This window comes from Nelumbo nucifera, chromosome 1 (genome assembly GCF_055504915.1).
Source record: "Nelumbo nucifera cultivar China Antique chromosome 1, China Antique-T2T, whole genome shotgun sequence".
NCBI lineage: Eukaryota > Viridiplantae > Streptophyta > Magnoliopsida > Proteales > Nelumbonaceae > Nelumbo > Nelumbo nucifera.
This window is the reverse complement of record NC_142649.1, coordinates 20554102-20698280: the sequence shown is the minus strand read 5'-3', so window position 1 is coordinate 20698280 and position 144179 is coordinate 20554102. Positions and strand designations below refer to the sequence as shown.

At 37.1% G+C, this 144179-nt stretch overlaps 3 protein-coding genes and 1 long non-coding RNA gene across 8 annotated transcripts in view; 2 read left to right on the top strand and 2 right to left on the bottom strand.

Moving 5' to 3' along the window:
* PI (K-box region and MADS-box transcription factor family protein) overlaps window positions 1-3140 on the top strand; it is a 4077-nt gene extending 937 nt beyond the window's left edge. Inside the window, exons 4-7 of the mRNA XM_010270775.3 lie at window positions 3-102; window positions 231-260; window positions 458-502; window positions 2789-3140. Coding sequence (XP_010269077.1) covers window positions 3-102; window positions 231-260; window positions 458-502; window positions 2789-2932 — 319 coding nt within the window. The 3' untranslated portion in view covers window positions 2933-3140. The remainder of the gene's footprint in view (window positions 1-2; window positions 103-230; window positions 261-457; window positions 503-2788) is intronic.
* A 32542-nt stretch (window positions 3141-35682) lies between these two features.
* On the top strand, window positions 35683-96239 carry LOC104605844 (histone-lysine N-methyltransferase ASHH2). 3 transcript variants are annotated; one of them, XM_088895607.1, is made up of 20 exons: window positions 35683-35754; window positions 35861-35915; window positions 36016-36096; window positions 36276-39356; window positions 39472-39691; window positions 42870-43018; window positions 43203-43282; window positions 46281-46412; window positions 46538-46654; window positions 47159-47251; window positions 51648-51725; window positions 61418-61474; window positions 69485-70295; window positions 70405-70460; window positions 70652-70731; window positions 70865-70947; window positions 71067-71146; window positions 72666-72745; window positions 78924-78969; window positions 87223-88563. In XM_088895607.1, the coding sequence occupies exons 4-20, from the start codon at window positions 36440-36442 to the stop codon at window positions 88426-88428; spliced, it is 6285 nt and encodes a 2094-aa protein (XP_088751733.1). In that variant the 5' UTR covers window positions 35683-35754; window positions 35861-35915; window positions 36016-36096; window positions 36276-36439; the 3' UTR covers window positions 88429-88563. The 3 variants fall into 3 exon arrangements, 2 of the variants coding, with proteins under 2 accessions (XP_088751733.1, XP_019054731.2); XR_016080777.1 differs by adding exons at window positions 88590-88715; window positions 95655-96239 and having other exon boundaries at window positions 35721-35915; window positions 36016-39356; window positions 87223-88498; XM_019199186.2 differs by having other exon boundaries at window positions 35721-35915.
* A 2522-nt stretch (window positions 96240-98761) lies between these two features.
* Window positions 98762-102018, bottom strand: LOC104605843 (uncharacterized). Its single transcript, XR_016080778.1, has 2 exons — window positions 99328-102018; window positions 98762-99237 (listed from the first exon to the last, which is right to left on the bottom strand). It is a non-coding gene; the product is annotated as an uncharacterized LOC104605843 (long non-coding RNA).
* A 15856-nt stretch (window positions 102019-117874) lies between these two features.
* LOC104605846 (glutathione S-transferase TCHQD) lies at window positions 117875-121390 on the bottom strand. Of its 3 annotated transcripts, none has more exons than XM_010270780.3 (4): window positions 121188-121390; window positions 120529-121034; window positions 118922-119205; window positions 117875-118849 (listed from the first exon to the last, which is right to left on the bottom strand). In XM_010270780.3, exons 3-4 carry the CDS (start codon window positions 119128-119130, stop codon window positions 118255-118257), a joined length of 804 nt encoding a protein of 267 aa, XP_010269082.1. In that variant the 5' UTR covers window positions 119131-119205; window positions 120529-121034; window positions 121188-121390; the 3' UTR covers window positions 117875-118254. The 3 variants fall into 3 exon arrangements, with proteins under 3 accessions (XP_010269082.1, XP_010269083.1, XP_010269081.1); XM_010270781.3 differs by having other exon boundaries at window positions 120550-121034; XM_010270779.3 differs by lacking the exon at window positions 120529-121034 and having other exon boundaries at window positions 121188-121389.
* Window positions 121391-144179: the final 22789 nt, after the last annotated feature.

The window sequence follows — 144179 nt, the reverse complement described above, 5'->3', positions numbered from 1 at the left end:
AGGCACTTGAAGGGTGAGGATATCAATTCACTGACCCCGAAGGAGCTTATCCCCATTGAAGAAGCTCTCGAGAATGGTCTGGTCAATGTCCGCGCCAAACAGGCAATAAGTCTCTTCCTTTGTTATTCTTTCAACGTCCTCTTTCTTTTAACAATCGATCAGCTCTGGTTATGCTCGACCATCCGGAGACAAGATCTCATCTTCCATCTCCATTTCCTTTTCTGTGACAGATGGAGTACTTGAAGATGCTGGAGAAGAATGTGAGTGATCAAGATCAGACAAAATCCATAGCCGTACTCTACTGATTGATTGCATGCAATTCTCTTTATCTTACACTCGTCCTTTGCATGTTGTGACTCCATTTCTGTTTATGGTGTTTAGACTTGATGATGAGTTTTCTGTATAGATGTGAAAGATTGGCCATTTCCCTAACTTCTTTTTGGTCAAATCGCTGCAGGGAAGAACGCTGGAGGAAGATAACAATCGCCTCAATTTTATCTTGGTAGGCATATCATCATCATACATAGAAAACTCATAGTCTCTGCATAAAGTCCATTCCTCCCATCAATCTGTCAATCGATCAGAGCAAAAAATGACTACGTAGAGACTCAGCTATGTCTACATCTTGTAGCATAAAGCCATAAAGGCATAAACCATTTAATGACCCCACCATGACGGGCCAACTATACGTATACGTATGTGGCAAGTCTGAGAAGTAAGCTGGGTCTGTTTAATTTATAGGTTAAGCCTTTGAACTGGGTTTATTATTTGAGTTGAAAACTAATTAAATTAGACCCATATATTCTAAGGCCCCGTTTGGTTTCCAGAATTGGAATGGGTTATTCCGATTCCAACTGTTTGGTTGGGTGGAATTGGAATTCATTCTCATTCTTGTTGGAATGGCATTCTCCCATCTGAGAGAATGGACATTCCCTACCTCTCTCTTGGGAATGAAATTTTATTTCTGTTGATTTCAATTATCATTTTCATTTTTATTTGAACCAAACAAACTATGGAAATAGACCATTCCAATTCCGACTGTGAACCAAACGAACCCTAAATCTATTTTGATCAATACCTACAATCTAATTTGGATGAACAAACAAAACTTTTGTAATCTACATGACACCAAGATAAACATGTATGTATTAAAAGGAGGCATGGATGCATTTGCATTAGTTTAAAAAAATGAAAAAAAAATCAATATATAAGATGATTAGAGGTTTTATTTCTGTGAAGAGAACTCAAATATAAGGGAGAGCAATATGAGGAGGAAAGGTGGCGGAGAAAAAGTATGGAAGTAGTTTAGAAACTGGAAGAAAGCTAGTTTGGAGAGAGAGGGAATATGGTGATTAGAGTGTGGTAGAAAAAAGAGGTAAAAGGTAAAAAGAAAAAACAAAATAAGAAAAGAGGATACATATACCTAAATTCATGTGCATATAAAATTTAACAAAATATTTTAAGAAAATTTATGAAAATCATAAACAGCAATAATATTCCCCATACTATGATTAATGTCAATGAACCGGTCCAGTCCAAAATCAATTTGGACAGATTGGATGGACCAAAAAAACAGTGGATTGGACTAATCCGGTCCAAAATATTTATTAGATTGGACTGGACCTGGTCCGTCCATAATAAATTTATATTGGATATGGTTGGATTAAGCCAATATCCTGTCCATTGATATAAGATAAGAATATAGGTGTCAATGGACCGGATTTGGGTTGAAACCAATCTAAATTAAAATGAATTTGAAAAAATTGGACAATCCAAAGATTGAATTGGACCAGTCCAAAATGTTCCAAATTATTCATTGGATTGGATTGGACCTGGTCCATTTGTAATGGACTCACATTGGACTGGATCGAATCGGACCAAATCCAGTCCAATCGACACCCTTAACTATGATATATAACATAGACTTCAGATTACAAAATCATTTGTAGCAATGGAAATTTATTCATTGACATACATCACTATAATGGAAATACCATTACATTGACCTCTCTAAAAGACAATCATCTTGTGGTTAAGGGAAATATCATCCTAATCAGTTAAAATAGAGGGTATGACCTACAGAAATTAAAATATATGCTGCTGGAAATATATTTTTTGGGATGAAATTTATACCATGAATAGTAATAATAAGGTGCTATGATACCCCAAATATATATCTTGTATATATAGTGTTGTATCAATCATTCAATTTTTAGTGTAAATTCCATTTCTGATACCATGTCCATGCCATTCCTTGGGGTATCCAAGTAACAAGATAAGGCAGAAAAAGGAAGTCTGTGATCCTTCTATACTGAAACTAGTTGGCCATGTGAAAGATTGTTATTGTTTAGGAAGCTTTTATACTGAAACTATTTATTCTCTTCTTGTTACTAGTCTTCCAACAAGGTCAAGACTCTTCTAAGCCAATCAGCTGGTTTTTTATCTTGGTGTCATTACTTCTGATCACTACTTTTGATCATCTTGGCCATTGAGTATCCATACCTATACTATAAAATATAGATACTTATCTTGGTTTCCATGCAGCTCATAAAACTTAAATCAATGTATCATATGATTCATATCATGTAAGGTTAATATTTATATTTTTACATACCCTTTTATCTTTACTTGCACACATGTATAGCATGTATTCTTGCACTTGTTTTTTTTTTTTAAATTAAACAAGCAAGCGGCGCCATCTAAGTTGCAAAAATTGATGATTGTGATCTAAGTGGTTATTGAAATTGGATGCCCTTTTTTTAATTGAATCTTTTCATTATTTCTGCAGCATCACCAACAAATGGGAATTGACAATGGTGTGAGGGAGATGGAAAATGGGTATCATCAGAAAGGAAGGAACTATTCTTCATCATCAATGCCTCTGGCCTTCCGTGTGCAGCCAATCCAGCCCAATTTACAGGAAAGCAAATAGCCTAACAATATTGCATGGAATCCAACTCCTGTAGCTTATTATCTAAACTCCATTTATCTACTGTTACAAAACAGCACTTACAAGAGGAGAAATGTGTAATAATATGTGCACATGCTTGGCCTTTGGCCTCTTACTATCTTATCACAATTCACCATGAACTTAACATGCTAGCCAATCTTAATATTAATGGTGTTTATCTTCTTATCTACTCTGACTGCCTGAGAACACTGAACTAGTCTTCTAGCTAGTCTCCAACTCTCCCTTACTGTAGGTGTAAAATGCTATACCATTACTTCATTGTTATTATTAGTTTGGTAATTTATGGTTTGCAGTGAGCAGAGAATTTGGCAATAAGAAAGGAAACTGATCATATCACAGGTGCTTAGTAAACCGTTTATGTTATTAGTTGATTGTGTGATTCTTTGAATCCTCATTTCCTAGATCTGGTACATTCACTTGTATCAGTAGATAGCCCCCCTCTTATGATTAACAGTTTTTATTATCTTATAAGTAATATATGTATAAGAAATTAATGCCTATAACTAATAAAATCTTGTGAAACCAAATTCATTTCACTGTTTGTAACTAATATTTCTTAATATATATATATATATATATCGGTTCTATGTAAGACAACTAAATTACTAATGCACATATAAAATAGTTTTTTTTTCTTTGATAGCTACATATAAATAAGTTCCTTGAGATAGATCATTTTAGACCTTTACATAGAATGCCATGTTCAAAAAAAAAAATTATCCTATATACTTAGCATCCCATTCAAAATGACACAAGAAGAAAAACATTTTTTTTTTACTTCTAAGACTAGTTTAGCACTATCTTTAATTGCATCCCTATGCATTGTTCCTCAATTAGCTAGGTTATTTTTTTGTTGCTATTGATTTATATTATTTTGGGTTATTCGATTCGTTCCAAAACTTTGTAATTCTTACATAGCACCTGTAAGTGCTTTTTCATCTAAATAGGCTTCTAGAAATGCCACATTTTTTAAAATGTTATTTGAAAAGGTGTTATTTTAGTGTTTGGATGGGTGTTTTTTGCACCAGCTTTTTCTTCAATATAGCTAACACAAAATCTAATCAACAGGTTTGTTTTTAACATTTTTCTATAGGGCTTTTAAGATGAAAAAATCCCATTTGGTAAACATTTCTTTATTGGCTCTTGGCTACACCAACATGAAAAGCCGCAAAAGCCCATTATAGAAGCACTCCCAAACGTGGTCTTATTATCTATATATATAATAGAAAAAAGAAAAAGGGGAGGTGAGGGGTCCTCTCACCACAAAGCTCACATCTTCTTCCCCTACTTCCTTTCTCACACATGTGCATATTTATTTTTAAATGAAATCATTAAAAATATAACAAAGCATTCCTCTCTCTCTCTCTCTCTCTCTCTCTCTCCTTAATAGTCCATGTTTGTAAAATCTCCTCTCCCCCATTAAATCCCTCTTTTCCTCTTAAGTCTCTTTTGGCTCTATCTAATAAAGTAGGTGTTCATTAGATGGGTTGAGTTAAGGGCCAACCTAAATATGAACCCTATCTTTGACCCAAATTATTGTTAAAACCCAAATTTGCCCACCAATGCATGGGGGTGAACCAATTTTCTTCTTATAGAAAAGTCTAAAGAAAGCATTTCTCATTTCCATGGGTTATTAGGCTTCTCTTACTTTATTAATTTAATGTATATTTGTTTCATGGATTCCTCTGATTCAACAATATAAAGCACTTAACATGAGGCTTTAGTTATTTCCATTTGTTCAATATTGAAATTGTTTTTTAACTTAATTATTGATTTTAAGCACATTTTTTGGCTATATAAAAAGTAATAAATTTGAAGCTCAATAACTGAAAAGGAAAAGAAAATTAATTTTTCTACTATTTTATATGTAAAGAACTACAAATATATAAAAACTTCGGCGAATCACTATTTCCCCCTTAAAAACACATTTTTAAAAAGCGGTCCTCATTGACGGGCCACTACTAGTCTTTGAATAAGCCAAAACCTAGTATCTTTCGTTGCGCTTCCCTTTTTTGTTATATTTGGTTGTATTTTCCACCTTTAAATGGATTTTAGAATTTTTTTATCAATAAATGAATATTAGTATTCTAAAAGGAAAAAGGGATTGATATTATTTTAATTGCGAATGGTGATGCATTAGAAAACAAACCTAACTCTTCAAAATTTACTCTAGTGTATATTGCTCGCAAATGAAACTTATTAATGACATGATATGCTTACTTAAAAGCTACAAACTAGAATTTTCATAGTATTTTCTTGTAACTGATCTTCTCTAATAACCTAAAAACTAATAGAATCATTGAGCGAGAAAAAAATAACAAAATCTGTTTCTACCATTAGTTATCCTAAAATATAACGCCCGGTTGGATCATGGGAACAGGGGTCTGGAATCGGAATCAGAATGGAAATGGGTTATTCCAATTCCAACAGTTCAGTTGGGTAGAATCGGAATCCCATTCCCATTCCTGGTGGAATGGCATTCCTCTATTTGAGGGAATAGTCATTCCCTCCCTCTCCCTTGGGAATGAAATTTCATTCCTGCTGAATCCATAAATCCATAAATCCTTTGGGAACAAGTTCTTGAAACTATTGTGGATCTAGGTCATTTGACGAGGGACCTAATTGTTTATTGTTTCTTTGTCCACATCGCGCTTATTATCCTCCATATTTCACATATGCCCTTTAGCCACCATAATACCTGTATTATCAACCAAATGGTGGATTTTCAAAATATAAAAAGAAAGATAAAACCATTAAGTGCCCGTTTGGGAAGGCTGAAGTGCAGTGGCTTATAGTAGCATATAAACAATGTTTGATGAAAAATCTAGAGAGATCTAATCGGCTTTCCAAATTCTAAAGCGCTTGAAAGCAGCTGAACCAGTTTAACCAAATCTTCAGCTCAACCCTCCCAAACGGGCCAAGTGCTATCTATTTATATATTGAGAGAAAATTGATAATACAAATTTATGAGGGCAATTAATTAGTACATTCATAAATAAGGTGGAATTTAATGTACTACTCATTTAAATACATTACAAATTAAGGCCCCTTTTGGTTCGCGGGAATAGGGGTTTTGAATTGGAATTGGAATGGATTACACCAACCCCAACTGTTTGGTTGGGCGGAATCAGAATCCCGTTCCCATTCTTTCTAGAATGGCATTCCCTGTCATTCCCTTGGAGATGAAATCTCATTCCTGCTGATTTCAATTGCCCATTCTCATTCCTATCTGAACCAAACAAACTATGAGAATAGACTATTCTGATTCTAATTTCAAAGGATTTAGATTCCAATTTCGACTATAAACCAAACGAACCCTAAATTCAATGGACAAAATTGCCTTCTAAGAATTTAGTACACAACTTATTGAGCCACCTCATATTGAGTCTACTTCACATGGTTAAAATTCCTCTCTTTCTCTGATATGAGACTCTCATTAAAGCCTGCCCATTCGTACTTATTCCTCCTTGGTACCCAAACTAACAACCCATAAATATGCTGTGTTGTATCTGAACCAGTTTCTCAGAAGCCCTCCTTATTCCTTAATGCTTTAATACTTTAGACAACTTGTTATTCTGGACGTTGATTTAATTCTATATGCATGCATCCAATAAAAAGGACAAAACCTAGTGAATTGAACTGAAGTCAAGGGCCAACAATATCCTGGCCCACAGCACCAAGTGTGGAATCCCACCAATACAAAAAGAAACACAATTTTCTGACATCGATCGATCAAATCTTCAACATCAAAATGTTTAGTAGATGGAGTCGTCCAAGAAGGTATTTGGCACTGGTGTTACATCAACTACATGAGTCCTGTTCCACCATTTTATTCTGTTTAATGCCAAATAAAGTAAGAGCAACCATCAAACATAAGAAACATCTCTTAATGCTCCCATGTGCGAAACTTGATACAAAATATGGTGATTCTATTTCAAGTTAAATTTGCTTGATCAAATATTGTTATGAATTAATGTTAGGTTTACTTCGGAAGGAGTACAAATACAAATATGTACAGTGCAAATACATACAAAATAATATAAAATGTAAGGTTTTGCATTCTACATATTTGTATTTGTATTCCTTCCAAATAGAATCTTAGGTTCAGTTTAGAAAGACTATAAATACATACAAAATAGTACAAAATACAGGGTTTTACTCTACGTATTTGTATCTGTACTTTTGCCAAACTGAGCTCAGTTTGAGAGTACAAATATAAATATGTATAGTGCAATCAAATTGATGATGCAATGCTTAAAGGGAATCAAAATGAAAATGCAACACATCAGTACCAAAACACCATCCATATGACAGTCATGTTTTTTTAGCCTATAGTTATAGACAAATCTATATCTATACTACTTTAAAAAGCAAAAATAACCTTAGGAATATTTCTCGATTTTTTTGAGGACAAAATTTACCCATCCATATTTAAATTTATTGATAAAAATGAGGGCAAAATATTAATCAATTACTGATATAAAATGAGTTGAGAAGAGATAATTATAAGATATTCAATGCATTCAATTTCCTCTCATTAAATCTAACAATTAAGGTATTAATTTGCATTCACCTTCATTGAATCATATATTTAAGGCATTCTATTTCTTCTCATCATTAAATTCTATTAATTAAATTTAAGCACAATAAATTAATAATTCCAATAACATAAAAACATACTTTTGAAATCTACTTGAAAAAATAGTGTTTTCATCTAGGTGGTGGTAAGAAATTAAGCCATTTTATGCCAAATGGGTCAATCCATGTTGCCACAATTAAATAATAAAATTCAAAATAGATAAAATACAAAAAATATAAAAATTAAAAAAAAATATGAACATTTTTAACATCATATATTTGACATATTAAACAATAATAAGTATGATGAATATGAAATGCTTTTATTAATGATGGAAATGGAATGTAAATTTTAAAACCAATTAGAAATAGAACTATTTTTCCATTCTCTCTCATTAAATCTCATACTAAGGTATATCCTCTCATTAAACCCACAAAATTAATTTTAATAGTATAAAAATAAATATTTTAAAAAATAATTTGAAAACATAACATTTTTCTTCCCTCCCAGTGGTGGGTAAGAAATTTAACCATTTGGGGTTAAATGGGTTAATAAATAATGTCATAATTAAATAATGAAAATTAAAATAAATAAAATATATAATACAAAAAAAAAATTTTACATATCTCTAATATTGTATATTCATTATACTAAATAGAAATACATATTAAATGTAATAAGTAATTATATTAATGATGAAAATGGAAAGTCAAATTTAAAATCAACCTAGAAATGAAATAAAATCATAGTCAAATAATAAAATTTTTAAAATTAAAAAATTTAAAGAATAACAAAAATAAAAAAATTGGGCACATGCCTAATGTTATATATTCATAAAAATAAATATTGGGTACATCTCTAATATTATACATTCATTATATTGAACAAAAATAAGCATTATACATAAGAAATAATTTTATCAATGATGGAAATATAACACAAAATTTAGTGTCAACCTAGAAATCAAACTATTTTCCTTTTTGGGCTGTGGGTTAGTGGTTTGGGTCAAATGGATTTATTGATGATATGATAGTTAAATGATAAATCTTTAAAAAATAAAAAAGTACAAGTAATCAAAAGAATATATAAAAAAAATATATATTAATTTTATCAACCAAAAATTAAGTGTGATAAGTAAAATTATTTATATAATGTAGATGATATATAATTTAAAACTAATTTGAAAGCAAAGCTATTTTATTATCTAGATGGTGGGTCAATGGTCTAACTTTCAAAAAATTTCATAATGTCATAATTGAACAATAAATACTTAAAAAAGATAGAACACAAACAATGAAAAAGTATAGAATTTTGTTGCATTTGAGAACATTTATAATGTTATATATTCATCATAGTAAATAAAAATAATTATTAAATAAAAATTATTTTTATTAAAGACAAAAATGGAATACAAAAATTAATAATAATAATAATAATAATTGTTATTGTAATTTAAAATTTTCACATGCAATGCACATGCATATTTACTATAAGTATTTGAGTTTATTTTTAATCATATTGTTACTTTTGTTAATTTTCAATTTTTATCTTAACTATGATATATCTAAAATTCAAGTAATTAATATAAAAAAATTCTCACATGTAACGCACATGCTTAATTACTAGTAATGAATAAAAAAGGGCAGCCCAGTGCACAAGGTTCCCGCCAATGCAAGGTTTGGGGAGGGATAGATGTATACAGCAAAAGGGCCATTTCCGAGTGCCAACAAATAATGAATCAGTTCCTCAAAAACGCAAAGCTAATAACAATGCTTGACCTTCAACTTACATAGATGGATTGGAACTGGATCATCCAAACCCAAAGAGGAAAAGGGGAAAAAGACTCTTAACATCCATCAATGCACCCCTTATATTGGCTGGGTTTTAGTTAAGCAAAAAAATTCTAAAAACAACTTTGATCTATTAAGCAGTGAAAAAAATTGTAATTTTTGTGTTTTGGTGGATCCCTTAGGAATATTTCCCCAATAAAAACACGCAAGTATAGAGATCTTCTCATTGTATGGATGAAAAGGCTGTAAAATGGTGTGAAGAAGGTTTTGTGAGGATAAAATCCAAATTTCAATTCAGGGCTGAGTTAAAGATTCAACTAATCTGCTTTGAATGAAGCTTGATGGATGGCGCCCCTCCAAGATGTTGGGAAGGGCCACCCCTCGGGGTTACGGACCACAAAATAATCCCGCTTCTAGGCGGGAATCTTGTTTGGTAGCTCGTACAAGAGCTTATAGCCGCGGCGGGGAGAGAGGTAGTAAAAACGCCTTTTCGAAAAAGCTCCGGGAGCGGCATTTTTGATACAGAGAATAGAAGCAAAAAATGTCAAGGTTCAAGAGGAGACAGTACTTATAACACAAAGAAATGGTCTCAACCATGTTCCGGATAGCGTTGGGATGAAGCTGATCGATGGTAACATTAAAGTGGTTTAGCACCTCCACTATTGGGAAGACGCAGGCCAGCCTCGAGCTGTTCCGGGAAAATAACTATATCATTGGGACCATGCTCCCAAGGGAAGTTACTAGTGGGGAGACTGTAGACGTGGTCCCCAGGAAGGTGACAATAGCGAATTAGAGACCTAAGTCTCTTTGCCGTCATAGAGGAAGGACCGAAGGTGTCAGGCTCCCTCCCCCGAGAAGTAGAGGCCACATCACCGGAGGTCTCCCGAGCCTCCGGAACCTGCTCCCAAGCTCCCCCCGAGCTCGAGGGAGCATCGTCGTCCTGATTACCGTCCCGATAATAAGTATGGTACGAATACCCAGACATGATTGATAATGATTGAGACTCACCGAAAAAGACGAAACGAAGTGAACGGAAGAGCTCAGGTAGACTAGATGGATGTGCGACCTCATAATCCGAAGACAACAAGATAGCATGAAAGGAAATGAGGCCTAGGGGGCCCTCCTATTTATAGTCACTGTGCCTCCGAATCAACGGCCCAGATTGAGGCAGATCTGACGGTTCGCAGTCAAGCTGACTGCACGCCTTCTGAAACCGAAATGTGACTGGCTGCACGTCCCCCATGATTGAGGTAATGGCGGCTGCACGACATCCGGAGTTAAGAGCTACTTCAGCGCGTTTTCGGTGTTCGAAAAGTCAGAAATCCCCTGATTCCCATGCACGTATTTATTCTGAGTAGTCAATCAAGTTTGAATTTTGGTCAAATCAACCCGTCACACTTCATGAACTCCTCACGCTAAGGCAACACTCTTAGCCCGAGGAGTGGGGGGCAATTGATGGAGGATGATTTGACCCGACCTACTGAGACGATGATACGTGGACCCAACTCAGCACGAGCAACAGCTCAGCATCATGGCCTGACCACAACTAAGTAACGAGCCTGTAGAGCAGCTCACTACGTCATAGCTTGCTATAGGGGGAGCTCGCTACAACGCGAGCTCCAGGTCCCCCGAGCTACTGAGAAGGGAATACTCCAAGACTATTTCAGCTCATGAGCTAGGGAAACCAGCTCGCTCCAGCACCTGGGCAGAAGAACTGCCCAAAAGACCAACCTTGATGAGGGTCATCTCGAAATACCCCTAAGAGCTTGCTACAAAGTAGTTCACGGCAAGGATACCTCGCTACGAAGTAGCTTGCTATTGAGTGATATGACGCTCTCAGGAAGCTTCCATCCGACAAGACCGTACCGGTCAGATTGCGCTACATCTGTCGACTAGCGGCGCAGTCCTTGTCCTTTCGACAGTCTGCACCCACGTCTCTCGACAGATGAAGGCATTCCTGCCCCTTTGGGACGTGTCGCTCAGCCAAGCGGATAGTACACTATGACGATCACCTGCGCAGACCTAGCAGGTAACGGCTGCGACAGGAGCCCAGTGGAGATTACGCCCGATTTGACAAGAAAGCCCCTATAAAAGCCTTTTAGGCAAAGGGGAGAGACACATTCACTCACTCTAGAATTTTCATCTAAACTTGAATTATCTTACTTGCTCACGAGCACAGTGATCTAGCGTGACCTACACTCTTTTCTTCCTTTCCAGCGTTCTTACTTAAGCTTCGGAGTATTCCCGTCGGGCAAATCCCCAAGAATCCTTCTTCTTCGTCTTCTCAGGTGTCGTCTGTTGCCAACAAGGAGCCAGTCAACAGCCAGCTAGGAGTGCCCGGATCGTGCCGCATCAGGAATATTTCCCCAATAAAAACACGCAAGTATAGAGATCTTCTCATTGTATGACTGAAGGCTATAAAATGGTGTGAAGAAGGTTTTGTGAGGATAAAATCCAAATTTCCATTCAGGGCTGAGTTAAAGATTCAAATCTGCTTTGAATGAAGTTTGATGGATAAATTATTCAAAGAGGCTAAAGTGGACAGCTAGACTTTCAAATGATTGAATACAATAGCCAATTTGGGCTCTCCAGATTTTCACCAATACTAACTTATGAGCTGTTTATGAGAGCCTGTGGTGCTCCACTTGAAAAGCTGTGGTGATTCCATTTTCAAACTTGGACCAACTCCAATAGATTATTATAATCCAATAGGTCAACCCTAATATAAAATGAAGGAAATTATAAGAAAAAGATAAGTGACAAGAAAACTTGTATTTATTTTCAAAGGCATTTGGTTAGTAAGAAAAAACAAAGTTAGGCTATGTTTGGTTTGAAGGAAAAAGTAGGGAAAGGAAGGGAAAGGAAGGGAAAGGTGGGGAAACCTTTATAAATCATGTATAGGTTTCCCCACCTTTCCCTTTCTTTTCTTATCTTTTCCTTCAAACCAAACACAGCCTTAAGAAAAAGCAACATTAGTGACCCCATCCACCCAAAGTTATGGGTGTTCACCAAAAATCAAAAACTGAAAAATCGAATCAAACCAATAAAACCAAACCAAAAATATATATTATAAATATCAAAAAACCAAAAAAAAATGAAGAATTAAACCGATTGAAAATCAAACCAATCAACCAGTTAATCAATTGGTTTTGATTTATTGATTTCGATTTATGGTTTTCCAAGAATCGATTGTACCGGTTCAGTTTAGAAAATCGGCCTAACCAAACCATAAAAACCCTACCCAAAGTTCAAATTGTCGATACACTGGTGCATATCGGTCATTTTGATACTATAACTATGCAGCATTTAAAGTTCTATCTATATTGATGGAAAATTGGTAATACAAATTTACGAGGGCAATTAATTTGTATACTCATAAATGAATCCATATTTGCTTCTCATAGAGTGCTTCTCAAACCAGTCTTACAGCCTTTTCAGCCATACATTGGGAACATCATACAAATAAGATGTCTCCGATGCATGGCTGCAACACGCTGTGAGATTGGTATGAGGCACACTCTGTGAGGAGCAAATTCGATTTCCTCTAAATAATGTGGAATGTAATGTACTACTCATTTAGAATCGAAGTCAAAGGGCCAATGACATCCTGGCTGGCCCATGGCACCAAGTGTGGAGCCCCATCGGTACAAAAAAGAAACAATTTTCTGACATAAATCTTCAACACCAAAAATTTAGTATATGGAACTGTCAAAAAGATATTTGGCACAGATGTTTCAAGTTAAGGAAATTCAGTTTAAATGCCGAAATCATCATCATCACCATCATCAAATCCTTATCTTAATTATATGGCATCTATTATACTACATGACAAGGTTCTAAATATCGATACGTCGTAGGAGCATATTGGGCACTATCGGACCTTTTTTTTTACATTTTTTATTTTTCAAAACCGGTTCAGGGGGCAGTTTAAGGCTCCTCCACCCCTTGAACCGGTCAGAACCCCGATACATACCCTCTGTAGGGGTGTATCGGAATGCTCCCGATACGATACATATCAGCCGATACGTATATGACAAATAAAATAAGACTAACCACCAAATATAGAAACAATAATTCTTCTAATACTCCAATGCGAGAAACTTGATACAAAATGTGGTGTTTATATTTCAAATTAAATTTGGTTGATCAAATGTTGTTTTGAATGTTAGGCTGTGTTTGGTTGCAATGTAAATAATTAAATTTGCACTGATGCAACACTATGGAAGCGCAAATTATTTGAGTGTAAATTCTAACCTAATTTTGTTTCAAATTTTAGCTTATTTTGTTTGATTGCAGTACAAATGAAATAAATTAAGACATGAAACAGAATAAAGTAGAACACAAAACAAAATTAAACTAGAATTTGCTTTTTTTTCATTTGCACTTCCATGCATTTGTGCTAGTGCAAATAAAATTGCACTGCAACCAAACACAGCCTTAGGTTCAATTTGGAAAGAGTACAAAACATACTGCATGTGTAATTAAATTGCTGATGCAACACTTAAGCCCCGTTTGTTTGCAAGTAAATATGTATGGGAAAGTTGGTCAATGAGTAAGTTTTTCCCATTGACCAATTTTCCTACGTTCTTTTTTGCATTAAGCAATGGGCCCTACAGTAAAATTACATATCCTTACTTTCCTGGGTAAAACTTATCCATCTCTTAGGTGGATAAATAACTTAACATAAATTTTTACAAAACATGATGAGACAATTATACTCATTTTAGTAGTTACTTTTTGGAGGTAAAAATATCATTTTATTATTTACCTGGGAATCCTAAAAATCAAAAGAACATGGATAAATGCAATTACCTATACTGTTACAAACGAACAAGGCCTTAAGCCATATGATAATCATTTTTTTTAGCCTATTGGTGTTGACAAATAATGAATCAGCTCTTGGACCATCCAAACTCGAAAGGGGGGGGGGGGGGACTCTTAACATCTATGATCTATCAATGCACCCTTAGTTTGGGTGGGTTTTGGTTACGTAAAAAAGTTAATTTGTGTTTTGATGGATCCTTTGTGAAGTTGTTCAGTAATTTAAATGCTGAACCTCTTAGAAATGTTTATAATAAATAATTATTTATTAAATTATAAATTTGTTAATAACTTTAAAGTTTTCATGTTTCAAATATATTCTAATAAGTTTATTTGCTTATATCATTATTTTACAACGACTCAATACCTATTACTTTTTTGAGTAATGAATTTTTAATATTTTATAATTATTTAATGTAAGTTAATTAATTATAAATTTATTAATAATTTTAGCAATTTCATTATTTTAAAGAAATTTAAAACATAAGGGCTTATTAATGATATCCAAAACTCTGAGGCCCAATCCGGTATCCAATTCCATTATCTCGAATTCGAATAGCCATATACAGTTTTAGATCGGATTCGGATGGGGTAAGTGGAATGCACTTGAAAATCGGATTAGATTTGGATGTACCCACTCCGATCCGATAAAAAAAACAATTCCAATATATTTTTATATATTAATATATAATATATTAAAGCTTTTAGTGTATTTAGTACATAATTGAGTTTCTGAACAATACAGCTTTGTATTGAGCCTAGAGTGAGTTCGTCGGAGTAAGATGTAATCCGAAATATCCAATCGGAAATACATTATCCATACATCCGATCAGATTATTCAGATGCCATTAATTCCTTTTCAGGTCAAACTTAGATTTAGGTGAATCAAATCCAATTACAGACCTATGATTAATAGCCCATTTAGGTTCTCTGGATTTCCACCATACCTGATTTAGGCTGTTTATATGAAGCCCAATTTGAAAAGCCAAAAGCCGCTTCTTTTCAGCCCTCCCAAACGGGTGGCATATCATCAATCATAAGTAATAATTAGGGATAGCAATTTCTACCATGTTTGGTGAGTATTTGTCTCTATCATTTTCGGTGGAACGGGTTTTTTTTTTTGTTTGAAGGATAGGTTTTGGGATTCTACAACCCGCATGGGCATGGGTAGAGTATAGTATTAGGCTAAACCCGATCCTCCTCGACCCACATATTGTTGAAAAGTATATAAACTTTATGTATTAGGTGTTGAATTTAATAATATTTTGAATTTTATGTAAAGGATAATTGATAGTTTGTGTGCTTTTTATATGTTTTAATCAAATAATTAGAATTTTTGTTGTTTATTTGTGTTATTTTACTTATTTATTATTTATATATGACAATAAATAATAGAAAATTAGATGTGAGTTCTAAACCTAACCCTCTCTTACCCTTGAAAGCGAAAAGGGAATGATTGAAGATAATTTTGCATTTTCATATACAAAAGGGTTTGGATTTTCAAAAATAGTTAAAATCTAACCTACTACAGATTTTGGATAAATACAAATTGAAAGATATAAGAAAACTGAATAGAATTTAAAATTTACAAAACCCTCCCTGAACTCATCCTCCTACCATCCTTAATATTATCTAATATTCCATATGAATAATAGGAATTCATGGATGCACGCCACGGAGGGCATTTGTCTGGTAAGGTTATCGCTCACATTTCTTGAAATTGTGTAAAGTGGTATGAACACATTCAAGAGTGTGGCCACCATCGTTATGATAGTGTTTCCATAATTTATGCTAATGATGGTAATGGACTTGTCTGTATTTGATTCCGTTTTCAACTTGGACCAACTCCAATGGAATATTATAATCCAACTGGTCAATCCTAACATGAACTGTTAAGCTCTGTTTGGCTGTCAAGGGAATATAACAAAGCAACGAATTTATATAAAATGAGAAAAAGACAAAAAAGTGACAATAAAAACTGTATTTTCTGAAAAGTATTCGGTTACTAAGAGAAAATAAAGTATGATACACCTGATACTCAAGGTTCTAAATATAGGCATGGATCGGCCTGTATCAGTATGTTTTTTTTTTAATTTATTTTTTTTTAACTAGTTGAGAGGGATCGGTTTAAGGCTCGGTTACCCTTTGAACCAGTGATTGATCCAATACAACCCTAGAGGGGTGTATTGGTAAGACATCGGCACGATACGTATTGATACTTTGAACCTTGACAGTACTCATTAACATGCTTATTACATAGGTGTTTTAATTTTTTTTAACCTAAAGGCACATTCATTCAACTTACATCTCAAAATGGACTATCGACCTTACATATGAAGGAGGTGATACCCAAGTTTTGGAAACATGATACTGATTAGCATAGGTAGCAAGTTTGTGAGTTAACCAATTACAACTTCGAGATGCAAAGAACACTAGAGCTTGAGAAAACAAGAAAGCAAAGATCTGCACTCCATAATTATATGGTGCAATCTAAGGATCTATGTGGGAATTGAACAGATTCACAATAGTTTTGGCATCACTCTCAATATGAAAAAGATTGTAAACCCAAACTCCGAGCCATCAATAAACCCAAACACCATCTGTATTAATCTTAACAAATCCATCAAGAGGTTTATCCCATTGTAGTGAAGAGACTGATGTAAGCGGAACCTGATTTTGTTTATGAGAATTTTGTCTACTTATATGAATTAGTACTTCTGAACAATGGGCTTGAACCGATGAGATTATAGAGGGTATGGAAATATGAGCATTGTTAAAGACCACCTTGTCACGATGCTTCCATATATACCACATAGTAACCACTAGGGGTGTCAATTGGACTGAATTTGGTCCAATCTGGTCCAGTCCAATGTGATTCCATTACAAATGGACCTGATCCAATCCCGTCCAATGAATATTTGGGACCATTTTGGATCAGTCCAGAGACTGTTCAATCTGTTCCAATTCCTGTTAATTTAGATTGGTTTTAACTCAAACCTGGTCCATTGACAATTATGTTCTTATTTTCTATCAATGGATCAGATATTGGCTCAATCCAATATAAATTCGTTATTGACAGACCAGGTCCAATCCAATATGTCATATTGGTCCGTTCAGTCCGTCCAAATTCAATATGTCTTATTAGTCTGTCCAATCCGTCCAAATGAATTTTGATTTGGATGGAGACCAACCCAAAACCGGTCTATTGACTCCCCTAATTGCCCAACCGGTAGGCATTCAAAGAATAAAATGTTGAATAGTCTCCACTTCCTCATTGCAAAGTCTACATGTAGGATCAACATTTGCAGACCTCTGAGCCATTTCTTTCCCCATTGGCAGTGAGTTCATACAACAACGCCATAGGAAGAACTTTATTCGTGGTATAAGATATGGGATTCGCCAGAAATGTTTCCATGTAAGTCCAGAACACAACCATTCTGCATTGGAAGATTCAGAGCAATTTCTTGTGAGGCATTTATATCCTGAGTTACAAGTATAGCGTCCATGAGGTGTCAAAAACCATATAAACCTGTCATCTTGAGGTATAGCCTCATAGGAGAGAGGAATATAGAGAATTTCGTTGCAGGAATTATGAGGGAAATAACTAGCAATCATTGCAAAATTCCAACCTGAAGTGTTCACATCTATAAGTACAGCAACTCTCTCACAAGCTGTCGGCCATGATTCTTTCAAAAAAATTGTAGGCCATGATGATGGTTTTTGTAGTAAACCTAGAGGCGTAAATCGGGCTGTGCCTCCCGTCGTCGGCACTAATTTGGACCGGTTTGATACAATGGACCATGGGCCATGCCAGGCCTGGTACTATTATATGGGTCATGTCGGGCTTGTGGTTTTAGGTCCATGGGCCGAGTTGGCATGACACGATTGAGAGGGTCGTGCCGGTCATGACACGGTCCATCTATATTATTTATATATATATATATAATATTATATAAATTATAATTATAATTATATAATAGTATATATTTTATAATATATTAATAAAATAAACAATTATTTTCAATTTTATTATATTAATTTATTTAATTGTTGTATATATAAGTAATTGTATACATAAAAAATTATATAAAATTAAAATTTTAAAATTTTTTCAATTTTTTTAAATAAGTAGCTTTGGCCTGGCCCAAAGCTTGGCCCATAGACCAACCCAACCCATAGCACGGCATGGGCCTGCACGGGCTTGGGCCATAGACCGTGTTGGGCCAACCCCCCAAGTTATCCTATGAATAGGTGGCACAACCCAGGACGGCCTGTGGGCCGACATGGCACGATCCACACTTTGCACAAACCACCCACAGGCCATGTCGTGCCGGCCTGTTTTACACCTCTAATTAAACCCGATTGCAACCATGGGTCATCAAAGATATTGACCCGCTAACCAGAATAAATGAGCCAATAGCTTCATGATGAGAGACTTATATCAAATGTGGGTCACGAAAACCCAATCCTCCTCTGTCCATAGGTCACAAAAAAGATTTCAATGCTTTCAAATATATTGGTCGTTTGTCAGTCTTAATACCCCACCAAAAGTCACAACATATGGCATTTAGTGCTTTACTAACAGAAACCGGAAGAGAATATGTGGACATTTGATAAAGAGGCAGTGCAGAAAGTATAGACTTTATAAGAGTTGTACTACTAGCACGCGAGAGCAAGGAAATATTTTAGGCTATGTTTGGTTTGAAGGAAAAGGTAGGGAAAGGAAGGAAAACATAGTGAAACCTATACAAGATTTATAAAGGTTTCTCTACAATTTCCTTCTTTTCCCTACTTTTTCCTTCAAACCAAACACAGCCTTAGTTCTCCACCCAGGTGGGAGTAAAACTTTTACTAAGGGATCCGTTTAATAGGATTTTCATGGAACTGACAGATAAGCATTGCTTGATCAACCCTATCATAACGTTTAGAGAGATCAATTTTGAGCAAAAAGTAACTTGTATCGCCCTACAATAATGCAGTGTTTTCAAAATACTATTTCTTTTAATTTTTTACTTTGAAATTTTCATAGGGATAGGTTGTAAGCAGTGTTTTCAAAATATTATTTCTTTTAATTGATACTATAAAATAATATTTATTTTAATTTTTTACTTTGAAATTTTCATAGGAATCGGTTGTAGGCATTGTTTTCAAAATTGGACCGGACCAAACGATCGGACTGGAAAAACTGGGAACTCTAGGCATCTGTTTCACCCAAAACTGTCCTTTGGCCAAAAATCGTTGATTTTATCAACAAATCACTGACCCGGGAGATCAAACCTAGACAATGGTTTTTGGCCATTTTTATAAGAGCAATTAACGTTTAAAAGCCTAAGTTTTTAGAAAACCCAAAAGGCATTTAAATAAGCCTTCAATACGAGATATATTGTGTCTAAATTTTAAACTTTACAAGTTTACATTCACCCATTTTGCACTAAGAAAAGAATAACTAACATTCAAAAGAAAACTTTCAGAATCAAGTAAACCCTATTGCTGGTTCCATGTACCTTCTTGGCTCATTCGAGCACCTATTTTAGACCTCTCTATTTTTTTCTAGTTATCTCTCACTTTATGGATATCCAAACTCTGCATTTTAAGGGCAGTGAGAGTTGGATTACAGGGTTGAGCTGGCCAATACTATTTAGTCTGGGGATCGATGCAATTAATTGTGTTTCACTTTCAACGTTATCTGAGGAGTTCAAATCTACGACCCACAGCATCCCACAACACATCCCCGCCATGTATTGAGAACATCTCCCGATGATGACATCGAGATGTGCTGTGGGATCGATGCAATTAATTGTGTTTCACTTTCAACGTTATCTGAGGAGTTCAAATCTACGACCCACAGCATCCCACAACACATCCCCGCCATGTATTGAGAACATCTCCCGATGATGACATCGAGATGTGCTGTGGGACATTGTGGGGCGCCCCCTTGTGAGGCGCAGATGTGAACTCTTATCTAAGGGAATGGGATCTGCTCCTCACACTTGGGCACCTCACATGTACATCCACCGTGCATTGGGAACATCTCCCGTGAAAAATAACTTACAAGTACGGGAGATGTTCTTAATGCATGGTAGAATGTACACGTGAGGTGCGTGTGAGGCGCCCTATGTGAGGAGCAGATCCGGTCTCTTATCTACGTGGGAAGTGGGACCTAACAGTTCTGACCTACCAGTACTATCTGAAAAAACCTGCATGATGATCAGGTTCTGTCTTAACAGGTGTACTTAATACCTAACCCCAAGTAAAATCTAAATCCTAAGTAAATCACCAAGTGTATGTTGACACGTTCAGCTCTGAACTCTATGGAGAGCATCAGTCATTCCCATAAGTGTTGCTGTCAATGGGTTAGCTCAAGCCCGAAATAGGATTGAATCGTTACAGTCGGATCAGACTTAGAGGTATCAATCGGGTCGTATCGTCCGCAGTTTGAGCACAGTCGGTCCCAATTTTGAGCCTCATGGTTCAGCCCAATGGTCACAGTCCGTGTCGTGGCCTGGCACAATTGTATGGGTTGTGTCGAGCTTGGGTTTCATGTCCACAGGCCATATTACTTGTGGCCCACGGACTAGTATGGCCCAGCCCACGACACAACCCAACACGGCCTATATATATTATAATATATATATAATATATTATATATTATATAAATTATAATTATATAATAATATATAGTATATGATATATTAATAAAATAAACAATTTTATTGTACTATTTTATTTAATTATTGTATATATAAATAATTATATACACCAAAGTTCATATAAAATAAAAAATTTAATATTATTTTTCAATTTTTTAAATAAATAACTTTGGCCCGATCCACGGCTTGATAGGGCCTAAGGCTCGACCCACAGACCAACCCGACCCATGGCATGGCATAGGACCATGTGGGCTTAAGCCATGGGTCGTACTAGGTCGACCCCCCAAAATATCCTAGGGAAGGAAGGCATGACCAGTTTTACACCTCTAACCAAACCCAATAAGCAAATGTTCATAACCAATTTCGAACTAGTAATGGGGACTATCAGGTCTAGCCCCATAAGACTCGACGATATTTGACAGTCATACTTCTAGCCTATAATTTGACAACGGATCTAATTATTTGTTAAATTGACGCATTTGGACATCATTATATGATGTATGGTGTTGAACTCGATCTTTAAAATTCTTTTTGATAAACCTCTCAAGTATGTTAGCCAAAGCTTGGGCAATTGATGCATCAGCCATTAGAATTTATAAGGTCTACGGTTTAGGCATCTTTCCTGTCAAGTTTTGCATGTGATCTCATGGTGGAACAGGGTCCTTGGTTATTTAACAATGACTTCATCCAAATGTGAAGGTGAACAAGAGCCTGGAGTATACTCTCAATAGAGTAGACATTTGGGTTCGTTTGTCTGGCCTACCAATGGAGTATCTCTTTGTTTTTGTTGTTCGGAAAATAGCTTTGAACTAGGAAATCCAACTTGATGTTGATAGTATTGCAAAATAGAGTAAATTTTCTCGATTCCTCATTTCCATGGGTGTCTTAGACCAATTGCAAGCTGAGGTTCCTTACACATTACTCAATGGTCGAACCATTCCCATTCAGATACATTATGAGTGTCTCCCCCATTGTTGTGTTGTGTGAAGCTTGGCCACGACGAATTAGTGTGCAAAATTCAACACCGGGTATGGGTGGCTTTGGAAGAATGCCAAAATCCAAAGGTTTGTAAACATTTATAGGCTCTCTCTAAACCCCATTTTTTCATGGATATTCTACCACCATCCCTGGCCAAGGCGAGGTCTATTGCAATGCCTACTTCGCTAGAATCCACTGTTCCATTCAATGTGGACAAAGCCCAAAGTATGACATCTTCTCCACTAGCGCTAGAAACGGTTACAAAAATGGTTGCACATGAGCCAACTATTAGCAACGCTATAACTTTGATAGGCAAAATTGCACCCGAATTTCATGGGGTTAGTTCCTCCACAACTAGCAAGTCATCTTCTCTTCTCTCTCCCCATATATCCCTTAATTCAGTTCCTTGTCATAATTCTAACTCTAACCACCATTTCACAAATGTAGTATATTGTCTAGAGATTTCATGGATGTTGATCATGATGACATGGCATCATTATACATGCTTCAAGTGCACCATTAAATTTAGTGTCAAATGTTTTTCTTTGGAACCCTTTAAAGGATGATAGGTTTCCTTCCAAAATTTTTGGAGGTGCACCCACAAAATCAAGCAAGTGGACCTCTCTTGGTGCCTATAAAAGCAAGGGACTCACAAATCTGAGAAGGCTCTATATCCTGTCGAGCCAGGGAAGAATATATTTATACATGTATTGAATATACAAGTTCAAATAGAGTTCTAATGAATATAGAACACTAATAGTGCTTATCAGAATATACAGATAGCTATTATGAGAGAATTATCACTAAAACCTATATACGTGGAGATATCTTCAACACGCCCCCTCAAGCTCAAGGGGATAACATTGAGCTTGGTATAGAGTGGACCAATATGTGTGGGAGGAAGGGCCTTGGTGAATATATCTGCTAGCTGATCAACCGTAGAAACATGGCGAACATCAATTAATCGTTGACGGACACGTTCTCTAGTGAAGTGAAAATCCACTTACATGTGTTTGGTATGATTGTGGAAGACAGAGTTGAAGGCTAGGTAAGTGGCCCCAATATTGTCATAGAGTAAGAGAGGGGGACAATGAAGATGAATGCCCAGATTAGCTAAGGATTGAAGCCATGAAGTTTCAGTAGTGGTGTCAGCAACAACCCAGAACTTCGACTCTGTACTAGATCGAGCAATGGTGTTGTGTTTACGTGCACTCTAGGAGACCAAATTCGAACCAATGAACAGAGAAAACCTACCTATGGGTCGGCGATCATTAGGGCAACTAGCCTAGTTAGCATCCATATACGCTATATGGGTAGTAACCACAGAGGGAGAAAACAACAAACCATGTTCCAAGGTCCCTTTTAAATAACTGAGAATGCGCTTGGTAGCCACTAAATGAACATTAGTGGAACCATGCATGTATTGGCAAACACGGTTGACCGCATAGGTTACATCTGAACGAGTAGCTGTGATGTATTGAAGGGCTTCAACAAGGCTCAGACAAGTAGATGGATCAATAAGGGGAGTACCAGAGGACTTGGTGGGGGCAACACTAGAGGCCATGGGAGAGGATAGAGGTTTGATACCATTGAGGTTGAAGTGCTTGAGGAGGTCGAGAATGTATTTGCACTGGGTGAGAACAAGACCTGAGCCATGGGAAGAACCTCTATACCAAGGAAGTATTGAACAACACTAAGGTCCTCTAAGGAAAATTCCCGACTAAGAGAGAGAATAAGAGCCTAGATTTCGGTAGTACTATTGTCGGTGACCAATATATCATCTACATAGACTAGCACAAAGAGATGAACATTTCCCCGATGAAGCATAAAGAGAGAGGCATCACAAGATGAGGTTTGATACGATAGGTAGGAGGCCAGGCGATAGAACCATTAACGAGGCACCTGTTTAAGGCCATATAAAGCCATGTTCTTGCAGACATAATTAGGGGACTTGGGATCAACAAATCCTTGAGGCTATGCCATGAAGACATCACGATCAACGAATCTATTCAAGAATGCATTATTGACATCCAACTAAAGAACAAGCCACTAATGAGACACGGCTAAAGCAAGAACACACCGGATGGTAGAGTGTTTGAACATGGGGCTGAAAGTGGCATCATAGTCAACACCCTCGACTTGTGAGAATCCATTGGCTACCAAACGAGCTTTATTGTGATCAGCTGAACCATCTAGCTTGTGTTTGACCTGTAAACCCATTTGGAGCCGATAACATGCATGTGAGGTTTTAGAGGAACAAAAGTCCATGTGCCATTATTCAACAAGGTATCAAATTTAGTGGACATGGTAGCACACCACTCAAGAGACTTGGAAGCAAAGGAGTAATATGTCAGTTCTGGTGGGTTGAGGGTAGCAAGTAATGCAGAGAGTACTGGATAGCAAGTGGCTAGCTGAGCTATAAGACGAGAAACACGAGCCATGGAGTACCTAACCATGCTATGAGTACGCACAAGAACTACAAGTGTTGGTGCAAATGTTAATAGTGGAGGTGGTTCAGGTGACACTAAAAAAGGCGGTGCAACTGGATATGTGGACTACAACAAGTGTTGAATAGAACAGTTGCACAAAGCAAGTTAAGAGGATGTATTAATGTCAGATAGAGGACTAGGAAATGACGCCCCCTTGAGAAGTATCATGGGACTAAACATGTTGCAAAAGGGAAGGCCCATCATGCGGTTATGTAGAAGGTTTGGTAGTGGGTTAAAAAGCTTGCGGTGGTCCGATGAAAATGGGCCCAGATGAACCGAGGCTGGTGGAGAAGTGGCCTGAGCAAAGGGAAAGAGAGACTCGTCGAATGTTACATCCCAACTGATATATATGCAACCTGTATTGGGTAACAAGCATCTGAAACCTCTATAATTAGCATTATAACACAAAAAAATGCATTGTGAGGATCACATCTGAAGCTTGTGATCATTGTAAGGATGTAAAAACAGGTAATAGGCACATCTGAAAGTTTGAAGGAGAGAGTAAACAGGGGAGTAAGCCATTAAACAGGACCTCGTATGGACATTTGTTCTTGAAGACGGGATTCGATAGGCTGTTGATAAGGAAGACTGATGTGCAAATAGCCTCATCCTAGTAGTTAGTTGGCATAGCAGCACTAGACACGAGTGAAAGGAAGGTCTCAGCGAGGTGACAATGATGACGCTCTGCAGATCCATTTTGGGGATGAGCATGCGGGCAGGAAATGCAATGTGTAATTCCAGATTGGTGGAGGTAACGGGAGAGGGAACGATACTCACCTCCCCAGTTAGATTGAAAAGATTTTAAGGTAGTATTAAAGTGGCGTTCAACATGAGTTTTGGAAGTAAGAAAAGTTGTATCAGCATCAGATTTTCGTTTTAATAAATAGAGCCATGTAAACTTAGAAAAATCATCAACAAAAATGATATAATAATAAAATCCATTGTGAGAAACTACATGGGATGGTCCCCAAACATAAAAAAAAAAGCAAGGTTAAGTGGAGCACAAGACATTGAGGGAGAAGGGGTAGGGAAGCCAATGACTCTTGGCACACTGACATGCCTTACATAATGGTGGACCAAAAGTATCTATTGTAGGAAGACCAAAATGAGAAATAACTTGATGAATGATATGGAGGGATGGGTGTCCAAGTCTGCTATAACATTGATCTACAAAGATAGATGCGCCTACCAGACTAGTTGGTCCACACAATTTATTTTCAAACTGTATGACCACTTGAAGCTTATAAAGTTCAAGTCTAAGAGGTCCTTGTAAAAGGGTTTTCCTTGACGTATGATCCTTCACAATAAAACCAGAGGAGTCAAAATCAAAACATGTATCCTTATCTTTATAGAATTGAGGAATTGACAACAGGTTCTTAGCAATCTCAAGTACATGAAATATATTGTTTAGACGAAAAATATGACCATTGTGAGAGAACAAAGAAGAACCAACATGTTGAATGCATAGACCTGAGTCATTCCCAATTTGCACTTGATCAGGGCCATTGTACTCACACTGAAGTTATAAGTTGTTAAGGCTAGAGCATATGAGTGGTAGCTCCGGTATCTAGGTACTAGTTGCGATCAAAGACTGTGGAAGCTCCAGCATGATATGTAATGAACTGAGAGTTGGAGTAGGATTGGTCACCATGAAATGATGCATCGAACTACTTATTGTATTGCAAGGTTGTGTGATTATACAAATTGCAAAGTTGATAGCGCATGCCATTGTTAGGGTTGTTACTAGACCTAGGACCATTAACATGGCCTCTCCCACGACCACAATTTCCACCCCTACCATATTTTTTATTGTCGATACACTGTTGAGTGGGTTATTGAGAATGAGACCTATCGCTTCAAGAGTTGGAGTTGGCTAGATCGGCTGAGGGAGCAACAAAGTGTATAGATATCAATGGATGCTGGTGTTATGTCCAAATTTCGTGACTGACAAACAGGCTATGAAGATCTTCCACACCTTGAGAGTGGATGTATCTATTATGGTGGTTAGATCCAGAACAAATGTCTTATAATTAGCACCAAGACCAGAGAGGATGTATAGGATAAGGTCCTCATCAGTGACAAGGGCATCAATTGCTACAAGGGTATCTACCAAAGCCCTGGCTTTCTTAATGTATTGAGGAACATGGGAGGATCCCTTTTTGAGATGTAACTGAAGCCTAAGTTGTAGAACTTGAGCTCAAGAAGTGGAGGCAAAGGACCGCAACAATGCAACCCAAACATTTGATGAGGTTGTAAATCCAACAACCTGAGCCAGAACTCCTCCTGTCATAGAGGAATATAGAAAACTGAGGATCCATTGATCAACTTTAACCAATGAGTCAAAATCTGGATTAGGTATTTGTTTGGTTGGATCTTATGGTGAAGGGACTTGTAGTGGTGAACACTTTAGAGTATCTTCAACAATATTGAAAAGGCCATAGGTTTTGAATACAAAAACACAATGGGACTTCCACATCATAAAGTTGTCTCTATTAAGTTTCATTGGAGTGATACTTGATAGTGTTGGAATGTTTGAAGTTGAAGCAATAGTGGTTGCGATGGAAGTAGTGGAGGATGCCATGGGGAAGGTTGGTGGCTTTGATACCATATAAAAACAGGGGACTCACAAATTTGAGAAGGCTTTATATCCTCTCGAGACAGGGAAGATTGTATTAATACATGTACTGAATATACAGGTTAGTATACAACACCGGTAGTGCTTATTAGAATATATAGATAGCTATTATGCTAGAGTTATCACAAAAACATATCTACATGGAGCTATCTATAACACACGTGGAGATATCGTCAAGAATAACCATTTTAAACTTTCTATTGCTCTTGATGATAATAATGTTTCTTTTATGATGCATGATGTCCAAAGCCCTCCTTATTGTGACACACCATCTACTTTGGTAATGCAATCTCCACGAAAAAGAGATGTTTGACATTGTGTCTACTCTCTCATTCATTATGCTCAATTCAAACAAGATCGATCTAATCCTTCAACGATGAAACTAGTTCCAAAGAGCCCTCATCTACCTGATATGCATCACCTTCCTAAAGTTCCTCCGGCTATGTCCCCTATTCCTAAGATCCACGAGGTGCATGTGAAGAAAATCTCTAATCTCAAACATCAGGATCGTTTGTAACTGACTATGCACTATTTTGCTTAACATTATAAAACCGTAGTGGTGGGCTCCTAAACACCAACACTGGATCCACGAGTTGTCTATCTTGGAATTGTTAGAGAACGGGGAGTCACTTGACAGTTCATCGTTTTTACTAAATTCTTAAAATATGAGCATATATCATTTTTTTTTATTTGTGAAACAAAGTGTTCTAAAGCTAAATCAAAGAAGCTATTGCGCTTTTATTACCTATATAATGTAAACATTGTCCCTTCCCAAGGGGCCCTCTGTATATTATGGTTTGGATGGGTTAAATCATCCTACTTATGTGGTATGGGATTTATTCAATTGCTATTATACCTTTATACAATTAGACGATTGGCTTTTTTATATGGTGCATTCTATGACTCATACCTTAATGAACCCCATATACTTCATTGGGGATATCGATGTTATACTAAATCTGGAGAAAAGCGACAACAGAAGAGTTAAATCTCAATGGTATAGGAAATTTTCACACTTGTTGCATGAATGTGGACTCATTGGTTTGGGTGGTTTGTGCCCCTTATTCACCTAGTTAAGCCAAAAGAATGTTAGTGATCTTGTGAAACAAAGATTGGATAAAGTAATATCTACCCATAATTGGATTCAACTATCCCCTCAAGTAGTTGTGCACCACCTACTTGCGGTGGAAAGTGATCACTCTCATGTTATCTTACATCTTGTCAGTAATACAAAACACCATAGTTTGAGGATCAACCCTTTTATTAATGAATTCACCTCTCAATAGTCTGTTGCATTAGGCTCTTTTGTTTAGTAACATGAAGCAATGAAAAGGTCCAGGACAACATGGGTGTCAATAAATATGACAATATCCAAAAGCATATAAGTAGGGGTGCAAGTCGGTCGGGTTTTAATTCAACCCAGGCCCAACCCTAAAAATTGAGTGTAAAGCCCAAGCATGGCTTGAGCTCGAGGTGAAGCCCGAGCTATTCAGCCCAAGCCTAGCCTACACTAAAATTTGGTGCACTCGGGTTGGGCTAGAGCTGAGGACGGGTTCAGGTTGGTCAATTAGCCCACACTAAAAATTGATAATGTGTGTATATGTATGCATATATGTATAGTTGGGATAAGGTCGGCTGGGCTTGAGTCGGGTTCAGGCTTCCTAAGGGCCTAAGGGCTTGGCTTGAGCCCAACATAATTTTAAAACCCAAACTTTTGGACCTAGACCCAACCCAAGGACAAAAAATTTAAGCCCAACCCATGTAAAATTGTGGGTTGGACTGGTTAAGGCTTGGGTTGGGCCCGCCCAAGTTGCACCCCTACACATAAGTAGACGGGAACAATGACTTTCTACCCTGCAACATATGGACATTGCTCACAATATGGGATATGAAGAACATTTTATGAAAATGAAGATTGAAAAGTAGTTGCCTCAAGATGAGGAATATTGGAGGCAAGTGTCTCATGTTAAGTGGTTAACAGAAGGGGACCGAAATAATAGGCTTTTCCATCTAGTTGCTTCTAACAATAGAGGGCATACTTCAATATCATGGCTTAAAAATAATGATGACATGTGGATTTCTTCTCACTAGGAAATAAAAGTTATTCTTACTAATTATTATAAGAATCTCTTTTATTCTTCCTCCCCTAATACCTTTGCATTCCAAGGACTGACCCCAACAATTACTATGGAAAGCAATGAGTGGCTATGCCTCATTCATGATGTAAATGAAGTTAAAAAATGTTTTATTTAACATTGGTGCCTACAAGGCACTTGGGTCTAATGGTACACAAGCCTTTGTATATTAGTGATGTTGGCAATTTGGCATTTTATAGGTGATGAACTAGTCAAGTTAATTTAGGATTGCTTAAGAGATTACAAAAATTTTGTTGAATTAAACAATGCATTTCTTTGCTTGATTCCTAAAATTGATCATGTTGAAGAAGCAAAGGATTTTCGTCCAATTGGATTTTGCAATTTCACTTATAAAATCATTGCCAAAATTATTACTCTTCAATTGTGAATTTTATTACTAAATGTAATCTCCCCGTTCTAGTTTGCCTTTACCTCTAGGTGATAGATCATAGATAACACAATTGTAATTCATGAAGTTGTTCACACAATGAAAAGACAGATGGACAAGGTGAGTTATTTCATGTTCAAACCTGATCTCTCCAAGGTGTATAATATAGTTGAATGGTTTTCTTAATGGAAATGCTCCGTTCTTTGGGCTCTTGTAAGCAATTTTGTGAATCAATATATGATTGCATATCTACATCATAATTGGATGTATTAATAAATGGAGATATGAGGCCTTATTTATTTCCTTCTCATGGATTGGAACAAGGCTATCTTCATTCACTCAACATTTTTATACTTTGCTTAGAAGTACTTTCATCATTGCTCTCTAACCAACTTGATGCATGTCATCTACTTGGATTTCATTTTGGAAGGGAAGGTCTTTGTATGAATCATCTATGCTTTGATCCTCTTATTTGGCAAGTGTTCTTGGACTGAAATTTTGTGTACGAAGGAGCAATTGGATGTTTTTTGTCAATGGTCCAAACAACTAATCAATTTTCAAAAACCTCCCATCAATTTTAGTAACAAAGCTCATCATCAACTTCGACTATGATTAGCTTCATTCCTTGGTGTAAGACAAATGGGAAATGTTGAAAAATATTTAAGTGGATAATTATTATTCTCCAACTTTAGAGTTAGAGACTGGAATACCATTATTAACAAGTTCCAATCTAATAATGGAAATCTAGAGTTCTCTTTGGAGTAAAGAGCACTATTTCAATCAAATATACAATGGAAGTAGATCCTCTATATCACATGCAAATCTTGGAGGCCCTCTTAAAACCCAAATCTATATGAGGATTTGGTTTATGTAATATGTACAGCTGCAACTAAACCTTAATTACCAAACTCTGGTGGTGATTATTAAAGGAGAATGATGCTCTATGGGTGAAACTTTTGTTAGCTAAGTATTTCCCTTTCCAAAAGTTCTGGAAGTACAAAGCTACTAGCTCAGCATCATTGATATGGAAGGGTATGATGACACGCAAACATCACCTACTTGAGGGAAGTCATTGGTTAGTTGGAACTAAGTGACATTTAGATGCCCATGTTGAACCCTAGAGATATCTCTACAACTGTTGGCAATCACCTATCAACTAATCTCTTACTACAAGTTGGTGAATTAATAGATCCAACTTCTAACTCTTGGAACTAGAACTTATTGGTTTACCAATTTCCTCTTTATGTTGTTATTAAAATACTTTTTATTTGGTTGATACTAGTGGAATCAGGTTTGGACAACTACATAATCTAGGTCCACACTCCAACGGGCAACATCACAAGTTCTTCCATACTCAATATACTTGACTCTAACACGACATCCTCATCAAATGACTCTATAATTATAGGAGATTTTAGTTGGAAGCAATTTTGGAGTCTGAAATTGATACCACTAAATATTCTATTATTTGTATGAAAATGTCTTACCAATTTAATCCTAAATTCCTAACAAGAGGTATATTCTATTAGATGCATAAAATTCCCAAAATTGCCCATTGTGCTTACGTGAGATAGAAGTTGTATCACTGTTGTTTTTCCATTGCCTAGTGGCTCAACTAGTCAAGTTTGGCCCTAGCCTCAATTTGAAAACTGATGATATTGATGCCTCCATTCGTACATGGGTTCTCTCTAGTGGAAGATAGATCATGAGAATCCAAACACTCAATTTAAGAATTGATGATATTGATTCATTCATTCATACATGGACTTCTCTCTAGTGTAAGATCGATCATGAGCATCCGAACACTCAAAATTACCCACTATGCATGAAATGAGATTATCTTTTGCAATAGTCAATTCAACCATCATTTCGTAATATTTCAAGCATATGCCTTTCTACATATTTAATTTTAGAATGGATGATGTTGATGCCTCCATTCATACATGGGCTTCTCTCTGGTGGAAGATAGATCATGAGCATCCAAACACTCAAAATTTCCCACAATGGATGAAATGATATTACCTTTCACAGTAGTCAATTCAACCCTTGTTTGGTAATATTCAAGCACCGACCCTTCTTCATACTATTCTCCTGGGGCAAGACACCATTGAGACTGTCCATGTACCCATTGAAGATGCAATTCCATCAAGTCATTATAATTGGATTCCACTACTAATCGGTATGCTTAAATTGAATGTAGTTGGTTTTGTCGATTTGACTAATATAGGGGTGGGTTTCATCTTTCATAGCCATGTGGTTGATTGTATCTATGCTTGAACATTACCCTTTAATAGTCATTCTCCTCTAGTAGAGCTTTGCACTGTTAGAATGATTGAAAATTGCAAATAATCTTGGAGTTTCTAGTCTTATGTTTAAAGTGACACTCTCTCTTTAGTTAGACGTTTATTGGTAGACACTATTGAACCATCATGGTCTATCAACATTCTATTTACTTAGTATAAGCATCTATGGTGTTTCTTTACAAATACCTCTAGAACTCATATTTTACATTTAGCCAACAGAGCGACTCATCATCTTGCTAAATTATCTCTCTCTCACTTGCACTCTCTAGTTCTAGAGTTTATAGTTGGTCCATGTACATTTTTTTGTTGATATCATTGTACAAGAGACTGTTATTGAGGTTTGATGAATGGATGAGTGCTAAGGAGCCTTCTAAAAAAATTGGAATCTTATTAATAAACTTAGTGACTCGGTGCATTGGTTTAAACACATTTGGAAATTAGGGCTACCTTCTAAAGTCTCTATTTTTATGAAGAAATTTATGCATGGTGTTGTTTCTATTGATGACATGATAAGGAGAAGAATTCATACAACTTTTAAATGTTGTTGTGGTGGGCCTTGTAGCCAACACCATGTATTCGGGTTGAAACATTCACTCATTTGTTTGGTAATGGTGTTATGGCCAACACGGTATGGAATCACTATAGTAATTTGCTCAATATCCCTATCATTCAAACCCAAGATATTATTAACAAAGTTAAATCTTGGTGGAACATTATAATGGAGTCTCCCTTGGACAAGTGGCATCTCATTTATCAAGAAAGAGCATATCAAAAGTGGTTTTTTGCACTCTCAAGCAAAAGCTTCTTTAACACGTGTTTATTCACTTGATGATAGTTGCCTCCACTCTAAAAAAAGTTAGTGATAGTTACATCCACTAAAAAGAAAAAGAGACAAGGGTAAATTACAAGGACCCCTGTACTATGGGGTCAGTGACAAAGACCCCCTATACTTTAATTTGCAACAAAAACCCCCCTGAACTTTTATGTTGTGACAAATACCGCTTAATCGTTAAGTCATATGACGGAAAATGTTAAGTTACCAAAATACCCAACTAAACTTTCTCTATTTTATTTTTCTTGCCATTTTCTCTTAAAACATAACTGATCCAAAAATATCTTGATAGTCGTCAAAAAAAGAAAAAATCTGAAGCTAGAACCTATCCTATTGGGGTCAGTTCAAGTTTTTTGAATTGGGACCTGCTTGTCAATATTGGTCCTAGGGTCGATTTTGGCCTTGGTAGTTCTAGGGTCTACCCATGGAATTTGTTCTTTCTTTATCCGCTTCCATCCACCCCCTCACCCGAAAAAAAAATGGAACATGTTCTTTAAAAACATGATTTTAAATAATGATGACAACAACAACAACAATATTAATAATAAAGGGAAAATTCCGGATTAGTCTCTTGTACTTTAGGGGTAGTCTCACTTTAGCACTTAAACTTTTGAAAACTCCCAATTTAGTAACTGTCATTAGTAGTCCGTTAGTTATCTAACACATGGGATGCCACATGCGATTTGAAGCATTTAAAAATTCCAAAATTACCCTTTAGAAGAAGACATTGTTCATTGTCTTCTTCCTTGAGATCAAACTAGAGCAATTGTGAATAGAATTCCAAATCTCCGATCGGTACTATTTATGCTATATGAGGCTATTAGATTTGAAGGTGAATATAGAAACCAAATTAGAAATTCTAGGTGTAGATGACTATCTAGGGCTTTAGAAGATGTGTAGTAAAGTTGTTTGCCCTTTCACTATGCAGATGGTGAAGTTGTTACTAATTGATAAATCTCAAGGGAAGATTGAGGTGGATTTTAGTTCAGCGAACTTTTTATTATTCATTCTTTCCTCTTCTTACAACTTTTGAATTAGTAAGAAAATAGTAAAATGCATAACTTAGCTATTTGTCCATTCACAACACATAATAGAGTTGTTCAATATTGTTAGTTGATAAAGAAATTTAGATAATACATTAAGGGCATTTTTGTCCTTTTAAATGCCACTTAACGTCTATTGGCGATTTTGGACTAAATTGGCAGTTTTCCCCAATAATAATAACAACAACAACAACAACAACAACAACAACAATAATAATAATAATAATAATAATAATAATAATAATAATAATAATAATAATAATAATAATAATAATAATAATAATAATAATAATAATAATAATAATAATAATAATAATAATAATAATAATAATAATAATGAGAAAAATTATCAAACCACTTAAGTGACTTGTAAAGCGAGACCCTGGTCATTGTAGCCTTAAGTGTTTAGGTTCAAATCTTTACATCCTTAAAGTATTTTGGGATTTTATTTCAAGGTAAATTCAATTCCAAAGCTACTTCTTCAAGTTGGTTTGAGTAATCCTTTAGACCCTATAATTGACTTGAATAAGGGTATGCCTATTCCTAGAATTTGAAACCATACCCCACTTAAGTGATTTGTAAAGTGAAAGCCTGGTCATTGTAACCTTAAGTGTTTTGGTTCATTTTTTTACATCTTCAAAGTATTTTGGGATTTTATTTCAAGGTAAGTTCAATTCCAAAGCCAATTCTTCAAAGTATTTTGGTTGTAGTAGAGTAATCCCTTAGACCCTATAATTGGCTTGAATAAGGGTATGTCTATTCATAGAATTTGAAACCATACCCTACTTGGTAATAGTTGGGTAAGGTCAGTTCAAGGCCAGTTCCATTCATTCTAGTTAGAAACTACCTATTTGCTAACTCTTAGGTTCAAGTTTCATTAAATACACCATTAAAATTTAAATTCATTTTATTAATGACATATAACAGTTTTAATAATTTATAGTTAATTTATTCATACCTAATTAAATCATTATAATTATTTTTTATGTAAATATATATTGATTGCAACCCAAATTCGTTTTGAATCTAGAATCCCCCCACAAGATTGTATTTGAATTAGAGTAAAACAAATCAAGGTGGTGTTTGGCGTGTCTTTTGGCATGTCTTTGGGTTTTTTTGGAAAGCTCAAAAGACCAAAAAATTGTAGTTTTGGCATTTTTCTATTTGGTAGCATCATAGAGACGAAAAGACCCATCGTCAAGCACATGAAAAGAGCAATAAAGTCGAAAATCGAAAAGTGAAGCTTTTAGTTTTTCCATGCTGAAAATAACATTCCCAACTGTTTTTTAACGGCTAAATAGACTATGATGCAAACCAAACAATCTTAAATTATAAATACAATACCCTAAAAGCTTAATGCATCTTCGTATCTATAAGATCTGGGTGCTGTTTGGCAAGTCTTTTTTGAAAAATCTTCTAGAAGATTTGACAACCAAAAGACATAATGGGATTTTACATAACGATCTTGGTAGCCTCTGACTTGTTTGATTGGAGACATTTTTCCGTGAAAAGATGAGATGAAACAAATAGGAAAATCTCCATTTGGAGCTTCCTGCATCTTTTCAGGATTGCGTCTTTCGGCGTCTAGATTTTTTCCCAACAAAACTGGAAAAGATAAAAAACCGGCAACCCATATGAAAAGATGTGCCAAACAGGGCCTTAAGGTGCCATTTGGCAAGTCTTTTTTAAAAGATTTTTTGGAAGATCTAACAACCAAAGACATAATGGGCTTTTACATAAAGATCTTAGAAGGCTATAGCCTGTTTGGTTAGAGGACCAAACAGGGCCTCGTTAAAAAAACTTAACAAAAGGCCCCTAAATTTGGTCCGATTCCATCCATTTGCACCCCAAAAAAATGCAACGTGTTACGTGCCCAACTGCCCATATTATAAAAGTAAACCCTCGGAAATTTCTTGTATTTTGCAACAAAAGGATGTACACATGTAACCATCGGACAATACAACTCATTTTTCTGCAGCTCTCCCAAGTCCCAACCCGAGGCATCCCTCACACGTGTAGCATCTACAGAGAAAAGGTAATGACTTTGAGGTTTGTTCGTTTGTTGCAAGTTGAAATAAGGTCCTGTTGTTGGTCCGAAAACCTTCACACGCTTTTCGTCCCTCAAACCGCCAAATGCAAGGTAGAGAGGTTTTTGTTGTCTACACAAACACATAGCGTCTCTCTCTCTCTCTGCTACATAAAAAAATTGAATGGGTTAAGTGATTTCATTTCAATAATTAATATAGGAATTAAAATCAATCGTCTCTCCGGCTCGTTTCCTCTATCGGCGTTTGTTATTAGGTACTCCACTTTATTTTTTTTGCTAAAATCTTGTTTTTTGTTTATTTTTTATCTGCATTCTTCTGTAATGGTTTCTTATATTAGGGCTTTGATTTTGCAGAGTGAGAGGTGGTTGGGGGGGGGGGGTGATTTTAGGGTTCTTGTTTGTTTCTTTGGATTCATTCCGAAAGCTGATATACTGGTATGCCTCTCTATTTTCCCTTTTTTCTTTCAAGGAGATATTAGCAAGTGCAGTTAGATGGGCGAATGACGTTATTCATTTTGGGGTGTCCAGAAGACGCATTGTCGTTTTGGATAATATTCGTTGTTGGGTGCCCATAATTATTTTTTTTTCTAATATTCTTTTCTGTATTTGTATAGCTGGGAATGGACTAGATTTTCTAGATTCGATGAAAGGAAGATGGGTTCTTATGAACTTCAGGTTCTGGTTGATGAGTCTTTCTGCGGATTGCCTTCGGATTCTGGTTGCTTGTTGCCGGTAGGAATGCTGGGAGAGGAATTTGAAAGGCTGTGGTGGCGGTAGTATGGTGTTAGTTGACGAGTTTAGAGATTGTGAGGGGCGTTACAGTGCCATATTAGAACAACGTTCTGGCCTGGAAGCCGCTCGCCAGTTATTTACTTGCACCGGGGATAGGACAGGTCAATCTGTTATTGAAGGGTCATCGTTCTCAGAAATGGTTTGCGTCTCATCTAACTGTAATGGGGACATCGTGGACCCGGCGGACGGAGTTCATGCTTCTCGGAATTACAGTGTTGATTCAGTGAATTCTAGCATTGACCAAGAAGCATCTGTTGTTGGAAAAGGTGGGCCAGAGAATGGGCGTGGGAACATGGTTTTCTTGGTATCAGAGGAGGCACCTCAGAATGAATGTGGTGTTAACGGGCTTTGCTCTAATCAGAGAGGCAAGGACTATAAGTCATCCTGTTTGACGACTGAAGAATGTTTTGGAAGGGAAGAATCTAAATGTGACAGTGCCCCAGGGAACTTATCAGAAAATGAAGAAATTTCATTGGCTTCATCATCCCTGACTGATTCACTGAACCAAAAAACCCAAAATGATAAGAGGGCTACTGTGGATGTCAATGACTCTGTAGAGGAAGTGGTTACTGATGCTGATGTTCAGAAGGTTGTAGAGGATAATTGTGATGTTTTAACCAGAGTATCAGGCAACCTGATCACTGAAGCATCACTAATAGAAGCAAGTACTCGCAATTTCAAGCAAAGGTCACTTGACATAGCCTCTAACTGTTCTATGAATGATTCAGCATCTTTGCAATCATCTCAGCCAGTATTAGATAATATTTCTTCTCAAGCGTTGGCAGTGTCAGATCTTCAGGAAGGGGATGTTGTTGATGGTGTTCTGACATGTAGTAGTATGGTTGATTATATTGGGTATGCAGACAATGGAGGGAAGGATAGTGTTAGGCCCAGTTCTGCTGTGTCAGTTCTACAGGAAGGGGATGGTCTTAGCAGTGCTCTAACATGTGGTAGTATGCTCTGCAATCATCTTAATAATTATAGTTTCAAGGAAGGGTCATCTAATTTAGTTTCTGATTGTCCTATTGAAGATTCGGCTTCTCTACATTCATGTCAACCTGATATGGAAATTATTTCTTCTCAAGGCCTGGCAATGCCAGATCTTCAGGAAAGTGGTGCTCTTGGTAGTGCTCTAACATGTAGTAGTACTAGCAGTATCGTTGATTATACTAGGCATGTAGATGATGAAGGGAAAGATAATGCTGGGCCAGATTCCATTATTCCAGATCTTCAGGAAAGGGGTTCTCTAGCATGTAGTAATATAGTTGATTATGCTGTGCATGCAGACAATGAAAGGGAAGATAATGCTGGGTCTGGTTCTGTTTCTGCATCTAACTGTCCTGACACTATAGGCCCAATTCTTCGGAGGAGTACCCGTCTAAGTAAATTGAATAAGATGTCTGAGACAAGAAAGGCTACAAAGCAATGCAGCAGTACTGCCAATGGCATATTGCACTTAAGTGGAACGATTGGAATCTTTAAGAAGACATCAAGAGGGAAAAGAAGCTGTCCCTGTAAGCGAGCACGTTCTTCTGTTTGGGGTGCTTTGGGAAACATTATGGAAGTGTTTGAGCAGAATGATGCAATTCAGAATCATGAGTTGGATTTAACTCAACTTCCAAGTCATGGTTCACAAAAAACAAGAGGTGGTCAAAGGAGTAAAAAGCAGAAGACCCGGAAGGGTGGAAATTCACGTAGATCCAAAAGAAAATTCTCTGCGTCAACTGGTGGTGCTTGTTTAAAAGTTACAATGGGGGAAGAAGTGGGTCAAAGAAATCTTAAGGCTGTGCTACCTGAGGCGGTAGATCCTTCAGCATCAGTACAAGTTTCTGAATGTGATTCGGACCAAGGAATCAATCTCGATGTCTCAAAAGCAGCTAATATGGGTGATGTGGAACAGAAGCTGAGACAGTACCAATGCCCCAGTGAAAACCTGGGAAAGCCAATTAGTGCTGTTGACATTTCTGAATTGGATGTTCACCTTACAGATAAGGACTTGGAGAGCACTGTGACACAAGACATGTCTATTGGGAACATTGGTGGTGCTTGCCATGTGCTTTCCTCCCAAATAACATGTGAAACAGTAGGGGAAGCAACTGAGAATAGGTACTTGGATGTGGAAACATCTCCTGATTCAGAAGTGATCAATCTGATTCATGATGTTCATGTTGGTTCAGGAGTTCAAGAAGACCTACATGCTATTGTTTCAACTTCTTCCCAAGATGCTGCCATTCCAACAGAGGTTATAGTTTCCAATAGGCTTGTCATATACACAAAAAAAGGCAAGAAAAATGTTGAGGTTAAGGGAAGTTCATATTCCTTGTCAGGATCCTGTAAAGAGGAAGGGGGACTACTTGGCCCAGAAAAAAAGAACAAGAACAAAAAGCCGGTAAAAAATAAATCCAGGCAGAGAGTGGGGCATAATCTTGATCATAGTGAGCCCATTGAAAATGCTTCCAGCAACAGTTCAGGTCTTGAGGGATGTTCCACGGAACCATTGCTTTTGGTGGGAGGGGTTGAACCAGGAGTTAGCCAAGAATCTTTGAAAGGGGAACTTTGCCCATCTTCTGGGCAAGATGTTGGGGTTACACCATCAGAATCATTGACTTCTGAGGGTTCATTTTCTGCTGCTAAAATTAAAGGGCGTAAGCTTCCCAAAATGTTTAAACACAATGTTGGAGCAAACAAATGCAGGCCACGTATCCCCACTTCAGCAAGGCGTAGGAAAGAAAATAATCATGAACGGAAAGGTGGGCGCAAAGGTAGTAAGTGCAAGATTAAGGAGAAGGGGCCTTTAGACCACAAAAAAGAAAATCACCTACAGTGTGGTAGTGGTACTGACATGGATTTTTCTTCTGGGGTGAAAAGGGATTCAGCATCTAGTGAACCAGATGACTTAAGCAGTTAGTTCTTTTCTGGCACAGCTATTTGATGTCTAAAATGCTTTGTGTGTTTCTAGTGTGCACCTTCTCCTGTTTATTTTGAGCATGGAGAAACTAAGATTGTCTCATTTTGCAGAAATTAATGTAGGAAATGACATGAATGATGAACTGGGGAGAACCAAAATTGACAACCACATTGCAACAGAGGATGTATCTAGCTCTTCCATGGTGTCCATTAAGTCAGAGGAGCAGTTTATGCCCCCACGTAATGCATGGGTGCGGTGTGATGATTGCTATAAGTGGCGTTGTATATCAGCTGCACTAGCAGATTCAATAGAGGAGACAAATTGCAGATGGTAAATATTAAATTCCCACAGATTTTCCTATCATGAGCAACAATCAGTTATTAGATGATGTTAACTTATTGTATGCAAATATGTGAGAAAGAACAAAATTGCTATCTTTTTCAATACACAAGGTTTACCAAATGCCTGCAAAGCCAAGCTGGAGTACAAATTTGTTTCACATCAATGTTTGCACTCATACCAAACACAGCCCAAGTAAATGCTACTCACCAACTCCTACCGAAGGGCGATCAATCAAATTCTGTTCAGTATTCACAAAAGAGTCAAACTGCAGGATGTCTATATTTACTTTAGAGCTGTCTTTTCAAAGGTGAGCAAATTAAGTACCCCCACCCCAAATAATAAAAAAAACATAGAAAGAGAAAGTAAAAAAAACCAATAAACTCACTGTAGCTGCTGTATATTCGGCATCTCAGCCCAAAACAATTTCCTTAAATTGCCTTTAGGTCCATAAACTCCTGTTAAAGCTTCTTTGATTAGATCATTTAGGTTGATTCCTTTTCTTGCATCTCTCTTTTTCTACGACTTTTGTTATTCTTTTGAGTCAAGTTGTTTCCCGTTCAAAGCTTTGTTGAGTGGACGTGTCTCATCTAAGGTGAAGGTTTTCTGCTAGGAGGAGGCAAATCGGGCAATTAACATGTATGAGAAACTCCAAAGGAAATGAAAACTTTGGTGCCTTTCTCCCTATATGTGTATTCTTTGCCTGAGAAGTAGAGAAAATACTAACCATCTATTGAGTTCTCATTATGCTGTGCAGGTGTGGAACCATTTCTCTATTTTCAGTAGTGAACAATCCCTGGAAATGTTTTGAAGCTGTTCATGACAACCCCTCAATTAGTGATTTAAAAGACATGCCTAGGCGCACAGGTGAGACACATTTTGGGGTATGTGCCTCGCCCAGGTCCTAGGCACACCCCTTTCAAAAGGTGCACGCCTGGTGCGCCTGATGCACCTTTTTAAAATTTTGTGCTTTTTGCTTTTTTTTTTTTTTTTAGTCTAACGGCTGGGTCTACTCCGCTCCAGTTCGCTTGCTTCGCTCGCTCACCAAAGCTCCGAGAACCCCCTATTTGCTAATGTTGTTCATTCATTCATTGCAATAAAATATCTTCTTAAAAGGCAATGAAAGTTATAAAATCATTATTTTTTATGTGAGAAATAAGAATTTCAGACCCTAACATAGACTTGTTCGGGCTTGCCTCGAGGGGCGTGGTACAAAGGCAACTCATAGAATCAAGAATGCAATATGTTTACATCACAATAGCTACTTGAAGCAATGCAATTAAGGAGAAAAAGAGATTGTGGGTTTTACATGCTTGAAAATTCTTTATATGTTTGCTTTAAGGTTTGGAGTTGGTTACTACAAAAGGTTGGATTGAGATCATGAGATGGAGGTAGAGGGTGACTGCCAAACTAGAATCTTTTGGATAAAAGTTGGCATTGGAATTCCTTGGGGAGTTAGGCCTTTGTAAGGTTGGCATTTCAGCTAGGTAGCAATTTGAATAGTGCCTTTAGTGAGGCAGGAACGTCAGCTAGGTAGCAGTTTGAATGGCTCATTCAAATGGGTGCCTAGGTGTGCCAATGGTTTCATTGATGCCTTAGCCAAGTCAGGTGCTGTCAGAGAATGGTTGGAATGGGGGTGAACCAGGGCCAGGATTATATTGTAATCCAAATGTTGCATTTCTGAGCCAAATGGGCTTGTTCTTTATTGGCCTGTTGCTCCTTTTGAGAGTAGTTTGTTACTGAAATATTCTCGATTATATATAAAAAAGTGGGTTCCTCATTCTGGAGGTATTTAGCTGACACCTTGCTAGAGATAGTGTAGGAAGAATGGAACTTGAATGGTGGGTTCCGGGGCCTGGGTATAGCATCTAAGTTTTAGGTTACTTTTATAGAATGGTATATTAGCAGTGTGCTGTTTTTCTATTCTGTCTAGTATTAAATCGTTGCTGATCAAGGTAAGAGAGCTCCTCTTAAAGCCCATACATTTGTGCCACAATATTTTTACACAAGCTCTCCTTTAGGGGCGTGATGTTTTTTTTTTTGTTATTAGTAATAAAAATTTTAGATATGGATTAAAAAAATCTAAGACTTGTTGGCTAGGTAATTGAACAAGCATTTTCACAATAGCAGAATGAGGGTATTTAACAATGTTTTGGTGCAAATTAGTTGGGCATTCTGGTTGTTTGCCCTGAATCTCACTTTTTTTAGCTCATTTATGGAAATAAAAGGAATCGACATAATCTCTTGACGTTTCTTCCACTTCTTCAACGTTTTAATCTCAATTAGAGAGTTATCATGCTTGAGTATTTGCTGCATTCAACTGATTTCTTACTACCAAGTCACTTGGTACCATTAAGTTTTTCTTATTTTTACTTACTTGTATGTGATAACCTTATGTGCAAGCAAATTAGCAGTGTGCTGTTAATTTACTTTTATAGAATGGTATATTAGCAGTGTGCTGTTTTTCTATTCTGTCTAGTATTAAATCGTTGCTGATCAAGGTAAGAGAGCTCCTCTTAAAGCCCTTACATTTGTGCCACAATATTTTTACACAAGCTCTCCTTTAGGGGCGTGATGTTTTTTTTTTTTGTTATTAGTAATAAAAATTTTAGATATGGATTAAAAAAATCTAAGACTTGTTGGCTAGGTAATTGAACAAGCATTTTCACAATAGCAGAATGAGGGTATTTAACAATGTTTTGGTGCAAATTAGTTGGGCATTCTGGTTGTTTGCCCTGAATCTCACTTTTTTTAGCTCATTTATGGAAATAAAAGGAATCGACATAATCTCTTGATGTTTCTTCCACTTCTTCAACGTTTTAATCTCAATTAGAGAGTTATCATGCTTGAGTATTTGCTGCATTCAACTGATTTCTTACTACCAAGTCACTTGGTACCATTAAGTTTTTCTTATTTTTACTTACTTGTATGTGATAACCTTATGTGCAAGCAAATTATCTTCCTTGTGGGGTTGTCTTATGTCCTGTGCATGAATATTTGATACTTATTTTGGTTTTGTGCAAGTATACAAGGTTATGCCTTCCTCCTTTCTCTTGGTAGTTTTTCACCTGTTGCAGTTACCCAATATAAGAAGACAGATTGATACGATGCTTTCAGTTATCCACTGTTATTTGATATTCTCTTAATCATAATTAATTTAACCATGTAGGACTTGCAAAGATAATGCAGATAAGGCATTTGCAGACTGCTCAATTCCTCAAGAAAAGTCAAATGCAGAGATTAATGCAGAGTTAGAAATATCAGATGCTTCCGGTGAAGAAGATGCTTATGATGTAAATTCATGCAGGCAGTTAACAGGTATGTGATTTGTGCTAATGTTTGTTTAGGATATTGAGATCAGAGGTACACTGGGTTTCTTCATAATTTATTGACTTATGCTTCCATTTGCCTTTTTTTTGATAGGTAACAGTAAATTTTATTCAATAAAGTATGCTTCTATTTACCTTCTAGTTTACCATTCTTCTTTTTGGTACTGTTGCAGCTCCTCAACAGGCATCTTGGACACTTATCAAGTCAAATTTGTTTCTTCACCGCAGCCGTAAATCCCAGACCATTGATGAGGTCTAAATCAATTATATATATTCCTGTGGCTTGGAAATAGTGTGGATCTTATTAGTTTTTTGTCAAATGTAGGAACTACTCTGTTAATAAATGGTGATGAGCTCTCTTATATCCATTTTGATTGTAAATGCTGTGCTGATTTGTAGTTGGTTATTATCCACTTCATCCAGTGTGCAAGATAATCCATTATCCAATTCTAATAATTGTTTTTGCAAATCAGTTATCTGCTACTGACACAATGACATTCCAAAAATTCTTCTTTTCAAGTCATATACAGTCTCTACCTACATTTGGCCATCTCCCTCACCGATGCATCATCCTTGGTGTATATCCTTGGGAACTTTGTTCCCATAACCTATTCTATCCTGAGTTCTAAATTTTCTAGAAACTTAAATCCAAGTGAACTTGATCTAATTAAAATGGTTTGCATAGATTTAGTAGAAATCGACCTTTGGTTGTCCATGTGAGAAGATGTTGAGATAGGAGGCATGGGCATTCAGAAATGGGAGAGGAACATGGATGGCTAAGGGGCATGGGTTGGGGAGAGTGACCTGAAAAATTCTTAGATTCTTCATCAAAGGAAACCTTTGTGCCGTCTCATAAGTCATAACCTTTCCTCTTCCCTTTGTTTACAGACGTTCCTGATTAAGTAATGAAGACTTTCTTCTCCTTTTGTTCAGATATTTAGGTCTGTGATACAACAGACCAGATGCTACATATCATGTTAAATTTGAGATGTGATAGAAGAGTCCTATCTCGACATTGAGAGTGACTCACCTATTGTCATCTGATGGATGTTTAGCAGAAAAGTTGGCCCATGAATCCTCACCACCATATTGTAGAATCTAGATTGTTGACTTCCAGAATGAACATCTTGGTCAGATGACTCCACAATTGGCTGATTTTCTAGATAATGAGATGGCCAGACATGGAGTAGGGAGGAGTGACTTGCCTGGGGAAAGGCTTTCACTTTAGAGTGACCTCTCTTTGTTGTTTCTATCTTATTATCTTATTATCTCTTTTTTTTTTGATTGGTAACATGAAATTTTATTGATTGTGGTAAACAATCTTATTATCTTTAAGTGATCATTGTTAGGCTAGCAGAATGCTGCTACCTAATCCCAAATTTTCTTTTGGTGCCACAAGATTACCCCTAGAAGATCTGTTCCCTATTAACCCCGTGCTTTGCTTGTGAATAACCCACACTGTTAGCAGACCGTTGTACCCATAGAATAGAGATAACCATATCCCTTGTTAGGGACATAATCTCTGAATATGGGTCGATTGTGCCATATTCCTTTACTGCCATTTTTTATCCAGCCTACTGCTACCTTAACAGTCCCCTTCAGTCACCATGTTGCTCAAGCTCAACCTCTTACCTAGCCTGTGGATTTCATTGGAAGAGCCTGTAATTGTGGTGGTTGTGATTTGTGAAGCCAAAAATCTTGAAAAGGAATGGTAGTAGGAACCCGAAGTAGAGATAGTTCAGATTCTAGAGTCAGGTTTAGAGGGATCAAGAGGAACTCCTTCCAACAGATTAATAAGGTCAATCACTTAGAGATTCTTCAAAGTCCCTTATGCCCTTCTTTTATCCAAATCTAAAGAGAGTTCCAAACCTGAGGCCAAGTGGGAAATGTATTTGCTCTTATTGATAAAAAATGGGTTTGTTCTTGAATGAAGATATGACAAAGATAGAAGGGTAAAGCTTCTTAAAATTTAATCTTATTGCCATCAAATTCAAGAATATCATAATTGATGTCTTGAAAGAACAAAGGCGGAAGCACTGAGATGGCTTTCCAAGTAGAGGCATGAGTTACTCTATTACCACCCTGGTATCCCAGCCAATGATTTTGTGTCACAGATTGTCCTGATGTAGTGGGAATATCCAAAGCCATTTACGAAGTGGAGTTTGTGCCACAGATTTAATGCACCATTATATTGTTATTTATTGAAAAAAATGTGCTAGTTTGATACTCTAAATACCTGAACATACTTCCACCTAGGTGTTATTATGATAATCAAAATACCTGAACATGCTTATTTCCCTGTGTTGACATGATAATATACTGATATTTGATACAAAATTACAAATTGGTACTTTTTCCAGTGATGTTATTTTCAAGTGTTATCCTCCTATGTCCTAGTAATTTACATATTTATTTTCATAAAAGCATGTATTATTTTAACAAATTTCATATAGGAAACATAATAAATATTATTCCAGTTCATGTACCTATTTTGTCATCTTTTAATAAAGGTTTTTTTCCCACTACTATAAAAACATACTTATTTTGGTAGAAAAAAAAACATCTTATGCCAATAGGTGAAGCCAGTGAAGTAGCTTATTCATTGACTAGGGTAAGTGTAGGAACAAGTGAGATGTGGTGGGCATCGGTCCTTGCTGAGTAGCTGTCTTAAGCATATAGGGAGGGTGAATGATTATCCCCTTTCTTGTTTTCTTTATCAGATTTGATGTTGCTTTTATCTCTTGCGGTATTTTTTTTGGGGAAAGGTAAGGTATTGTATTAAAAACAGACAATATATCATAAAGTCATACATCTATTGCTGTAATCTTTCTCTATTTTTCCGATTTGATTAATAATATTTTTGGATCACTTGCCTATTAAAAACAGGCTATATATTATAACTTTTTCTCAGATGTTATATTAAGTCATTTTTTTGATCAATAACCATCATTTTATTATTTAAGTGAGAAAATATTACATATATACATACATGCTTGAGGGATAAAATCTCTTATATCTCCCCTTTTCCTTTTATTTCCTTGTTACAATTGTGCCCAAAATATTTGATCTCTCCCCAGTCCTTGTTTTTCTAATGCATCAGGCATGCTATTGGCTGACATATACACCCATTGAAGCCTTACCTCCATCTTCCTAGTCAGCCACTTAAATTTTTTGATTTCATTTTGATAAGATATATATATTAAATCATTTCCCCCATTTTCTGATATATGAGTTTTGTAATTTTCAACCAGATAATGGTTTGCCACTGCAAGCCACCTCTTGATGGCAGTTTGGGTTGCGGAGATGAATGCTTGAACCGGATGCTTAACATTGAATGTGTTCAAGGCACCTGTCCATGTGGGGATCAATGTTCAAATCAACAGGTACTTTTAGCTGTTATCACTTTAACTTTTATTTTTGTTGTTGTTTTTATTGTTATTATTGTTATGGTGCTGGGTCTTGTTTTCCATCTGAATGGTATAGCTTGGATTTAAATATTCATTTGCAGTTCCAGAGGGAGAAATATGCAAAATTTAAATGGTTTCGTTGTGGAAAGAAAGGATATGGGCTTCAGTTGTTGGAAGATGTTTCCCAGGGTCAATTTCTTATTGAATACGTTGGTGAGGTAATTCTGCAGTTTTTAATGAGATTCATCTTGAAGGTTTATATAATACTGAAAGTCTGAAACCCGAAAAACTAAAGGAAAAAAAGGCTACAAAAGATCCTTGAAGTGAGAACTCTTGCACATTTGATTGACACAATATTTATGTTCCATGCATTAACACTGCCCACTGAAGTAACAAGTAAGCAGATTCCAGATAAAAAAAAGCATGCAAAATTTTGATATCCTGTCCAAGGTATGCCTGAAATTCCACTTAATATTGCTTGTATTGGCCTGGTTGTACCTGTGAGGCTTACTAGCTTTAAGCAGACCTCACAATTTTTGAATTTTATCTCAGCATATCAGTTTTTTGGTCATGGTGTGCTTATGTTTGAAAGTAAATTGATGTTTTTTTAGAATCTTTAAATTGATTAAAATGTCATATCCATGCTTTTCTTTTTATCAGTTTAGCCACTCACTACTAGGGTAAGTTCTATCCTAAAATTTTCTTCTTTGTACTCCAATCAGGTGCTTGATTTGCATGCTTATGAAGCACGGCAGAGAGAGTATGCTTCTAGGGGTCAAAGGCATTTTTACTTCATGACATTGAATGGCAGTGAGGTTTGGTATTCTCTACTTTAGTTCTAATTTTAGAATTTTCTCATTTTATTATTGTTGCCCTTTAAAAGGAAATTTGAATGTTTGTGATTTAGGGTAAATGTGGGTAAGTGTGAATAATTTATTTTGATATTGGAATATTTATTTTATTTTATTATGTTTTGTGGGGGGGGGGGGTACAGTCTTCACTTATAATGTTAATATAGTCCCACCCATATTGACAACACTCTCCATGAAGCTGGTGCATGGATGTATAGTTGCCCAGCTTATTGAGGCTTGGGAGTGGTACTTTTTTTCTGTTTTTGGAAAAAAAGGAAGCACAGGCTTTATTTATTTATATGTTGGAGAAACAGTCAGTCTGCTATATATATAGCTAATATTTACATTATATATTACAAGACCAGTAATTAATTGAGCTTTCCTTGCAACTTTTGTAGAGCATTAACTAGCTGACCATTTTTTTACAAATGGTAAACATATCTCTTTGGAGGCAACAATCTCTCTCATAAAATATGCATGCACTTTATGTATTATGTTCTGTCATGCTGTACCAGATTGTGAGCGATAATTATTGCAACCTTATTGTTGTAATATTGGTTCATAGAGCCTTGTACTTGACATCCCAATACATGGAATGGAGATTTTGAGGCTTAATCTAGTGAAGTTTACAAACTCCAAGTGCCATTGCCTTGTATTCACTTTTCTACTTTAATGGGATACCACCAATTGCTTTTTTATCATAACACCAAGATGCTTGGTATGATGAGAGGCCCCTGAGAAAGCTCTTTTCAAATCTGCATGTAGTGGCTGATATCAAGGAGATATGCGTTTGACAGTGTTATGAGTTAGTAAATGACAAAGTAATTTGGTTCCCAAAATTCCACAGAATTTGAATGATTAGGAATCATATGAAATGTTGGAATCACTATCAAAAGTCCAAAATTGCTACCCAAGGGTGCAGGATGTTGATGGAAGATGCTGGAAATGAGAGAAGTCTGGAGGGTTCATTGTTAAATTAGGGTGAAAGGGTTGTCCAATGCCGTTAGTAATCATGGTCTGCAATTTCAATATCAATGGACATTTTGCCATGCAGAGAAGGGGAGGTTTCTGAGATATTTCGCTAATTCTGCTAAGATATTTGGAAAATTTCTAAAAACATGGGATTTGTTAATACAAACTTAATCGAAATTTTATAAGAAGCATAATCACACATTTAAAGCTCAAAATAATTTTAACGATCAGCTGTACATATCAAATAAGAAAAGATTAATAGACTTAAATAGGTATCTCCATGGTTTAAAATGTCGCGACATTTCGCTAATGTCGCCCGACATATGTCGGTGTTGAGACATACCGACATGAACTCTCACTTGAATTAAAAAAACAAAATATCGGTCGATATTTCGACTATTTCGGTAAATATCGCCTATGTCGTTTACAAAACCAAAAAAAAAACAATATTTTGAAACATTTCATCCAAATGTCGACAAATCAGCATATATTCAAAGTGAAGACAATCAAATTTCATCATAAACAAAAAGAGAAAAAGAAAGAGATTAAATGGGAAAAAAGAAGTTTTCAGTTTACTTACCTGAAGCTGGAAGAACTACAACTTCAGGCTTGAATAGGCACAAGAGTGGCTTCTACCCTCGGTCTTGTGCTGAAATACCTTATTGGAACAAGATGCAAGACACTGGACATCTAAAACTCCAAAAGAAATTGCTCTCATCTCACTCTCAAGTCTCATCTTGATTTAGGTATGCAATACTATCCCTATTGCCCTCTCACAGTGAATAACCATGAAAAATAAGGGGAAAAAAGGAAAAAAAAATAGAAGATGAGGAGTTGAGGAGAATGCTTGTCTTCATCTTCCTCTTCTATTTCTTCGTCTTCATCTGCGGATTCCTAAAATCCTCGCACAGTCGCACTGCATCTTTGCGTCTTTGTAGAGTCTTCGAAATTTCAGGTTGAGGGTTCGAATGACTAATGAACCCTTAAGCCTAAATGTTTAAGTTTATGTTATAAAAGACATGCTGCAGTACATGATGGTCTATTTAAGTCTATAGACCATCACAAAAGCAAGCCTTTAAATGGAATCTTTAAAACATAATTACAAGTATGTTATAGTGCAATAGGGTCTATTGTAATACTATAGACCTCCTAATAGAAAACTTATAAAAAGAATCTTTAATATATTCTTATAGTCTTATTACAAGTATATGAAGGTCTATAGTAATATTGTAGACCCTCATTATAAAAGCCAACAAAATGATTAAATAATAAGAAAATTAATATTTAAGATAAAATATAAAATATTCATAAAAACAAATGATTAAACTAACTACTTATTAAAATAAAATAAAATGCATGAATAAAATGTTTTTATAATAATAAAATATTAAATGGTTTGTCTAATTTATATGATTTAATAAATAGTTTATATAGTGATATTGTATACCCTCATTATAAAAGTAAAAAAATGAAATAATAATAAGAAAGTTTATATTTGAGATAAAATATTCATAAAAACAAAAAAATAGTGAGATATTTTATATAATAATAAAAGTATTACTTAAACTAATTACTTATTAGAATAAAGTAAAATAATTTTCTTAATAATAAAAATATTAAATGGTTTATATTATTTATATGATTTAATTTTAATTATTTATTAGAACAAAAAGATATGCATCATGGAAGATAGTAGTATAGAAAGGTGCATTAATGTTTATTTTGTTATTTTACAGAATATCATAGCATATTTCCACATATTTCATAATATTTCCACAATGTCTATAATTTTTACAATATTTCCATCCGACATTTCCAACATTACCGACATATGTCCTATATTTGGGTAAGCGACATTCCCATCGACATCAACATTTTTAAACTTGGGTATCTCTTTTTCTATCTCCTTTTTAGGTGTTTAGCCATCTTTTCGTTGTGTAGGTCACTTATTTGCCATTTTGAATTTTATCTTTTCTGATACTATATGTTTTACTTGGATTGAAAATTATCTTCTATAGTTGTGTCTCTTTTTTCTTTTTCTTTTGAACTATAGTGACCTAGTAAATGAATCGTATCAGAATAGTAGCCAACCATCCAATCATCAAATTTCCACTTGTTCATTAAAAGAAAGTTATTATATATATATATTTTAAATTCTTTTGAAAAGGTACGGTATTGCATTGATGAATAACTTAAAACAGGGAAAAACACCTTTGTGCATACTGTACAATGGGACTGTACAGAAGGTTCTTTTAAGAATATAAAATTAAAGAAAAATATGCATTAGAAAAAAAAAACCATCAACTGGTAGAAAGCCCTTCTACTATGTTTGGTGACTTCTGGGTACCATAATATCATCTTCAAAGCAGTCAATCATTGTTGCTTTTCTTGTTCTTAATGGAAGCCTATCCAACTACCAAGTTGGAATGTATATTTGGTCTATAGAAAGAAGAGAAGTCTGAGAATAAGAGCTTGAGAAGTTACGAAATCTTGAATAGGATGATTGGCTGCCTGTTACCATCCTTTATTCAACATGAATAGAATAGTAAATAACCATGAAGTCCATGTTAATATGTATTTGTATATGTATGTGTGTGTGTCCATATAATGTTAATATTTTTCCAACTACATCAACAACAGATAGCACAATAAAATTCAGTGGGAAAAGAAAAAAGGAGCATAGAAGCATACCAGTCCAGAAGCCAGGCAGATTCAAATAGAGAGAAAAGAGTGGCAGGGCAACAACAGCTGACTTTACCATATCCACACCTTAAACAAGCCTCAACCTGGAAACAACCCAACCACAGCTGACTTGAAAATCAACCCATACTTCCCATCCAGCTAGGGAGAACCTCCACTCCTGTGAAACCCAAAAAAGGCCCAAAACTGGACCCACTAGAGGCAACATGAACAAGAAAAAGTAATTGGCTTTCTCATTGAATAAAATTACTTTACCTTTTTCCAAAAAAAAAAAAAAAACATGAACAAGAAAAAGTAACCCTATTTTTATAGACTGTTCTATATCTTATTTCCTTATTTTGATATGAGGATTGCATTTAGGTTAGAGGAAGAAGGGAAAAATACCCCCAAATAAAAAATTGTATATTAAGAAGGTAGAATTAACTGTTCTCATTGCTGATGTTGTTATTTTTATCTTCATGATCAAATATGTATCCTAAACATTCTTGTGGCCTTTATATTCTATTGTTATACATACATATCTGCCTTCCAAGTAAAACAAAAAACTTAAGCTTAAACAAGGGTGGGTTATATATATATTGATATTTAATATAATATACATTACCTTTTAAAAACAAATTTTACTATTGATTTTTTTTGACTATTTTATTCCATGATATTCACCATTCATCATTTCCGTTGCTTTCAGGTGATTGATGCATGTGCTAAAGGAAATTTGGGGCGTTTCATCAACCACAGCTGTGATCCTAACTGCCGTACGGAAAAGGTTATTTTTATTCTCTATTTGCATATTTCAATAATAAATAAAATGCATTATATTAGGAAATGGGTATGTGAATAAGAGTAAGTCGTAAGTACATAACCCTGGGACTTCATATGGTGATGGAATCAACTGCAGCATGAAACCCAACAAATAGGCCCTTGTCAGCACCATATAAAGCTCACTTTCTAAAGTTATTAACTGATCTGTTTATTCCTATGTACTTACATATCCTTATGTTTATGTTTTTTTTTTTTCTTTATTCATTTTTAACTTAGAAACCTATTTTCATTTTGATGTTGATGACATAAACTTATCTTTCCTTTTTGCTCCTCTCTCTTTCTATCTGTAGTAAGTAACAAAATAATTTATTAAACATAAAGAGAGGAGAGTATTTCCACATTGATGAACTATGTAGCATGTAACTTTCCTTGAGAGGATCTGTTGTGAAATGATTTATTTGGAAAGAGAGGGGTCAAACTTGGATTCAGAGTTAGGCAAGGTAGGGATGGAAAATGTAAATCCAATTTAAAATTGTCTTTGGTTAGATTAGTTTGAGGTCTTAGGCAACTGGCCCTATCCAATGCTGCTGTTTTGTGTAATTCTACATTTTTGTATGTTGCTGTTTGGATTTTTATGCATGTGCATATATTTTTGTATATCTCTGCTTAGATATTTGGAGTTTCATGCACACATGTTTATGTATGTGGGATGGGGAGAAAAGAGTATGATGAAAAGGTGTTGCTTTGTAAAATATTACTTAATATGATATACATGTATCATTTGTGCGTAAAATATGTGTATTTGTGTTTTTCTAGTTATGCTTATTTGTGCATTTTGGTTGCCAAAGTTCAAATTCAAAACCAACCTGACCAACGCAATTTCATGATTGGGTTGGTCTAGGGTTGAGAACATTGGGTTGGTTTAGAGTTATTATTGACTTTTGAGGGTTTAATCTTGGACTGGATGGGATGGTTAAACCATTTGATCCATGAAACTTTTCATGGAGTATCTTATAATTTGCTTTTAGATTTTGAGACTGATTGTAATGGGGATGAGAACCATGAGTTGGAACAGAAAGGGAAGTGGTCTTGAGACTCCTCAGTAACTCAGTTTGTGTCCAATTATTTGCCATCCTCAGGTAGTCCAGGGAATCTTGTCATTTCAGATTCTGGTGCTAATAACTGTGCAGGTGCTTGTGCAGCTTCTCTGGCATCCATCCATGATATTGATAAGCCCAATCTGAGTTTAAATGATAGTAAAGGAGATTGTGTGTGTGTGTGTGGGGGGGGGGGGATGAAGGAGGGAGCATTGCAGCATTGGAGAATAAAAGGAGCAAAGTGGGGAGGTTGAGGTAGTTGGAAGCAAGGTTCAAAATTTCGATACGATATGCCCCGTATCAGGCGTTTTGTATCGTATCGGTGGCTTAACAATGTGCCCCTACAGGGGTCGTATTGGGGTCTGACCTGGTTCATGGGGTAGACCAGCCTTAAACCGATCCCTCTAAACCAGTTTTAAAGAAAAAAAAGGGGAGAGCGAGCTTCGAGCATATCGGCCTGTATCAATATTTTAAACCTTGGTTGGAATTCTAGAGGGGTAGGAGAGGAAAAGGACGAGGATTTTGGGGGGGGGAAGTGAGCTGTTGGATGCACAAGATAAAGGGGAAAATCTTATTAAAAAGGGTCAGAGAAAGACAGTTGGGGGAGAATCTAAAGAAGGAAAAAAAAAAGAAAATGTGTGCTTTGGAGATGGGAGCATTTCTGATGGGGGGTTGAGGGAAGACTTAGGTAATGGTAAGAGAGATACCTCAGGTGAAGATTTAGTGGAGGGCTTAGCTGTTACAATGGGCTTGAAAGTGGAACCCCCTAATGAATTGAAATTCTATGCTAGAAAAGGGAAAGAGGTAGGAGAGAGAGAGAGGAGGAGGAAAATGTATGAGGTTGAGAAGCTTATTAATGATGTAGAAGGGGATAAGGAATTTAGTGCTAGGGGAGGTAGGAGAAAAGGATGCTTGTAAAGAAGAGGGGAGGTTGGGGTTAAATTCCAAGATTATTGGTTTGGAACATGAGGGTCTTAGTTAGTGCAACAAGATACAAGAAAGAGAGCAATCAAGTAAATACTTAGAAAGGAAAAGCTTGATATTCTTTTGATTCAGGAATCCAAAATTCAGGATCTTGATAGGGGATGGGTAAGAAGTTTCTGGAGTGTGAGAGAGAGAGAGATGTTAATTGGAGCTTTGCTCCATCTTGCGGTGTTTCAGGAGGTATAATAACAGTGTGGAAGGAGTATATAGTATAGTGCAGATAAGAATTGGTAGGGAGTTTTACAGTGTTTATGAAACTGAAAAATGTTCAGGATGTTTGAATGGGTTTTAACTATAATGTATATGGGCCAAACTCCTATATGGCAAGGAATTTGATGTGGGAAGAGTTAGAAAATATAAGGGGACTTTGGGAAGGACTGTGGTGTCTAGGAGGTGACTTTAATGTGATCAAATTTGCAGAAGAGACATGGTACAAGGCAAAGGGTGACTACTAGTGTGAGACAATTCAATGCTTTTCTTGATTCCTTTGATTTGAGAGATATTTATTGGGACAGACCAGGTTTATCTGGTGAAATCTTCAAGAAAACCCTATTTGTTCCACGTTGGGTAGATTTTTTGTGTCCCTTGATTGGGAGAAGGAATGGTGGCTCACACACCCTAATTTCAAACAAAAGGTGAAGGAATGGTGGGGTAACCAACAACAATATCCTAAGTGGGAAGGTCAGAAATTCCTGAAGAAACTACAAAATTTGAATGCAAAAATCAAAGAGTGGAATAAATTGTAGTTTGGGAGACTGGATGAGAAAAAGGCTAATCTGATTTCAACAAAAATCTAGAGAGAAGTGGACCAAGGAGGGGGATGGTAATTCATAATACTAGGTTTTTTTTATGCTATTGCTAATGGTAGAAGAAGGAAGAGCGTAATTTCATCTCTAATGGTTGAAGGTGTTGAAACTACAAATGAACGGGAGATAACAAAGCCCTTTGTGGAGAATTTCAATTAATTTATAGAAGGCCACAAATGGTAGATGGTCAGTTGAAAGACTTGAATGGGATACCTAGAAGATTTTCAAGTTGAGTTTTTGGAAAGAAGGTTTGAGGAGGAAGAGATTAAGGAGGCAATGTTTTCCATGGATAGATCTAAGGCTCTGGGGCATGATGGTTTTACAATGGCATTCTACCAAGATTGTTGAGATATCATTAGGGAGGATTTGGTTAAAGTCTTTTCATAGGAGGGGAATTCATTTAGGGAATGAATTCTACACTTCTTGCCTCAATGCCAAAAATAAATGATGCTACTCACTTGAAAGTCTTCATGCCAATTAGTTTGGTTACTAGCATTTATGAATAAATTGCAAAGGTGTAAGGTGTTGTCCTTGAGGATTTAAAAAGGTGCTCCAATGAATTCTTCATTTGTTGCCTTGATGCCAAAAATAAATGATGCTAGTCACTTAAAGTCTTCATGCCAATTAGTTTGGTGCCCCCTCAATTATCTCCAGTTTAAAGGTGTCTTCATTTAAGATAGATAGATTGCGTAGGTCCTAATTGCGATGAATGTGTTGAGGCCCAAAAAAGATAAAAATGGGAGTGGTAATTAAGTTAGATCTGGAGAAAGCTTATGGTCTTGTGGATTGGGAGTTTTTCCTTAACATTTTGAGAAGTTGTGGTTTTGGAGATTTGTGGTGTAAATGGATCAAGGGCCGTTTACAAATGAGTCATTTCTCTCTATCATTGTCAATGGGTCTGTGGCAAACTTTTTGGGGTTGTTAGAGGTCTTAGGCAGAGCAAATATCTATATCTATCTCCCTTTCTTTTTTACTTTGGTTGTTGATGCTCTAAGTAGGTTGATTCTCTAGAGCTAATTGTTTGCAATTGTTCAACAATTGGTCTATGGGGAGAGATAAAGTGGTGGTTACTCACCTACAATTTGCGAACAGTATTTTGATTTTCTGCGATGGGGAGAGCAGAGGCAGGTTTGAGAATTTGAAATTGGTGGTGAGCCTCTTTGAAAAAATTCCCAACTTAAAAGTCAATTGGTATAAAATCTTGGTGGTGGGAATCAATTTAGAAGAAGAGGAGTTGAGGTCTTTGGAGGGTGGGCCTTGGCACAACGGTTGGGTTGCTCCATGCGACCTGGGTGGTCAAGGTTCAAGTCTTGGAAACAGCTTCTCTGTATGTGCAGGGGTAAGGCTGCATACATCTCTCCCTCCCCAGATCCCACATTGGTGGGACCCCATGCACTAGGCTGCCCTTTTAGGAGTTGAGGTCTTTGGCAAAGACTTTGGGGGTGTGAAAGTGGTGAGTGGACCTTGAGATATTTAGGATTACCTCTAAGCAATGTTTTAAAATGTGGAGGCGTGATGCGAGGTGTTCCACTACCAAGAGGCCTGAGGTGTAGTTTAGAACATAAGAGGCGTAAGCCTCCCAAACACAAGGAGGCGTAAACCTCCTTAAGAGGAGGGGGGTCAAGAGGAAGAAGGAAGAGGAATGGGAGGAGGAAGAAGAGGAAGGGGGATCTCATTTTTCTTTATTTTTAATAAAAATTTTTTATATTAAGAAGAATAAAGATGCACAACACTAGTTGAAAGGGGGGGGGGTCTTGTCGAAGTGGAGGTGAGCAAGTCAGAGCGGAGCAAAACCCTCCTAACACAAAAAAAAAAAAACAAATTTGGCTGCATTGAAAATGGGGGTGGGGGGTGAAGCACCTAGCCGAAGGGGCCGGGGGCAGACCACTTTTTTTCCCCTTGTCTTTTCTTCCCTTCCCTTTCCTTTTCTCTTTTTTTTTTTTCGCTTCTCTTTCTTTCTTTTTCTTTCCCTTCCCTTCCCTTCCCTTTCTTTTCTTTTCTTTTCTTTTCCTTTCCTTTTTTCTTTTTTTTTTTAGTCTTTTTATATGAGGTGTGCATGAGGCGTATGCCTCTAGCACGCCTCATGAAAAAAGCGCATGAGGCGTATGCCCCAGAGGTGTCGGTGCCTCTGGCATACACCTCAGGGTGTTTTGGGAGCGCCTCGCCTGGCGTATGCCTCCCACGCCTTTTAAAACACTGCCTCTAAGTGGATACCCTAGATCGATTAGTTTTTGGACTCCAATGGCGGAAATAATTGAGAAGAGACTAGATAGGTGGAAAAGGAACTATATTTCACTTGGTGGGAGACTGGGAGGATAACTTTGATTAAATCCACTCGAGCTAACCTCCTTTTTTTTTGAGAAGCAGATGGGGGATATTCTTTGGTAGCCAGAGGAGGGGAAAAGAGATCATTTGGTGAGATGGGATAAGGTGAACCTGGCTTCATCATGGAAAGTTCTAAGTGGTATCCTTCCTTAATTTCTTGATCATGTAAGGTATTTTGGCCTCTAGTAATAGGATTAGGTTCTGGGAAGATATTTGGATTGGGGAGTCTCCTCTGAAAGATGTGTTTCCTTCTTTATTTATTCTCTCCATGGTAAAAGTAAACTTTTATTAAAAGCAAACTATACAAAGGCTTTGCAGCACAAGTGAATACAAAGAGTCCCAAAAAAATGTACAATTATAGAAATCCTAGATGTCAAGCTACCTTGTACAAAGTATACTGCATTGTAACAGAAAACAATCATACAGCAATCACAGGTCCAAAAACCAAGCATCTTGTGGAACAAACACCCACCATGCCCACAACTCCCTCAAAAATCACAGCCAAATGGAATGGATGGGCACATATATCGCTGCCTTTTACCAAACCACCTGTTACACTATTGTAAGATCCATTTACCTACGTGGACATGTGCCCTACCACTTTGGAGAGATCTCCTGGAGTATTCAAATTAGTGCTGCAAGCTTCACTATCCTCAAAACCATTCCCCCTCTTCAAATCAATATTCCTCCTACCCATAACAGCATTTTTTTTTTATCAATAACAGATTCATTAAATTCATTGAAATATCAAACTATTTACAGCAAGGAAGACAAAAACTCTTATCTTCCGAATACAACTTAAACCCTCCAAAGAAAGAAAAAGAGAAAAAGAAACAATTAAGTTACAGCATCCACCGGCTGTTTTGTCCTCCTTTCCTCTGCTTCTAAATGCCTGGAAATATCATTGGCATGCACTTACTTTCCCAAAAAGAGCATTCCAAGTGGTTTGACAGTTTGAACCTCATTGGCTACTAGCCTACCACTTGATCTGAAGGAGATTTATGACGTACCTGATGAACCCTGTCAAGTTGGATTTCTTCATCCGCATGCCCATTATCCTTGTGCTATGAGTTTATTACCTTCTCCCCTTCTGCATTAGAAGGGCCATTGTTGACCTCCAAGTCCCATCTGACATCATACATGTTCTATAGCTCCGTCAAGATAGCAATGGCAATCTAGAACCTCCCAAAGCCTCACTATCAACCATTAAAAGACGAGTTGGCTCAGTGTTTTAAAAGCGCAAGGCGTAGGGGTCAATTTGCGCTCGTGGCGCATGGTGAGGTGCGTGTCTTTTTAAAGCAAGGTGCAATAATAAAAAAATGCATAAAAAGTCAGAAAAATAAAAAAATGCCAAAAAATTCAAAAAAAATGCAAAAAAATAAAAAAAGTATTAAGCATAATATTAATAAAAAGTATACACTTAAATTTTAAAATAAATGTTTTAAAAACCTATTATCTAAAATTAAAATACATAAACATAACATGCAAAGCATATTCAAATGAGAATTTAAAAATAAAATCAAACATATAAAACATTTTCAAGCATGTAAAGTAAAACCCACAATCTCTTTTTTTCTCAATTGCATTACTTAAAGTAGCTAACGTGATGTAAAACATATTACATTCCTGATTCTACGAGCCGCCTTTGTGCCATGCCTCTCAAGGCAAGCCCAAACAAGTCCATGTTAGGGTCTTAAATTCTTAGTTCTCACACAAAAAGTAATGATATTATTAATTTTAATTGCTTTTTAAGAAGATGTTTTATTAGGATGAATGAATGAACAACATTACCAAATAAAGGATTCTTGAATTCAAGATCCTAACATGGACTTGTTTGGGCTTGCCTCGAGGGGCATGGCATGGGGGTTCGGGGGGCGGAGCCCCCGGCCCAACCGCTAGGTTCAAAGAAAGCATCAAATTTTCAAAAGGTGCAGCTGCTAGGTTAAAAAAAAAAGCAGAAAAGCGTCAAATTTTCAAAAGGTGCACGCCTGGGCTGAGGCGCAAGGTGCATCAGGCGCATGTCTAGGCGCACCAGGCATGAGCCTTTTGAAAGGGCTGCGCCTAGGACCTGGACGAGGTGCCTACCCTAAAATGCGCCTCACCTGTGTGCCAAGGCACGCCTTTTAATTCACTAAGTTGGCTTACCTTTCTTAGGGTTTCTCGCTTCCATGAGGTCTAACTGAAGTAGAATCTACCCACCTCCACCTTGTTTCTAATGTGGTTAAATCATCAGCACCCTCAAATGGAGACCGACGAATGGAAGAATTTGCCACCCCCTGCACTAAAGTTGGAAGAGAAAAGGAAAATCAATGTAATTTTATTCTTTATAAATCTTCTCCCTACTTGTGATTGGAACTAGCTTTGGAGTTCGAATTATTGCTTCTTAAGGGGATTTAATGTTTGAACCTGCTATAATCAAACCTGGGATCAACAGGAGAAGCTTCGAGCCCACTAAAATTTTGATGCATGTCTAGGGCTGTCAATGGAGGTGGACATCATATACCTAACCAATTATATTGTTATCTGCAACAGGTCTTTGTTCCAATGGCTTGGAATCTGATTTTTGAGTAGGGAGGATCATTTTAAGCCTTGCCCAACCTGGCCTGCAAATTTCTGGTCTTGCGCTTGGGTTTTATACAGCCCTGGGCCCAACACTTCAGGTCCAGACTTGGCTCGGCTGACAATATATTTATATATTATATACTTTATATATGTTTTATTTTATATTTATGATATATAAATATTACAGAATGTTACTTGTAATATATTATATATTATTTTATTTTTGTATAAATTAGAACATATATTTTGTACATATATATTACGTCATATAATATAAATTATTATGTATATTAAATATAGAGTATTAACTGACGGAGGCTCAATATGGACCTGGAGTGGTTAGTGAATGCCATTTACATGATAGACATACCCCTTGGGAGGTGTTTCATTGTAGATTTTGCTTGTAATAACTGTAACATGAGATGCCTGATCTCATGAATTTTTAGTTCATATATGATATTCTTATGATGTGTGCGAAGCTGTTATAGCAAATACCACCCTGAAGCTGTTCCTTTTAATCTAGAATCCAGAGCTGTCAAGGGATGGAGAAGCTGTTAGAACTCTGGTACTGTTGCTTCATTTCTATCATGTTATCAATGGCGTTTTGCCTGGAACCTTCAAGATTCAGAAAAGCTTTAAATTGTAGAGAGTGGGTTTGCCCAAGGGTTGTTGCAGGAACTATGACACTTAACAAGGAGAATGATGCAATTTGCATAACAAAATAAGGACCTTCATCATTGCTTCTCAGCTAACCTGTTATAACTCTTGAAACTCTTCAATAATTATATAGTTGTGTTTAGCCTTTTTCAAGCCTGTTAGAATAGCTTTAAGTTGTTATGCCTCGATTGATTCCTCAACACCAATAGGGGAATAGATAACCAAAATGTCTCCTGCATGGTTTCTAATCACTCTTCCTACTCCTGAGTCCTGATGGTCCAGGGTTCCTATGCTGTAACCATCAAAGTTCAGCTTGATATGAGGGGGCTGTTGTTGGCACAAACTAGCAAGTACTTTTCTCCTGGTTGGGGCAGATGCAGCCACTTCCTTCCTATTTTTAATGATGCCATCTGTTGTATATGGTGCAAAGAGCTCCATGATGTTCACCCAGTGTGATACTTTGATAATATATTATCAGTTTACTGTTTATCCAATTATGTGATCTTTAGTTTGTTTTTGTTGTCCAAATAAAACCTGATTTGGGGATAGCTTGTCCTCGTATGCTTTCACATTTTTTAAATCTTTGTTTTTGTTATAATTGTAAGATGCAGATTGAGTATCATCTGACTGTGCTGATTTTCCTGTAGTTTTTCTTTTATCTTTTTAGCAAAATTTAATGGTGGTGTGTGCCGATCTCATGTATGAAAAATTTTTATGCAATTAACACTTTCTTTTTCGTTTTTTTGTTTTTTGTTTTTTTTTCCGAAAAGGTAAAGTATCTGTGAAGAAAATGAAGTTGATAGATAATGGATGTATGGATTTAGCGTAGATCTTGTTACATAGTATGATGTACTTGGTAAATATTTGTTTTCCTCATTATCTTTTTGATTGTTAACTGTATAACTTTTATTGAATTATAAAAGAATGATGTATGTACAACAAGCCAAGCATAGGCTGTTTCCAGAACACCTAAGCCATTTTTGTTTATATATTAGAAAAGAGTCCAAAAAGTTTCTGTTCTGTGCACCCTTTGTACCAATCCATCTTCATGATTTCAGGTGTCAGTTGAATCCTAATATTTCTTTTTAATTTAAGATGATTATTTTGGTTTATTGCACTAATATGTTTTCTTATATAATATCTATGAATTAATGACTGAAATATTTAATATTAATGTACTTCCTGTTATTATCTTTTATTTACTTATGAAATGTTGGCTATACTTCATCAGTTGTTTTTAGCTTTGATAATTTTTGTATATACAGTGGATGGTGAATGGAGAAGTTTGTATTGGGCTATTTGCTCTAAGGCATATTAAGAAGGTAATACTTCAGTATCATGTTGGAACTATACCTCTGATTGCAATTCATTGTTTTCAATTTGGTATCTTCTGGCCAACATTTTTGTGCTTCATCTACTTACATTTCCCTCTGATGTTTAAACCTGAATAGTTGAAAAATGTTTTGCATAGTTGTTAAGACACTAAGTTGAAGCTGGGTGAAAGATGAGCATCTTACCACCTAGGCATTGACTGGGTAATGTTTTATTATATAAATAGTCTAATTGATTTTAGCTTGTTTCCCTATTCTTTTTGAATCATCTTGTTTCTCTAGTTGGTATAGCAGCCAGACAACATTAAAAATGAACTAACATGAAAGAACCAAACATTTACAGTAGAATTGAAATGACATTTCATGGCCTATAAAAAAATAGGGGATGAATCTCTCTCCTGTTAATGAGGGAAATCACCTCTATCTTTTTATGGGAAATTGGGAACTAGGAGTGTTCACAGTTCGGTTCGGTTCGGTTCTAGGCTATTTGGCCAACTGAACCGACCTGGTCAGGCTGGGGAGTTGGTCAGCTGAAACTGACCAACCAATGATGAAAACCAGCCAACTTGGGTTGTATCGGTTTGGGTCAGTTTTCGGTTTGGTTGGTTGGTTCAAAAAATTTAAATTAAAAAAAATTAAATTTAGAAGTTAAATTTAAATTTAAAGAATTCTAATGGTGTTATTAAAAAGTAAGTTGAAAAAAATTAAAAATTACAATGTAAAATATTTTAAACTAGGAAATATGGGAATTTTCTCACTTTCCCTTATGGTTGGGTCAGTTCGGTTTTGGTCAGTTTACAAATGATCAAACCAAAACCGACCTGACCTCTCGGGTTAGCATAAAAACTAAACCGAAACTGACTGTAATAGTTAGAAAACTGACCAACTTGGGTCGGATTGCGTCGGGTTGGTCGGTTTCATCGGTTTGATGAACAACCCTTTTGGGAACCAGGTGAATTAAAGAAAGATTATTTGATAAAAAGGGAGATTGTTAGGGGGAGTAAAGATCAAGGATGGTTGGGAGTGGGAAACTTGGGAAATAAGAATATTTCCCCTCATGATGTGGAGATCTTGTTCCGGTCATCTTTCCTCAACTTGCCAAGAAAGAGTGAAAGAATTATGTGGAGATGCATTAGGGCAGCACTGATATGGTCAATTTGGGAGGAACGAAATGATAGAATTTTCAACGAGAAGGCATGCGGCAAGGAAGCTCTCATGGAGAGCATCCCAAGTCAGTCATCATTGGATTAAAATGATGAAAATATTCAGACATTGGTGGTGTGTTCAGAGACTCAAGCAAATTTTCGGGACCATTAGGTGTAGGTGATTCAATAAAGGCTGAACTATTAGCACTTCTATAGGGGTTAAAACATGCCAAGCAAGCAGATTTTAAAAACTTGGAGGTTGAAGGCACTCAACACTGGTGATATCATGGACTGACACCAGGGGTAATGCTCCTTGGATCTATAGACATTCCTTATGGGAGATTGAAAGCCTAGCAAGGGAACTCAATGCTTTTTTCACATAGATCAGGAGGACTGCAAAGGGATTACACTGAGAGGTATAAAGGCGTTTGGGTGAAGCGACCATAGAAAACTGCCTAGGCGTCACCTTCACAACTATGAGACCAAATATTCCACAGATTCTGGGTTTGGATATGGGGGGTCAGTGGAGAATCTTTTTGGAGTTGTGACTACTGTGAAGCTAGATGGGACCAATTATTTAGCTTGCTCTCAATCTATTAAGGTACACATGTGTAGTAGAGGAAAATGGGGTTACATTACAGGGAGCAAGAAGAAACCGAAGGAGGATGATCCTACCTATGAAAGGTGGATGCAAAAAAACTACACAATAGTGGGTTGGTTAGTGAATTCTATGCAATCACACATTAGTCAGCATTACCTGTGGATGGAAATTGCAAAAGAAGTGTGGGATAGTATCACAGAGACCTATTCCCAAAAGCTTAATGTTACTTGGGCCTACAAATTGAAGCATGATGCGAATAATCTTAGACAAGGGGAGAAGCCCTTAGCAGTCTACTTCTCTATGCTGAAATCTCTTCGGCAAGAGATTGATCTGATGGAGACTATTGTTTGGGGTTGCACAAAGGATGCAAAAACATATAGGAGGTTGGTGGAGAGAAATACTCGGAGTATGATATTGTGAGGCAAAATGTTTTAGCAAAGGATGAGGTGACTTTGTCTCAGGCATATGCTATGGTGAGCAGTGAGGAGAGTAGAAGATATGTTTAGTCTGTTGAGCCGCAGGTTGGTCACTATGCTAATGCGGGGATGAAGCCAAAGGTTAGCATTGGGAAGAAAGATGTTATTTGTGAATATTGCAAGAAGCCTAAACACACTAAAGACACATGTTGGAAGCTGCATTCAGAGCTTGTTCCTACTAGATTCAAGGAAGAAAATGATGGGAAAAGGGTTGAAACTAGAAAAGATGGAAATGCAAACGCAGCCACCTCTTCACAAGGTGAACAAGGACAGGGTGGAGAGAAGTCAATGGGAGAATAGCTTGCAGCCGCCAGGGCTGAATATGAGAAGTATGGCCGAATCATCAGTCACTTGGAGTTCACTGCTATAACTCCTTTAGAGATTATTCCTTCCACTACATATGCTCACTCAGGTATTCGTGCCACTACACATCATGCTTTTGTCTCAGGTACTCATAAAACCCCCTGGATAATTGATTATGGTGCTTCTGACCATATGACCAGTGTTTCACACTTATTCACCTCCTACTATCTTTCTGGATGGGATAAGATATCCCTTGCTGATGGCTCCCTAGCCCCTATCACAGGAAAGGGAGACATTAAGACCTCTAATGCCCTGACCTTGTCATCTGTTCTTCATGTACTTAAACTTAATACCAATTTGCTAAGGAATATTTTGAGAAGGACCTTACCTCTTATCTTGAGAAGTTTGGGGTTATTCATCAGAGTTCTTGTGCTCGCACTCTAGTGACTCCACAACAAAATGGAGTAGCGGAGAGGAAAGACAGACACATTGTGGAAGTTGCAAGGAGCATTCTTTTTGCTACCCATGTTCCTTTGAAGTTTTTGGGTGATGCGGTTTTAACAGTTACATACTTTATTAACTACATGTCTTCTCGAGTCTTGGGTTAAAATCTCCCTTTGGAGTCATCTTTTCTAATGTTGAGATTTTCTCTATTCCTCTGAGGGTCTTTGGTTGCACTTGTTATGTCTACATTCCCCGTTCCAAAAGACACAAGTTTGACCCCAAGACTCAAAAGTGTATCTTCCTTGGTTATGCCTCCACACAGAAAGGGTACTGTTGTTTTGATCCCATTAGTGGCACCCGGTTTGTTTCTATGGATTATACCTTTATAGAGTCGGTTCCTTTTTATAGCCATCCTTCTGAGGGGGAGAGATCTCTCAAGTTGTTTTCTTCATCTCTTCCTTTGTCAACTCCAATTGAGTCTTCTGTCGGAGCCCTCCACAGTTACCCCCATTCCCATGGAGGGATCTCCTTTGAGGTCTTCCACTCCTTCTCCTCCTCCTCCTCCTCCTCCTGCTAGTCCAACGGTTGTTTCCACTCATCCTATTCTCTAGAGGTGGTACCAGCGACAAAGGCTAAGGCAAACACAAGTTGATCCCACACCTTTAATTGAGACATAGGTGCTCCCGATTACTGAAGAGAGGACATGTCCATCACCTCCTCCACCAACACCCTCGTTTCCAGACCTTGGCCTACCCATTGCTTTGAGAAAAGGTAAGAGAAAATATATAACTCATTGTATTTCCAAACACCTTTCCTACAGCTTGTTGTCCCCATCCTACTATGCCTTTTTAGCCTCAATTTCCTCTCAATCCATCCTAAAGTCTGTTTCAGAAGCCTTAGCCACACCAGATTGGAGGGATGTATTGAGGGGTGCAAGTCGAGCGGGTTGGGTCGGGTTTATGATCAACCCGACCATGGTTTCCATCCATGCTTTTTTCACATGGATCATGCAGATGGGTCAATTGAGAGGTATAAGGCTTGACTTGTTGCCAAGGGATATACCCCGGTATATGGGATAGATTACACTGAGACCTTTTCTCCAGTTGCTAAGATGACTTCGGCGAGAGTTCTTTTATCCTTAGCTGTGAGCTATGATTGGCCTCTGTATCAATTTGATGTTAAGAATGCATTTCTAAATGGTGGTCTCACTGAAAAGGTATATATGTCCCTTCCTCCTGGTATATATGGAAGGAAATGCAGGGTAAGGTGTGTAGATTGAAGAAATCATTTTATGGCCTGAAACAATCTCCATGTGCTTGGCTTGATAGGTTTATGACTGCTCTTGTTTAGTTCGACTACACTCAGATTCAATCAGATCATACTCTTTTTGTTAAGAGAAAAGGCACTCTGGTGACATTCCTTATAGTTTATGTAGATGATATTGTGGTTAAGAGAAAAGGCACTAACTTCCTTCTTCTTTTCTTCTTCCACAACCTATTGCTGAAACTTCTTTTCTTCTTCTTTCTTTTTCTCTCTTTTCTTCCTTTCTTGCATTATCTGAATTACTGTAGGTGTAATTTTCATCTGAGTCCAACACAATTCCTCTCCTCAACAGATTGTCCCTAGTCAATAATCTAGTTAAGCACATAGTCCATACAAGGAAAGCTACTTTGTGGGGACATTCTTGCACCTAACAAGGTTTACAGGAACTACCTGTTCATCTGAACTGACAAAGGCTTTGTAGAAAAAGCTAACTGTGAATCTTCCTGTCCTTTCCTACTGCCTAACTCTTCTGTCTGCATTACCAGCCTGCACTTGAGCATTGTAAAGAAAATGAAACATTTCTACCATAGTATCCAACTCTCAGTCATTCAAACTTTTTCTGAACCGAGGGTGTCACACCACATTGTCCTCTTACATTTGTAGACAGTCCGCTACAACATCCTTGTCAGCAGTCAAGTCAAATAGCAGGGAAACCTTCCTACAGGGATCAATCTCTGCACCAAACGTCCTTCTAAAAACCCACCCATGATCCATCTCCAATCGTAAATCTCATTCCTCTTGAAAAATGGCTATAAGCTTTTTCAATACCTTTCCATACTGAGCAGCTGTAGGATTGATTAAATGTCCAAAGGCCACCTTGTTGATCCCCGAATCTCCAGAATCACTTTTCCATCAAGGCAATTTTCACATCCTTAACTCTCATTACCCCCAAACCTCCCTGGACTTTGGTTTACAGACCTCACTCCAGTTAAGTAGGTGGTATTTCTTCTCCTCTCTCCACCTCCTCCACAGGAAACTCCTCATTCTTTTTTCTATACTGTCTGCCATACCAGCCAGCATAGAATAAAGAGAGCAAGTACATTGGAAGGGAGAACAGAACACTTTTCACCAAGGGGATTTTGCCTCCATAATAAAGGTACTTTGCTTTTCAAGAGTCGGTCTTTACCAGTTCTTTCCACAATTGATAAGTTAGCTACCCAACTTCAGCTTCAGCCATTAAGGAGCCACTGATCCCCTGATCTCCTATTCCCTGGTATTTAATTATTGCGAGTAACTGAACTCAAACCTTGAGAGTAGGGGTGTCAATTGGACTGGATTTGGTCCACTCCGACCTAGTCCAATGTGAGTCCATTACAAATGGACCAGGTCCAATCCAATCCAATGAACATTTTGGACTGGTCCAATTCAATCTCTGGACTGTCCAATCTGTTCAAATTTGTTTTAATTTAGTTTAATTCTTACCCAAACCTGTTCCATTGACACCTATATTCTTATCTTCTATCAATGGACCAGATATTGTCTCAATCCAACCCAATCCAATATAAATTTATTACAAATGGACCAGGTCCAATCCGATCCAATAAATACTTTGAACCATTAAATCTGGACTGGTCCAATTCAATATGTCTTGTTGGTCCGTCCAATCCGTCCAAATTGATTTTGGTTTGGTCAGGTCCAATTCAAAAGTGGTCCATTGACACCCCTGCTTGAGAAAGAAGGCGAGAGAGGAGAGAGAAAGAATAGAAGCCTAGGAATCACTCCTAGGGTTCAAGAATCACCGTAGGGCTGTATGAATAACTCACCACAAGTCACACAAGCAGCAAATAACAAACTACTTGCTAATTTGGAAGAGCTCAAAAGTACAATTGTCATTCATAAATCAACTTAAAGAAAAAATAAATAAATCAAACTATTTAACCAAAACATGATTGATGACTCGTCAACTCAAACTAATAGGCTGGACCCTACAGACATATGTTAAAATGACCAAAATACCCCTACTGTACAAAATTACAGATATGCATAAAATCTCAGAAAATTCCAAATTTGGCTCTTTAGTTCCCACATCACCATTGCTCAGCTTTTGATGATAAATTCATAATTGGTGGAAGTATAAGAGGGATTCATGATACCCTTAGACAGGTAGCTTACCTTGACTTCATCTGAGTGAGTCTCTTCCAGAACTTGAAATCTTGATCCCTCTTCAGCCAACAGATGAATGATCTGCCTTGAACAGAAACACTCATTAACAAAGAATATACCTTCCACAACCACCCTAAGCTAATGCTGCTTCCATTGGCCACTACATCTAACTATTTAGTGATAGATCTCAACCCATTCTCCCACATCAGGATCGTCAGAGAATATTTTTTTCCAGATGAGATTATCCATGTTCACTTCCATGAACCTCCCCAATGCTTACTCATTTTGATGAATGTTAGTCTCTACCACATGTTTAGTAGAACACTGAATACTCTGACCCTTCATCTTGCATATCCCTTTGGTTAAGGAATCCATCTGATCAAAGACTCTGATCTCCTCAGCAGCAATAAACAGTTAGTGAAAATCTGTTGAAGCATTTGCAGCAGTAACTCAAAAATTGCTAAGGATTCCTTCTACAATGAGATAAAAAGAAATCCCCACATAGCCTCCTTTTATATATAATGGGTCTGCTCCTACATGCCCACCCCATGGTGACCCAATCTTCTACTCATTTAAGCTCGGGTTGAGCACTTTCAAAGCTTCCACCTAGGCATTTAGGTTGAAGGGCTTCCCACTCTGCATGTCCCTCAGCTACAAGCACTCTGTTTACAGCACTATACACCTGGATCTTCAGAAAATCATCCTTTGTGATTCCCCAAAATGTAGTGCCATAAATGAACATAAGGAGGCTTGTAATTGAAGGTGATTTGGAGGTGGTAGTATACTGGCTAAAAGAAGACAAGGCTGGAATGTGGAGTTACAGCAGTGAAAGGAAAAAGTTCAAGTGGCTGGCTAAGGACATTGAGATAAAGTACAGCTGGGTGAAGAGATCTGCTAACTCATTTGCAGATGGGTTAGCCAAGCTAGGGGTGCTTAGGGATTCTTTGTCATAGGCTCAACTTTAGTTCTGTATTTTTTTTTTCTTATGGGATCCTAGCCTCTTTTGGGTAGTTACTTGTTATTGATAAAAAAAAAATGTAGTGCCAGAGTTGGAAGAAAACATTCTTATATGTTTTTTTCTCTTTTTCAAATTTTTAGTTCCTGCACTGCTTCAGCTCCCTTCCCCATCTAACTTGAACTTATTTGGCATCTCACAAGTCTGTTCTATCCTTTTCAAGACCTTCAGTTGCAAAGCAGAGGAATTCTGAAGGTGAGAGTGAGAATTAAGATGGGATTCCAAATAGTTCTCCACCTTGCCATCAGGACATTGGGACACCGGCTCTCCTGGGGAGGCACAAATCTTTGATGATTTCCATCTTTGGCCCCTTATATCTGTTGGGATGACTCCCCAAGCCAGACGATCAAAGCCCTAGATCTGGAAGCCCCCAAATTGGTGCTTACACATCTGTATGCACTGTCTGCAAGAATCCTTAACTTGGTTTGTAATTTCATTCTAGCATACTTCAGTATGGATATGGATTGTAGATATTGGTTAGCATGAACTTGATGAGTAGTACTAGTACCATTAGTATGTGTGTTTTGTGTTTATTTTTTTCTTTAATAATACTAAATTACATGCTAAGATGTGGGGATTTTGCTGCTTCAGGGTGAAGAGATAACATTTGACTACAACTATGTTCGTGTATTTGGGGCTGCTGCAAAAATATGCTATTGTGGTGCTTCTGACTGCCGGGGCTATATTGGTGGTGACCCATCAAATACTGAAATAATTGTCCAAGGCGATTCAGATGAAGAATACCCAGAACCTGTAATGATCGATGAAGATGGTTATAACAAGGATAATAACGGGGAAACTATTTCTTCTACTTGTGTTAGCGGTCGTGCAACTCAACATGCAGAAGTTCCTCTGCAAACTAGAGATGCACTGAACCAAGCTGTATCTACCATTGGACAGTTGGAGCTTTCATTAGATAATGAAGACATCACGAGCAGATCTTCCTCTGCTGTTCCACCTTCTGAAGTTTCTTTGACAATGGAAAACAATATAAGCAAGACCTTGTCTACTGTTGGACCATTAGATGTTTCTTTACAAACAGAAGACACTATAGGCAAATCCTCATCTGCTGTTCAGTTGTTAGAGGTTTCTTTCGAAAAGCAAGAGGCTATGAACAAATCGGTGTGCACTTCCCAAACTTTGGATACATGTTTCCCAGATGCAAAAACTGTTAGGAAATCTGCAACAGATTTTATTGATGCTAAAAAGTCCAGATGTGATGCAGTGGAGCATAAGAGAACTGTGACAAAATCACATCCTCTCATGAAATCGTCTCGGTCATCTAGTTCAATAAAAAAGAGCAAGAACAGTGCTTATCCTATGATCGCTAACAAACTTCAGGTGATGGCAAGCAAGCCAAGAAAGTTGCTGGAAAGTGCTGCAAATGACCGTTTTGAAGGAGGTAATTAATTTCTCTGATGTAGTCGGACTAGATTTGTTTTGATGGATGGTTGGACTAGAGTCTCTCATCTATTTACCATATCATTGAGATATTCCTTGGATACTTGCAGTTGAAGAGAAACTTAATGAGTTGCTAGATGCTGAAGGTGGAATAAGCAAACGCAAAGTGAGTGTAATTCAGCTCAAATTTCTTATCTTTAGGAGTTGGGAGTCTATTTTCTGCAGGCATGAAGTATTGATCATGCAATTTTCCCCCAAACTTCCAATGCTGCAATATTATCTGATTTTTACTCATTTATTGATATTATATGTATGGTTAACCTTGTTTATGTTTCTATGGCATTTATTTGTCACCAGGATGCTCCTAAAGGTTACCTGAAGCTTTTGTTTGTAACTGCAGCTTCTGGAGATAATAGTAATGGTGAACCATTTCATAGGTTGTTATCATCTTTTTGCTCATCCAGAAGACCTTTGTAGTACTTTCTACATTTGTTAGATGTTCATATATTATTGTTTTTAATCATTGCTTGTTGCCTGAGCAATTTTGTTGTACCACCTTTTCTGTTGCAGTACTCGAGATCTTTCAATGATTCTTGATGCATTCTTGAAAACAAAATCACGGACAGTTTTGAATGATATAATCAACAAAAATGGTACTGCTACCTTGTTGTTTATCATGGGGTCTTTCCTTTATCAAAGAACAAATACTTTAGTGTGAAAAAAAGATCGCATGCATATTGATGGAGAAATGATTACTTTTTGGTTTTTTCAGGTTTGCAAATGCTACACAACATAATGAAGCAGAATCGGAAGGACTTCAGCAAAATTCCTATTCTCCGGAAGCTTCTCAAGGTCAGAAAACTACATATTTTATGATTCTTTTTTGGTACAATGCACTTTCTTGCAACTGATGTTATAGATATTTTTTCGGAGAGATTTAATTTGAGGATTGATCTGATATCTTACCATGTATTTTGGTGACAGTTGATTGTGTCAATGACTTTTCATCAGGAAATATCATAACATTCTAATTATTATTTACAATTCTCACTTTTTTTTTATAATGTTGGTAACTATGAAAGAGTTCTCTAGGTAGATAATTGATAGAGAAAAGGACTTTCAAGAATATCACAGGGAGAAAAAGCACAACTCCCTAAATCACCTTTGAAGTGTTCACAGAAACAACTCACTCTCCAAACACATTCTTGCAACTATCTATCAATTGAATTAGCAGATCCTGATATGCATTTGGACAAGGTATTCAACTTATAATCCAGCTCTTGCCTCTTTAATGAAGTATCTCAGTCTCCAAGGCCCATCAGACCCTTCCTCTAGCTGATGATTACCTGAATTTTATCCTCCACTTTATCCTTTCACATACAAGGGGAATTGAGAATCTAAGTTCCACAATTACTTGGTTTTCTGAGGTCACCATCACCATTGAAATGACTAGGGAAGTATGACCCCTGTTGTGTTCTTGTAAACACGACTTAAAATAGTTTGTTTGCTTAGCCTCTCTACATGGATGAAGTGTCTGACTGACACTCTGGCACTTCATGGATTCTTGAGGGACACCTACATAATATTTTCCTTTCTCTTTTTGATTATTTGACGTAAGTGAACATCCGATGTACAGAAAAACTTTTAGATCTTTTCTATAGGTACGTAATGTTAGAATTCTATTTTAATAATTTAACTTTTTTGTATAAGTTTCTATGGATCCTAACCTTTTATCTTGCTGACTGAGATTCTTGGATACATGTTAAATTCTAATTCTTATGTTCATTTCCATGTAATACTGCTTACCCCTCCCAGGATCCCAGATAGCTGGAGCCAACATTGGGTAATGACCCCTGATAGATGTGTCTAGCCGCCCCCCTGCCCCTTCTTTTTGTATACAAATATTCCTTTTTCAAAACGAAAAAATCAAGATGAGAAAGTAAATGGCACTCGATGACTAAAAAGCTAAAGGAAATGAAATATTCTCTTATTTGATATACAAACTTGTTTTCTATGGTTTTTTGAGCATTGAATGTGCAAATATACTTATCCTAAGAATTCCACATAGTTTTCTTAACAAATTCCATGTTTTTAGAAAATTTCTTGATTTCTTTGGATTTGCTAAATATTTTATCAAATTATTCAAATATCCCTGAAAATTTCCCATCTCTGCATGGAAAAATGTCCAGTGAAAATGAAATTGCAAATGTTGTTTATGATGTATAGTGGAGAAAACTTTTTGATGCATTTTGATTTTTGACATGACATTTCTAGTGGTTTCATCCATTGGTTATTGCAATGATGATACCATCTTTTTTACTGCGAATTACTTGCATGTTTCTGTCAGATTAAATATTTATTTATATTGCAGGTATTGGAGTATCTTGCACTAAGGGGAGTTCTTACCTTAGAACACATTAATAGGGATCCTCCTCATCCTGGAATTGAAAGGTCAGATGATCTGAACAGTTTTCATTTATTTCTCTTCCTACTGTCATTTTCTTATAGTTAATATTGATCACCCAATTAAAATACTGTTCAATTTTTATAAACTGGACCATACACCAAACCTCTTGATGGGATAGTTTATCACTTAGCCTCCTTAGTGAAAAGAAAGCTAAGCAAAAAAAAAAGGTGTTTTTTTTCCACATTTACTGAAAATAAGGTATAACTGATGCCTAATTTTTCTTGAAAAGAAAATAGAAAAGAAATTCTTTTCACATTTACAAAAAGTTTCTTTCTCCTCGATTTCTCTCTCTCTCTCTCTCTCTCTCTCTTTGGATTGGGTAGTTCTTATATGCTAGGTGATTTGCATCTATCACAAACTGTTTTCTTGTTGCTAGTTTTTGATTGGTGATGTTTGTTGAAGTCCATCTTAGTTGATATCCTGCCAATGACCCAGTAGCTGAGAATCTGAGATGGTCACTCGGCATCACTCCGATTACGGAGGTGCAGGATCAAACCCGCAAAGCTGCAGGCTCTCTGTGGCATGGTCGTTGGACCTCATGGGTACCCTGCTCTGTCTCCATCCGACCACCCCTTGATCGGTTGATCCCCCTGTAATGTAATTCATAATACCAAAAAAAAAAAAAAATCTTAGTTCATACCCCTAAGATATACAATATTGGTGGTATTGACTAACTAATAAGCATGCACTGCTTTCCTTAATCTCAGTATTGCATTGACTCTTCTTAATGGATGACATTGTCTGTGTTGGATATGCATCAGATTCTGACACCCCACAGATTCATGAGGGACTCTTCTACATAACATTTCCTTTTTGTCTATGAGTTTATTTAACATAAATGAACAACTAATGTACAAGTTGAGTGTTATTTTGTGTATCAAATATTACTTAGCAACAAAGACAACATTTTAGACCACTTCTTAGGTATTTAATATTATAACTCAAAAAATATCAGTCGTTTTTTTGATAAGTGATAAGTTGAATTTTATTAAAAATAATTAAAAACTATCAGTGGATACAGCCTGGAGATTGCAAGAGGCGCGAGCTGCAGCTTCCGAGAAAACAAAATTACAATTGAGCCCAAAATAAGTTGTCCCTGAATGCCCCTTGCTTAGCTAGAGAATCTGCCAGCCCATTAGCTGATCTCCTTTCCAACTGAACTCTCACTGTTGTGTTGGAGGTTAACCAATTGAATCTTCTCATTGCCGCCCTAAAGGACCAAACTACAGATTCCGGCTCCTTCAGCCACCTAGTGACCAGTTTAGAGTCGCCCTCTATCAGCAGGTTCCCAAAGTTCACTTCTCTAGCCAGCTGTGCTCCCTTTAAAACTGCTTAACCTTTGCATTAACTGCATCCCTCACTCCAATTGGGCCAGAAAATAGTGCAACAATCTGACCCTCTGCATTCCTAAAAACTCCTCCCACTTGGGAAGGTCCTGGATTACCGAAGCAAGTGCCATCAAAGTTCAGCTTGATGAAGCCTTCTTCAGGGGGCTTCCAAACTGCTATAGGCTTGTTCTTAGCCAAGGGAAAGTTAGCTATCAGTCCCCAGTTTCTCCAAAGGTCATCAAAGGAGAATTGTGAAAGCAAATTCGAAGCTTTAGCGCAGTTGATGGCTCTGTTCAAAATGCAGTCCCAAACATTATCCACATCCCTCTCTTTGTCATTAAAATTCCTATCATTTCTTTCCTCCCAAACTGTCCAAACCAGAGGAGCCCTAACACATCTCCACAACAGTCTCCCCCTTCTCTGAAGCCACCTGAAGGTAGACGGGTTGATTAGCCCACCAATCTTTTGAGGCTCTGTCCACGTGCAACCCAAATGACCAAGGATCTTTTCCCACAACCCTACAACAAAAGGGCAAGAGATTTGTAGATGGTAACAACTTTCTCCATTAACTTTGCAAAGGAAACACCAATTTGGTGAAAATGCTACGGTTAGGTCTTTTCTTTTGCAGGTTATCCATAGTGTTTAACTTCTCAAGAGAAGCTTCTCAGCATAGGGCTCCCACTTTAGGGGGAATAGGTTTGGACCAGATTTCCTTGCAAAAAAAGGGCTGAGGGTTAGGGCAGAGCAAAGAAGTATAAGAGGGTTAGGGGTCCAAATACAAGTGTCAGGTTTAGAAAGATCCAAACAAACAGGTTCAAGGGTTTTGAGAAGCAAAGCAACCTGGTCATTCTCTGAATCCCTCGGGTCTTTTCTAAAGCCCAGGTTCCAACTTATACCAGAAGAATGGGAGAATGAGACAAACCTCTGAAGGGGTTCAACTTTAAAAAGGGATAATGAATACAGGGAGGGAAAAAGGTGATTGAGAGTGTAATTACCGATCCATAGGTCATCCCAGAACAAAGCCCCATCTCCTGTACACAGATCATCATTTCTAGCATCTATGGTCCTATCAAATCCAGTTTGAAGGAAGCCTTGGGGAGAACTAGACAATGTGAGGAGTAAATGAGAAGGATCTTGGACAAGTGGAGGAGATTTTAATGCAACTCTCGAATTGGAAGACAAAAAGAGGTGTAGCAGAGGTAACAGAGTTATGTGTCTGTTTCTAGATTTCATTCAAAAGCAGGCATTTCATGATCTTGCTTTGTCTGGTGCTACCTATACTTGGACCAGCAATCTAGATTTCCTTCATTGGTAAGACTAGACAGGTTTATAATATCTACCGTATGGGAAGAGTTGTTCCCTAATTCTTCTCAAGAAGCTCTCGTGAAGCCTTTGTCAGATCATGTTCCCTTCTGGACACAAATGGCATTAGAAAGAAGTCAAATCCATTCAGGCTGGAACACTGTCTGCTGGGTTTACAGAGGTTTGATCCAAACATCTCAAAGTGGTACACAGAAATCTCCTATGAAGGCTCAGCTAGCCTTGTAATAAGCAAAAAGTTATAATGGCTCAAAAGTAGGAAAAAAAAACTGGCAATGACAGAAGTCAAAAAAGGTGACAAGAAGAGGGACCTGAATGCCTAAAAATTATTACCAAGATTGTTTTGGAAGAAGAATCAAGGTCTCTAGAGGAGGATCAAAAGAGGAAGAGATCCTTGACCAACAAGGAATTCAACTCTTTGGCTTATCTAAATGGGGTGAGGTGGAGGCAAAGGTCAAGAATTCAGTGGTTAAAAGTTGGTGACAATAATACCGTGTTTTCCACAAATCAGCCAATGCAAGAAGAAGAAGCAACTCCATTAAGAAGCTGGAAAGCCAAGGGCAGATAATTGAGGAGGAAGGGGAAATTGAGATATAAATGGATTACATTTTGAGACATAAATGGAGTGCCAACTGGGAGATTTAGAAAAACCCTTATTGGGGAGGATGTCAAAAAAGTGGTTGAAGAAGTGGTGGGAAGCTCCAGGTTCTGACAGTTTTCCATCCTGTTTTGCAAGAAATACTAGGAGATCATAAAATATGACATCCTTAAAGTTTTGGAGGAGTTTCATTATTTAGCAACATTGGAAAGAAGCCTAAGTACAACCTTCATCTTCCAATTCCCAAGAAAAGGGGGCTGCTGAAATGAAGGATTTCAGCCAGTAAGTTTGAGCAGAAGTGTGTATAAGATTTAGTGGAAGTCTTGGCTACAAGGTTAATAAAGATAATGAATTGCGTTATTTCTATTTATCAGGGGGCTTTTGTCCACAACAAGCACATTCATGATGGTGTCCTCATAGCCAATGAACTCATGGACTCAAGAAAAAAGGAGTGGAAAAAGTGGCTAGTTTTGTAAAATTGATTTAGAAAAGGCCTACAACCATGTTAACTGGGCTTGTCTAGACTACTTGATGGAATTAATGCATTTTGGAATAAAGAAGTGGATGGGTTAAAGAGATGCTAATTCTATATCTAAACAGGGGGTGGGGAGAGATTCCCTGTTTTGGGCACAATTGTAAGGGAGTTGGGTACGGTTAGGGAGAGAAGAGGTTTTGTCTCTCACAGTCTTTGTTCTGTACCTCTATGTACTGTACCTATGTAATAATGCATTTCGGGATGTGTCACTACTTGGTGCAGCCAAAGGCAATTTTAAGAGTTCAAGAGGGCTGCGACAAGGAGATCCTCTGTCTCCCTTGCTTTCCTCGTTGTCATGGAGAGCCTAAGAAAAGTGGCTGCTAGAGCATTAGTGTTGGCCCTGTTGGGATTGTTAGAAGGCTATAAGGTTAGTAATAATGGTACACATAATAGAGCTGTTGCAATTTGCAGATGACAGTCTTTTTTTTCTGATTTCTTCACAGAGCAGGTTCCCAACCAATGATACTTACTATGCTGGTTTGAAGTGGTTAACCTGCCCAAAAGTAAGATGTTGGCAGTCAGGGAAGTGCCTAATGTACAAGATTTGACTGATGTGTTGGGCTGTAAAATAGGAACCCTTCCTTCAAAATATTTGGTCTGCCTCTATGGGCAAAATGCACCTCAAAAAGCATTTTGAGTCCAATATTAGAAAAAGTACACTGAAAATTGGCTTCTTGGAAGGCTAGATATCTGTCCAAAGGTGGGAAAGTCACTCTTATCATAAGTGTGCTGGATAGCCTTCCAGCTTATTATATGTTTATTTCCAATTCCCTCTGAGGTAACAAGAAAAATTGGAAAAAAGAATGAGGGACTTCCTACGGGTTGGTGGAAGGATTCCTCAAAATACCATCTGGTAAGCTAGGATAATATTTGTAAATCTCTTTCTCATGGTGGGCTGGGAATTAGGAAGGTGAAATTGTTCAATCTAGCACTATTGGGAAGGTGGGTTTGGAGGTTCTCTGCTGAGCAAATGGGTTATGGAGGAAAATAATAGCAGATAAATATGGGTTTAGTGCCAATGGTTGGCATGCTGCTGACTTCCATCTTTCTTATGGATGTGGTGTTTGGAAAGGCCTTTGCAAATTTTATCCCCACTTAATGAAAGGGATAAAATATAAGATTGGCAATGGAAGCAGGCTGAGGTTTAGGCTGGATCCTTGGTGTGGTGACAATACCCTAAAAGAGAGTTTTCCCTCTCTGTTCAATGTGACTGAAATAAACAGGCTTTGGTAGCCGATAAGTTTGAGGTGGAAGGTGGCAGAGTTACTTGGTCCCCTGTTTTCAGGAGAAACTTTAATGATTGGGAGTTGGAGCAGGTGACAGAACTCCTCACTAGAATCCAGAACCAGCACTTAGAGTTGCAACCTGAGGACTCAAGAAGCTGGAAATGGACACAATCAGGCGTATTTTCAGTCAAGACTTTTTACAGAGGCCTACTTGATGAACTCAATAGCAATTTTCTTGCAAGGCCAGTTGGGAAGTTGCTGCACCCCTGAACATCAAATTTGTTTCTTGGGTGGCAGTTAAGGAGAAATGTCTTACAAAACAAATGATTATGAGGAAGGGCTTTACCACACCAGGTCTGTTACACCCTCTATGTAGTTTGGAAGTGGAATCTTCTAACCATTTACTCGTTCATTGCAGCTTTTCTGCAAGGGTCTGACATCAATTGCAGATCTATTTCAAGGATGGAAGATCCCTAGCATGACCATAAAAAGGAAGATTTTTATGGTCTGCCACTCTGCCATCCCAAATGCAGTTTTGTGGGCCATATGGGTGGAGGGAAACAATAGGGTTGTTGAGTAGAAAGCAAAATCTGAGGCAGGGGTAATCAACTTTGTAGTAGAGGAACTAAGGGGTTGGATGTCTATATCTTATGAATTTAAAGATGTTTTTTCTGCATCTTTTTTGAGGGTGGACTTTGGGTTTTTGTTTTTTTTTTTTTTGGGGGGGGTGGGGGCTCCTAGTTCTGAGTATACTTGTACTACAAGCTTCTTTTGATATTAATACATTATACTTTACCTTCTCAAAAAAAAAAAAAGAAAAATCAGGGTCAGAACTGAATATTTTCTATTTCAGCTAATTGAGGTTTTCCATTTTTGTGTTTGTAGAACTGTGGACGCTTTTACTTGTTAAAAAAAATTCTGGGTTCTTTGATGGGCAACTGATGATACTGTTGTATATCTATATCACTTCCTTGTTTGCCTAATTTACCTTCTGATGTCGACTTCTAGGCATTGACTTGATGTGTTCCAAAATAGCATTGCAATTAACAGCTTCATTCCCTTATGGTTCTTCTATGGTTAATTCCTTTTCTTATGGGAGAGATAATTTTTGAAATTTTTTTCACATTGTTCACATTTGTGGTATTTTTTATGCAGCTTTAAGGATTCCATACTTATTCTAACAAGACACAATGATGTTCAGGTACTTTCTTATGTTCTTTGCCTTGTATACCTCTACAGAGAAATTATGTGCATTCTTGCCTTCCTGGATTCTTTATTTCATAATCTCTTTTATGATGCAGTCCTATTGATGTGCTTTCCTCTCTGTCATTAGTAATGTTGCGTGGACATCATACCATTGTTGATTTAAACATGTATGCTTTAGTTTGTGAAAACACTTGAACGACGTTTTCAAGTGTGCTACGACTTCTTGGATTGAAAACCATGCCCATCTCTTGATTTTTTTTTGAATAACTTCAAATTTTATTTATTATAAACAGAATATGTACATATAAGTCAAGCATTCCAGGTTAGTATCTACTACCTCACCTAATATACATACTTTAAATTACAAATGAGACCAGTACAAGTGATCCCTATGAACCCTTTGCTTAGCTAGTGTATCAGCCATCCCATTTGCTGACCTTGGCACCCATTATACTTTTAGGTGCATGCTCCTAATCAGCCATTTGAGCCTCTTTAGTTCACCTTTATATGCCTATACTGCTTTCTTGCTATTCCTTAACCAACCAGCAACCACCTTGGAGTCACCTTCAATGGTTAATTTATCCAAATTAATGTCTCTTGCTTGTTCTACTCCTTGAAGCACAACATTGATCTCCTGTAACTCTTAACAGTCTAAACATGCCATATTGCACCCAAACATTCACAATTGATATTTCGTTCTTATATTAGATGATTGATTTATTTCCATTCTTAAAATAGAAAGTTTGGTTATGAACGCCAACTAGTTGTTGGATGTAACAAGTCACCTTAACAAAAACATGGTTTGACACTTCATCTAGGCATATGTACATGGAACTAGTTGTCCAGTTTTTTAGTAGGGAATCTAGGGTTGACACAAATGAGGTTTAGTATGGGTTGGAATAACCCCAACGGCCCAACCCTATGGAAAAATTTCCGTCCTAACTCCACCTCATTCTCCACTGCCCAACAAAAAACCTGGCAGTTCCTATACCCCCAACTCGCTACTTGCAAAACCATTACTACACTGTGTTGCCTTGTTGTAAGGTAAGATGTCCAAATGTTTGCATGGATTAGTAGAGTTAAATGTTCAAATCACTTCGAAAAAACTTAAATGAACAAGCAAGAAACACTTCAAATAATTAGGATAGAACCCATCCCAGCTCTTCACAACCTTCTATTCTAGCATGCACAAGTCAGGCTCAGAATGCTGTGGCCACGAGCACAGGTCCATCTAGTCCCAGCCCAACTGGCCAAAGACCACCCATTCAGTATGTCTATTACAGGAAGCCATGTCAGCCATTTGGTTAGTGAGTGACCTCCAAGTGCTGGTTGAATAGCCATTCCCATCCATTCTTATTTCCTATTTGGGAACACTTAAAATAAGTACTTATTTTAAGTGCTGGTACCACACAATAAGTGGAAAATAAGTACTTATTCGTGTTTTCCAGATAAACCTAGAGTTGGGTGGGTTTTTAAGTGCTTATTCAATAAGTACTTATGTCTTTTTTATGGGACAAGACTGCCCCCAGTGTTTTGTTTATTTCCAGGGACTGCCCCCATCTTCGAAAAGCCGAAGAATCCTATTGTTTTCTCTCAATCGAATCTTAACTTGCATCAGCAGTGCCGGCAACTATTGTTTTCTCTCCATTGTGTCAATATAATATTCATTTCTCTCCCTCTCCATTGTGGTTATATAGTATTCATAAGTATCAAATATATGCCTATCTTAAGTTAGAGCTATAATTGTCATTTCCACAAATACAAGTACTTATAGGATAAGCAGGACACCAAACACTGCAACATAAATAAGTACCTAAAATAAGTACAAGTGGTTTGAGAAAAGATCTTCCAAATTCCTATAAAAAAAGATCTCCCAAGCGCTAATAAGTACTTTAAAACAAACACTTATTTCCCAAGAATAATCTTAGTGGTTGTAACATAAACTTTTTCCAGAAGAAAGTGGTTTAGGATTATTGGTATCCAAAAGCATCAGAGGGTTGAAATTATCAAAAAAATAAAATAAAAAAGCATCAGAGAGTTGAATGGAAGAAACCAATCATCATCATCCAAGCCTTATCCCAACTGTATAGGGTTGGATGATTGTGTATCGTACACGATTGGAGGTCACTGGAGGCTTATGATACATCTCCATTTGTGTATTATAAAGGCAAATGACGGTGTGTATCATAAAAAGCAATTGAAGACAGTGTGTATCAAGCTTGAGAAAAAAGGCAAAGGACTGTATTATAAAAAGCAATTTTGTCAAGGAGCTTGACAAAGAAAGGGATGGTATGAGTTTCAAACTTTTGGTGAAGAGGGCTAGAGTTATCAAAGTGATGGGGTAGTCAATTGAGAGCTATAATAACTGTTATGTAGTTGATAGATACCTATGTTGCAGTTGCCTAGGACTATCTATGACCTTTGTTTAGTTATAATTTTTTTTTTTTTTGTTTAAGTTATCTGTTGTAACCAAGGTTCAAAATATCAATACACCCTATATGCAGTAGAGGTGTATCGGGCAGTATCAATAGCTTTTTTTATTTTTTTATTTTTTTTAGTTTTCTTGAATCTGGTTCAGAGGGGCCGGTTTAAGGTCCGTCCACCCTCTGAACCTGTCGAGACCCCGAAACACCCCTTGTAGGGGCGTATCGGGAAGCCCCCGATACGACCCGATACGTATCGATATTTTGAACTTTGGTTATAACTTAAAATAGTATCATATATGCCTTTATGTTGTTATGCGCACGCTAGTTGCTTTAAGCATTTGTAATGGTATGTTGTTGGATTATGGACTTATTGTGTATAAAATAGAAAGAAGGCAGAAGATACAATGATAATGGAGCTGGAAATGATAGAAGGTATAATGGAGATGCACAAGTAGGGCTGTCAACTGGGCTGGATTTGGTCCAATCCGGTCCAATCCAATATTGGTCCATTTACAAATGGACTGGACCAAATCCAGTCCAAATAAAATGCAAATGGACCGGATTGGGGGTCCAATCCAATCCAAATCGAATCAAACACCAAAATAACATGGGAAATCCAGAAAATATATAAATAACTACAACACTTGCTGCAATCCAATCCAATCCAATTAAAATGCAAATGGACCAGATTGGGTCCAACCCAATCCAAATTGAATCAAACACCAAAATAACATGAGAAATCCAAAAAATATATATAAAAAAACTATAACAGCTTCTACAATCCAATCCAATCCAATCCAATTAAAATGCAAATGCACTGGATTGGGTCCAATCCCAATCCAGTCCAATTAAAATGCAAACGGACCGGATTGGGTCCAATCAAATCCAAAGTGAATGAATAAAAGTACTTCGATAAAAGTGCTTTCGTAAAAGTATTTTTGTAAAAATGCTTTTGTAAGTACTTTTGTAAAAGTGCTTCCATAAAAGTGTGTTATCTTTTGTGGTGTTGGGAGCTTAAGGGACAGTCCAAGATCACAAAGAGTGTTTGGTCTTCCATCCCAGCTGCGGTGTTAAGTACTATTTGGGCTGAAAGGAATAACAGAATATTCCAAAACAAATTAGTGAAGTGGATCAACTTATTTCCTATACATTTGGAACGATAATATCCTGGAATGCTGCTGTAAAAGGACTTCAACCAAGGACTTTAGGAGCCCAGCTGCTGTTTGGGGAGAACTAACTTTCTTTGTACTCTTGGTTTTGGGCCTTAGTGGAAAGGCCCATTGTAATTTGTATGCTGTTTCTTCATCAATAAAAGTTATTTACCTTTTTTTTTAAAAAAAGTGCTTTCATAAAAGTGCTTTTGTAAAAGTACTTTTACAGAAGTGCTTTCATAAAAGTGCTTTTGTAAAAGTACTTTTACAGAAGTGATTTTATAAAAGTACTTTCACAAAAGTGCTTTTATAAAAGTTTTTTCATAAAGTGCTTTTATAAAAGTTCTTTCATAAAAGTACTTTTGTAAAAGTGTTTTGTAAAAGTACTTTTATAAACATACTTTTATAAAATTGCTTTTATAACAAGTGCTTTCATAAAAGTACTCTACTTTCATAAAGTACTTTTTATAAAATTACTTTAAAAGTGCTTTTGTAAAAGTATTTTCATAAAAATACTTTCATAAAAGTGTTTTTATAAAAGTAATTTCATAAAAGCACTTTCATATGGGTACTTTTGTGAAAGTACTTTTATAAAAATCCTTTGATAAAAGCACTTCCGTAAAAATGCTTTTATAGAAATAATTTTGTAAAAGTTCTTTCATAAAAATTCTTCTGTAAAAGTGATTTTATAATAATACTTTCATAAAAGTTCTTTTATAAAAGTGATTTCCTAAAAATACTTTGGAGTATTTTTATAAAATTAGTTTTATATTAAACTTGAGCAAACCGCTTTTATTGTGATTCACATATTTAATGACTTTGGACTACCGGACCAATCAGTTTTGTCCAATTCAGTCCACTATGCGTACAAACCATTTATATTTGGACTGGTCCGAGTCCATATAATCTTTTGGACCGTCCAAAATACATTTGGACTGGATGGGGTCCAAACTGAATCCGGCCCATTGACACCTCTATGCACAAGGGTTGCATATAGCTGATACGGTAGGAGAAAAATGCAAGAATAGTAATCATAAAAAAAATGCAAGAATAGTCAATGGCAAAGCACAAAGTGAAGAGGCTTTAATAGAAAACATAACAATCAAGGTAATAGATCGAGTCTGGATTTTGAAGCTGTTTGCATATTTCCCTGTGGAAGACTATAGGGGATGACAAAGCACTGTTTCCTCTACACCAGTTAAGACCACAATGGCTCCAAGTTGGACACCACATAGTTGTCAAGGTAACACCTAGGTAGGTGCCTGGGTGATTTATAGTCAAGACAGCACCCATGGAGGGTCACCATACCCAAGTGTCTAGCTTTTCTGCACAAGGCACTATATAATATTTTTTATAATTTTCATTTTTAAAGATTATAATAAAAAAGTAGACATTATTATACTAAATTATTCATTTTGTGGGTTTATATACAAGTATCTTTTTATTACTTTGTTACCCTTAAAGACTTCAAAACCTGAACCAATAAACAGGAAATACCTTAAAATTTTATCCAATCAAAGGCGGAATTGCTGGCTGTTTTACAAGGCCTTCGATTGAACAGAAACCTGAACATTGGAGATGTGGTGGTAAGAGATTCAAGGGTTGCAGTGCGTTGGGTTTGAAGCAACAGCTTGGACTCTTGGCAATATAGGAATCTAATCAAAGAAATAAGAACCTTGGCTAGGGAAATGAGAGCTACTTTTAAGTGGGCACACAGGTCAGCCAATGATTAGTTGGTTCACTTGAAAGAGGAGTGACAAGCAATGATCTTTTTGGGAAACAACAGCCTAAGATTTGTGAACTGTACTCTGTAATTGATGATAAACAGATAGCATAGGAAGCTGGGCTATCCTAATTCAGGGAATGCCTGGCACATATCTAGTTGCACTCCATTCTTTTATACCATCCATGGAGTCTGATAGTTCTCGATAAAAAAATGGAGTTCTTTTAGGTCTTTGCATAACCAGTGGTGTGTTCCTTTTCTACTGCTGATGGAGGTGTGATTTGCAAATAGTTCCTTATTTCTTCTCTTTGCCTTTTTTTTATGGTTGTGACAGAAGAACCATGGAATGACCTATGGGATAATAGCATATAAGGGCAACTTTTGGGTCCTAATATCAGTAAAAGTAATATTTTAAAAAAAATATAAAAAATAGGGTAACTTTTGAAAAATAATATCAATAAAGGGCAGAATCACTATTCATCTTCCTCTTAAAGTCTATTCACCAGCGCCCGCCGCCTGTCGCCTGCCGCCGTCCGCCGCCACCTCCGGCAACGCCTCCGCCTGTCTCTGCCCACCTCCGCCTCCGCTTCTGGCAATGTTGCCAGAGGTGGGCGGAGGCAGAGGCGGCGGCGGCGCTGGTGGTTATTTCTCTGCCCAACGCTGCCACCTCCGCCCACCAGCGCTGCCACCTCCGCCCACCAGCGCTGCCACCGCCTCTGTCTCCACCCACCTCTGGCAACATTGCTGGAGGCGGAGGCGGAGGTGGCAGTGTTGGCCAGAGAAATAACCACCAGCGCCGCCACCGCCGCCTCTGCCTCCGCCCAACTCCGGCAACGTTGTCGGAGGTGGAGGTGGGTGGAGGCGTAGCCAGAGGCGGCGGTGCTCGTGAATAGACTGCAAGAGGAAGAAGATGAACAGTGATTCTGCCCTTTATTGATATTATTTTTCAAAAGTTACCCTATTTTTGAAATTTTTTTAAAATATTACTTTTACTGATATTAGGGCCCAAAGGTTGCCCTTATATGCTATGAATACCACCTTTATTGCATGAACTTCTACTCCTTTCTGCAACTGTTTCATCTTCTAGTTGATGGAGGAAAACTCAAGAAGGAAGGATGCTTAGGGGAATAATAATTTTATGGATGATGAAGAAGTTACAGAATTAGCGGAATATTGTGGCAAGAAATCGAGGGGTGAATAAATGACTTAAAGAGACAAGATGGGAAACATGGGGCAGAATTTCAAGTTTAGGACTAAACCAACCCATGTCTGAAAATCTGGAAGATGATGAGATAATTGAGGGGGAAAGGAGAGATTGTAGCAGTAAAATTGGAAAATCAAAAGAAACAATGGATGATTCAACTGGAGAGGGGGCGGGCATTAGAGGAGAATGAAGATCTGGAGGTGTGTCTATATAATTAGGAAAATTAATAAGTGGGTGGAGCTTGGTAAGGTGATTGACTGAGAGATTGAGATAGGAAGGGTGTTGGTGTGTTTTTCATGGGGGAGAGGAGGCGGCTGGAAGAATATTTGAGAAGCTTGGTAAAAGACAAAGGAGGAAAGAAGAGGAGGATAAATAGAAAAGAATAGAGGTTGCTGAATCTTGTGCGGGTAGGTTGTAATACTATTGGAGGGGGAGGGGGGGGGGGGAAGCAAGAGTGAAAGAGGTGTGAGGGAGAATAGAAAAAAGAAGTGTTATGCTGAGAGTAGAGGATATTTGGAAGAAATTGGTTGGCTGTGGGATATTGACAGGTCATTTTTGGTTTGATGATGTCATGGTTCAAAGTAACCAAATGTTTGATACTCAACTTTTGTGTATCACACGATTCAAAGGGGCAATACTTGTAGTTTTAAAAAGTTTCAGGTTTCAAAATTTTAACCAGGACATCTCTAGGAAGGCTATTAAAGTTTGAAAATGACCTTTGTCCTAAATTGTGGTATTTGGTGTTTTGGTGGATTCAGAAACTGATAGGTGCCATACGATATACACGGATACGTTGCACAACATATAAAAAACTGATACCTTTGTCCTTAAGTGATTGCTTATTACTTTCTTTCTATTTTCTTTCTTAATAAACTTTCTTTTATTATAAAAAAAACATGGCTACTGGTAATCCGTATCAATCAGTCAGTAAAATTGGTGCAACTTAGCCTTTAATCCATCCCGATCAGTCAACATGGACTTGTGTTTTCTTCATTTGAAAATATGCATTCTAGTCCAGATCATTTATCATGTCCTTTATAAAGAAAAACATACTTTCTAGGCAATTAGTGTAGGAAAAATGTAATATGAAAGTAAAAGCAATTGATATCAGAGAATAATGCAATGTGAACAGAGCTATGTTAATCTCATCTAACATTTGGATGGATAATCAATCTCATCTCAAATTTGGTAAAAAGAACTCTTTATGTCATGATATTAAATTACTTTTGATATTAGAACCAGATAGTCTATAAGTTCATAACCTTTTTCCACGTGGTGTTTTTTTTTTCTAGGATATTGTAGCTATGTAAATTCTGCATTTTAATATAATATAGGTATCTATTATTCTTATAGCAATAAATTAGAGAATGCTCCTAACTGAAAAAATATTAAAATATTTACTTACAGGCAGGAATATTTCAAAGTTCAACATATTTATAACTGCAGTTCTTACTAGTCTTTGGCTTGATTGCATTCCAAATTGGTCATAACCATTTATATCAGTAGCTTCAATCCTGGTTTTCTTGCTTATTATGCACTACTTGCCTATTTATTTAGATTTATGTTCATGATGACATCATTGATCATTCCTTTATATGCAAAGTATTGTACAGTGATCAGAAGTAAAAGTTGTTAATATTTTATGAATTTTATGTTTTTTGTTGTTTAAGTTTTGTTTGGAAATGAACATGAATCTGCATGCCTTGTGGTTGAGATGGGTTTTAATCATTCTGGGTCCATATAGGTACACCATATTGCACGGAACTTCCGAGACAGATGGATTCCTCGTTCCATTAGGAAAGTAAGCTACTCAGACAGGGATGACATCAAATTGGAATTGCAAGGTGGTCCAAACTCCAGTTGGCTTTCTTTATCACATAAACGCTGGAATGATCAAGGTTTAAGACCCACAGAAGCAATCAATTGTGTCACTCAAGCAATGCATGCAGCAAATCCACTTGGCACTGATGGCCAAGAGGGCAGTTCCATTCCTTATATCAGCAGTTGTCCACCAAATGTGACAAGGATGCGGAAGTTTAAAAGTCGCTGGGATCAACCTGTGGAGAAAAACCTGGATCTGCAACTACCTCATATGATCAAAAAACAAAAAGTAGAACCAATTTCAAAACAGAAACTTGAACCTAGTGCACAGCAGCTTGAGAGCTGTGAAGTTGTGAAGGACCAAATAATGGAAGTTGAGAATGACAAAAATGTCAAAGGTTGCATTCTATCTCAGCAAGATGAAGCAGCTACCAGGGTTGATGCTAGCTACATCCAAGATGCACCTCCTGGGTTTTCGTCTCTGAAGAGTTCCCCAGTTCCATCCAATCCTTCTGCAGTTACTACTGCTGAATTTTCATCAAAAGAGGCTGGTCATGTAGGTTGTGGTTGTGAAGTAATTATGGGGACTGCCCAGGCAAGGTACCTTTCTCATTTGTCTGTGTCATACGGAATTCCATTATCCTTTGTGCAGCAGCTGGGGACACTACAGGCAGAATCTGTGGACTGTTGGACAATAGCACCGGGCATTCCTTTTCATCCTTTCCCACCATTACCTCCTTTTCCTCGTGATAGAAGCAACTCTTCATCCCCAGCATCTACTGCTAATCCAGTGACAACTAATGCATGTGGAGGTCTGAGCACTTCATGGGAAAGGCGAGTAGATGTGACAGTTACTGGGACAAGCAATCAGGAAATGGTTGAGCGAGTGAGATGTTCATCAAATGGCTTGGGAAGGAGGTACTTCAGACAGAAAAAGTTGAATAATTATTATCGCTACCCATGGCTCCGCACAAGGAATGGCTGGGGATTCAAAGGAAACAATTCAAGAAATGGAGTATACAATGTAGGTGTAGGACATGTAGTAGTAAATGAGTCCAGGACTGTGTGTTTAGATGGTGTAAGTAGTGGAGGTGAGAATTTGGGTTCTAGTTTGTATCAAACTCCATGACACTCATACCAAGGTTGATTGAAACAGATGCAGTGAGGAGCTGCTGGCTTTTTCCCCAACTCCTCTCTATGTATTTCCAATTCTTTTGTTATACAGGTTTTATGATTAATGAAAATTTATTATTTGATTATAGTCCTTACCATCCAAGTTCCTTCCAACAGCTGATGCCAAATGCAACCCTGAGTTGATGCCATCCTCCCATGGTTTTTGATCCAACCACCAACTACATCAAAGAGGCGGGTATTCTTGTTTATGTATGGTTCATAAAGAAAATTAGGACACCTCAGGTATTTGAAGTAAAATATTAGATTTCTTTTTTAATGTCTTGTTTTGGATTATATGCATGTTTTTTCTGCTTTTACATAATGCCACTGAAAAGGCATAATTGTCTTTATTTTTAATTGTTTATTTCCTGACTTATTACAGCAGTTAAACTAGCTGATTTTTCTTGTAGTTGCTGCAAGTGACTTGTATGAATTAAGGATTTTTTTTTTTTTTTTAATTTAAATCATCTTGCCTGATGGGGATGTTTTCATGAGACTGCTATTTTAGGGACAAACTGTGATTCAATTAGCACAGCTCTTTACCCCTTGCTTTGCTAATCTATCTGCTATGGATTTAGGCATTTAGCACAGCTCTTTACCCACTGAATCTTTACTTCCCAGTTTCTTGTCCATTTAAACTTCCTTTTTAGATTGCTGTATATCCACATCCGCAGATAATCATACTGCAGCCAACTAACCACCAGTTTAGAGTCCCCTTCTATAATTAATCTTCTAATGTTCAACAATCTTGTTCTCTTATTCTTTTCATCAATGCCAATACTTCTGCCCTAAAAGAGTCTCCTTCCCATACTACTTCCATCAAAGTTAAGCTTAAGGAAGCCTCTGTCTAGTGGAGATGAAAATAAATTAGTTATTCATTGAGACATGAGAGAACATTTACATGGATTTTAATCAATGTGCCACTCTGATCTTATTGTCAATAATACCATCCTTAGTTCTTTCCTTCTCCTGGAATAGTCTTGAGTTCCTTTCTTCCCAAATTGTCCAAAATTTCCACTCTTGTGTATTTCTACATAAGTCTTCCCCTTCCATCTGGCCATTTAAAGAATGTTCAGACAAATAAGCTTTGAACATTAGCCTGAGGAGTCCACCTGCACCCAATCAAAGAGAGAAACCATTCCCAAATGCAAGTAGTAAAGGAACAGGAAATTAACAAGTGATAGCAATTCTGTGATAGCAATTCTCACCATTGGCCTTTACATAAAAAAACAACTATGTGGGGATAAACACAACTATGGTCTCTTTCTTTCAAGCAGTTAACATGTATTAATCTTTTTATGAACAACTTCCCAACATAAAGCACTAACCTTAGGTGGATTAGGTTTACACCAGACTTCCTTTACTGGAAAAGATTGCCAAGAGCTTAGTCACTTTGAGATAGAGCCTTGAAAATGGAGGCACAAGTAAAGGAACCAGAGGGGGAACAAGTCTAGACTTGGCCATCAGGTTTGGAAGAGTCAATGAAGACTTGTTCCAGTAATTGCAACTAGTACATTTGGAGTTTTTGAGTCCCTAATAGAGCTAGAAGGAACTAGGAATTTAGACACAGGCTCATTTTTCAAGCGACTCAGAAAAAGGATAAGGAAATTGATCCTTTAAAGGGGAAGAGCCCAACCAAGCATGTTCCTAGAATTTAAGTCTGCCTCCACAACAAAGATTGTACTTACCAAGAGGAGTAACAGAAGTAGAATACCAGTAATGGCCTTCTAAGGTGAATCTCGAGTTGCTCGATTTAGTGCTCCAATGCTCCATCCATTGGCTAAGAGCCCATGTATGCTTAGACCACTTTACCCATAAATTATCTCTTTCTTGAGGCAACCTCCAGAGCCACTTCCCAATAAAGCTTGGTTTCTTCTCTATAAGCAACCTAGACCTAATACACCTAGCTCTTTGCTTCTATTACCACTTCCCCACTAATTTTGTGATCTCTATTCCCTTTCCTTGGGCTTCCACAAAAAATCTCGCATTAACTTCACAAAGTGGCACCTTAATACGCCTCCCACGCCTTTGTTTAAGACTAAGATTTCAGACCAACAAAGCGGCACCTTAATAATTGAAAACTGTAAAAAGTTCTTTGCAGAATCACAATATCTAGATTTAGCTTAATGAATATCATCTCATATTATGCATCGGATTATATCATCTTTCTTTTTAAACATAATGAAAGTGAAAAAAAATAAAGAAAAATAAAATTGAACAGCCTAGTAAGATTGTCCAGTTTTACTTTGACCTTCCTGCAGTAGGGAAAAGAAGTTTGCACCTTCCATGTCATGTGGCAAGTGGGTAGGACTTAAAAAAAGAGTTAGGTCAGTGTTTTAAAAGATATCCCTAGGTTCATGGGCAAGGTGCATTTCAAGTCTTTTACCTCACCTCAACCTAGGTGCAGCTAGGGGTTAACCAAACTGTGACCAATATTTTGAAATTGAACCAAACCAATCGATTTCTTGAAAATCCAAACCAAAACCGAACCAAAGCAACCGGGTAACCACTTTTTGGTTTTTTGGTATTTTTATTATAATGTAAATTTCATATCTCTTATGTTATGGGCCCGAGAATAGGATCTCGTCACGGGTCGATCCACGGGGAGAACCTCTAGTTTCCCCTTGCCCCTCCCTTTGCATGCAGACCCTATCGTGGCGACCTAAGGGGTGATTTGTCCAAGAGATCACCCTAACTCTCCTTTACTCTTCTCTTTGACTGAAATTTTGGATGCCTTTATTCAATAATAGTGGCTCCTTAAATAGGAGATTACAAGAGTCCTGTTCTTAGGGAGACTCCTTGCTGAATAGGGAGACCTCCAACTCAATCTTGATAAGATAAGACTGATAAGATAAGTCTCTCTTAATCCTAATCTAATAAGATAAGTCTCTCTTAATCCTAATCTAATAAGATAAGATAATCTAATCTACTAACTTAATAAGATAAGATAAGAATAACAAGATAGTCTAATCTAATATGCTGAATGGATAAGACTGTTGTTGCCGAATTGGATTGGATGAGAACACTGGATCATTGCTGCTGCTGCTGCTCCCAATACGCGTCCACATCATTACTCCCCTCTTGGACTACGAGCTTGTCCTCAAGCTCGAATTCAGGATGGGTGTCTGGAAACACAGTCAAAGGAGTCCCGGATAGGTGGAATGACTTTGCCCTCTTGGATCGGATTCCAATGAAGAGGGCTCATCCTCGTCTTCCTCTTGTTTCACCAGGAGGTAGAAAAGTCTCTTGCACCTGTGCCCTACTGAGTAGAGTTCATCGCAATTAAAACATTGTCCCCTCGCCCTGCGTTCCGCCATCTTAGCCCTAGACAAGTGCTTAATAGGGGGTGCAACGACATTGCTCCCCACACTGGATGCTGATTTGGAATTGTTGCTCGTCTGTGGCTTCCGTTCTTGGTTGGCTGCTGAATATGGAGCCATTCCGAGTGGTTCTGGAGATGCCCATGCTGATGGAGGCCGCCCCATACTGAAGGTTCCGCGGCTGAGTTATAGTTTGCATTCGAAGGCGCGAGCTATATTCATGGTTGTGACCAGGTTGGGGGGATTCTGCATCTCCACGTCCACCCGCAGGGGTTCTGCTAACCCAGCGGTGAACATGTCTACCTGCTGGTTCGATCCCATTGAAAATGCCCTCGCTAGGAGGGTCTGGAACTGGCGCTGGTATTCTGCCACCGTGCCGGTTTGTTTAAGGTTAATCAGCTCGCCTAAGGGGCTGCTGAATATGGAGCCATTCGGAGTGGTTCCGGAGATGCCCATGCTGATGGAGGCCGCCCCATACTGAAGGTTCCGCGGCTGAGTTATAGTTTGCGTTCGAAGGCGCGAGCTATATTCATGGTTGTGACCAGGTTGGGGGGATTCTGCATCTCCACGTCCACCCGCAGGGGTTCTGCTAACCCAGCGGTGAACATGTCTACCTGCTGGTCCGATCCCACTGAAAATGCCCTCGCTAGGAGGGTCTGGAACTGGCACTGGTATTCTGCCACCGTGCCGGTTTGTTTAAGGTTAATCAGCTCGCCTAATCGATAGAACCAGAGTTGCGCTTCCTCTATTAGGTGAAAGGCGGCTAGGCTTACCTTATCCCGGTTGTCTATCTGTTGATTTCGAAAAAACTGCTTGCACCGGTACAGCCAGCCCAAGGGATCTCTGTTGCCGTTGTACGACGGGAATTCCAACCTGCTGTACTTGGGGATGACTGCGGCCCCCTGGTTGACGAATTGCTGTTCGCCGGAAGACTCCAAAAGATCTGGTCGGCGGCCGCTAGTGGCTGTCACCCCTTCTGTGTTCCTCTCTTTGCTAGAAAGGAATAACTCCATCAGACGCCGCAGCTCCCTGACTTCGTCCTTGATCTCACGTACTTCTGAGCTGGTCTCCATGAACTGGTGCTCGAGTTCGTGGACCCTGGACGGCAGTTGCTCCAGATCATCCATGACGCCTTGCTCTGATACCAAAATGTTATGGGCCCGAGAATAGGATCTCGTCACGGGTCGGTCCACGGGGAGAACCTCTAGTTTCCCCTTGCCCCCCCTCCCTTTGTGTGCAGACCCTATTGTGGCGACCTAAGGGGTGATTTGTCCAAGAGATCACCCTAACTTTCCTTTACTCTTCTCTTTGACTGAAATTTTGGATGCCTTTATTCAATAATAGTGGCTCCTTAAATAGGAGATTACAAGAGTCCTGTTCTTAGGGAGACTCCTTGCTGAATAGGGAGACTTCCAACTCTATCTTGATAAGATAAGACTGATAAGATAAGATAAGTCTCTCTTAATCCTAATCTAATAAGATAAGTCTCTCTTAATCCTAATCTAATAAGATAAGATAATCTAATCTACTAACTTAATAAGATAAGATAAGAATAACAAGACAGTCTAATCTAATCTGCTGAATGGATAAGACTGTTGTTGCCGAATTGGATAGGATGAGAACACCAGATCATTGCTGCTGCTGCTCCCAATACGCGTCCACATCATCTTACCTCCAATATAAGATATGAAAACACCATAAAATGATCGGTTTGATACAGTAAACTGTGAATCCCAAAAAACATATATAGAAGATAAAGAGTAGAGAGAAAGAGGATGGTATTTTGTACCTTTGAGATTGAATGAGAGAAGGACTAAACCAAGCTAGCCGGCCATGGACTATGGTGCCTGGTGCTGCACTGTTGTGGAGTGTGGAGATCACCACTGGCATCCGGCAAGGCAGCGGTGTGGTGCTGTACTACATGGTGGAGATTAGAGGAGCTAGAGAGCGAGGGGTCAGAGGAGAGGAGGAATGGAAATAGAGGTGTTTGGTTTCATTCTGAGTGGGAACTTCTCAGTTTCTCTTGGCACTTGTCGTGGGTCGTGGGTTTTGGCTGGGAAATAGGGAAGGGAAATAGGAGTGACAAATGGGATTTGGGATGGAGGATTGGGAATCTTGAGTAGACAAGTCAAGTACGAGCAGGATAGCTCATAGTCGGGTGCATAGCCTGGGTAGGTAAGTCATATATATATATATACACACACACTGGTCGGTCGGTTCGTTTAATTGCCAATTTTTCTTATAGGTTAACTGAAAACCATTTTTTAGAAAAAACCAACCGGAAGCCCCTTTCGAAAAGTGCATGCCTGGTGTGTCTTGTGTCTCAGCCCAGGTGTGTGCTTTTAAATGCCTTTCTTTTACTATATTTTTCAAATGGTCTATTAACTTTTAAAATAAAAAAGAAAACAAAAACTTCTTAAATATGTGAAGTCTTAGTTCATGCAAATAGGATCTCAAATAGCAAAATCTCCACTAAAGAAGCAGGAGCATACAACTAATATCCAATTTATAATACCAAAATAGAATGATCTATGACATACATATATGGGCCAGACTTTAGGTCAAGTGTGCTGTTCTGAACCCTCGTATGGACTTGTTTGGGCTTTTCCCTCAAATGGGTCTTTATGGAGGCAGAGGATTAGAAATGCAAAATGTTTAACATAACACTAGTTGCTTGAAGTATTGTAACAAGAAGGTAAATAAACAGACTGAAATTTTCATATGCTTGAATTGTTGAGAACTTGAAGAACTTCGCTATAATGCTTTTGTCTTCTTGTTTTCACTTCGAGTATGTTTTATATATTATGTTTGTTTTTAATTTGAGATAATTATTTTTAAAACATTGAATTTCTTTTAAAATCTATCTTGCATTTTTATGTATTACTGTTTATAAGTTCTTTATTTTTTCAAAAATTTGCCCCTTGCTTTGAAGAGGCACACACTTGGCCTTGCACCTTGGGTGCTAAAAGTCCTCGCACTTTTAAACTAGAGTGAGATATTATTATCTCATTCTCCAAAGCTCCCTCATATATGGTTCCATGTCATCTTCAAACAGTTTCAGGTCTTAGTAACGATGTCGCATAAAAATCATACTAAACATCAGCCTGCTGTGTCCATCACTGTTTCCATTGTTACTGGACGCCAGAGTTGCGAAGATGAGTTTTGAGTTTTGGAGGAGGGATATCAAATATCTAAAAAAAGTAAAACAGAACAAGCTTAAGGTTGTCCAGAAAACACATTCCACGTGACAATTGGACAGCATAGGTACTGCTTCATGGGAACGATAAAGATAGCATTTTTTTAGTTTTTGGGTTTTGGGAAATTAAGCTATTGTCTCATTGCACGGTGATACGAAAATTCATCAACTGTACTTGTAACTATTCTTTTTCATTAGTCAATAAAATTTCATCAACTGTACTTTGCAATGATTACTACAATGAATATGCTGGCCATAGTTCCTTCTGCTATATTGGCTTTTGTTCCCTTTTTCATTACTGGACTTTCTAGATATATTGATAAAAAAATCTAATAAAAATGAATATGTTTGGGAGGGAGAGGTTGGGATTTCTTTTTAGAAGTATCTCACTTGACATTCCAACATGTACTTCTCTAAACACACGTGCTACATAGAGCATACTGCATTAATATTGTAGCCTTGTAGCTTCTTCTGGAACCAAAAAGGAAACATATATACGAATGAAGGGGAAAAAAGTGAAGAATTTGAACTTTTTTCCCTTTGCGTTACATTCCAAAATTTGTATGGATTGAACAATCATTCATGTATTGACAGCTGAGAATCTACCTCGTCAGTTACTGGCACTTCTAGCATTAATGTCTAACGGTTTATTGGCTGGTTTTGCAGACAGAATTTGAGGCCTATCACATTCCATTCTCTTTTGCAGAAAGCTATGGCTTGTTAACATCTTTTGACGTTCAGAAGCTGCTTCGTCTTGAGTTCCACAACCTTATAAAGGGTTAATTGCATAACCCTTCAATTCTCGGAGAGCCAGATGTGGGAGTCCATGAAATGAAAATTCTCTAACTTCCTGCTATTACCTTACAACTGCCATTGAGTAGTTGAATGCAGCGCAAAACTAGCATTCCAGAACAAATCACTGGACTCTGGGAGGATGAAAACTGAAATCTTTGACACCACATTTGTCAGTGATCACCTTAGACGTGTTTTTGCAGTGGAGTTCTGGAGTTGCAAGTGTGGGGTGCGACAAAGTTTCTATTAGGGTTGATTGCAACTTGTTAGAGCCATTCTATCTAAATCCTTGTCTCCGGGTTCACAAATGTCCCTTTGGGGATTTAGACGTTGAGTTTTTCAGAGGAATTTCAATCTTTTGAAGTTCTACATAGAAAAAGAGCAATTAATCCCCTTGTGAAGTATTGTGACAGTGGAAAATACATAAATAAAAGATAATGATTTAGGAAATTCGTTCAATTTATTATTTCATTGATAATAGACTGAGATCTTCAAATTTTCATTGTGGAATGTGGAATGCATGATGGTATATAAAAAGAAGAAAGATTAGGGCTCTTCAGGAGCTATTCCCCTATGAGATTATGAGAAAAGTTTTAGTAGCTTATAATTGTAATCCATATGATGGATTGTGAAAATGGGAGGAATTGGAAATGAAGATCCTAAAGATGCATAACATGTATATTTTCATGGGCAATTACACATGTAAGAGGACACCTTCACATAACGAACAAAGTATCAACGTATCATACCGTATTGTGTTATACCTATCAGTTTTTGATGGGATTCTTTGCCAAAAAAAAAAAAAAAAAACTGCACATCAGTTTCATGGGTGGTATGCTATTTTTGCATTTAACATAAATGCATGGGGATATTCCTAATGTGCAACTGGATGCCGTTGTCCAATATTGGGTGGTATGCTATTTTTGCATTTCACCTATGTCGGTACTTTGAACCTTGATGTTACATATTGAAAGGAAGCGAAAAAAAAAAGAGGAAAAATATTGATAGGTGCTATATTCTGAATCCGAGCAACAAATAAAGAGAGAAGAGGTGGAGGAACTGAGTGGGCAAACCAGGGTGTTTATAAGGACTTACAAAAAAGCCAACAGTCCTAAGGTGTGCTCTTTGATGATTAAGTTAGAAAGCAAGAAATAAGTCATCGGAACGAGCAAAGAAGGTTGGTTGACAAGGAAAGTAGGAAAGCGAGGAGGCAAGAGATCTGTATTGGATGTCCTTATTTGGGTGCCAAGACTGACCCAAGATTCTTGATAGCGCATCCTTGTCTGGAAGTGCTTTATGCATGGGCAAGTTAGGCTAGGCGGCTTGGTGGTTGAGCCAGTTTGGGTCAGCGGGGAGCTCTTTGGTTCATCCAAGACACAATGGTATGGGCTTAGGTCATCAAGGCACTTGCTTAGGGAGTTTTCCTTCTTGTGGACCAGGTTGAGGCCTCCAAACACCGAATTAAGGTCCTCTAGAGTCATGCAGTTATCAAGATTATTGAGGTTAGTGACTTGCCTATCTGTTTTTTCTTTATTCTAGCTTGTTAGGGTTCTAACTTGCTCATTATTTGCAGGGGGTCTATGTGGTAAATGACTTGAGTGAATGTCTCGCCCTTGTGTCTCGTTAATACACTACAACAATGAAAGAGAAGGCTAATGTTGAGGTTGAGGTGGTGAAGTTGAAGGCCAAGTTGTTGGAGGCTTAGCTGGAGAAATGTGCCTCGAGTCATGGCCGAGTATAAAGAATCCATCAAGCACCATAAGGATTTGAATGCATATGGCATCCTTACTTTATTGGTTGGATTTGACGTTTGGAAGGCTCTTAGCAGTTTGCCAACCTAGGCCGTTGCTTTCTTAATTGAGAGGCAAAGTTTGAAGCCCTTTTTTGGATGAGTAATGAAATTTCTTCTTTCTATATTTTGAAACTTGGATTCTTCTATGCTGTTCATGCAATCACAAGGGTTAATGACAGCCGTATTTAATTTTTGGGATTTGATTGAGCATTTAATTTTCTATCTTCTTGTTAAGCTTTATTTATTTGACACTTGGGAGAATGAGAATAAGCTTGTTGCTTCAGGTTAGTGCCAAAAAAAAGTAAAAACCAATGAAAGATAAATAATTTTTTGGCTATTTTATTTCAAAGTTTCTAGATGTTGGTGAGTCCTTTTCTTTTCTTCTTTTTGAAGTGTTACCATTCTTTATTGAATATTGAAAGTGTAATGATATTACCAAAAGTACAGTGGCTGCAAAAGAAGATCAGCAGTCAGTCCCATCTATGTTTTGTTCATTTGGTAATGATATACCAAAAGTACAGTGGCCCAAAATGGACATTGTTTTATTTTTTGGTCATTAGGTTGATTTGTGGGGTTGAAGAGTTAAAGATTCTCCGGATTGATCCTCAGGTACCACTCAGAAGTTTTGTTCTAGCATGAAACTAATTCTGTTGAATCATGAAAGGAAGCAATTATTTTCTCAATTCACCAAATTATGTAGGGCCAGTTGCTTTGACTACAGGATGGTTATTACTAGCCTAGGGTTATTTTAAGACTAAAAGTAAATATTTGTTAGGTTTGGAAAAGTCTTGAGGCTTAACTGCAATAATTGCATATTTGCCTAAACTGTGAAAAGTTTTGAGTTGGGAAACATAGGTATATGGTTGGAGCTTTTCAATGAATCATCCATCTGCACCATCTTTAATTTTTATCAATCTAGCTATCTTATATATTAATCATTTAATCTTAGTATTTTATGTGTTTAATTTTTTTTTTTGTTTATTCACTTTTCACTTTATAATTTCTATGCTACGAATTTATATATCCCTTCAGATGGCTAATTAAATTAATAGTAAAAACCACACTATATTTGAACAACAAAATATGATCAATGCTTGAACAAGAATTCATATTAGAGTTAACCTATTGTCTATTTGCTCAATCTTTGCAAATAAAAAAAGAAAACATAACCCATCACAAAAAGCTAAGAACAAGAAAAGGGAAAAGAACTCATAATAGATACTTAAGTACATCTACAGTACCAATTTGATCCAATCCAGTTCTGGGTCCAGGTGATAATTTAGCATCCACCACTACTCTGATCCAATCCTAATAAAATTCTCCCCTTCCCTACAACACTACAAATCAAATACTATTTCTGATTGCAGAAAATGTTAAAAAAAATCCTGTGGCATAGCCTATAGTATCTAAATAATGATACTATAAAGTCTAGCTAACGGAGCTTTGAAGCCCAAAGGTACTAACAGGTTAAACCAGTTCAGAGATTGTTTCAAACTTACTCTGATGTTGTGATGTGAAGAAGACTTCTGTAATGTGAAGAGAAACTCTAGTTAAGAGAGTATTAATATATTGGTTGCTGACAAATTATCACTGAGCCGCTCCCGCCAGCCATCATTGCAACCAGAATTAGCCATCAAGTCAATATTTCAGACTTTCAGTTGCCGCCTAAAAAATAAATGAAAATATAAAATATTAATACAAATAATAAATGAAACAAAAGAAAAATTAAATTAATTAATTAAGGCAAATTATCACAGAGTATTAATATATTCGCATAAATTATCACTGAACCGCTCCCACCAGCCAGCCATCAAGTCAACATTTCAGACTTTCAGTTGTCTGCTATCAAAAAAATACAAAAATAAATGAAAGTACAAAATATTAAAACAAATAATAAATGAAATAAAACAAAAATTAAATGAAATCAAAATAGGCAACACGTGGCCGTCCATCCAACACGTTGCCTTAATGCATGCTTATTAAATCAAATCAAATTAAACATACATTAATTCTAAATAAAATAAAAATTGATGATCTCGTCGAAGATTTTGAAGGTTGAAGCGTTGAATGCAACCTGTTAGACAACGTGTCCATATCAAGCAGCATGTGGCCTTTCATTCCAACACGTTGCCTTATTACTTGCATATTAAACCAAATCAAATTAAAAGTATAATAATTGTAAATAAACTAAAAATTAAACAAAATTACTGCCTAACCTGATCTCAGTATTGTCGGATGCCCATGGCACCTGATCTAGATCTGAACATGAAGGGACTCGAAGAATATCTCTGCGTACCACCAAACCTATCTCTCCAGTTCTCTGTCCTAACTTTACATCTTCAGAGAACTTCATCTGGAACACCAAGATCAGCACCAACTTCCAGATCTAAACAAAGGAGGTCGAAGAGTGTATCTGCGAAGCACCAAACCCTAACTCTCCAGTTCTCTGTCCCGACTTTAAGTCTTCAGACAGCTTCATCTGGAATACCAAACGAAGAAAGAGGGAGAAAGACAGAGAGGAAAGTGGAGAGGGAGAAAGCTAAAAATGAAAAACAAAGAAAGAGGGGGAGAGGGAGAGAGACGTCTCTGTAATAAAACGAAGAGAGAGCGAGAGAGACAGGAAAGGGGAGAAAGAGAAAGAGGGGATATAAAGAGAAAGTCAGAGAGGGAGAAAGGGGAAAATGAAAAATGAAGAGAGAGGGAGAAGGGAACTGGAGCGAGCAACACCAGATTTGGACAAAGGAGCAGGCAACACCAGATTTGAACAAAGGAGCTTGAAACTGATGTAACGATTTCTGGTCAAGTATCAGTTTTTTTGGCTAAGTACCTCGTTAGCTCGTCTGCTCTCAAGTGTCCTGTTACTCAAAGGCTGAAGTGGAGATCCTTGGTGGCAAACTACCTAGTGGCAAACTGTGTAGTGGTGAACTACCTTGATGAGCTGCTTGGTGGTGAATTACCTTGATGAATTGCCTGGTGGTGAACTACCTTGATGAGCTGCCTAGTGGTGAGCTACCTTGATGAGCTTTGTTACTCTTTAGGGCCTGCAATTAACCAAATGTGAGAGGACTCAGGGTGGCTAACTCGGCGAGGTCACTCCGATGCCTAACTTAGCACTTAGTGGAGAGCTGAGAATGATATTAGAGAATGGGAGAGCTAGAGAGCAGAGGTTACCCATCATTTTTTCGCCCCTGGGGTGAGGTCTTTATATACGGGAGTCCTCGTGTGTTAGGTGGAGCAGTTCCTGGATTTCTGTTGTGATGGAACTTGTTTTCGTGTTAGGTGGGGATAAAGCCACTAACTGGTAAGGTTGCCCATTTTCGCCTAACTCGGGGAGTGGGTGAGCTAATATAGCCATTACAAGTCACAATCCTGTAAAATGCAGGGTGCGGTGGTGAGCTCCTTGAGATTGTCAGGTTGGCGCCTATGTCAGGCTGCCAGGTTGGTGCTTGGGCCAGGCCGCCAGCTTGTATCAGGGCCAGGTCGCGCTAGGGCCAGGCTGCTAGCTCGCGCCAGGGCCAAGCTGTTAGCTCATGCTAGGGCCAGGTCGCGCTAGGGCCAGGCTGCCAGTTTGTGTTAGGGCCAGGTCGCACTTGGGCCAGGCTGCTAGCTCGTGCCAGGGCCAGGCCATGACCTAGTTGCCAAAGTGGTCCCGGGTGTCACTTAGTTGTTCTGAGGCGCCAGGTGTCATAATGTCATTGGAGGGCCAAATCCGCTCTCATCATGAACAGAGGAGCTCAAAACCCTAACTCTTCTGTTCTCTATCCCGACTTTACATAGAAGTGAAAGAAAGAGGGAGAGGGGGAGAGAGAGAGGTTTCTGAGAGAGGTGAGAAGAAAAGGGAGAGAGAAAGACGGGACACAAAGAGAAAGGGAGAGAGAGGAACAAAAAATTGATAAACACCCTTCGGCAATTTCATACGTGCGCTACAAGATTCCATTTACTCAAAATATATTGCCACATATTGTTTACTTAAATATATCTTATATAACAATGCTATGTTTTGATAACGTAGAGGAAGGTGGATGTAAATTCTATGTGGATAGGAACAAAGCATAGGGAGAAGACTCATTAAAGGAGAAACCTTTAAATTTTCTAAGTCTTTAATTGAATTAGTATTAAACCGAACAAGGACAAGACAGAATACTTGCAGTACTAGTAATTTGGCTTTCCATTGCAAAGATGAGCACGGGAAGACCTTTGTTGGTTTATGAAATTGTTATATCATATAATATGCTTATTAAAGTGTTGGATTTTGGATATATCCTATCGGAATGGATAAATAATGTATTAAATATGACTAACTCATTCATTTCAAAGTTGAGATTACATGAATGAATTGTCTAAGTGAATGTGAAAGGGTACTTTGTATATATTACTTCTATCCTTATTACAACTTTAGAGAATCTAATAAATTGTTATTACATCTGTCCTCATCATGTGTAAGTTAGATGGAGTATATATATATATATATCAGATAGTCTAACACGTTAAAATTTGTTTATTTTTCGTTTTCATTGGTCCAAGTTTCATAAAATATTCTTTTAGGTTTAGTTAGACCTGGCAAAAAGTTGACCCAACTCGTGACCCAACCCAACCCGAAAAAACAGGGTTAGGGTCTCAGATTTAGCTATTTGAATGTGAGAATGGCCCGACCCGAAAAAAACTGGGTTGGATTGGGTCATGGGTCAACTCACTAACCCGATTGTCAAGTCTAATTGGGACTATTTATGCATTGTTAGAAGTTTCCACTCTTTATTTTTTTCTATTTAGTCTTACTCTTTAAATTGTTAAATGTTCAAGTTTATATTTGGAATTTTAAGGTTAATTCCTTTAATTTTGGCATTTTTCATGTAGTTTTTCTTTATTTTTTTTAAATTTCAGTTATTTTTTGGGATGACCAGAATTGACCAATGGGTCAACCCTAATCTGAACATTTAGGGTTAGGGTCTAGCATTTGATAACCCAACCCGAAATTCAAACCAACCCAAAATCAACCCGAAGTGTCTTGACCCAACCCGAACCTGACCCATCCAATCCAATTGCCAGGTCTAGGTTTAACAAAATATACTTGCCATTATGTTCAAATAATCACGTCTTTTGTTATTTTGTGCAACAGATGCACCATAAATTTTGCCCCAGAATAAATTAGCATATTGATATGAAAATTGGCCATAAAATTCTCTAGATTAGTCCATTCACTAGTTGTTCTGGACCCATCATCCATGTGACATGTCTTATTCTTTGTGGTTAATTGAATTAATGTGAAAAATTATGCATAAAAACCAAATGTGACACCTATAAGAGTGTAGATAAGGCTACTACCTACTATAGAGTTGTAGTTTTGAGTTAAGGATGGTAAAAAGTCTATCTAGCATAACCTAAAAATTGTAAGGCTGAATTATTTTAGAATTACATGATGATAGTGATAATTTAATTTGACCAAATTATCTAAAAACCTCTCTTTGCTTAATAGACAATGTCTAAAATTTCCCTAGCTTTTAGATATCTCTATGGAACCCCCTATAAAAAGAGTGATTATCAAATGGTAAAATGACCCTACATGCCCCACTTAATGCCATCTAATCTATTTTTAATGTGACACAAATTGTTATAGAACTGGCTTAGATTTCTCACTTCATCCAACTTCTAATCCCTCATTAATCTCTTACAACATAAAGATTGGCATAGCTCAAGGAAAGGCCTGGGAACATATGATAATGAGAATAGACTCCTCATGATAGAATACTTAACTTCTATTGGACATGCATATTTCAATAAATTCTCTCTCCTATATGGGTTTAAAAAGTCCATCCAAAACTGAAAAATGCCTAAGTTTTTAATTTTGTTATTTTTGTAGTGTAATAAGAACATATGTACAAGGACAAATAATTTTAATAACCCTAACTCAACCCGTTAAATTCTTAGCATCTATAATAAGGGTAGATGTAATAAGGACAACTATTTTAATAATCAAATGTCTAAAATGTAAATTTATCCATTCTATAAATGTAAGGGAAACCGATATTGTAAAATGTAAGAGATAGCATAATCTCTCCTAATCAACCATAATGATCCTCATCTATACAATAATCAATATTTTAACTAGAGTGATACCAACATGTGATAGAAAAGTTAAGTTTGTCTTCGTTTGAGGTGTAAAGGAAAAACTCTATCGATGTAAAAGAAGACTGGTCCATCATGTAAGCGCAAAAAATGAACCAGATAGATGGGAGCTTTTACACTGTTGTGCGTATTTTCTGTATGCATTTGGATGAACAATGGTGTAAAACTATACCCATGTATCCATGACAAATAAGATTGTCAACACTATAGTAACTAAGAGATGAAGCAACAATAATTAATTATATATTTATTTCTCTAGAGCTTCCTCCCTTACTTTCTGTGATAAATTCGTCACAGACTGTGTGGTTGGTGGTGTTGGAGTGTTAGTATATAAACACGTCTAAGGTCTAACCCAATTTGTCAAACTCAATCAACCCACAAAGCTTGTATCCTCCACACAACCCTCTTGTAACACTGCTGGCTTTAGCTGTAATCTATGTGTCTTCCACTGAACGCCTCGACAGTAGAAGATTATTCTTCCACTGTAACAAGCATGTGTTATAAAACCCAAGCTCTAGGATTGTAAAGCCAAACTATGAAGGAGATATTCCTCCTTCAAAAATTGCTCGCATTCCTCTGAGCGTCTTTGACAAGGTCACCTACAACACCCACATAGATGTAACCTATGTGTACCGACCACCAACCCCTCCAAATGCAACCATAGAGCAAGGCCTCGGCAAGGCCCTAGTAGAGAATAGAGAGTGGGGTAGCAGATTGGGAGCAAATGACAAGGATGACCCTCTCATTTTGCTCAACAACCATGGCATCAATTTTATGGAAGCATCGCTCCACTACACGCCTGACCAGACCATGCCCTTCAACCCATCACCAGCTTTGCTGAGCCTCCACCCCAATCTCAAGGAGACAGAAGCCTTGCTCTAGGTTCAACTCACAAGGTTCACTTGTGGGTCGTTGGTGGTAGGGTTTACAGCCCATCACCTGGTCGTCGACGGCCATTCCACCAGTAAGCTGGGGCATCAAGATGAACCCTCGTCCCCTGCATAACCACACCATGTTTGCTCCTCGAGACCCTCCTCTGATCGAGTTCAAACACAGAGGTGTGGAGTACATGAGCAGGAAGTTCACCTAGCCCAACTAGCAGAACGACAGTGAGAGGGGCTTGCGATGTGCTGGACAATGAGAGAGAGACGATCAGAGGAGACGAAGACAAAGAGCCATTGGCTTGATAATCAAAGTAAAACAAAAACGAAAATCACTTTTACACGGGTTTTCGATGTATTTTTACACCCCATCTAAACGACCGCAAAATTGGACTGGAATGTAAAAATACACCGAATTGGATTTTACACTCCATCCAAATGCAGCCTAAGAGAAAATTTTACTTTAGTACCTTGAACTTTGAGGGTAGTGTCAAGTTGGTACCCAAACTTTCAAATGTGTTACTGTAGTACCTAAATTTTAAAAAAAGTGTCAAGTTGGTCCCTACCGTTAACTGACCACTGGTTATCTATTGAAAATGTCAAAACTACCATTCAAAAGAAGACACGGTTCATTGTTTTCTACCTTGAGACTGAACCGGTTATCTTCAAAGAAAAAAAGAGAAAATCATGAAATATGATAGAGGGAAACAATAACTGAAAGCAAAAAAAGAACTAAACAATAAAGTATTTTAGATCTAAAGGTAGACGACAATGGCTACATTAGTCTAGAATCTCAAACACCTAAACTGGTTCAGTCGCAAAGTAGAAGACAATGAACAATGTCTTTTTTTGAAGGGTAGTTTTGACATTTTCAACAGATAAGTTGCAAAAATTAGGGTTTCAAGAGAGTGAAAGAAAGGAGAGAAGAAAAGAAGAAGAAGAGGAAGAAGAAAGGGAAGTGTCGAGAGTATGTAATGTTCATTGTTCACACCTTCAAAAGTTCACTTTATAATTGAAAATTAATAATTACAAGAAGGTCCTTATCCAGGTGCCCAAATACAAAGAGAGTAAAAGAAAGGAGAAAAGACCAAAAACATCCCTGTTTAACCATTCTCAACACTCCCCCTCAAGCTGAGCATATTATGTTAGTCATACCTAGCTTGGAAAGGTTCTTAGCAAACTTTGGATGGTGAACACCTTTCGTGAGGCAATCAACTAGTTGGTCTTCTGACCTTACAAAAGGAAGGCAAATCTCTCCGCTAACAATTCTTTCTCTAATAAAGTGTCTATCCACCTCAATATGCTTTGCACGATCATGTTGGACAGGATTGTAAGGAATATTCATGTCTGCTTGGTTATCACAATATAGTCTCATTGGAACATTTGCTTGGATGCCCATCTCAGTTAATAAGGTCTTCAACTAGAGTAGTTTAGACACTCCTTGAGCCATTGCTCTGTACTCTGCCTCAGCACTAGAACGAGCAACCACAGATTGTTTCTTCTCTAGGAAACCAGATTGCCTCCAACTAAGGCACAATAACTAGATATAAATCTTCTATCATCGATGGACCTTGCCCAATCAACATTTGTATAAGCCTCAATCTTTAGATGGCCGTGGTTGAAATACAACATCCCTTTGCTAGGGCATCATTTCAAGTAGGCTAAAATTCTGTTAACTGCCTGCATATAAGATGTCCTGGGTTCATGCGTATATTGGCTAACCATTCCAACCACATAGGAAATGTCAGGTCTAGTCAAACAAAGATACAAAAGGCGTCCCACCAATCTCGGATATACCCCCTGTTTGGAAGAACTTCTCTTTCAGTAGAGTTCAACTTGTGATTGGGATCAATTGGAGTTTTTATTACACCCTAATTTCCCAACCCCATGAACATATTTCCTTTGTGACAGAAAAATCCCCTCATTGGATCTTGCAACTTCAATGCCAAGAAAGTATCGGAGATCACCAAGGTCCTTAATCTCAAATTCAGAAGCAAGGAATGACTTTAACTGAAAGATACCTGTGATATCATCACCTGTCACAACAATGTCATCAACATATACTATCAACATTGTTACTCTACCATCAACTCTGCTAATAAACAAGGTGTTGTCACTAGACATTGAGAAAAACCAATCTTTAAGATGACATTCTTGAACCTGTCAAACCATGCTCTTGGAGACTGTTTTAGCCCATACAAAGACTTCTTCAAGCGACACACTTTTCCATCACTGTTAGGGAAACTTACCCAGGTGGTAAGTCCATATACGCTTCCTCTTGTAAGTCCCCATTAATGAAGGCGTTCTTTACATCCATTTGATATAAAGGCCATAAGTAATGGGCGGCAAGAGACATGAGCACATGAATAGAGTTCATTTTAGTAACTAGAGCAAAGGTTTCTAGATAATCAATGCCATATGTCTGAGTGTATCCTTTGTCTACAATTCGAGCTTTGTATCTTTCAATTGAGCCATCTGCCTTATGCTTAACAGTATAAACCCACTTACACCCAATAGGAATCTTATCTTTAGGGCAATGAACAACCTCCCAAGTCTGGTTCTTTATTAGGGCCTCCATTTCTTGGTTCATAGCTTTCTTCCAATTGGGGCACTGCATTGCCTCTGTAACACTACAAGGGATGGAAACAGAAGAGATAGCAGAAAAATAGGCACAAAAGGAAGGGGAGAGAGCATCATAAGACACAGTTCATGATAGGATACTTGCTACATGTTCTCTTCCCTTTTCGAATGGCAATAGGAAGATCAATGTCAGAATCAATAGTAGGATTGTTAGGAGGTTCAAGATTACCTAAGTCTAGGGAATTAGATTGTGATGGGCATTCTGCTTCAGGAGCCACCCTCTTATTGTGCCTGATGAAAAACTACTTCTAGGACCGAGTTCGATACACAGGAGGAGGAGGAGAAGGAATAGAGGTAGGAAGAGAGGTAGGAACAGGAAGGCAGAAGGGAGTCCGATCTTCACTTGCATTCTCCCCCTGAAGAGAAGGATGAGATGACTAGAAAAAGGAAGAAGATTCCAAAAAGGTAACATCCTTAGAGACATATTTTTCTAGAGAGAGCATTGAAGCATCTATAGCCTTTCTGGACTGGAGAGTAACCAAGAAATACACACTTAATGGATTTAGGATCAAACTTGCGCCAGGAAGGACTCGTATCATGAACAAAACAAATACAACCAAAGACCTTAAGGGGTAGATTAAAAGGAGGTTCATTAGGGAAGAGTAGTTGATGAGGAAAATGAAGGTTAAGGACCCTTGATGACAGTCTGTTAATGAGATATACAACTGTCTCAATAGCATCACCCCAGAATCAAGTTGGAACATGAGTTTAGAACAACAAGCCTCGAGCAACTTCAACCACATGTCTGCAATTTCAATCGAGTTGGAGTATGGGTTCAGCCATCTACGATTTGCAGTTTTGGAAACTGCATACTACGATCTAATTTTTGTTTTGCAGGGTAACAGTCCAACGAACAACCCTTCTACTGATTCTTCATTGTCTTGTATCAGTTACTTAATTTCAGATCATCATTCTTGAATTGAATCTTGAATTAAAATCAAACCCTAAACCCATTCGAACCAGATTGGACCAAACTGGTTGGACTTAATCTATGGTTCGATGGGGGCTGTTCACAGCCCTAAAATTTCATATATTGGTTAAGGAGTTGATGATTAATTGCAAGATGCAATTCAACCCACATCTGTAAAACCCAGTTTTAATTAGTAATATTATGAAAATTTCAGCATAAAAGCTATATGGGCCGAACTGCTCTTTGCACTTCAGCCCATATACCTAGATAATATTAATTAGTAATATTATGAAAATTTATGGGCTTTAATTATGGGTTTTACAGTTATTAATTGATTGGATCAATTATGGATTTCATGCATGTGATGTATGAATGTGTTATGTGCAGCGTTCATGGGCCATAAGTACTTGGTCCATGCTGATTCGATAGTGGCTCTTGCACACACCATGGCTAAATGCACATCATTACCATGGTGTCCTTAAAATCATTGGATGATCTCCCTTCGTGGTGGGCCCCACACTAGTTTCCTCCCCAAGAGGAACCGTGCGGAACCCTAGCCATTTAGGGCCCATCTAAATCTTTCGTTCCCTCCACTGAAATATGAGTGCATGTGATAGGGAGATTCATGTGATGAATTCTCTAAAGGCCTTCCATCATTAACATGAAGATGGGTCCTTCATTAATGAGGAGATGCACCATAAAATTGGGTTATCCATTTGTTGCTGGATCTGTTGGATTGTTTCATAAGATGATATGGGCGTCATAGACCAATGTGGGAGGGGCCTATCCCGGCCCGATCCATGAACAGGTCTAGTCGTAACTTGGTGCTTTTAGGGTCCGACTAAGGTCGCCGACTTGGGATCTTTTTTGTCCTCAAAGTGTGTTACTAATCATGCTAGGCTTTCGGATGATGGGCTCAATTACTCGAGGCCCAAGGATTATGGTTACTCAGGGGTGGTCATTTTCCTTGGCTACCAAGTTTGCTACATTGAGTGGTAGGGGTTGTAGCCCTAGCCCTACAACTTGTTCAAGTAACTCATGCAACATATCTGCTAGGTTTAGTTGCCAAGGTGATTGCATTGATTGGTTGAATGCTTGGAATCTTGTCTTTGTCGCTGAGGTGTTTCTTGGTGACTAAACAATAGGGAAATAAGGCCATCGATTTGATGGTGAAGGTTCTGGATTTGTTCTTGCATGCTAGGTCAGACTTCTCTAAGTCTGACCTAGCATGCAGATTGTTGAGGATTTAATGGAAGAGGTTGGCTTTCAGGTTAGCTTTTGTGGCCATGAAGAATTGTTGGGAGGGGGATTGATTGTTGAATCCCTATTGGCAGTGTGTGTGTCTTTGGAGGCATGGTAGTATGGCTTCTTGCTTGGTTCCCACAAATGGCGTCAATCTGTTGTAGTCTGAATCTGGGCAACAACTAAAGTGAAGAGAGGATGAACCGAGTGGAAGAACTGGGGTGCTTTTGTAGACTTGCAAGAAAGTAGAGTCTTGAGGTGTGTCCCTAAGATGAGCTCTCTGATGATTAAGTTGGTAAGTAAGCAATGAATCGTTGGATTGAGTAAAGAAGCTAGTCGGTGAGGAAAGTAGGAGAGGCAAGAAAGTTGTATTGAGCATTATAGCAAGGTTTTCAAACTGTTGTTAACCCGGACGGTCGGACCGTTTGGCCCAAGAACCGTCCAGGCAATCGATTCCGTTTTACCCCAAACCTGGTCTTTGGCCAAAAACCATTGAAAAAGTCAACAACCCATTGATCTAAGCGATCGAACCGTCAACCCATTGACCCGTTCAACGGTTTTGACTATTTTTTTTTATTTTTTAATTATTTTTTTAATTTATTTATCAAAATGGGCCATTCATTCGAACCGGATGATTGCACCGTCAACTCGAAAACTGATGGCCAGAATAGTTCTACTTCCATATCGTTTTTTGAAACCTTTCATTGTATTATGCATTCCTTTTTCTGGGATGTCGTACTTATAAAATAGAGAAAACGTCATGTTCACCAAGGAATCCTAGTCTTATAGGGGAGATGGGTGGTAAGACCAACTCATGATTCTCAATTGTGTCATTATTGGTGGTGCTTTAGGTGTAGGCGAGTCAGGATGGTGGTGCTTTACTTGTAAGCGAGTGAGGATGGTCGGCTTAGCAGTCAAATTAATTCAGGTCAACAGGAGCTCTTTGGTTTGTCTAGCACGGGATTGGGTTTCAAATATCGGCATCATTAACAGGTCACACATAGTATGTGTTTGGTTTTGTTTACGTTTATTGAGTAAACGCTGCCAAATAGGTGTTTGGTTCCGTTTATGTTTATTGAGTAAATGCTGCCAAATAAGCGCTCCATCAGCAAAGGCTTCATTAATTGCATCCGTACGAATCAATGTTTGCAAATTCTGTGCGTCTCTCCCGTTTCAGGAAGCTTCATTTTGGAGCTTCCGGGTAGACATTTATTGGCACTTTGCTGATGTGGTGCCTAATGACGCCTATGTGTCATAAATGCCCTCATTAATTGTTTTTCTTGGTTTTATAGCCATAAAAGTACAAAACGTTTACTCAATAACCTTAAACGGAACCAAACACCCTTATAATATTTCTGAAACTTTCATTTGTTTACAAAACGTTTCCCCTAACTAAAACTTTTTACCCATTTATTCTTGAAATGGCTTTTGAGACCCTCTAGCTCCATTCATTGTTATTATACTTAAGAGACTTTTACAAAAGAAAAATAGTTTCTTTTGTTTCATATTTCTACTTTATGAAGGTAAAAATCTAATTTCATTTTATTTTTATTTTTATTTGTCTTATTTAATTAATTAATAATTTTCCTAAGTAAAAGAAGAAAGGGTATTGTTAAGCATAATTGCCTTCACTTCTATTCATAATCAATAAAATATTAGATAGAAATGAGATTCGTACTAGATATAGGACTCAGTTGACATAATTTTTAAAGGAATTTTTTTTGCAAAGAATTTTCTGCATTATTGACAGTAAGGGGGCAATTGAATTAAGCTCTAATCAAATAGTTCAAGCTCAAGTTTGGTTTAAGCTTGATTAATTATTTGAACACAAGCTCAACTAGTAAAAAGTTCAGCTTGAAAGCTTGCAAGCCTGGCTTGATTAATATTAATATTATATATATATATATATATATATTATAGAATATAAAATTTATTTAATAATATACAATGAAACAAAAATATTTTATGTAAAATGAAATTTTATATTGTATATAATCTAAGAATATACTATATGTTTATTTCATAACTATTAGTATGTATTAAAATAAAGATGGCCACATCAAATGGAATTTCCTTTCTCTCCTTACACAACCGAGACTTCTCCTTGGTTCTCTCTCTCATCAAAATACACAAATTCCCAATCACCTAAATCATCTCCACTCCTAAAATTTTAATAATTAATTTAAAATATTTTTATATATAAAAATACTACAATTATAAAATTAAATAAAAGTAATTAATTAAGTACATTTAATTATCTCAAATAATTACTGTTATTCACTAAATACTTAACTAATTAAGTAGACTTGATAATTAATTACTTAGTTAATTAATACTAAAAATTACTTGAATGATTGATAAGTAATTATAGTTAATTAATTATTAAATTTTGCAAAAAAAAATAATTTAATAGTAAATTACCATATTTGATGAATTATTTAAATTATAATAATTATTATTTTAATTACAATAAAATTATTTTAAAATAATTAATAATTATGGTAATTATAATTAAGCTATTACTGGCAATTACTTAAATTATTAAGTATAAATATAATTAATAATTGTGGTAATTATTATTGAAAATTACCATAATTTATGTATGTTGTGCTACTTAATTAGTTACCAAGTTGTTTGAAAAAGTAATTTAATAGCAAATTACTGTTAAATTAGTGAATTTACCATAATTTTGTTAAGTAAAATAGTTAAGTAAGTGACTAAATTATTTAAGTAAAATATCACAGTAATTAAAATAAATTTAACATTTATTTACTTAAATAGGTAAAATAAATTTATAGTAATTAAGATCAACCTAGGCCCAACCCTTAGAACTGAGCTTAAAGCCTGAGCCCCAAGTCAAGCCGAATCTATCCACCCCGAGCCCAAGCCCAACGCACACTAAAATTTGATGACTAAGGTTGAGCTTGGGTTAGTCAATAAGCACACACTAAAATTTAACCTAAATATATATGTATGCATGTATGTATATGTTAGTGTGTATATATAAGTTGCCCAGTGGTTAGGCTTGGGCCCCACCCCAAAAATTAAGAAATTCTTAACATTTAGGTCTAGCCCAATCCAAGGACCGGAAATCCAATCCTAGACTATATATATTTGTGGGCTGGGTCAGTCCAAACTTGGGCTACGCTCGCCCAAGTTGTACCCCTAGATGGTCCTTTTTGAGTTTAGACTCGTAATACATACGAGCCCCTTAGTTTGATGCCAATATGGCTCCATATGTTATAAAACAGCTGTAAGTGCAAATTATTTAACAAGCCCATATAGGTAACTTATTTATGTGCTTAAACAATCCTAGGTAGCATAATTATTAATTGCTATTATTAATAAAACTACAAAAGTTATAATTTTAATCCATTTAAGTCATATTTAAAAATTATAAAAATTGTGAAAAAATAATTCGAATTTGTAAATAAAATAATAATAATAATAATATTTTTTATTAATTGAAAGTCAAATTAAATTACTAATACTATAAATAAAATTAATTTATAATAAAATTAGTTTTATAAATAAATTAATAAATAATAGTAATCTTATAAAAATAATTTTTCTATGAGAAATATATTAATTTTAAAACTAAATTTTATTAATTCAAATTCTGTTTATAATAGTCACATTAATAAAGCCTTACAATAGGCCTATAGCCTAACGTAGCCCATGTCCACACCTAATTAACAATGTCATAGGGCTCTTTCTACCTCTCAAAAGAGTGAATACATAATAAAAATAGACCATAGGATAATAAGGATGTCAACCCAATAACCCATAAAGCAATTTCCAACGAATCAATAGTTCTTGAGTTTTTAAAATGTGTCACAAAAATACACTTGAAAGACTGCACAGGTTGGGTTGGTATAAGGTTGAACCTTATAGGGTTGAGCATATTGGCATGGGTTTGAATTAACCCTTCCCTGACCCTCCCATGCTTTCACTCAAACCCAACCCAACCCAACTCAATAATAGTATGTAATTTTTGAATCTGCTCCGACCAATAGGGTTCAACTTGAAACCGTCCCAACCTGTATTATAGTCTTTTATTTGTATTTTTTGTAATACTTTTTGAAAACTCAAGAGCTATTAATTTAAGTTGGGAATTGGTTTATGGGGTTCAAGGTATCGCTTCTCCAAAGTGAAAGAAAAAAAAAACAAAACAAAACAAATAGTGAAATAAATCATATACTTTAAGGTTAGGGGCTAGAAGTTAGACCAAATTACAAGAATGCCCTTTATATGTGTAGGAATATTATGACTTGATGGGCAAGGATTAGTCAAATCTGAACCCAATTTGGGTTAAATAATCAAAACTCTAACATAACTCTACACCCAATTTGGGTTGAAACAAACTCTGGAAGAAATCATATTATGACTTGATGGGCTAGGTTGGCCAAACCTGCACCCTTTTTGGGATAAATAATAAAAAATCTAACCTAACCCTACACCCTAATAAGCATAACCCTAACCTGACCATGTAGGGGTGAGTCAAGTTGAATTTACCCATTGACATCCTTATACGAGATAAGCCACTCTCACTAGGGTTTCAATTTGGATTGTGATAAGAACAACTAAACATAACTCAAAAATATAATACTTGATTTGGCTTAGACTGACTTGGTTCAATTAGAAATGTCAAAAGGCTTTTTCTACTTCAATTTTGCTAATAAGCTGTACATCAATTGGGTCCCGACTAAAATATTTATAAAATCGAAAAGTATATCATTTTTGAACTTTAAAACCAAATTCAATCTCATTGAATATATTTAATTGAACCAAGCTCAAATCAGAAAATAGAATTTGAATCAAACTCAAACTGTAATTAAAACCTAGTAGTATTTTAGTTGAATCAAACCACATGACAAAGTTTGGCTTGGCTTGATTACACTCCTAATTGGCATCATTATTTTTTGATTATTCCCCTCCCCCCATAAAAAAAAAAAAGTGGGGGAGATCCAATGAGAGATTAGATTGACTATTAGCCCCCCCCCCCCCCAAATCTATGCTTAACATTATCATCGATAATAACTATCTTGACCTAAGGACTGATTGCATTTTTTTTATTTTTTTGCATTGGTTTTTTCGACATTCAGTAATATTTATTTTGTTATAGTCATTACTCACCAATTTTTTTTTTCACAAAGACCTACTTTTTTTTTTTTGGGAGGGGGTAGGATATGAGACATGATATCGATGAGGAGCTTCTATGTTTGTTGTTGTAACTTGTTATGTACTAGCATAAGGGTATTTTTGGCATTCCCTTATTTATTTGTTATAAGATCACCTTAAGTATAAATGCCAACTTAGGTGCTGCCAGGTACATACTTTTGAATAGAACTAGTTTTCTCATCCTCTTCTATTTTTCTTCTTTCCTTTCTCCCTTCTCTCTTCCTTTCTTCTATTTTTATTCTTTTCTTCTTGTTGGACTACATGGTATCAAAGCATTGATCTGGGCATAATCTTCTCAAGTCGTGTTCCCTATCTGGAACTCTATTTTTGATTGGAAGAGAAAAAGAAAACTCCTTCAGACTGACCTAGCCTTTCAGTCTTCTTGTTTTTTCTTTTTCTCTCTTGGTCATTGTACCAAGAAGAGGCTTTGTGGTGATCGTGCTGCCAGCCGAATGTAGTGAGTAGTATTTCTAGGGTTTGCACCTATTTTTTATGGACTGTGGGTTGTGGAATCACTATTGTACTCTAGGTATGTACTATTACATTCACATTTAAGTGTGTGATTGTTGTGAATGTCATAATTTGGGGTTGTAGGATCTGGTTGTCTCCTTTTCTATATAAGCTAAAGTGCTTTTGGCTAGGGTTTTTTGGCCTACAGTCCGGCTAGGATTTTTTGGAGCCCTTTTTTATAGGTATTGTTGTCCACCTTGTTTAGTGCGTTGCTATCTGTTTGGATGGTTTGTGAGCCTTCTATTTGTTTCAATAACAGTGTCGTAGAAGTATAGAACTTCTTTCTTAGTCTTTTTCTTGGAAAATCAACAAAAAACATTGGGTCAAAATAACTACTGAGGATTCAACAACCTTAAGGAAACCTTAATGGGGGGGGGGGAGTGGACAACATGAATTTTCTGTCTATTACCCCCTTTGATGGCTTGAATTATCTGGAAAGGTCTAAAGGCATTAAACTTTATATCACAACTAAGGGAAAGCTAGTTACATAAATGAAAAGATTAAAGAACCAAAATTTGGTACAACTGAACATGATAGGTGGGACTAAGAAAACAGTATGATTATGTCATGGCTTTTAGGTTCCCTATTGCCGCATGTAAAGATGGGCCGATACAGCTTGTGAGATTTAGGAACAAGCCAAGGCAACCTACTTTGAATAGAGCCATTTTGCCAAGATTTACTAACTCTAGGTAGAATCATCTACTTGTAAGCAAGGTGATCGTAGCCTATCTGCATATTATTCAGCTAGAACTGGACTATTATTAGACTATTGAGTGGAAGAATGATGAGGATGCTAAAGCATACAAAAAACTTGTCTCCCAACAATGAGTGTTTGATTTCTTGTTGGGTTTGAATCCCATTTATGAGCCATTTCAGGTGCAAATCTTGGGAAGTAGAGAACTTCCTTCAGTTAATGAGGTATACGCCTTAGTTCAATTTGAAGAGAACATAAAAAATCTAATGAATGTTTTTGAGGGGGAGCAACCAATTGCTTTAACTGCAAGAGGGGGTAACACTCGAATAAAAAAAAGGAGAATCAAGGAAAAATTATGACAATGACAAGTTGTGATGCACACACTACCAAAAGCCTAAACACATTCGAGAGACCTGTTAGGAGTTAGTGGGGAAACCTAAATGGGCAAACAAGAATCAAGACACATCAAAGAAGCCTCCTCAGAAAAAATTTACCTCTATAAATCTAGCTGTACAAGATTCTCAATCAAATAATCTCACCACTAGTACTTACCAAGAGCATCCAATTGGTTCTAACCCTAAGGAATACATCATTAATCATTAACTCCTTTAGAGATCATTTGGAACTGTATGGTAGGACTTTTAGACAAATAGATAGGTTGGCTACCCCTTCCACTTCATTTGCTTTTACATTAGGTAAAAGTACTTTTGCATTTCATAGTTCCATAATTCCCTTGGATCATTGACTCAAGAACATCAAACCATATGACTGGTAAGTCAAATTTATTTTTAGAACTTCCTTCTTTATTTGTTATAAGTTGTCACCCTAAATATAAATACCAACTTAGGTGCCGCCAATTACATACTTTTGAATAGAACTACTTTTCTTCTTTTTGTCTTCTTCTTTCCTTTCTCCCTTCTCTCTTCCCTTCTTCTATTTTTATTTATTTTTTCTTGCTGGACTAAACTTCTCATTCTAGGTTTAATATCCATCTGTGAGAGCTGTCCACTTTTTAGCTTCCATGAATTTCAAGGCATGGAAAGCTAGAAGAGTTATGTTTTACGAAGAACAAAAGAAGAGGTAATGGCTCTCATTTCAAGTAGCGTTATTTTTGTGGTTGTTTGTTTGCTTTTAAGCGTTGGAACAGCTCTTCACGTTTTTCCTTAAAAGTAGTGTTCTTTTCAGTCTTCTTATTGACAAAAGAATCCAATTGCTTACCTACTGTATTCTACTCTTTCCATTTCTCTCAGGCCAGTTCTCCTGGGTTCCATTTGTCTCAAAATAAAGGGAGTGGAAAAGAAATGGAATCCCATTTTCAACCCTTTTGAAGTTTTAAAATTTCTGCATTCCTATTTTTAAGGTTTTTTTGTTTGGCCAATTAGAGCAAGCATATACTGATATACAACCATGAGTAGTTTACCCAAAATAAATGTGTGATCGAAATTGTTCTGTTGCGTCTAAATGAAACTGGAAAAGGTTTAAAAACTAGATAATTGAATGAACAGAGGATAACAAGGGAAGAAAAATATACTTAAAGCGTGATGCTAGTTCTCACTTGGTTCAGCTTTCAGTCATACTTAACCATGCATTATATGCACTTCTTACAGTCAAGCTGGTATCAAGCTATACAGTCAAAACCGAGTTTGCCACTATTTCTAGGTAAAATTTTCCACCATCATTTTCTTAGATCTTCACTTCTCAGCTGTTAATTTATAGTCTTAAGGATTTACCATAAATGGTCTCTACATTACAACTTCAGCTAAAAAGGACATCGTTGAAGTAGTTGAGGACCCATTGCTTGACAATAGATATGGCACTGAACAGAGTGGAATGGCGGAACAGGATTCAAGCCAATAGTTGAGATAGGGCTTAAGCTTAATTGAATAAAGTTGAGCCCGCATAAACAGTTTAGGTTCAGTCCCAATTTTATCCAAAAATATCAATCCCTGGATGACTTTTGGAGTCAATTGAGAACAATCCCTGATAAACTCTTAGAAAAATTGATGGATTTGCAGCACAGAACAACAATGGAATCTTAAATCTTACATAATGCATGCATATGCAATGAAGGTTGTACTTACATGGCAACCCTTCAATGTCATGATTCTTGAGGTGGGGATAATGAGACAATCCAATCACAAACAAGCTTGAACCATTACAAACAGAAGTTGCTATTGAAGAAAAAACAAAATCAACAATATTACAACATTCAAGAACTTTATGAAAAGTGGCTATTTACCATGAATAAGCATTTGCTAATCTATAAGGCATTCCTTTGTTTCTTTTTCCACCTGGAAGAAACGGAGCATGTTGTGGGAAAAAAACATTAGATGAAACCAAATCTAATACAGAAAAAGAGAAAGTAATTGTTGACTCCCCCAAAATCCATCAAAAGTTATGATATAATCACCCCTTGAAATAATATGCACCAAAGAATACAGATTATTTCTACATGAGAACATCCCATCCTTTTATTATGTCTTCCAGTACTATAGCTCTTATCAGTATCTCCTAAGCACAGTTCGAATGCAAATAAAGCAGAAGGTTTTTGACAGAGTCCTGTATTTTCTCCAGCCCACGAAATACCTCCCAATTACCTTTCTATAACTGGGTCTATGCTTGACTTTATTCCAATATTCAGAAATTTTGGGCCTACTACCAATGTACTCATCTTCCAAATTCAAAAGCATTATGTGGGCCAGAATGGGAATGAGCATGGCATCTGCCAGGGTAAACTGTTCTCCTGCCAGATATGCTGAGTTGCTTAGTTGCATCTCCACTTCATCAAGAAGTCTGACTAGCTGTTCCTCACTTTGTTTCAAAATGTTGGAGTCCTTCAATTTGTCTTCCATATCATATGCATCTCTCAGCTTGAGGTGATAGACACTTGCCAAGTCTGGAGACTCAGCCATTCGAGCAATCACAACCCGCCTTATGAATTTTGAAACAAACAGATGGTACTTTTCAGGTATGTGTGAGAGTGTGAATATTTTGGGGTTCCATTCTTGTATCTTATGCATCCATTCTTCAACTTCTCTGCTACCAGTGGTAATATTATTGATGCTTGAAGAGACTAGTGCAACTCTTTCTATATACCTGTAAATATAATGTCACTTGGCTTCTATAATAGGAAAACAAATGCGAAGGCTTAATGCAGATGAAACTTACTGGATTATGTCAATGGTGTTGAAGATTATCTGAGATCCATTCTGGAAAACAGGCAACTTTGCACTTGGATTCATGCGAAAGAATGAAGATTCCATGTTCTTTCCTGTGAGAGGATTGACATGGTGTGATGTGTAATCAATGCCATACTCTTCCAAAGCAAGCCTTACCTTTTGGCTGTCCAAGGAGTAAGGATGGTGGTATAGCTGCATGGTTTCTTCAACATCAGCTCTTTGGATGTTGTTGGTTGTGTCAAAAGTTGAAAGCTTACAAATCAACTTTCATACCTGTATGGCACAAAAACATGCTTCAATACAGGGCTGAAGGAAATAGCCTTGATAATTGTGAACAGCCAATAGATATTCAATTGGAATTTTAGGACTATTGAACATGGTAACATACATTGTAAATGGGATATTGGTATACATGTAGAAACCAGAGGAAAAATTCCAGAGAAATAACAACTATATAATAATGAACTACGTCACTCATTGTCCCTAACTGAAGTCAGTCACCCTTCTTTCTAGCTCAACATGGTGGTAATTTCTTAAATTAAGGTTGTTTATTTCATCAGAAATCTCACTAACGAGACAATTTCTTTCAGGACTTTAAATTTAACCAATTTTTCTTGGAATTTTGATAATCTGTTTCAATTTGAACTCCCACTGAAATGAAAAACAGGTGAAGTTGAGGATTTCAAGAGATTTGATCAAAATGTCGAATTTTCAGTGAACTTTTTAAAAAATATTTTGTTTGGGAGGAGGTCGAAACCTATCTGAAAACCAAGATTCAAAACCTTGATTTATGGATCTTAGTTTATTCTCCTTCCGCTCAAAAAGGAGTATGATATAACGATTTTCATTCTTCTAGAAAAATGTGGTCAATGATTTGTAATGAGATTACTCAACTCTTGAATCAGAACTTATTTGTTCAACATGACCAACCATTCCCAATCAAAAGCAAACTGATTTCTGCCTATGGTTCATATCTAAAGTCATCAGTGCATTGTCCCACTTCATGGTCATAGCATTAAGCTTTATATGTCATAGGAGAGACAACAAGCTTGCAAATAATCTGTATGTATGTATGTATGTATGTATGTATTTGTTCAACATGACCAGCCATTCCCAATCAAAAGCAAACTGATTTCTGCCTATGGTTCATATCTAAAGTCATCAGTGTATTGTCCCACTTCATGGTTATAGCATTAAGCTTTATATGTCATAGGAGAGACAACAAGCTTGCAAATAATCTGTATGTATGTATGTATTTGTTCAACATGACCAGCCATTCCCAATAAAAAGCAAACTGATAGGCATACCTAAAGTCATCAGTGCATTGTCCCACTTCATGGTCATAACATTAAGCTTTATATGAGAGAAAACAAGCTTGCGAATAATATGTATGTATGTATTTTCTATTTCCATTTCAAATTTCATAAAACAAGCTTGTGAAAATAAGGAAGTTCTGTTTCATGAAAGTACGTGACTCGCATATCATGATTTGGAAAATAAATGAAAAAACAACCATAATATAGAATAGCTGACAGCATGTATTGGTCTTGACTAAATTCTACTAGGTACGAGCCAGTTAATAAGTCAAAAGAAGACCTTGAAGCAAGAATTAAAGACCTAATTCAGAGAGCTGAGAGCAGAAGTAAGACAGAATATCCTGCTACTGCAGTATGGAGGTTCTCATTGTCATGAATTTCCGAAGTGTATTGACAGTTTTGCTCTAGGGCGTTAGGATCCTGCCTTGAAGTCCGAAAACGATTCAACCAGTTTTACTCAAGGGGATATAGAATCCTGTAATGGCATAGAAGGAGATCATAGAAACAGAATCTGCCACGATAGGCGCTCTATACTGTGTTGACGACTGATCACCAGGGCTGAATTGTGCCCTTTACCCCTAACAATTGGTTAAAATATCTGTCTCGGATTTGGTTCAATAGGATCAAAAATTCAAACTGAGACCAGTTACATAAATCTTCTGAACTCTTAAATTAGTATTCCATTTTTTTGCTTTTTTTCAGCAAAAGCCAAAACCTTATCTCCCAAGTCCTAACTCAACTTCACTGAAAACCCAGTACTGCAATCGACAGCTTTACAACTCGATCCTACGAATTAACACGAAAGCCAGCTCAATTTGCAGAAATTCTGAACGGGAGAAACAGTTATAACAATCGAAACTCATCGAACCTAAACCACAACTATAAATGATTCTACTGAAACCAAGATCTCAAGTATAAAATGGGTTGCAGAAAACATACCAGAAAGAAACCTCGAAACTTGTTGAGGGATGGAGACGAATTTGTGTAGGTTGTGCAGGATTGGAGTCGTAGCGCGTGTGCTTGCTTTAATGGCCAAACTGAAAAGCTGTGAATAGAATAGAGAATGGATTGAAGAGAAACTTCCTTCGGAAAACGCTCGAAACGCGACTGGCCAACTGGCCAAGGCGTTTTCCAGAGTGGACAAGATGATAGTTAGGAAGGAATATTTGCAAACATTGATCCAGTATAACAGATTTTTGGGTCCAACTGTTGAATGGGTTGGATTAGGTGAATGCACAAGCGATAGATTGGAATCTTCTGCCTGGATGCACAAGGTCTACCGTCCAAGACTAAAGATTCCAATCATGCGGTGTTTTGATTCCTTCAAGTTCAAGTAGGGGGCCAACTCGCGTGGTTTGCGAATTGGGATGGGTTGAAAGTCAATTCAATCCCAACCCTGAAGGTGCAAACCTCAGGGTCGGGCTTGATCCAACCCGATCTCAGGCCCAAGTTTATCAACTCAAACCCAATCACTCAACAAAATTGGTTGAAACAACCTGACGTTAGAACAGATACTTTGAAAATGGAACACTCCCCGCACTCAAGTGCTCTGCCTTACAATCTTTAATGCCTTCCCACTAACCAGCGCGGCTTTCTACTGTTGCAAGTCCAAAGATGCGTCCCTTTAAAAAAATGGCTGAAGATTCTTAGGACTCGGGGGAAAACTATGGAAAAACATAATTCTCCGGTTACGACCCAACAGATCACAGATTTGGGTTTGGAGTTGGAAAAGTATGTAACTATTGTGGTCAGGAAAATATTAAGAGGCAACTAAATGTGGAGCCGGTACGAGAAGAAACTGAGGTGGTCAGGAAAACATTAAGAGGTAGAATCTTCCCCCGCATTAAAGTATCTATGGAGAATGTCTATGCATTTATTAAGAATTTATAGAACCCGTTGCACCACGTAGAGGTTGGCCACGATGATAGTGATGGCTGGTTCTTCATTTTCGAACAGGAAGATGATCTCTTGAAAGTCCTTAATGGTTCATTTGGGGGAACTGGATGCTGGTAGTAGTCTAGCAAGATGGAACTGTTGGAGAGAAGATAAAGTTGTGGTATCAAAAAGTTTGGCTATAGATGTATAACATCCCAAGAAACTACATATCCGACTACAACTGCAAGGTTTTTGCCTCTGCAGCAAGAAGAGTGTTATATGACAACATAGAGATTGAACTGGGGAAGCCTACTCGTGGATGCATGGTAAGGCTTCATATAGAGATTTACCTCAAGAAGCCATTATCAAGGGGTTTTTTCTTGAACAATAACAACATCCCAATCTGGGTCAGATTTGCTTTTGAAAATCTCACAAAATTGTGTATCTATTGCGGGTTAGTAGGTCACAACGGGAAGAAATGTAAACTTATTCCTAAAGCAACACCACTCAACGAAATCATGTTAGAGTTAGAAGAAAGAAAGCTAGATGAGCCGAGTGAATGGCTGTGGGTAGAGCGTAAGCCAGAGAAGCCACTTATTTTTCCGATCCAGAGAAAGTCTCAGGAAAATGCAAATGCATGCAAGCAGCTCCAGATCATAAGAGGAGACTAGAGCTTAGAAGAAGATTCGGAGGATGAACTAGTTGAGAAGCGGTAGAGAATAACGGAGGGTTTCCAGCCACTGGTGAGAAACAATGGCGAAGGCAAAGAATGGGTAGTGAAAACGAGCCATAGTGAGTCAAGCGAGTCATCAAAGCGGAAGCAAGTTGATTCCAGCAATAGTGCAACTCGGAAACTGCTAAAGCGAGACTCTCTTATTCGGACCCGAATCCCAAGGACAAGCAAAAGCAAGAAATGATTAATCTGGGCCTAAACTCCGAGGAGAATCAGTTTAAAATATACTCGACTGCAACCGGCGGATTTAGCATAATTAATTCCACCACTAGCTCGAGAAGAAGAGAGAGACCCTTCAGATACCAATCCTCACTAAAAGACAATTAGATTCCCAAGCTATGTCAGACATCCCCCCAAATTTCGGCCCAACTCTTGAGGAGTTCATTGATCGTCAATCTTTAGCATCTCTAAGGAAATGGATTCAAGAAATGAGAACTCCGAGCAGTAACCACCTTGAGACAAGCTCAATCACCAGCTCTAGCACCCCAGATCTCCTGCCAGTCAATTTGGGCCCAATGATCTTGCATGATCAAGGCCTGGATCACTCTAAAAGGAGCCTTGACAAACTTACATGTCTGGAGGACTCATCATGGATAGAAGCCTAGGATAGTCTTTGAACAGAGCAGTAGCAGCGGGTTGCATCCTTAACAACTCTTGTAATTTAGGTATTCACCTATTTATATTCTCTATTATACATCATATTCATTCAAATAAACCTACATTTCTCTACTTCGAATTATTTGGATTTAGACTACTTAACTTATTATCTTAGCACAATTGCAAACACTATGAGAATTTTGGATTGGAATGTAAGGGGAGGGAAAAGTAAAGAAGTTCAAAGAATTATTAGGAGATGGTGCAAGTTACAAAACCCAGACATTCTGTTTCTATGAGAAACAAAAATGTCAGATGAAGAAGCCATAAAGTGTTCGAAATCCCTAGGGTACTATAACTTCAAGACTGTAGGATCAGTGAGTCTGAGTGGGGGATTGTTATGCGCCTGGAAAGACAACCTAATTATATCTGTAAGAGATAGCTCTCAGAGGTTCATAGAATTAACCGGGAGTAGCACTGACTCAACTGCCCCCTGGAACATAGTGCTCCTATATGGAAAACCTAGCCATGGGGATAGAGCTACTTTTTGGCAATAGTTCACAACCTCAAAATCATACCTAAGAGGAACTCCTTGGCTACTTTTAGCAGATTTAAATGACAGTCTATTCAAAGGACTATGTGGGACCAAGTAACAGAACTAGAACATCTCAGTACCTCCGGCAACTGATTGACCATTTTTCCCTCTAGGACTTAGGTTACTTAGGACCCTACTTCACTTGGACAGATAAATGGCAACGAAAAAAAGGGGGTGAGAGAAAGATTAGACAGAGGTCTTGCTAGTGTGGAATGGCTAATTTGGTCATCAGACACCAAATTATCAATCTTACCAGCTATAAACTCGGATCACTCCCCAATTTTGCTTAATACCAAGCCAGACCCATCTGAAGGGAAAAAATAGTTTTATTTCTTACCAATGTGGGTAAATCACAAGGAATGTGATAGTATTGTTACAAAAAGTTGGAACCAAACAGTTGTAGGCTCTAGAGCCCACTCAATTACAACTAGGCTCAAGGTCCTAAAGAACCACCTCAAATTTTGGAATAATACCACATTTGGGGATATTCACAAAAAACTAATACAACTAGAGCAAGAAATTATGTTAGCCCAGTCCAACCAAGAATAAAATAGTAGGCTAGTTGATCTGTAAGCCTAGTACAATAAGTGGCTCCTTGTTAAGGAACAACTATGGAGACTGAAATCCCGAGAATTATGGCTCTCAAAAGGGGATAGAAATACAAAATTCTTCCACCATAAAACAAAATTCAGAAGGAGATGGGTTGCAATTGAATGTCTGAAAGAAAACCAAGATAGTTGGGTCACTGGTTCAAGTGTTATAGCAAACCTCTTCAAAAACCATTTCCTAAATAGCTCTAGGCAAGAAGAAAATTTGACCAACCCTCTTAGAAGGACTTCAATTCAAACAAATCCCTGGTGAAGAGAGTCTAAAACTTCTAACACCCCCTCAAAAAGAAGAAGTTCAGCTAACCTTGTTCCAAATATACCTCCACAAAGCTCCAGGCCCGGGTGATTATTTAGCTTTCTTCATTCAGCACTACTGGAATTTAGTTGGTGATGAAATCACAAGTATGATCCAAAGCTTATTTCATTCCAAAAAATTGCTAAAACAATTGAACCATACCAATCTTGTCTTCATACTAAAGAAGAGGGGTGCAGAGAAAGCAGAACACTTTAGGCCAATTAGGCTAAGTAATGTGCTTTACAAAATCCTAGCAAAGGTCCTGGCCAATAGAATGAAGCCTTTACTCCTAGACCTAGTTCAACAAAATCAGCAGCCTTTATCAAAGGAATGAGCATTATAAATAATATTATCTTAGCAAAAGAGATCATCCACAAGCTCAAAACTCAAAAAGGAAAAGGGAAATGGGCAGCTTTGAAAATTGACATGGCCAAAGCCTTTAACAAAACGGGTTGGAGGTTTCTCAAAAAATCTATAACAAAAATGGGCTTTCTAGCAGCTTGGTGCGAGTTAATCTAGCAATGTATTTCCACCCCATCATTCTCAATCAAGCTTAATGGGTCCTCTTTTGATTTGTTCACCACCAAAAGAGGCTTAAGACAGGGAGACCCCCTCTTTCCTTATCTCTTCATTACTGGAATGCAAACCCTCTCAGTCCTCCTAAATAGAGAAGAAAGTCTCTCAAAACTCTAGGGAATAAAACTTGCAAGAAACTCAGAGCCCATCACCAACCTTTTATTTGCAGATGACTACTTTTTATTCTACAAGGTTGACCCTGAATCCTTCCATCAGATCAAAACCACACTTAGGTTATTTGAGCAAATCTCGGGGCAGCACATAAACTTTGCAAAATCAGGGGTCATGTTCAGTAGAAATATGCACAAAACCCACCAAAAACTACTGAGCAGAGTAAATAGGTTGAGTAATACCAACAAATATCTGGCTAACTGTATCTCCCAGAAGATAGAACATTGGCAAGCAAAAACCCTCTCTCAAGCTGGTCGTACTACTCTCATCAAAACAGTTACCCAAAGTATCCCTTTGTACATCATGCAAACAAGCTTCCTTCCCATGGGTTTATGTAGAAAACTAGATAGGTTACAAAAAAATTTTGGTGGGCAGGAAGATCCAACACAACTACAAACTTTAACATGAAATGGTCTACAATCTGTTCTCCCAAAACCCTAGGAGGGCTGGGGATAAGGAGATTCTCGTTAACGAATAAAGCTCTAATGCTGAAATCAATCTGGAGGCTCTTGAACCTTAGGGACAGCCTTTGGGCCCAACAACTAGAAGCAAAATATATCAAAGGAAACTATTTCTTTGACTTGAAAACAAAAGCCACAGACTTAGGTTGGTGGGAACTGAAAGTTCATTTTTTCTGGAAGCTCAGAGATGGCAGAATTATCTCAGCATTCTTGGACCCCTAGGTTCCCCAATTAGAGAGTAATGTCCCGGCCAAAAGAATTGAAAGCCTAGAACCTCCACACTTAAAAGTGTGTGATTTAATCACAGATCATCTAACCTGGAATGTTGATTTCCTTCATAGTTATTTTGAAGATAGAAGTGTGTAAGCATTTCTGAACATTCCTCTCAGGACTTCACAACAACCTAATAGGCTCCTTTGGAAAGACTTAAAGAATGGGAAATTCACTATAAATTCAGCCTATCACTCTCTTATACTAACCACACTACAAACTCAGACAGGTATAGTGAGTTGGTCCAAAATCTAGAAGAGTTTGTGCGCCCATAGATGTCAGATCATCATGTGGAAGTTCCTCCATAAAGCTATTCGAACAAAAACAAAAATATGGATCTATAGAAGAAGAAAAGACACTTGGTGTACCTTTAAGGAATCTCCAAAAACCCAAGAGCACCTCTTCTTGGAATGCCCTCTCTCAATGACTGCTTGGATGCAGGCTCAAGTTGGACTTGTATCGGAGGCTTTTCTAAGCTCTGGACAAGGGGATCTAATTCAATGGTAGTGGCATCATAATAACCACTTGCAGAACAAAGCCTAAAAATACAATTATATTGCAAAGATCTATGTTATCTTCAGAAGTTTATGGGATACAAGAAATGATCAAAACTTTAATAAAGTGAAACTAGACCCTATTCAAATTCTGTGAAAGGCTGATAGTTACTGCACCATTAAAGACACTGAGATTCAAATTTCAAATTCATTACATCTAAAAACAGATTGGGACTTGCATCAGGCTCTTCTCACATATATTCCCGATCATCTTAGTGAATAGTTCATGGCGCACCTCCACGCAAACTGCATCCATTGGACTGTTTATGTTCTCTCACAGGTCTCCTCTTCTCATTGCAGAAGGATAATCATGCATGGAAAAATCACCAGCAACAGCTAAGCTATGGGCAATAGTAAGAGGCTTATGCAAGTTTTTTTGTATGGGTGTTAAAGCAGGTTTTTTGCTATCGGATGCCAAGGAAGTTCTGCTGAAACTAAAAGGAACCGGGAAAAACATCATGTGGGATCTACAGGCTTTTTATGATCACATATCTAAATTACTTTTATTTTTTGATAAAAGAATTTATGAATATGTATGTATGTATATATATAGCACGGTCTACGTCAACCTGCCTCTCCTTGCTTCATTACCCCTGAGTTCACATTTACACCCCCTTGTGGGGCATAGTCACTACCCCAACCCTGCATTCTCCTTGACTCTCTCTCTTCTCCTCTTCCCATCACTCCTATTAAGCCATGTTAGCATTCCCAACCCAATTACCTAAAAATATTCCTAGAATCTCTCTTCTAAGGTATCTCCTCTAAGCCATTAGGAAATGATCACGTTACTCCACTCCCCAATCAATTCCTAAAATCTCTTTCCCTCAATTTATATCCACTCTTTCTCATTTAAAATATTCGTATCAATTAATAAATAGTTAAATACAATTAATATTTAATTGAATCCATATTCAATGAGTATTAAATAATGTTATTACCAAAAGTTAATAAATATGGTTAGTAAATTACCAAAAATTAAATATTCTTATTAGTATAGTTAGTAGATTGCCAAAAATTAATAAATATTGTTATTAATTAACTCATTAGGACTTTTTAAAGTATTTTCGGTAAATACTATTATATTCATGTTTATTAATAACATTTTATAGAAATTGAAAACTCTTTAACTAATTTCTATAAAATTGAGAATTATATTTAACAATTATCAAAAAGTATAGAATTTTAGTTCTTGCTATTATTATAGTTAAAAACCGAATGTAGATGGGTGAATAAAATATTATATTATTGGAAAATGAAATTATTAATTAATTTATATTGGAAAATAAAAGATAAATTAGTGTAATTTTCTTAGTAAACTACCTAATAAAAATAAATACTTAATAACAAATTAAGATAATTTTCAATGCATCTCCATAACTACAAAAGTGTAATAAAATTTTCATAAAACTACATTTTCATAAAATAATAATTTGAAAATTAGAATATATACAATTTTTGAAAGTTTATTTAAAATGTATTAAATAATTATTGCAAAATTATTGGAATATTTTGGAAAATTTATTACATTTGATAGATTTTGGAAAACTATTGAAAATTTATGTAATTTTCATAGTAAATTATTGAAAATTATTAAAGATAAATGAATATGGGAAAGGGAAAACTGTAATTTGAACCAATATTTACACAAATTATTAAGATAAATTAGTACAAAATTGGAAAATGGAAATTATTGATTAGTATGTATCAAAAAATATGATAAATAAGTATAATTCTATAAGTAAACCATTTAATAAGAAAATAAATTATTTAATAACAATTTAAAATAAATTTGAATCATTTTTCAAAATTACACAAATGTAATAAAATTTTCAAAATTTTCATAAAATTATATTTTGAAAATTAAAGACAATTTAGTGTACTTTTAGAAATTTACCATGTGGTTGATACTCAGTATATCCTTTTGATCATTTTTGCCATCAAATTGAATATTGGGTTGACGGGGAGTGGGTGCCATGCCTTGAACCCGCCCAACACTAGGGATGGAGCAAGGAAATTTGAGGATTTCCCATCACTGATGAGGAGTGTGTGCCTTGTCCTGAACTCACTTGGCATTAAGGAATGGTTGCCTTGCCCTAAATCCGCTTGACATTGGGGATGAGGTAGGGATGGGGTAGAGTGTCTTGACTATGGGGCGGGGATAGGGATGGGGTGCCCTGCCCCAAACCCACCCAGTTGCCACTCCTATACAATTGATAATTATCAATGAAATTAATAAAAATGTTAGCTTTTATAATTATTTCTATTTATTTAAAGTCAATCAAATTTTCATTTAAAAATAATAAAAATAATAACAATTATTAAAATTACTACAAATGATTAATAAAATTAAATTTATTAAAAAAATATTTATTCATATTAAATTAACAATAAACTATTATCTGTAAGTCACCATTAAATGAAAATACAATTTTTAAAATTTTAAATATTAACAATAATTTAAATAATTTCAGTTAATTAACAATAAATTTTGATTATTAATTTATTAATTAATTAATAGTAAATAAAATTATTAAATCTTTCAGATTTTTTCATACATCGCACGAGTCCCCACTAGTAGTTTCATATGGTCATCTTGTATTGAGTTTAATTGATGACCCAATTTAAGAGTAGAATTGATTAAAATTGTATACAAATTTTACACATATTATATACATAATTAAAAAGGATATTTTTTATATAAATATAATACATGTATGTATTTTGTTCTGGTAAGTTCAGGTTGAATGGGAATCATATTGAATTGGCCGGACAGACTTAGGACCAATTAGGTTATCCAGGGCCCAAGTTTTTGGCTAGGACTAACATGTAGCCTGAAAACTGAGGACGAACCCATGCAAAAACTCAGGTTTAGTCAGGCCAGGATTAAATTGGGCCCACCCAAGTTGCAACCCTACCTTCAAGTAAGGGTACAAGTGAATTAAACTCGAATTCGATAACAATCGAATTCAAATCTCATGGTAGTTCCAATTAATTATTGATATTCGAACTCCAATTTGCGTGATCAGATTGGCTGCCCACAAAGCGCGCCCCCATAGCCCATCCCCTCCGTGCACTGGGAACATCTCCCGTGCTTGTGATGGGAGATATTCCCAATGCACGAAGGGGATGGGCAGTGGGGCGTCTACGGGTGCGCTATGTGGGCAGCCAATCCCATCTCCCAATTTGATCAATAAAATATTTGACTTGAATGCTCTTAAGGCTAATTCAAACTTAGTATCTGTTTGATTTATAGTCAGAATCGGAATCGGGGAGATATTTCCAATGCACGAAGGGGATGGGCAGTGGGGCGCCTGTGGGTGCGCTCTGTGTACAGCCTATCCCGTTGCCCAATTTGATCAATAAAATATTTGATTTGAAAGGTCTTAAGCCTAATTCAAACTTAGGGTCTGCTTGATTTACAGTTAGAATCAGAATCGAAATGATCTACTTCCACAGTCTGTTTGGTTTAAACAGGAACTAGAATGGCAATTGAAATCAGTTGGAATGAGATTTCATTCCTAAGGGAGAGGGAACGGGAATGAGATTCGATTCCACCCAACCAAATAGTTAAAATTAAAATGGCTTATTTCCGATTTTGATTTCAGACTCTTATTCCTGTAAACAAATTCGAATTTTAATTGAACCGAGCCAAGACAAGTCAGGATCTCCTACCCATGAAAACTCTACCTATGCCTACCACAATACACTACCCCCGTGAATTGAAAACATCTCCCCCTGCATAATAGTACGCAGAGGATGAGATGCTCTCCATGCATCACTGCAATAAATGTGGGCAGGAGATCCGGACTCAACCAAGACATACCGAATTTGACTCGGTCGGTTCGATTGCACCTCTTCAAACAAGAAAATGGGAGATCTGGCCGTCAAAAAGTGGGACCCATCATGGTTAATCTAATTCTAAAAAGAGAAAAGTTGCATGGTTAGTAGAATGGTCGAGGAACGTAGTATCTTTGCTGCAGACAAAGAAACAAGCACTTTCGGCAGGAAGTAGGAATCATGTCTTTTTCGGTAAAAGCCTCACTGAAGGTAGAGACTAGAGGGGGCCCATCTTGCAGTGGGCTCCATTGTTCCATCAATTAAATTTAAATTTTACAAACACATCTTTTTTATCAGTGAAAATTATAGCTGTTTGGCCGTGAAACCCCATTTTATGACTTGAGCTGACCTCATCTCCCACGAAGTGAGAGAGGCTGAGGTCTTTTAAATATTCAAATATTATTCATTTTATTCTTTTTAGGTTTTGATTTTTTAATTAATCAGTAGGTGAGTTTTAAATAATCAAGCTGAAGCTGTGTTAATAAGATGGTTGATATTATAAAATGGTATGAATCTTCGATCTCGCTCATAAGCCATCACTTGGATTGTGGGACAAGAGATGTAACAATAAAAATTAGGGGTGATCATGGGCTGGGTCAGGCTGGGTTTAAGTCCAGGTTTATATTTCTTATATGAAAAATATTTTATATAGATTATAAGGGTTGTATTATAATATACGGGTTGGGTTAGTTTAAAGTATTAAGACCATAGCCAAGACTGAAATTTTTGGGCCAAACTGAAATGATCACCCTTAAATAAAACCCTAACCCATGCTCTAATAGAGCGATTTCTAGGGTGGATTTTCAATGTTTTCCCTATTTAAAAAATAATGACCCATAAATGGGTTGAATCCACATGTTTTTTATTACTTTTTTTATAGATTTAAGGTGAACTAAATCGTCTTAGGCTGCATTTGGCTTTCCTTATTTTAAGAATTTATCATCTTTTTGTAGTTAAAAACTTATTTTTTCACTGGTGCATTTGAGCTGCAAAAAGAAGATAAGTACTTAAAATAAGAAATGCCAAATACAGCATTAGTCTCTAATGAAAAAATATTTTTTTTTTCACGAGTATTTTTCAACTCATCATTGACCGGGAAAGTCCAACCATGAGGTCAAGACAATCGGGTTCAACTGTTCAACCACAAAGGCCCAAACCCATGAATATATAAAGATCCATTGACTTGGTCAACAAGATGACATCAGTGGATAATTAGCAATTTGTGATTTGTGCAAGGCAAATGCTAAGGTGTGGAAGAAAGTTTTTCCCACATGATTCAAAAAAGATTGTAAGCCCTTGCAAGTTAATCAATTGCTTGGTGAGCTGGAAAGATAGGGGTTTGGAATCGGATTGGGCTATTCCAATTCCAACAGTTTGGTTGGGCAGAATCGGAATGAAATCTCATTACTGCTGTTTTTAATTCCCATTTCCATTCATGTTTGAATGAAATCTCATTACTGCTGCTTCCAATTCTCATTCTCATTCCTGAACCAAACAGATTATGGAAATAGATCATTCTGATTCTCATTCCAATTGTAAACAAAACAGACCTCTAGAATGTCAACCCTATATATTTAAAGTTCTGTTTGGTTCGCATGAATAGGGGTCTAATTTTGGAATCGGAATGGGCTATTCCGATTCCAACTGTTTGGTTGGGTGGAACCAGAATCCCATATTCCCATTCCCTACCCATCCCTTGGGGAAGAAACCTCATTCATGCTAATTTCAATTCTCATTCCCATTCTTATTTGAACCAAACAGACTATGGGAATAGATTATTTCGATTCCAAAAGGATTTTGATTCCAATTCTGGTTGCAAACCAAATGGACCCTAAATGCTTATTGTTATTTAAGCATAAATTGTTTTCTCATTCCATTCTGTTTAATGTCATATTGTTAAATTATTAACGCTTAAGTAATTTCTTAGGGTCCATTTGATTCGCAATCAGAATTGGAACCAAAATCCTCTGGAATCATAATCAGAATGGTCTATTCCCATAGCCTGTTTGGTTCAGACAAGAATGGAAATGAGAATTCGAATCAGCAGGAATAGGATTTCATTCTCAAAGGAGGGGCAGGGAATGACCATTCCTTCAAATGGGGGAATGCCATTCCAGCATGAATGAAAATGGGATTTTGATTCCGTCCAACCAAACAGTTAGAATCAGAATAATCCATTCTGATTCCGATTCCAAACCCTTGTTCCCGTAAACCAAACAGGGCCTTACTACTTCAACCCGTACTTAGGACCCATATAGTTTGGTAAGGCTTAGAATCTTGAATGAATGATGATGATAAAATTCTTATTTGTTATCATACTGAAATTGGGTTTTATAACATGTAGATGTAGTTAATTCACTTTTTACCTACCTTTTTGTTTTCTGCCAAGACCAGCCCATCAGGACCTCACATGGCCTATTGCAGCAACCGGCCCATAGAGGTGGACTGGGCTGAACATGAATTTGGTGATACGTGACCCAGTCCAACTCCAAAACCCAATCTTATTTGGACCTAGACCCAGATCAAATAACATTTTTTTTGTCTACTTTTGGATCCAAATAGGCCCACTCTAGGTTCAACCTGTGCATTCCTTAGTCTACAGTCCACCACATGATTCAAAGTATTGACATCATATGTATCCAAGCATTGGAATTGTTATGAGAAATCGCCATGGAGAGTTCTTATTTGGTCAGGTTATTACGAGGGATGAGGCAGATACAGAAATTACAGAAGATAAGCTTTCAGAGAAGGACTTCGTATGGCAAGAGACCTGAAGATCAACCACATCTATATTGAAGGAGGACATGCGCAGAAGGTTGTTCTTATCCTGTTGGACCCTCACTCTGAGTTCTCTTAAGGTCCATTTGGTTCACAGTCGGTCAGAATCGAAATCTGTGGGAATCAGAATGGTCTATTCCCTTTGGCTCAGACAGGAATCGGAATAAAAATTGAAATCAGCAGGAATATAATTTCTTTCCTAAGGGAGGGTGAGGAAATGATCATTCCCTCAAATGGAGAAATGTTATTCCACCAAAAATGGGAATGAAATTCCAATTCCACCCAACCAAACAATTAGAATCGGAGTGGACCATTCCGATTGCAATTCGTGAACCAAATGGGCCCTCGGTAATTTCACTCAACTATCGCTAGTTGCAGGGATCTTTTACTTGGATTTCCTCATGCATGCATCTGTCTCCTTCATTCCTCGTATATGCATGATGCAAAAGAGTGACTCATATGTTACGATACCATGTCCCATCCCTTGCATCCTATGGTTTCACCATGTACCTAGGGCTGTCGATGGACTGGATATTGGCCCAACCGATAAGTCGAATATGAGTCCATTACAGATGGACCAGGTCTAATCCAATTCGATGAATACTTTTGACCATTAAGTTTGGACAGATTCAACTCAATATGTCTTATTGGACCATCCAATCTGTTTAAATTAGTTTTAATTCAGATTGGTCCAACCCAAATCTGGTCCATTGGCGCCCATACTCTTTTCTTCTATCAATGGATTCGATATTGGTTCAATCTGACCCATTCTAATGTAAATTCATTACAGATGGAACAGGTCTAATCCAATCCAAAAAATACTTCAAATCATTAAGTCTGAACTGGTCTAATTCAATGTCTTATTGGACCCTCCAATCTGTTCAAATTGATTTTGATTTGAATAGGATCCAATCCAAACCTAGTCCATTGACACCCCAATTTATACCTACTGCAACAAAGCAATACCAACTTACCAAGCTGTTGTTGAGACCCTAAAATATCGGACGTCTCTAGCTTCTGAACCATCCAACATCATGAATTCAAACTTGCTTCTGGAGCATTGAAAATTTAACAAATTCCTAAACCAACCTGACCCAAATTGCACCCCAACATATAAAGAATATTGTTGATGATGCGCATTTGGGACGTAGGAACAAGCAAAGAAATCTATGCCAAGGCTGAAAATGGATTGGATTTAATGGATTCGAATTTAATCCAATTCATTCACGTAGGATTCGGATATCCATTTAATCATTCATCAGATCAAATCATATTTTAAAATGTTATTCATTTATTAACCGAATTGAGTTTTTTTAGTGGAATATTAATTAAATTAAATTGGGATATTGCTTGATTCTATATACTAACATCTGATTCAATTATTTTAAGATCTTCAGTATTCAATTGTTTTATTGTTGTAAACTATTAGTAGTTTTGTACAGATTTATTAAATTCTAAATCAAATCTGGTTGATCAAATACTTAAATGAATGAATGAATGAAATTCGAATCTATGTTTAACATATACATAGGGAATGCAAATGGATCAGACCGGATTTGAATCAAAGGGTATATTTGAATCCGATCCGACATTATTCATGTTGGATCCAATCCGATCAGATCTGATAGGATTCTATTTGAATTCGAATCCTTTCGGTAAGTTGGATATTCGGATCTGATCCGACCCAACTTGTTTTCTTTAAAAAATTAATAAATTATTAAAAGAAAGATAAAATATACTAATTTAAATAAAGTAAAAATAAAAAATATAAGTATTTTTTAATTATTTTCATCATATATATGTTTTTTATAAAAAATAAATAATATAACAATTTTATAAAAATATAATATAAAGAATATATTTATAAATAAATAAATAATATATATGTATTATATATATTTATCAATATAATATATATTGGACCAGATAGAAGAATGATCTGAATCCGATCTAATTTCTGATCGGATTCTATTATCTGACCTAAAGATCCGAACAGAGGTGATCTGAATTCGACCAAATAGAATTGTTTCAGATGAATTTGCAACACTACATATACATCAAGTATCAAATTGTATTTGGATAGATCAAATTTGAGTAACACCTATGTCCAAAATTCAATATAAAATACCTATTATTTCAGCCTCTTTTGTAGCAAAACCTTTGTTTTCCACCCCTAATTTGTTTCAATGTATATGACAAGTAAAACAAACTTTTCATCTTAAAAGAGACAAAATATAGTTTAAATATTTCACCCTGAAATTTGTTTTCCACCAATTTAATATTGAAACAAATAGAACCTTTTTGTTTGTCTTTTTTTTTTTGGGGGGGGGGGGGGGTCTTAAACAGAACCTTAAAATAAAGAACAAATATTAAAATAAAAATAAAAAATGGCACAATAGTAGCTTTCCCACTATGTGACATTCAACTGTATATATGGAAAAAATACGGAAAATGTACCATTAGGTACCAACAAACTAAATACCAAATAGGAAAATTGTCGCATTAGATAGTACAATTTTTTTTTAATATTTCTATTGTACATGTTGCATGGGCAGGTTCTGAGGGCAAATTAGAAGCCATGACACATTTATGATGGTCCTGTCCCATTGAATCTGTTCACCATTAGTGGCATCACTTTGGTGGGAGCCATTAATGGTCCCACATACCCAAATCAAACATGAAGTTAGCACAACCCACAACCCAGATCCGGACTAAGTAAAAAGGAATATCAAACTTTCTTAGGGCTACAGCTTGGGTTTGGGTTTGGGTTAGGGTTAGGGTTTCCAATTTAATCGAGTCGTTGACCAATCTGGTCCAATTCAAATTTGATTTAACGTATAAATATAGATGTTATATAAATATGTATTTATATATGTTAATACTTATATTTATATGTATCTATTTATTTGTTCTATGCATTTATGTGTTTATATATGTATATATGTATATGTATATGTATATGTATCTATGTAGATATATAGGTATGTATATTGTATGTCAAAAATCTAAAGCTTAAAAGGTAAGTTTTTTCTAAAGGGAACGGGAAAGGTATGAAAAGATCTTTGACTAATCAAAGCCCACTCATGAATTTTGATAAATGGCACCTGATTTACTACCACATTTTTTATTCTAATTTATTGATCAATTGTTTTTCCGATATCATATCTTTTCCATATCATAGTTGAATCCATTACATCTTATAGTAAAGTTTGTTTGAATGTTATAATTTTACTTTGACTATTTTAATTCAATTTTAATTTGTTTTATTAATAATATATGATACTTTGACTATTTTTAGTTTAATTTATTTATACCATTCAATATCAAGTTATCTTTTCATTTCGATTTAGATATGTATAAATCCACCGGATAAAAACCAATTCAAATCCAAATATAAATGAACCAAATTTCGATCGCTAGCCATACCCGATTTGGTTCAGTCCATTTGCACCCCTATAATCGTCTCATATATAATACAACCTGTGGTCAATTAAGCATATACAAATACAAATATATCAACGCTTCAATGTCAGTGGGCCGGATTCATCACGGGTTCTAACCAACCCGAACACTATCCAAAACCCAAGTAAGACTGATCACACAAACCCCCGAACGCCATTAATGCGAAAAAGGGACCCCCCCAACCCCTAAAACCCTAAAATGGTTTTGGTTTTAGAGTTTAGAATTCCTCAGACCGTGTCATAGACACCGAGTCATCCAACTCGGTAGATGAAAATGTCGGTGCGGATAGACAAAAAGGAAGGTACTTCCCCTGGCTCTCAACAAAGACAATCCCTTTCGTAGGGACCCCTGAATCCAATATCCGATTCTCATGATCCATCTTCCCAACGAACCAACCAACAAAAAACCCATTTTTTATTGTGAAGGCTGAAGACTGAAGACGACCAGATGTGGCTGACATGGATTTGCCGGTGACCGTTCGACTGTTTTCTTAAAATCAATTCAAGCATGATCGTGATGTCTATCTTCTTTAATCCACCCCTCCCACCTTACATACCATATATATCTACTAACCCACCGTCCAAACGGATCGAATCAAATTCATATGGATAATATCTGAATTTCATTCAATATCTAAAATATAGATTTGTTTTAGATATTAGATACAACTGGTTCAATTGGTAAGATTTGAGATCCTGTTGTTAGGGTTTGGGGGTTGTGGGCAAGGGGAACAGTCTACCCCATCAAATAATACCGAAAATACTTGTAACCAATCAATTGAACCGTCAAATCGAACCAAAATGAACCAAATTAAAATTGGCAGTTTGGTGGAGTCTGGACTTAGCAAGGGTTTGATAACTATGGGAGGTATTCCCAATAAATAGTGGGATGTGCTATCAGCCCCCAACAACATCCCACAGTACATTCCGGTCGTGTATTGAAAATATTTCTCGATGATGATATCACGAATTTTGATATTATCATTGGGAGATGTTCTCAATACATGGCAGGGATGTGCTGTAGGATGTTGTGAGGGGCTGATTTGATCTCCCTGTAAAGTTGGTGTGAGGAGAATATCTGAACACTTGATTTGGTTTAGGATTATTTTAAATTTTGGTTTATCATTTTAGTTCAATTTCCTGAATTTTAGAAACTAAACCATATTATAAATTATCAAATAATCAAAATCCAACTTTAAGTCATTGATGACAAATGGGTGAGTTCTACATGATATGGAAAAGATATAATATCCAAAAAATAACTGACCAATAAATCAGAATCAAATGTGATAGGGGAACAGTGTTATTTATCAAAATTTATAAATGGGTTTTGATTGGTCAAAACTCTTTTCATACCGCATCTTTACTGCATCATAGATTGACCTTAGGGTTTTAAAAATGTAGCATTCTAACCATAGTGTGTCAATTACAATAATTCAATGATTTTGCGTTGACTAAAAGTTTTTTTTTTTTTTATGTGGGCATATCTATGGTTTGGGTTTCTAATTGGACTAAATCCAATAAAATGGCCCCAAGTGTATGAGAAATCGTACCAAACCGTGATAAAACATTAAAACAATTTGATGTCAGAAATGCTTAAAACTGTATTTTGCTGATTTAATCTGAAATTATCTCCAAACTGCACCTAATGAGACCATGGGCACCCATAACTGATATTCATCATCATTTTATTGGTTAAAGTTCTTCCATTTTCATTCCTCTTTTTTTGGTAATATTTTCATTCATTTTATGATCATAGATATTGTCCGTCTGAATTTAATCTAATTAATAAACGAATCATATTTTAAAATCCAATTCGATAAATAGATATCATAACCCAACTTAAATCAATCGGATTCAGTTCGAATCACGATTTATTTGCAGCTCTACGTCTAATAAAGTGATACACTCTATTATCCATCACATATTTGAAACTGATTGAATTGATTATACATAAATGTGATAATGCCCCATGATAGTGATAAATGCCGAATTCACTTTTGTTACGAGACTCTCTTACTCCAGGACAAAAACAGAAAATCGTGACCTTCGATCTACTGCAGTGGTTCCATCAAAAGGTCACTCAATCGTCTAATTGAAGGTGGGGTCATAACAGTAAATCAAAGTTTGTTTTACTTGTTTTAGTGTAGAGCTATATGAGAAATTAAACCTTAAGGCCTCACTCGCATTTTTGTAAGTTATTTATTAGAGAAATTTATTTATTAGATAATTCTTTTTTAGGAAAGATTTATTTGGGTAAGCGTATTTACCTATGTTCTTTTATTTTTCATGTAAATAAGGCAATAATTATTTTATTCATAAAAATATATTGTTATAAGAGACATTTTTATCCCTTTCAAGTGTTGACAATTTTTTCCTAAGGTGGAAAAGTTATTTATCCACTAAGAACGGAAAATTAAAGTTTCCCGGTTTCTATATAAATCCGAAAAAGAAAATCTGAGACTTTTGGTTAATAAAAATCAAAATGTCATTGACTAACCGACAGTTTCGTTTCTTTATTATTGACATAAATGATTATTTTATTATTGGCATAAAACTCTATCGTACATCATTAGTTTCACAATCAACTGAACAGCTTATTGCGTTCAGCTAATCCTTTTAACTGAACAGCTGTTACGTTCAGCTAATCCTTTTTCTCCACCGAATTCGCAGGAAGCGCAGCCGCGGGTGTGGGGAGAAGTCCAAATTCTTCAGGATGGGCTTCTCTTTAATGCAGTCCGGTCCAGTCCAACTAACCGACAGTTTCGTTTCTTTTTCGTGCAGTTACAATGGTAATTCTTGGCGTGAATATTTGACCCAAAAAAACAGATTGATTAATTAACTCGTATTGGCCGTAGATGTACCTTAGTGGTCCCAGTTAATCTGTTCAAGCATTCACTTCAGCATCGGTAGATTGCGTGCCACGTGTGAAGCTAGAGCCTTTAAAAAAAAGTCATCAGTGATACATCGAGAGCATTCTACTTTTAGACCCGGAACCAGAAGTCCATGTGCGATCTGTAAGGCTGTAGAGTTATTTCGTACGTTGTAGTTACATCATGGGCCCATCACCACCGTATGATATGTTTTATATGGCTGTGGGACCCAACCGTACAGACATTGACTCCATCATTTGAAATCAGTAGTCTTAGAACTCTATTATTAGTACCAGAATATTGTTATACGGCAATCCAGTGATCCTTCTAAGAGACAAACAAATCTGTGTGAGGGAGAAGAGATCCCGTTGGGTCCCTTGATTTCTCCTATTTTTCTGGTGAAGAGAAAGGGGCCCCACGAAAGCGCAGTAAGGCCACATCCCTCTAATTAGGGACGTCAATGGGTCAATGGATCGGGTTTTCCTTCATTCTAATCCAATTCAATTCATTCACCCAAGCCCGATCCAGAAGTCTTTCCATTGTATTTTTCATAAACATTTAAAAAATTTTAAACCATTAATGTATTAATTTAAGTTAGAATTCAGTTTATAGGAAAACAAGCATGAAAAGATTAAAGATACCACAATGGGAGATAGGCATCTACTTAAAGCAGAAAGCGAAAATACACAATATAACTTCTAATTGCACATCAGGATCATCTCCATAAATTTAACATAAGAGTGCAGCAAAGCTCGGATGTAGGGGTGCAAGTCAATCGGATTGGGCTCAGTTTATGGTTAATCTAGTCCTAACCCTAAAATTTGGGTTTTAAGGTTTGAGTCTTAATCGAGTTTGATATCAAACCTTATTTTCTTAACCCGAGCCTAGTACGTATTGTAATTTAATGTATTTGGATTGGTTTTGAGTTCAAAACCCGCTCTAAATTTATACATGTATATATGCATTTACGTAAATATGTTTACATATATATACATACGTAAAATATGTATATATATTATATTATATATAGGTAAATATGTATACAAATGTACATACATACAAATATGTATGTATACATATATACATATGTATGTATGAATGTGTATAGTTGGGTTAGGTTCCGACTGGATTTGGACTATCTAAGTGCTAAGCCTAGGCCCAGCCCAACAAATAAAAAAGCCCAAATTCTTGGGCCCGAGCCCAACCCAAAGACCGAAAATCCAAGCCCAACCAATATAAAATTTTGGGCTGGACCGATATTGGCTCAAATTGGGCCTGCCCAAGTTGCACTCCTAATTATAGGGTTATAAATCATATCAAATCACTTAGGGGGTGCTTTTTGTTTTGTTTTTTTTTTTTGGATTTTGAGAGGAGGGAAAAGTTGGTCAATGGGATTTTAGTTCCCATCAACCAAGAAACCTATGTTCTTTTTTTAGATTTATGTGGGTATTAGGAAAACCTAGGTACCACTTACCTGGGTAAGTGATACCCATCTCCTAGGTTGATAAATAAACTTTTCCTTGGGAGAAAATTGCCAACACTTGAATAGGACAAAAATACTCCTTTTAATAATAGATTTTTATGGCTAAAACTGTAATTGCAACACTAAAAAGTGAACTGGCCTTAGGATGATAGGATCAATTGCTTTCACCATTGTATACTTAGTAGTTACTTATCAATCAACATGAGGCCCTACAAAACGTTGTTTTCATTGGTTAGATAGAAAATAATACATAATTGAAATCCCTACTCAACTTAGATTGAATCATCAAAATCCGATGTGGCCAATACTCTCCAAAGGAGGAAAATTTGCAAAGATGGTCGGTGGCAATAGTCCTAGACCTTTGGTTTCGCAATCTGATAAGGTTCAACAACTTCAACCTCTAGTGAAGTAGACGATTGAAGGTTTTAACTTGATGACTCTGAAACAAACCCAATCGAAGCAACGAAGAAGAAGAGGCACTATGTAACTAATAGAGGTTTGAAACTCAATTTCAAATTAATCAAAAAATTGTGTAATAGAAGGCTTGGTTAACTTATTTAATGCCAAGAAAAAAAGTAGGTAATACAATTTTCGTGCCCAACTGGTATCCCAAAATAACTAAGCAAAAGAGATGGTTAGTACAAAAGATTATTGATGGAGGGTGATTTGGCCGACCAACCATGAAGAGATATGTGGCAAGCCCGGACTGTCTAGTGACACCTTGGCACTACGTGAAACAGGTCGACTAGATTCGAGATGACCTAAACCAATTTGCCCAACTTACATCTCGACTTGGAGAGGATAGCAGATCACCTCCTAACAGGGCAACACACACCACCTCGGGAGAGCCAACAGAGGACCTCAGAGGTTGGCTTGATTTCGACCTGAGTAGCCGAGGACTTGATTAACTAGTTGACATTTGTGGTACTGAGCTACCGACCTACGTGGTGGAAGACACTTATCCAAGGTAGTATGCCTTTCGGTCTTGAGCTAGGTGGCGACACATTACCTACCTAGTGTGGACGACCTCAGCTCTTGCACGACTCAGAAAGACTGGATGATGATCACCACTCACATGGGACAAACATGCCTCAAAGATAACAGACTTATAAGGCCCGGCGTGCCTGGATATCTCGGACCCCAATGCCTATAAAAAGACCTCAACACTCCTTCATAAAGTACATGCAATTAAGTGCAAACTATCTCTTGTAGCTATCAATTCTTTATCTCACCTCAGCTCAGCTAACTTAAGCGTCGGAGTGCTCTCCTAGGTCTAAACCCCTGAATACTTTGACCCTATCCATCTTATAAATTGGTCCACCAACCTCAACACATGTCATCTGACCTGTCCTCCTACAAGGAAGCAAGCGATTTCGAGCACCCTCGGACAAGTATCGTGGTGTGTCCATGATGCTGCAATGAGAACCTTGGGTTGCATAATCCAATGTAAGAACCCGACCCTATAGGGTCCGGTCAACATGAGTTTACTTTAACACGACCCATTGTAATCCCTACCTCTAATCTCTCCCGGACACGCAACCAGTACTAATCACCTTCTCCTAAAGCAAACTCGCCGACAAGTGTCTTTATAAGGATGCGAAAGAACGTGAGGTGGTGATGATAGAAAACCGACCGACCATGCATTAGTTAACCCTATTACTGCAGTGACGGTGGCGGCAACGGCATGAGAGATGATGGCGGAGGAAGCCCAAATTTTGGGAGCTGGCTGGGTGTGGTGGGCCCATGATCAGATACGGCCCATTACATAAATGATGCCAACATAATTTGATGTGATGGGACCCACCACTGATCAATGTACTCGTAGAAGAGTACTGTTCTCCTGGTCTCGGTTGATGTGTTATCAAGGGAACGTGGAGGAAGGTCGTCACCTTGTCAAGCACGTGTTAGGGAAGTCGTCAATGTGGGGTCGCCGCGACGTAGGCCGCCACGTGTTGTGTGTCTTAAACTAGGGTCACGTGATTGGAGGGAAACTACGGTGACGTGGCGTGTGTTTTAAACAGGGTCACAGACTCAGGGTGGCTGCTGACGACTGACGCTACGGAAGGTTGTTACCGTTGTGCTGACGAAATGAATGAAGTATATACCTGTCTAGACTCTAGAGTCTACCTTTATTTCACACGTGTAACCTTTGATAAAATGACCAAAATACCACTCAAAGATCTTCTTTTGGTTAATAAATGCCACTTCAAATTATCCGGTTATCCTCTTTAGGCCACAAGCCTGTTTAAAGTTTGATAGAGATGCTGCATTTTTACTCTGATATGCTACACACAACACGCTGCCCACCCAGCTTCATTTTTTTTTAACACACAACTTCCAACATTCACATCTCTTAATATCATTGGGTTTGGTTCACACTGGCCCAAATTTCTTCACTTCTTTTTTTCTTTGAAAAAATGCTTTTAATAATAGACTTAAAAGATTATTTAATCAAGATTAAGGCCCTGTTTGGAATAGCTTAAGTTTTATCTTTTGTAAGTAGTTGCTTTGCTTTAATTGTTTTGATGAAGTGTTGATTCATGGAGGTTAGGGCTGTGAATGGGTTGGGTCTGATTCGAGACAGCCTATACTAGCCCCATCTTGATTATTAATTGGAACAAAACCATAAACCCAAAGCCCTCTCAATTAAACAATCGGATTTAACCTCAATTATATTGACAACTATAATTATTTAAACAAATAACAACCTAAAATTTGGTTTTTAATAATATAATATTAATAAAATGATGTTAAAATAACAAATTAT

Excerpts from the sequence above, each read along its gene's own strand:
- LOC104605846 (XM_010270780.3), bottom strand. The coding sequence starts at position 119,130 with ATGCAGCTATACCACCATCCTTACTCCTTGGACAGCCAAAAGGTAAGG. Across the intron at positions 118,850-118,921 it reads AACACCATTGACATAATCCA|GTATATAGAAAGAGTTGCAC; the intron begins GTAAGTTTCATC and ends TTATATTTACAG.
- LOC104605844 (XM_088895607.1), top strand. The coding sequence starts at position 36,440 with ATGGTGTTAGTTGACGAGTTTAGAGATTGTGAGGGGCGTTACAGTGCC. Across the intron at positions 39,357-39,471 it reads TGAACCAGATGACTTAAGCA|AAATTAATGTAGGAAATGAC; the intron begins GTTAGTTCTTTT and ends CTCATTTTGCAG. Across the intron at positions 70,461-70,651 it reads GTGGAATAAGCAAACGCAAA|GATGCTCCTAAAGGTTACCT; the intron begins GTGAGTGTAATT and ends ATTTGTCACCAG.